The sequence below is a fragment of the Podarcis bocagei genome (genome assembly GCF_964188305.1).
Source record: "Podarcis bocagei genome assembly, chromosome: 1".
NCBI lineage: Eukaryota > Metazoa > Chordata > Lepidosauria > Squamata > Lacertidae > Podarcis > Podarcis bocagei.
In genome coordinates, this window is record NC_138125.1 from 116,880,391 (window position 1) to 117,024,569 (window position 144,179).

At 45.5% G+C, this 144,179-nt stretch overlaps 1 protein-coding gene and 1 long non-coding RNA gene across 5 annotated transcripts; one reads left to right on the forward strand and one right to left on the reverse strand.

Moving 5' to 3' along the window:
* Positions 1 to 5,739: 5,739 nt before the first annotated feature.
* Positions 5,740 to 106,513, reverse strand: UBE2E3 (ubiquitin conjugating enzyme E2 E3). 4 transcript variants are annotated; one of them, XM_081183584.1, is made up of 6 exons: positions 106,372 to 106,513; positions 104,105 to 104,307; positions 101,746 to 101,796; positions 13,757 to 13,889; positions 7,391 to 7,538; positions 5,740 to 6,500 (listed from the first exon to the last, which is right to left on the reverse strand). In XM_081183584.1, the coding sequence occupies exons 2-6, from the start codon at positions 104,296 to 104,298 to the stop codon at positions 6,403 to 6,405; spliced, it is 624 nt and encodes a 207-aa protein (XP_081039710.1). In that variant the 5' UTR covers positions 104,299 to 104,307; positions 106,372 to 106,513; the 3' UTR covers positions 5,740 to 6,402. The 4 variants fall into 4 exon arrangements, with proteins under 4 accessions (XP_081039710.1, XP_081039709.1, XP_081039708.1 ...); XM_081183583.1 differs by having other exon boundaries at positions 106,365 to 106,505; XM_081183582.1 differs by lacking the exon at positions 106,372 to 106,513 and adding an exon at positions 105,361 to 105,575.
* A 258-nt stretch (positions 106,514 to 106,771) lies between these two features.
* On the forward strand, positions 106,772 to 108,168 carry LOC308581939. The gene is made up of 2 exons (XR_014005391.1): positions 106,772 to 106,994; positions 107,803 to 108,168. It is a non-coding gene; the product is annotated as an uncharacterized lncRNA (long non-coding RNA).
* Positions 108,169 to 144,179: the final 36,011 nt, after the last annotated feature.

A 144,179-nucleotide genomic window follows, 5' to 3' on the forward strand; every position in this document is an offset into this window, starting at 1 on the left:
GGCGCCACTGCCGAGAAGGCCCTCCGATTGATTTCAATAGATCTTAAATCACCACAAATTTGGAAACACTTTGGTTTGCTGGGCGCTATCTAGAGAACTTGCCCTTTTATGGCTTTGAATCAGGGCTGATGAGGAATTAGTCAATAAATTATCTTAGTGATTGAACATATGAGGTACCCTTATAAGAAGCCGGACGGTTGGTTCATTTAGCCCAGTGCTGTTTGCTCTGCCTGCTAGTGACTTGTTCTCCATTCTCTAATGCCATTCCTGAGAGCTCCTGGGAGACAGTGTCTAGGTTTTGTACAAGCCAAAGTAAATCCGCCAGCATTTATTTCTTTGTCTTTAGCAGGCCTTAAAATGAGGGAGGGCAGTCTCTGCACAAGCTGTATGTGGCATACAAAATTACTGCTATTGGGGGAACCAGAAAGAGCAAAATGCCCAACCAGAGTGCAATGAGTTGTTGTTGTTATGATGAGGATGATGAGAGGAGGAAGTGAGTGTGTACAGGCAGACAATACTTTGTACAGTGGTACCTCGGGTTAAGAACTTAATTCGTTCTGGAGGTCCGTTCTTAACCTAAAACTGTTCTTAACCTGAGGTACCGCTTTAGCTAATGGGGCCTCCCGCTGCCACCGTCACATGATTTCTGTTCTCATCCTGAAGCAAAGTTCTTAATCCGAGGTAATATTTCTGGGTTAGTGGAGTGTGTAACCTGAAGCGTCTGTAACCTGAAGCATCTGTAACCCGAGGTACCACTGTATGTGGTTCACAGAGGTGCATGAAACACAGTGACAGGCAGGAACACCAGGCTTTATCGCATCCAAAAGCTGAAACGAGTGACTGGGTCTTTCTCTCGGGCCTTAGAGCTCAGCTTAGTTTTGGCCTACACTTGCAAGCAGAGTACAATGGTAGAACTGTCAGTAGCCGTAAGTGCAGCCAGGAGAATTCATTTGCACACTACTCTTTGTGAAAATGACCTCCCAAATCGCCATCCTCCTCATCGTCGGCCAAAGGGTTTGGCGGAAAATCTCTTGTCCTGATGTTTAGAGCTTGAGCCATAGGGCTGTGAAGTGGGGCCTGTCCCCCTCAAGGAAGCTTCAATTTTCATTAAAAAGCAGCAGCAGCTTCTACTTCATGAAATCTCATTGGGGAGAAATATGATACACACACAGAGAGAGAGAGAGAGTTAGATAATTTCCCTTGCATTTTTTCCATATATTTCTATTTTCTGGCCAATGCATTGCATCCCAAACCCCCAACCTGCTCCAGGGGGTTGTGGGGGGGGGGCATGCCAGGGGTATGATTTATGTATGGCTAAACATGTGTAAAATATCCTTTCAGATCTTTGTGCATTCAGGAGAGAGCAGGAACGCTGTGACCATCTACAGTCACATTCGGTTTGTGTCCTCATACGTTTGGCTGAACACCAGAGTAGCGCTATTGTGACTCTCCTTGCATTATCCCATTATCAGAAAGCTATGTGTTTTCCAGGCCAAGGAGAGTCATGGCTGTTACCTCACTTCCTGTCACCCTGATGACAGAACAGCTAATGTCTGAACTTTGCTTTAGAACATATTGGGTGCAGGCTCCTCCCACAGCGAAGTCAGAGACACACACCCCCCACCAAAAAGCAGACACACATTCTCCTTTAACAACTAATTGATTTATTTAACAATACAAATTTCTTTCTACCACTTGGTGTAAGCAGAGAAAAGTTCAGAAACAAAATTATTCTTATTTTTTTTAAGTTTAAATGTTTACACAAAAAAACCCCAACCTCTTACTTCAGTAAATATAAAATTTACAGACAAAAAAAAAACCTACATGAAAAAGAACAGGGTTGTGACAAACCGATGACAGAAAGAGAATTCAGACTCAATAATCAAATGTTTGGTAAAGAGGACAACGGGCAATCGTGAGGAAGCATCTCCCTTTGAAGGTTTCTGAAATCTGAGGTGCAAAATGAAACAAAGTACATTAAAAACAAGAACAAGATTTTTAATTATACTCTATATTTTGCGACATAGATATTTGAAAGCTTTGTAGGTCACATATTTAATATGTGAAATATACAATTTGCAGCTCATTGTAAATCCATGGGAGTGTTGTACATGCAAAGTATGGTGCATTTTTTTCGGGCATACGGGAACCAGCAAGATCTTTTGAGTCTCTCCCCACACTCTTACGATGCCTGGAAGTTGTTAGGGCCTTAGTTCTCTTAGGTTATAGTGCAAACCTACAAAGCGTGCATGCAGTATAAACTCCACTCATTTTAGTGGGACTTTCCGTGATCCACTGAAATGGATGGTTGCCTAGCAGAAGTACCCTACAGATCACACCCTATATAATGTGCTCCTCTTACAAAATGAGATGTAGGCTTAGATCTCGCTGAGGTTTTTAGTGCTGCAGACTGAAGTCTGCGGCTTATATGACCAGAACTGCTGGGATAGCTCATTCGGTAGAGCACGAGACTCTGAATCTCAGGCTCGTGGGTTCGAGCCCCATGTTGGGCAAAAGATTCCTGCACAACAGGTAGAGGGTTGGACTAGATGAGGGTTCCCCAAACTTAAGTCCCCAGCTGTTTTTGGACTACAGCATGCCAGGGATATAGCTAGGCTAAAATCCTGCCCTCCAACATTTAGTTTTCTATGTAGAGGGAACTTTTGTGTATCGTTCAAATCATGAGTCTCTTCTCTATCTGCAGTTCCGAGGTGGCACATCCCAGAAACAGTCTGGCCACCTCAGTGAGGACTAGAATAGAGTGAGAAACGTAGTACAGAACAGTCTGTTCGCCTCTGCCAAACCAGACAGAACCCAAATTTTACAATGACTCTTGCATCAGGTTCTGAAATTGAACCTGAGCTGTTAACAAACCCCTCTCAAACGGCAAGTGAAAACGGCCTTCGGTTGAGAGGTAAACTTGTTTCAGAATATGTAAATATAGAGAATTAAGGAACATGGGTCTGGTGATGTCAGACACGGAGATCAAAAGTTTTACAGGCATGAACCTGCAACATGTTGAAGCCTCTGCATTCTGACAATACTTAAGATAATTGCAAATACTGAAATGGAATTTCCAATAAATGCAAAGCACAGAACTGTTAAATGGAGGAGGCGCTCCGAAACTTCCAAAAATGCACAGCAGATCTGGTGGGCGAGGATTACAGATAGCAAATTAGTCATAAGAAAGCAGTTAAGGTCTTTCTGTCTCTAAGCTATGGGCTGCAACCTGTTGACACCCCTCTGCTGACAGAGGGCCCTTTGATCTAGTGGAGCCTTCCGGGATTGAGTTGGTCTTCAGGGATTTCCACTCTCACTTGATGTTCCAAAGGGCACTCCAAGCCTCCAGGGTGGATTTTGGGTGGCTGGACTATAGGGGAGGCTGGCCATTGCCCAAGAGCTCTTTGATATCTGCTCAGCTGACAGAAGGCCCTGCTGGATCAATGAGTCTTTCTACCCGCAGGGGGATATCAACTGGAAGCAACCCTTCGTCACCACCACAGAGAACATAAAAAGAGAAAGTAATCGCCACCAAACAAGTTGCAAGAATTTCATGCCTGTGTCTAAGACTCGATTCATACATTGTTCTGATGAGTTTACAGCTTGCATTGGGTGAAATGTAGATATTTTTATTGCATGCATCATTTCCAGCTGGACAGCTCAGTTGGTTAGTGCATGGTACTGATAACGTCAAGGTTGCAGGTTCAAACCCCATATGGGACAGCTGCATATTCCTCCATTGCAGTGGGTTGGACTAGATTATCCTTGGGATCCCTTCCAGCTCAACAGTTCTACGATTCTATGAGTGCCAGTCACCCTAACAAAGGTGGTGGAATGTGACACAGGAAATACTTGTAATCCAAGCTGATCTAAACATCCACAGCATATACTACTTAACATGGAAGGAACAGAGCAGATTGGGGGTAGAAAATTAAGCTGCAAAGTCATGTATGAATCAGGCCTTAGTTGCAAAGGGTACCTTCTACCGGGAGATTCTCCTGAGCAATCTCCTGAGTGGAAATTGTGCAAAAACACGACTTTGGAGAGATTCCATTAATTTCACTGGGGCTTGTGCAGGAGACCGTCCTTTCGGGTTGTACTCAGAACGACTAGTTAATTAGAACCTGTTTCCCTTATAAAAGTGCATTTGCCTCCACTATTGTCATTATTAATATTAATGTTCTAGTTTCTGATTTAACAGCTCACTGTTCATTCCACTTTGAGAAAAGCGGGTATACACAGCATGCAGCCAAGCTGCTTTGGAAGACAGTTTAACATGATTAGATAAACTGCAATTTTACACCTCTGTCTAAACCACAGAACTGCCTGCAATCTGATACAAGTTATAATCTCAGCAAAATCCACAGCGCCTTTTATTGGGGGGGGGGAGGGAATTAAGCCCACCAATTTGAAAACCTTTCCATTTTGACTTGCAAAAGCTAGCTCGTTTATGGTAAATTAGAGGCAGGGGAGGAAGAGAACAAACTGTAAAAAAAATATCCACGAGGAAACCACATTATTAGGTGGGTTGCTCGAGGATTTGCTATGAAGTAGCAAGGCACACAACTGCCCTGCCCCAACCAACATTTGTACCCCGCTATTGGCCCTATCAATAAAGGAAGACTGCAGATGATTATTTACCAATATAACCCATTCATAATATGGAATGCATGTAGCCGCTTGATAAACTTGTTGTGTATATTTGTTTGGCCAAGGGGAGAGAAGAATCGTATTGCTCTCTAACTTCTGATCCGTGGAAGAACTGTGGCTAAGAGTCCCCTAGACATTTGCCCAGGCGATACCAGGTGCTTATGTGAGCACACAGTAGCGGTCTGCATCCATCCACCGCAGCAAACACATTTGCACGGGCATCGCCATATATTAAGCATCAATTGCTCCTCAGCAGGTCTGTCCGTCCTTTAAATACAATGGAGGGCCAAACCAAAACAGTAGGCGTGTGATTTGCACTTGCATGCATGTTATTAAAATGGTGAAAAGCAGGCACAATAGGAGGGGGAGGATTTCAATCAGGACCATGGAGAGAGGTGGTTTAACCTTTTCCTCCCTTGCTGTGGTCCCAGCAATGGCGCCGTCAAAGCTCTAAGTCTGTGGGGACCTTCTATCCCAGGGCTGATAGCAGTTTACAGGTGTGGGTGTGAACGCACACATGGATTTTCATCAGGACTGTGGCAGGAGAGGAAAGCGTTATCCCACCTTTTAACATGCCATAATTCTGACCCCACCCCACTTTGCCCCTCTTGCTGCTTACCATTCATTTCTTTCAAATACTTGCATCTCTGATTTTTGATGCATTTACCTTTCATGGCTACTGACAAGTAAAAAAACAACAACAAAAAAACCGAAACAAAATAAATAAACGTAAGATCCTGGGGGTGGGGAGTGACTTATGATGGCTCCAGGTGGTTGTGGGATGATGATGGGATTTATCCATTCTCCCAGGCCTAAGATATTGCTGGTCCTTAAGACTTAACATGCAGAGAACTAGAATAGCAGAAGGTTCAGCATGAAGTTTGTCCCTCAGGAGCCCCAGTCAGAGGCAAACTACAAGTCTAGACAAGAGCAATAGATCTTATGCTCAGGTTTTTCCTTTTTTCCTCATGCTGGCTTTCTGCCTGTGGGTGGGGGCACTGTGGGCGTCCATCTCTAAACAGCCCTACATTCTAACCTGCTGCAGTATGCTTTAGATTTTTAGCTTCAAATACGAAAACAAAGAAACTATTCCTTGGGGGGAACATGTTTATTTGTGTTTGAGATGATACAGTGGATGCTCTCTTCTGAGCTACAAGGTGGTGGCGATGGGAGGGAAAGGGGGGTGAAAGGAAAAGAAAAAAAGAAAAAAAAGAGGGGAGGGGGAAACCCTTTCATTACAAACCGACGAAGGTAGAAGTTTAAAACAGTTTTCACAACAGCATGTACCACATATCGGAAATAGATCTGGGCTTAATACAAATGACGTAATTTCCTAGTAATCTACAGCTACCTTTAATAACTTCATACAGATAATGAATTAGGCTAAAATGCACTATAATATTTGGTTGACTTCAGGAACGGTATCCTTAGTTACATCACAAAATACATTTTGATATCCCAAAGAAGCAAGACTTGCAAGTAGGCGTTTTAAACATAACTAATCTACAGCTACAAAGTTCTACTCTGGATAGCGTTTACCTTTTCCTTTCTGTTTCTCGTGGTTGGGGAGGGGAGGGGTTAAGGGTCGAGGGGAAGCGATATCCCCGTCTTTGAAAGGATAAAAGCAGAGAGTAGAATCAGTATAACATATACACAGAAGTCCGTATTGTAAAGGCTATAAAGATCGGTTGCACACTGCAGGGGCTGCCTCCGTGCACCTTGGCGCCGCACACCAAGCAGTCGGGGCATGGCTTATGTTGCGTATCTCTTGGTCCACTGCCTGGCTATCCTGTCATGCTCGGCTCTGTTGGTCAGGTACTGAGTAGCTATGCTTCCTACCAGAGGATCAGCTGCAAGAGTTGGGTGTGTGGGGAAAGGGGGAGGGGGACGACAGGAGAAGAAATGGGAGCAGAGGGAGGGAGACGGCACGTCAAGATCAGAGACACATCAGCATCACAATAGTTCATTTCGCCACACTTGTTTCCAAGCTAAGCTGCGGGGCAGAACCTCCTCAAGCATGCATTGTTCAAAAGACAAGGTGCTTGACCTAAACGTCAGCCGGAAAGAGAATGCGGACACTTCTGGACAAGAAGCAATTTTTTTTGTGGTTTGGTTCCCCAACAATGTCTTCCTTTTCTCTGTCAAAACTCTCCCCTTCCCCTGAACATTTTACACTGTGATTTTGTGAATGGAGCCCCCAGCACTCTCTCAACATTCAAAATGTGCCCTCTGGTCCAAAATGGTTGGCAATCCAAGGCAATCATCATTAGCAGACTTTCTTATTCCACCTTTTTAAAGTAAGTTAGAGCTGGACAAGCCTAGAACTTTGTACATGGGAAGGTATCTCAAGGGCTTTGCAGATTTTGTTATTTAATCTTGAGCAAACTGGGAGCGCTGAGAGTGCATTCTGCCACTAAACTAAATGCAAAGTCTGAATCCGTGGCCAATTCTACTTCAAAGTCCAGATATTCAGAGGTTTAAACACAACCTGAACAAAGAGGATCCGTTTCCAGGCTGCCCTGTGTAAAAGGAAAACAACCCACCTTTTCAAGCTGAATTTATCTCATCCCGGTCTGATCCCACATTTATGTAATTGTTTACTTAGTCATTGTACTTTGAACAATCTCTACCCCCCTTTTTTTACAACTGAGGCTAGGAATTGTTTTGACTCTGCTTACTACCCAATTAGTAATTCCTGTCCTTTAAAAAAAAATATAAACAAAACAAGCCATTGCCTTACCAGGATTGCAGTCTGTCAAGAGAGAACAAATAGACAGCAAAACCTTTGAAATAGTTAAAGCAGGGCTCCAGTTGTCTTTCAGAATATCCAGACAGATGACTCCTTGACTGTTGATGTTGCAGTGATAGATCCTAGTGCGAAACGTAACCTAGAGGTAGAAGGGGGGGTGTAAATTGCAGGGGGGGGGAGAGAGAATCATTACACGCTCTTCATGCACAGCTTGTTGCCAGCTTTTTGAAACCAGCCTTGAATTATTCACCCTCTGTGGGAGAATTTTTTTCTATAGAGACCTTTCATTTCATTTCATTTTTTGTTGCTGCTGCTCATTCTGTAAGGCTCATCTGAAAAGTGGTTCCCCGCCACTGCCACTTTTCAAGCAGCTGTCTTGACTCATGTTTGCCGTGTAGATCTCAATGTTAAAAGCTTTATTGTGGTTCACCCTCCCCTCCCCGGCAGGCATGCATACAGCATTTTGAAACCCCACTTTGAAACTACCACCACAACAACATAGGGGAATTTATTTTGTATTGTCCTTCTGTGCCAGGGAGATAGACAAAACTGGCACTCAGATGACTAGCTCCGTTCCATTTCAGTGCATGTTAAGGCCAAAACATCAGAGAGAGATATAAAGTTATATAAATTTGCTGTTTGATCGCTGCAAAGGAGTCTGGAGTTTTGGGAGAAATGGGTTAAGGAGCCTGTGTGCAATTAAGCCAGCCCATTTAAATTGTTAGGGGAAATTTAAGTAAATAGTTCAGGGTGGCTAGAAAATAGCTGAAGACAATACAGTCAAACCTTGGTTTGCGAACGCCTTGCGAGTCGAACATTTTGGCTCCGGAATGCCGCAAACCCGGAAGTGAGTGTTCCGGTTTGCAAACGTTCTTTGGAACCCAAACATCTGATGCAGGTTCCGGGTCTTCCAATTGGCTGCAGGAGCTTTCTGCAGCCAATTGGAAGCCATGCCTTGGTTTCCGAACATTTTGGAAGCCGAACGGACTTCCGGAACGGATTCCGTTCAACAGCCAAGGTTACCACTGTAGTAATAATAATAATAATAATAATAATAATAATAATAATAATAATAATAATAATAATAATAGTAGTAGTAGTAGTAGTAGTAGTAGTAGTAGTAGTAGTAATTTATTATTTGTATCCCACCCATCTGGCTGGGTTTCCCCAGCCACTCTGGGCAGCTTACAGCATATATAAAAAATTGTAAAACGTCAGACTTAAAAAAATTCCCGATACAGGGCTGCCTTCTGATGTCTTCTAAAAGTCAGATTTACAGTTGTTTATTTCCTTGAAATCTGATGGGAGGGCACCACTACTGAGAAGGCTCTCTGCCTGGTTCCCTGCAGCCTCACTTCTTGCAGTGAGGGAACCACCAGAAGGTCCTCAGAGCTGGACCTCAGTGTCCAGTGACAAGCTCTCCAGAAGGCTAGAACCATCAGGTCTGAGGGAAAGGGCCAACTAAGCTTAGGTGTGCCTACCAGGGGGCAAAAACATTGGAAGATTCAGGGCGGACCAAAGGTAGAATCGTGGGACTGTAGTGTTGGAAGGGTTCCCAAGAGTCATCTAGTCCAGCCCCCTGAAATGCAGGAATATTTTGTCCAACATGGAGCTCAAACCCACTACCCTGAGATTAAGAGTCTCATGCTTTAGTGCAAGGACCAGCAAACTTTTTCAGCAGGGGGCCAGTCCACTGTCCCTCAGACCTTGTGGGGGGGGGGGACTGTATTTTGAAGCCCCACAAATAACCCAGAGATGCATTTTAAAGAAAAGGACACATTCTACTCATGTAAAAACACACTGATTCCCAGACCGGATTTAGAAGGCAATTGGGCCAGATCTGGCCCCCGGGGCCGTAGTTTGCCTACGCATGCTCTACCGACTGAGCTTCATGCAGCACATGGTTAAACTTTGGGATTCACAACCACAGTATGCAGTGATGGGCACCAACTTGGATGGAGAGCAGAGGAGTGAGGAAGGAATACACGGCCCCCAACCATAGTCTATGAATCAGGTCAACATGGGGCTTGTCATGGGCTCTGGAGGACAACTAGATATTTTCCAAGTTTCCCTAGAGTGATATAGAAATGAAATGAACACAATACTGTTCACAGTACTTTGGAACAGGAGATCTCTCTCACACACAAACACACAGGTTTGCATGTGCATGGGGACTATTCTATTGAACTTGGATAGTCTAAAACTATCACATGATCTGTCCAGCATTAACATTCCCATGGGAGATTTTCACGGATGGAACAGGGAGCTGCTCGCCTTCAAAGGACTTGAAAAACACTTATGTTTCCCCATTAGACAGCATCATTATGTGTGAGGCACACCACGCTCTAATTTGTGTCATCATTCTGCTTTAATTGACTTTAACATTCTGTACAAACCCCGCGCAGAGTTGAAATGCATTAGTTACAGAAGGAATACTTTATGGCGCAAAGGGTAATCCAAACTCTTAATGGCACCGCACGCTAGAGGAAACAAACAAACCAAAACAGCAGTCCTTTCAATGCTTTTTCCTTTTTCTTTTTGCAGAGGGCGGTGCTTTGTAAAAAATAAGTGAAAATGCATAACTCTGAGCAACTTTGTTCTGTTCCAAATTCCAGACCAGGCTCTTTGGCTTTTGCAGAAGTGTGAGGACAGATTTCATTTCCTCCCTTTGCTAGGCCACGTGGAGACAGATGGACAGAGAAAAGATCGACTGTACACGATCCGGATAAATGCACAATTAGTTCCACACACAGGCTATCCTCTGCAGGATCAGACCAAAGAGCTCTCTAATTTACCACCCTGTTTCCTCATTTTTTTGGAAGTTCACAAGCAAGAAATGATGGCAGAATCACATCAAAAGGGGCCTTTGGGTTTGGGATCCCATCCCCCCCCCTCCTCCAAAAAAACCCCAGTAGCACTCCATGCTGCATGGCAAACTATCTGGGAACTTTCAAAAGCAAGCTTGTGTGGGGAGGGTTTATTGTTTGGTTTTTAAATCCAACAGCCCACTGGGAATACCCAGTCTCTTGTGTATGACAAAAATAGCTCTTTGGATCTCAGCCAGAATATACAACTTGTTAGACGAGGCACGAAATGGCAGGGGGAGCAGAGGTGAGGAGTTGGGATCTAGGTCCCTTGATTTTTGCGGCATGTCTTCAGCAAATTAGCCAGCTTCACAAACCTAACATTTTGTCTTATTTGTACAACAGCAGATTTCTGAATCTTCTTCATCAAACATCTGCTACGCAGCTGCAATTTTTTAAACAAACATTTATGCTGGCATAAATATCTATACGATATGAGCGAGCACGTGAAATTACACTTGGGACAATTTTGTGTGCCGTGTTTTCCATATTCCCAGCCCCCCCCCCAAAAAAAACAGGGTTAGACAAACGAATCACTAGCATAAACATTGTTTTGCAAATGATAATTGATTCCAACACTGAAGACTCAAATACACACAACTTTAGTCTTGTAGCTCTGCCCTTATGCACAGGGTTGGAGGAGGGGACAAGTAACTTCTGGGGGGGGGCATGATACATATTGGGTCCCCTTCCCCCCTCCTTGCACCCAAGCTGGATTTCCAACTTGGAACAAGAAATAGCCATTTCTCAAAAAGTATGTTATACTTAAGTGTAGAGCTATTCAAGCATTATTATAAGTAAAGGTAAAAGGACCCCTGACCATTAGGTCCAGTCGTGACCGACTCTGGGGTTGTGGCGCTCATCTCGCTTTATTGACCAAGGGAGCTGGCGTACAGCTTCTGGGTCATGTGGCCAGCATGGCTAAGCCGCTTCTGGCAAACCAGAGCAGTGCACGGAAAAGTAGTTTACCTTCCCGCCGGAGCGGTACCTATTTATCTACTTGCACTTTGACATGCTTTCGAACTGCTAGGTTGGCAGGAGCAGGGACCGAGCAATGGGAGCTCACCCTGTCACGGGGATTCAAACCGCTGACCTTCTGATCGGCAAGTCCTAGGCTCTGTGGTTTAACCCACAGCACCACCCGCGTCCCATTTATTATATGTAGTTTGGCCCTAATTTTCATTTGGTAGAACAGCATTAAGACCAGTATTCCTTTAAAAAAAATTTTTTTTTAGATTATTAATATCAAGATGTAGTTCTCGAAATAGAAGGTCCCATTCGATAGACCTTGCTCTTCCAAGTGATTTAACCCACCTTATTGCAGAAGCAAAACAATTATGACAGATTTTGTCAACAGTTACCAGAAATATGGGTGAAAGTCAAGCAGTTCTCCGTAATCAAAAGCACATTATTTGAGATTAATGAACAACTTTACAATTCAGCATACATCTCATAATCTCTTAAATACTACTGCAATCAGTGGAACATAAGGGACTATACAAGATTTCAGGAAATACCATATTGTCCTCAACCTGTCAGTTTGCTAATTGCTTCGTTTGGGTTTTCCTAATTCGTGGGTACTTTTGAGTCTATTCACACTGGTACTTTTCTGTTCAGGTCACATGAATGCCAGCTAAGTGCCAACGATTTGTGGTCAAGATTGAAGCATGTTAGAGTTACTTTCAGTTTTAAGTTAAACTGCCTAAAGGGAAGAACTGACTTTCAACACCCTCCTTATACGTTTATGGGCACTTATCAAAATCTCTGTAATTGGGTCAAGTGGTCTTACAATATTGCTTATGCAGAAAACAATGATTGACTCAAGTCACCTCCAACAGGTCACTGCAGAAAACTGGGATGTGCATCACAGGCGCAAGATCGCACCCCGCATCTTTTGGGGCTGTGGCAAAACACATGTTTTTGGGCACTGTGCTCTCAAGAGCACGGCCCCCCAAAACGGGATGTCCCGATTGAATCAGTTCAGTTGAGAGGTATGGTCACTGTACTAACTTCAGTTGCTGAAGCTGCACTTTAGCTTGCTAAACCAAGAGTTTGACTCCATTCTCACATGAGGCCGAGGCTCTTGGTTTAATAAACCATACTTGCACATGAAGCCTGATCGCTCCTCCCCTGGAGAGAGTGGGGAAACAAACCAGAAAGCATATAGACGCACCAGACCATAAGGCGCACCTAGTTTTTGGAGGAGGAAAACAAGAAAAAAAATATTCTGAATGTCAGAAGCCAGAACAGCAAGAGGGATCGCTACACAGTGAAAGCAGCAATCCCTCTTGCTGTTCTGGCTTCTGGGAAAGCCACACAGCCTGCATTCGCGCCATAAGACGCACACAAACTTCCTCTTACTTTTTAGGAGGGAAAAAGTGAGTCTTATAGAGCAAAAAATATGGTAACTTAATGCTACAGCCGAACCCACCATTGCAGTTTGTTTTGCCCTAACAAACCACACTATTGCTTGCCTGCCCTAAGCCATGGCCTGGTGTTGACTGATCGTATCTTGGAGTGGAGCAAACCATGATCCCAGGGTTCAGACCTAACACTAAGCGGTCCCCTTCCTGCTTTACTTACCTGCCTGTGTCAGGAAAAGAATGAAGTAGACGCAATTGGACTGTGTGCACAGCATGGTTTATTATGCTAATAAACTTAGCTTGCCATTACGTATGATGGCCACAGAGACCGGACAGGAGCACAACGTTAGCTTAGTTCAAGCTGAGTGTTACACTTCATTTCATCTCAGAATTTCCCTGCTTTGTGTAGTTAACTCACATTGCTTTAATAAAGCAACTGTTTCTTTGAAATGGTTAATTTTCTGTTTCAGTTTGAGGCAGCCGAAACACAGAGGTTTAGACCGGTGTTTCCCAAACTTGGGTCTCCGGCTGTTTCTGGACGACAGCTCCCATCATCCCTAGCTGGCAAGACCAGTGGTCAGGGATGATGGGAATTGTAGTCCAAAACAGCCAAAGACCCAAGTTTGGGAAACACCGGTTTCCCAGGGAGTCTAGAACACTAGGCAGTACACTCACCTGATCAAAGGCTGGTAGGAAAGGGGGAACTAAGAGGATATTATTAGCCATTTAGGAATGTTTTCCTGCATGTGTGAGAGGGAATGGAATCACAACCATAAACATTCCCTAAACTATCTAAGGGGGATGGAGGGAGATTAATAGCTACTGGCACGCTGACAAAATTCATTTCCTCCCACCTCAGGAAATTGCCAACCCTGAGTTGTAAGTTCTGCAACACACTGAGTGCAAGTTAAATGTGGATTCTTGGGCTGCATATTGTACAGCTTGGCACGGTCACCGGTTTATTTGAGATCCTGGGCTACGCTTGAAACCTCAGAGCTGCGGAGTCTTCTTTTCCCCCGATAGTCAAATGTGCAAGCGTCTCATGAGCACTGGTACAAATGTGAAGAATGGAGATACAGTCAAGGATGGAGAAGCTGCATATAAAAATACAGAGAGCCACAAATGCTTACCTTTGGTGGTTTAAATGGATAATCGGATGAAAACGTGATATCCAGAAAGAAGACACCACCTTCGTACACAGAACCCGGGGGACCGAGGATAGTAGATCTCCACTCGTAAATGTTATCGCCTTTAGGCCCAGCACTGTTGAAATAAGAGAGAGGGAGGGATAAACAGAAAGTGATCTGGACAGTTCCTGGGCATTGACAGTCATTACTCATTTCATCCTTAAATCCTCGTCAATGACATCTGTTGTCATTGATGTGGAGCTTTTGTATGAGTGTGCCATGAACGAAGGAACGGCGCGTCAACTGTGCTTCTGTCAATGTTTTCAAACACAAAACCCATCTTTGTCTTTTATGATATTTAGCTCTGTAGCCTTTTTGTCTGCTGCTCTTTCCGGTGCGTGGGGCATTCATGAAAGAAAGCTGGGTGGGGGGAGGAAGAGGGAATGCCTTAAAACACAAAGGACTGCAATCCAACACAGGGAGGGGTTAGGCCTGCTTAAACCCATTCATCCACCCCTCACCATTTATATCCAACCTTTTCTTCAAGGAGCTCGCAGCAGCGTGCATGGGCTTATCCCAACTTATCTGCACAATCCTACGAAGCCAGTTAGGCTAAGAGAGAGAGTCACTTGCCCACGGTATATCCAGCAAAGCTTCCAAGCTGAGAAGGGATTGCAACCCAGGTCTCTCTGCTCTGGTCCAATAAGACTACAATCCTATGTCCATCTTCCTGAGAGCAAACTCCACAAAACACAGCAGTACTTGCTTTTAAGTCAACTTGCCTAAACCTGTGCCAAAAGGTGCAAACCAGACACAACTCCCTTCGAATGGCTCTTGGCTGTAAATTAGGGCTCCAAGGCAGCGATGGGGAGCCAGCGGCCCTCCACTTGTTACTGGACTCCAACTCAACATCAACCCTGGGAGTTCTGAGTCCAACCAGATCCGACAGACCAAGGGTTCCCCAGTCCTGCTCCGAGGTAACCAATGCAGACATTAAAAGAATGTTTTCTTGCTTGATCCCGCACTGTTCTTGCGGTTTTGCCATACAGTCAGTTCGAAGTAGTTTCCCTCGGGTCCTAAAATACTACAAACGCTTCTTGAATTTGTTCACTCGCTTCCTGAAAAGCCTCCCTTGACCTCCAGAATGAAGATCTGGAAGAGTGGTGGTCAGGAACTGCCATCCCTCAGACCATCACATTATCTGACAGTGAAAGCACTGCTGGGGGGGGGGGTATTATACAATCTAATATAGTTCCGAAGGCCATTTTGGATCCCAAGTGCCTATATTATATAGTCGATCAGTTTTATAGATATGGACAGCTATTAAAGGATCCGCCCAATATTTATTTTAAGGCTTAAGTGCTCAGCACATTACAATAATGTAGCAGCAATGATACCACTGTTAAGCTAAACTCCCCCACCCCCCTGAAAAGCCTGTTTTGACAGAGGAGCCACTATTTTTATAAAGGAGGCTGCAAAGTTACTGAAAAAGCAACAAATACACTTTGAGGTTAACGTTGTAAGAACATCTACATTCGTACAGAGAGCCAAATGTACGTTCTGCTTCCTTTCTTTTTCACACTGATTCAAAAACAGTTTCCGAAAGACTTCAGCAAGTAACCTTTTTTTTTAAGAAAAAGGCCTCTAAAGTAATGTTTATCACAAATTTTAGATGGAAGCATCAAGGTGGTCTTACGAAGCTCCCTGTTCGAGATTTTTTACACCAGTCCCTCCTTCCCAAATAAACTCTTCTGCTGGTATGAAATCTGACTGGCCCTCCAGGACAGAGGTTTTGTGGCCCTGATGCATTAGTGACGGATTTCATAGAATCATAGAATTGGAAGGCACCCTGAGGATCATGTAGTCCAGCCCCTTGCAATGCAGGAATAGGCACCTGTCCCTTGTGGGAATTGAACCTGCAACCTTGGCATATTCAGGACCATGCTCTAACCATCTGAGCTTCCCCAATGCCACCCACTCTGTTGCTGATCAGAGGGGTTATAGCACAATGAAAGCAGGACAAAAAAATGGACATTTGTGGTAAGCAAAGTTATGGGATTTCTGCACCAAGTTACAAGATATGTTTTGCAGGGAAATGAAGCAGTCCAACTGCCTCAAAAAAATAGTACTGAAGGTAGGATCATGAGCATAAATCACCATGAAGGTGTCATGAAAAAGATGTCTGAAGGAAGAGGCCCACGTGTTTTATTTCCAGGAATCATTTAGAGAAACCTATCTGGGAACAGAACTAAGTTGATAGTGAGATGGGAACAAGAGGAGTTGGAATAGCATAACCATGTTTATTGGGGGCGGGGCAAAAGACGACTGGACTCCTTTTCATGGATTTGCCATCCCAACATCTAGATCAGTGGTTCCGAACCTTTTTTGGGCCATGCCCCATCTAAGCATCTCTAAAATCCTGATCCCCCCCTCCCCAGTGACATATAATTCTTATTATTCAAAAAGTGAACTCCTATTCACATGGAGGAAGCCTAAAAGGCCATTAACTTAGTGTACGCAAGCTTCCAAAGAACACGACATCCATGAAAGAGAAAAATAAAAGAACGAAAGGACAGTTGAAAAAAAAAATCAGTGTTAATAACTGATTCCCAAATTGCCCCTGTGGGGCGTGTGCCCCACGCTGGGAAACATGGCTCAAAATCTGGAAAGAGATTGGGGTACAAAACTCCTGCAAAATGACTTCTGGGACACTGTACCCTGTTATCCCACGTACATTCAGCAGTGGGTGATCCTTTTGTGACCTGAACGATATTAAGACCACAACATCTGGTAGAATTTCAGAGCAATCAACAGTTATTGTTTAAACTGTGCTCCGTGACAACAGACGTGATTCAAATATACTCAAGGAGAATTAAGACGAAGAAGGGACAACAGGCCACAATGCCTAAGTAATTCACATGCATTTCCAAAGTCCCTTAGTTAAATTATTCTGCCTGTGTTTCTTAAGTTTGCTAACAGAACAAAACAGCAGAAGCAATAATGCCAAAAAAAGGGGTGGTGAAATGTAGAAATATTTAAAACCCATGCACAGGCCATCCGGTGCGATAATTAACTCTTTGACATCCATTAAGCATATATCGTTTAATTAGCATTAGGCTTGGAAGTCAAATTTCAGTGGAACAATTCAATTTTGGCACAGGTTTCCTTAATGGCTATTTTATAGCTTAATGCAGAGGTTCATGCTCCTATATCATCTGTCAGCTACCTTTCCTTCAAACACCTCTAATAGCTGGATGCAATTCAATCAGTTTAACGAAACAGCTGAATTGACTTTGCAACATATTTCAGCCAAATTAATCAGTCACAATTAAGGTTACAGCCTCTAGCCGTGTGCCAGACTACCTGGTAATCACTCAAAGAGTCAGAACAAGGGCATCTATCAATTAAATAGTCAAACATCTAAGAGCAATAATTCCTAAGTTACTATTTACAGTCATCTACTGCATTACCATTAGTGCCACTTAAAATTACAAGGGTTGTTCCTAGAGGGGGAAAGTCTACTGGGGGAAAAAATAAATCCATGTATTCTAACCTGGCAGGTGCAGAAGGCATTTTTTAGAAGCCTGACACGTCTGTCTAATACAAGACCTGTCTTCAGATGGATCAGGGTGATAGTGTTCTTCTCCACTGCACTGTGAAAAAGGATGTGGGTGGCGCTGTGGTCTAAACCACTGAGCTTCTTGGGCTTGCCAATCAGAAGGTCGGCGGTTTGAATCCCTGCAATGGGGTGAGCTCCCGTTGTTCTGCCCCAGCTCCTGCCAACCAAGCAATTCGAAAGCATTCCAGTGCAAGTAGATAAATAGGTACCACTGCGGTGGGAAGGTAAACGGCATTTCCGTGAGCTCTGGCTTCCGTCACGGTGTTCCGTTGCACCAGAAGCGGTTTAGTCCTGCTGGCCACATGACCCGGAAAGCTGTCTGTGGACAAACGCCGGCTCCCTCGGCCTGGAAGCGAGATGAGTGCCACAACCCCATAGTCACCTTTGACTGGACTTAACCTTCCAGGGGTCCTTTACCTTTTGCTTCATCTGCACTGTGAATTCTGTGGTAGTGGAAACCAGGGGAAAATTGAGGTATTTGAAATATCCAAACTGAAATAGCCCCTGATCCCCAAAAGTAGGGTTTCCCCTCGCCCTTCCCAACTGTAGTCTGAGGCACCCTTGGGTTCTCAAAGCTTATCATGGGTCCTTCAAGGGGAACAAGGGAAAACCTCCTTAGAAAGAGCAGCTGCCCACTATTCTTAACCTCCCACAGTAATACACAGCTGTGGGACTTGTGCCCTGGGGGTGAACTCTCAAAATGCATGTGTCAGGGACTGGCTGGATGAGGAGGAGTGGTGGAAGCTGCCTGAACAAGAGCCCCCCCCCCCCCAGGGAAAGCACAGAGGAAGAAGATTCAGACCCTGCCTCCTGGTGGTGGGAAACCGGCCAGAGGAGGGGGGAAAGCTGGGAAGGGCTGGAGGCTGGCAGCTTGGAGGAGGAGGAAGAGGAGGAGGAAACGGGCAGGTGCCCCTGCCCACAGGAATCAGACTTGGCAGCTCCAAAACAGAGCCACCCTGACAGCTTCTCTGATGAAAGCCTGCAAACACCCCTTCCCTTCCCAGAACAATAATAATAATAAAAAATATATATTTATACCCCACCCTTCCCAGTTCCAAAAACCGGGCTCAGGGCAGCTAACAACAAATTTAAAACACTTAATTGATGCAACAAAAAACAGCATAAAATACAGTATAAAACATGAATAGCAATAAATTCAGAATTCAAAAATCAATTTGGGGGGAAATCCATCCAATAAACATTAGATGATCACCAGGGCTAGCTGGCTAAATTAGTCCTATTTGGGCCAGCGAGGAGACCAGGGGAGAATTAGCTGTGGGATCCCAGAGCGGGTAATCTTCATAAAAAGGGGAGAGGGAGGGAAGGAAGGGGAATAAAAGATCAGGCTATGTTCAAATTAAAAGCCAGGCGGAATAGCTTAAATCCTGCAGGGCCCTGGTCTCATAGGACAGAGCATTCCACCAGGTCAGAGCCATCATTGAGAAGGCCCTGGCCCTGGTGGAGGACAATCTGACTTCCTTAGGGCCTGGGACCTCTAAACTATGATTATTCATGGACCTTAAGGTCCTCTGCGGGGCACACCAGGAGAGGTGGTCCTGTAAATATGAGGGCCCTAAGCCACATGTCACAGAGCAGAGAGCCAGACGGAAACAGAGAGGGTCCCTTGGGGCTTGCCGTAGATAGAGGGAGGGGCCTGACACACAGGGTTGGAGAGGGGGGGGGGGAGGCGGACAGCCAAGCAACTGCTTCATCTAGACAGGAGCAACCCTTAGGCGTCTCCATGTGTTCTCTGTTCTGCTTCCTTAACTGTAAATTGACCGGCGTGTCACTGTCTTTCTCTGTTCTGTGAACGACCTGTTCTCCCTGTTGGCTCCCTGACAGCATGCAGGCCGCGTCAGCGCCTTGTGTGTACCCCCAGAACCCTCTGCAAAGCACAGACAAGCAAATGTGGACATGGCTCCCTTGAGACAAAACGTCTGAAAACCGCAACCCTTTAAAGAACAATGAAACGGCACCAGATTCAATCACACAGATGGGCTCTTTGCCCATCTAAGCCCTGTGTTGCCTACTGTGCTGGTCTTGGGGGCTAACCAAGAGGCGAGGTCTGAGTCCAGTCCGAGGTCGATGGTGCAGTATAGAGGCTGTCCGTCAAAGCTGTAGCTGGGTCTAAGGCATGAAGTCGGGTGGGGTCAGGAACTCTGGCAGAAGAGCAGGACAGGGTGCAGGCAGTTACCAACAACGTTGCTCCCGCAACCTGGGACTGGGGCTGGTTGGCTTTTATCTCCCCCGAGGCATAGGGCGGCCCCGGCCCACAGGTTACTTGCCTCTCCTGGCCTGGAGGCGAACACTCCTCCTGCGGGAACTTAGTTCCCTCCGCCTCTCTGCCCTGAGCCTCTGCAGCTCAGGAGAGGCTGGAGGGTTACCGGACCCAGAGGCAACCTCAGCTTCCTCTGACGGGGCTGAGAGTGGAACACCTGCAGGCAATGGGTCCTCCATCACCTCAGGAGCCAGAGCAGACTCAGGTGGTGCCTGCACCTGAGGATCCAGCACAGGTGAGGACCCTTCAGGCTCAGGCCCCAGCCTCGGCTCAGCTGGTTCTGGAGGCGGGGACTCCTGTGCAGGTTGGGATTCCTCAGGTTCAGCTTCTGAGTCCGAATCCCAGGCCATCACACCTACCTTGACTGCAGTGGCTTTTCAGGGTCACATGCAAAGGTCTTTTCCATCACCTGCTGTCACATCCAGATCAACCACAGGAGATGCCAGGGACTGAACCCGGGAGCTTCTGCGAGCAAAGCCCATGTGGTCCCTCGTCCTGCTCCGTGTGGATCCTATTTGATTTTTATTGGTGTAACTTATACCCTGCTTTTGCTCTCCCTTTTGGGAGGCCTTTACAGGTTCATAGAAATGCTTCCTAATTCAAGGCAGCTCAATGATGCCTTTTTGCAACCGGGTTTATCTCCCACAGAACCATTCTCTTGCAAATGTCTGCTGGGATGGGAAACTGGAGACATTGTGTGCCAATACAATGCAAAGAATAAGATGAATCGTACCGAGAGTGCCGCAGAAAATCACTGCCATTCTAAGAAAACCAAATACACTCGGAGGCTTAAATCTTTACTTTGCAGATTTTTTAAAAATAATTTTTGGCCTCTTTCATGATCTCTTTCTCTCTGCTGAGAAAGAAAGAGTGCACCTAAGCCTAAAATCCATGCCTAAAAATACGGACAATCTTTGCTTTTAGGGAGACAACCGTAAAACCGTAACAATCAATGAAGCCTCCGTACCTCTCCTGTCCCCTGCTGTCAGTGGTGTGGTATGGGCAGGGCCACAGGGTCGGTTGCCCCGGGCACAAAATCCCTAGGGGTGCGGAATTTCAAAAGAAAAAGAAAAAGTATCAATAACAAATAAAAAATAGCTCTGGGAATGGAATGGAGTGTCCTGGAAAGAGGCATGGAACTGGCTGGCTACGAGTCTAAACAGAAGCATTAAGAGCTGCAACATTTAGTCGCAGGCCCTTCTTGTAAATTTGCAAGGGGTGGGGGGCAAAGCTAAGCCGTATTCTATGGCCAGGATATTCAAAAAGTAAATGCGTAAATCCTACGGCATGGTGGAAGTGTCAGGCTTTCCCCAGTCGATCACAAGAATCTTCCTACACTCTCTTATTCCCGAGTCAAACTTCACAGCGTGGATTCGGGAACTGCTGTCTCAGAAATACTCTGAAGTGCAGAAGTTCTCTCTGGAAAAGAGTGTGAGGGTTTGTTCCCAGTTGCTGGGCTGTACTGAGCTGGTGTGATTCAGGTGCTCTGAAATATTACTAAGACAGCTGCAGCTTGAGCGGCTTATTGGACCTTGGCACACGCTGGAAAGAACAGTTTCTTGTTACAAGAGAGCTTTTTCCAAAGGAAACTTGTAGGTTTTATATATAAATATATATATATATATCCCAAGCGTTTAGAAAGACTGTAATGTGTGCTTGTAAAATTCTCAAGATATTTCCGCTTTTTAAAATGTTCTTATTCAAACACCACTCCTGATCCCAGAATTCCTTAAGCGCTTAAATGTTAACTTACTAGGTTTAGTTTAGCGATCAATCTGGTTCCATTTCGGACAGCCTTTGGCTAGATTCCCTTGGGAAGCTTGCCAGCAGGGCATGATTTGCTGTGTTTCTATTTATTTTTACAAAATCCTAGAATTGCAGAGTTTGAAGAGACCCCAAGGGTCATCTAGTCCAACCCCCTGCAATGCAGGAATCTTTTGTCCAAAGTGGACAAAAACCTACAACACTGAGATCAAGAGCCTTGTGCTTTACCGACTGAGCTATTCCAGGTCCGCGGGATTATAACTCACTTTATTAAGAAATTGTACAAAAGGCAGGGTAAAAATTGAAACATTAGAAATGAACGCAAAGCAGACAGTACATTGAAAGTACAGTTAAAAACATTCACAAAGCAACAAAGTCAGAAATGAGATTCACAGACCAAGGCTGAATCTAGACAAAATTTAAAACGCTGTGAAAATGCTTTTTTAAAAAAAGTCTTAAAATATATCTTGAATTTGCCATTAGCTCACCATTGCCATCTAGTGTCACATTTGTATAATGCACTTAAAACTATATTTGCGGCTGTAAAGCTGAGTCCCCAGACCTAAAATGCTGACAGAAAGAGCAAAGTATTTGGAAGGCAAGCAGCAATCGGGACAGACAAACTTCTTTTGCCACATTCTTGCACTCTTTTTGTAGGCATACTGTGATCTGGCTGCCAACACAGAAAAGGCTCTGCCCACTGTGCATATCCACCGCAGCGCAGATGTCATGCGGGAGGGAGACGTGCAACAGGCTTCATAAAATCATCGCAGAAGACAGGCAAATCCATATTATTTGTTACATTTATCTCCCCATCCCTAGGTAAAGGTAAAGGAACCCCTGACCATTAGGTCCAGTCGTGACCGACTCTGGGGTTGCGGCGCTCATCTCGCTTTATTGGCCGAGGGAGCCGGCGTACAGCTTCCGGGTCATGTGGCCAGCATGACTGAGCCGCTTCTGGCGAACCAGAGCAGCGCACGGAAACGCCGTTTACCTTCCCGCCGGAGCGGTATCTATTTATCTACTTGCACTTTGACGTGCTTTCGAACTGCTAGGTTGGCCAAGAGCAGGGACTGAGCAACGGGAGCTCACCCCATCGTGGGGATTCGAACCGCCGACCTTCTGATCGGCATGTCCTAGGCTCTGTAGTTTAACCCAGAGCGCCACCCGCGTCCCTATTCCCCGTTCTTAGTTCATCCCAAAACACAGCTGAGAGACGGAGTCTGGCCCAAGGTCACCCAGTGGGGATTGGAACCTCTCCCAACTCTTAACCTGACACTCTTAACCACTACAGTACACCAACTCAAGGGATCCAATTAATATGACTGCGACAGAACACATGTGTTTTGTCCGCAGCATCTGGCTATCAGATCTGGTTACACTTCCTCTAAACGCAGAGAGTCTATATAACGATCAAGGCTAGCAGTCACGCAGATCTAGCTGTAAACCTGCTTAATCCTTTTTTAAATGCCACCTATTATGGTGGCTGTCAGAACCACCTGTTGCAATCTGATTGAACTGCAAACGGTGTCTCCTCCACCCCAATCATCCTTTGAAGCATCTATCCCAGTTCTTTTTATTTTGCATTGTTTTGCTGAATATAAAAAGGTAAAGGACCCCTGGCAGTTAAGTCCAGTCAAGGCCACAATGGGGTGCGGCGCTCATCTCACTTTTCAGGCCGAGGGAGCCAGCGTTTGTCCACAGACAGCTTTCCGGGTCACGTGGTCAGCATGACTAAACCGCTTCTGGTGCAACGGGACACCGTGACGGAAACCAGAGTGCACGGAAATGCCGTTTACCTTCCCGCCACAGCAGTACCTATTTATCTACTCGTGCTGGCATGCTTTTGAACTGCTAGGTTGGCAGGAGCTGAGACAGAGTGATGAGAGCTCACTCCCATTGAGCGGATTTGAACCAGCCGACCTTTTGATCGGCAAGCCCAAGAGGCTCGGTGGTTTAGACCACAGCTCCACCTGCACTGAATATGCCAAGGAAGAGTTCTGTGGCATTTAAAAGCTTGCTGAAACAAACTAGAGTGGACGCTCGGGTTGCGAACGTGATCCGTGCGGGATGCATGTTCGCAACCCGCAGCAGCTCATCTGCGCACGCACAGGTAGCAATTCGGCGCTTCTGCACATAGCGCGATTTAGCGCTTCTGCGCATGTGTGACCGCCGAAACCCAGAAAGTACAGTGGTGCCTCGCAAGACGAAAATAATCCGTTCCGCGAGTCTCTTCGTCTAGCGGTTTTTTCATCTTGCGAAGCAACCCTATTAGCGGCTTAGCGCTATTAGCGGTTTAGCGGCTATTAAAGGCTTAGCGGCTTAACGGCTAAAAGGCTGTTAGTGGCTTAGCGGCTTAGAAAAAGGGGGGGAGCGAAAAAAAATCACAAGACTCGCAAGACGTTTTCGTCTTGCGAAGCAAGCCCATAGGGAAATTCGTCTTGCGAAGCGCATCAAAAAACGGAAAACCCTTTCGTCTAGCGGGTTTTTCGTCTTGCGAGGCATTCGTCTTGCGGGGCACCACTGTAACCCATTCCGGTACTTCCGGGTTTCGGTGGTCCATAACCTGAAAAAAACGCAACCTGAAGTGTCAATAACCCGAGGTATGACTGTACTATCATAAAACAAGGTAGCATATTGCAGCCACCTCAAGGAACCAGCCAGAACCAGTCCTGCATGGGCCCAGTGGAGAGTTGTGCAGGCAAGGCAGTGTTGGAGAAGACATGAAGCACTGGGTTAAGAGGCTGGTGGCCGCAGCATGGGTCGCAAACGGAGTTTCCCATGTTCACTTTGGTAGCAATCTCACTGTCTCACTTACTTACTTCCTCTCCCCTGCGTCGGCATGAGCGCTTGGTTGCCTGCATGATGACAGACCAGCGCAAATTCAGTATTATGCGCATGCACACATGCATATACATGACAGGGGCATCCAATGCCAGGTGCTTATCTTGGGGGTTGACTAGTAGACTGGGGCAGAGACCAGCAATATAAAGCATGCCACGCCAGACAGGTTACCTTGCAATAGCTCCATTAAATGCTTGTCCGCTGCGTTTCATCTTTAATAATTAGACTTAAAACCCAAGAACATTTCATTATCACATAATAACTGGATTAGGGTAACAAAAGGGAGAAGAAAGAAAGAATAATTCAGCCTGTGACCTGACAAGAGGTTGGAGGCTTTGACGGCAATTACCATTCTAAGAACCTGCCTGGGCCCACAGAAGGGGAATAATCCGGGCAGATGTCAACTGTGCAGCTACAAAGAGGCTGCTGACCAGCTCCTGCCTCAGACGCAGAGACTGAAAGTGTCCCAAAGTCATCCACAGATCGTCGCTGGCTGCGTGCAGGCCTCATTCACTGAAGGCCGGTGGAAAGGTCAGGATTTTATCTCCTTCTTAGCTGTAGTTAAGAAATTGAGAGAAGGCCAATGGAACATATATATCTGAGTTTCTAACACTGGTACGGGGATAGCCTGCATCCCTTCCTGCAAATAAGTTGTTGCCCTCCAACTCCCATCAGCTTCAGCCAGGAAGGCAAGCGGTCAGAGATGATGGGAGCTGCAGTGCAGGAATATCTGCACGTTAGCAACCCCTGTGGGGATTCCAAGCTTCTCTGGCAGTACTGGGCAGTGCCATGTGGCAGCGCCACTCACCTGACCTCTGGTTTGTGTGGTTGCTGAGGCCACCGCCACCCTACAAAGCCATCTGCCGCTGCGGCTTCAAGAGCAGGGACCCGTCCTCTCGTTCTTTGCAAAGTGCCGGGCACACAGATGGCACCCTATAAATAAAGCTTGTGCCGGGAAGCTGATGCCAATCTTGCCTTCCCAGAGCATGTGCTGGCAGTGAGAAGGACACACATGCTATCATCAAAAACTACAAGCAGCTCTCCTTTATGCATTACACTTGCCATGCAGTCTGACTTGTTCCACACAGGGGACAAAAGATGTTTGAAGCAGCCGACATAGATGGTCTTTCCAGTGTCTCACTTCCTAAAATTTATCAGCCTTCCTTAAGTGGACTGGCAAACATGTGTTTCATGCTGGTCACTTGCTGCTGCTGCTGCTGTTGTTATTACCACCACTCAATAAATTTATTAGTCGCTTTTCTTTTGCCACGACAACTCAAAACGACTTACAATTATTTCAAACAAATGGCTCAGTCTGGTAGAACATGAGACTCAATCTTAAGAGTTGCGGGTTCGAGTCCCACGTTGGGCTCCATTGCACCCTCCATTGCAGGGTGTCGGACTAGACACAGCGGTTCTCAACCTGTGGGTCCCCAGATGTTGTTGGACTACAACTCCCATCATCCCTGAGCTCTGGCCTTGCTAGCTAGGGATGATGGGAATTGTAGTCCAACAACATCTGGGGACCCACAAGTTGAGAAAGGCTGGACTAGAGGATCCTTGTGGTCCCTTTCCAACTCTACAGTTTTATGATTCCATGAAATAAACAGAAACATACTTGAAAACCTGCATTTTTAAAATAAACTCTAAAGGCTAATCCTATTTTTTAAAACGACATTAAAACATCCCCGCCCACTTACAGAGGCCATTGATAACTAAAAGCCAAAGGTCTGGCGAAACAGGAACGATTTTGCCTGGTACCTAAAGATATATGACAATGGAGCCAGGAGAGCTTTCCTGGGGAGAGCATTCCAAGTTGCATTCCTGATTGTTCAGATGACCTTAATAAAGCCCCTTCCTAAGGCACCTTAAGGAAGCTACCCATAGCTACTGCGTTGGAGGCTGTATGCCTCTGAATATCAGTTGTTGGGATTCACAAACAGGGAAACTGCAGTTGAGCTCTCAGGGTCCCTCTTGCGCAATCCCCACATGCATAAGGCTGGCCATCGTGAGAAGAGGATGACGGACGAGACAGGTTGTTGGTCTGGTCCATCTTCCTATGGATTCTTAACAGGTAGGAAAGGTTAAAAAGTCTAGCACAAACGTCAAGCTGCTTTAAGTCATTTCTATTTTGCTGACAGTAGAAACTTGCACCCTCCCCCAAAACATGGTCATATCTACCAAGGGACCCTGTCTGTTGAGGACAAAGGGAATATAATGGCATGCGCTGCTTGAAAACAGATCAATATGACTGCTGATCGTCAAGTTTTGTTTATTTGCTTTTGCACGTCAAATACAGTATGGAATTATCAATATACAGTGATAACTCATGCTAAGAACTTAATTCGTTCTGGAGGTCCGTCCTTAACCTGAAATTGTTCTTAACCTGAAGTACCACTTTAGCTAATGGCGCCTCCTTCTGCTGCTCCTTTCTGTTCTCATCCTGAAGCAAAGTTCTTAACCTGAGGTACTATTTCTGGGTTAGTGGAGTCTGTAACCTGAAGTGACTGTAACCTGAAGCGTCTGTAACCTGAGGTACCACTGTACCGATAGCAAAAGGGAAGGATGGGAGTCAATATACATGCATATAAATGTTGTCTTTTGTTTTTTTAAGAGGGAATAAAAAAATCCACAGAGATTAAAAACCCAGTTTTGACCCAGAAATCATCTTCCCTTTAATAACTGGGACCTAGTTTTTACAAATAAACTCGGCCATGTTTTCTGTGTTGTTAGGGTTCGGATCTGCCATTGAAATGAGACAGAAAATTCATGCAAGTTCCTCAAGTGTTGGCAAAGCACACTTGGGGGAAGATAAGACTGCTGATGACCGGAAGATTGTTTCCGGGGGGGGGGGTATACAATTCACACACACAGGGTGTGCCTGACCTAGGAGCTCTGACTCGAAGAATCTATGGTAGCAGCCACAAGGAATGATGAATCGTGTTTCAACAAGGGCTCCAAGTTGATGTTATCTCTGGGCCTTCGCCCAACCGCAGATTACACGGAGTGTTACGTTGTTAAGCAAGAATTCTTGGAGGAAACAGTGCTGGTGTCAGTCCTTTAAGCTAGCAAAGCTGTTGCAAAAGTGAGGGGGGAAAGACGTGGTATTTTGGGATGTGCTATCAGTGGCAGTAACCTTCTTAAAATAAAGTTGCCTCTATAGCAGGAGGAACACAAGGCCAAACCTTGGGGGGGGGGGGGGGTTTAACAAAGAAAAAAGAATGATTATCTCAGATGCGCCTCTGAAAATCAGAGGATAAAGCTGTCCCACAACATTTCCCCTTGACTCAGCTTAGTCTACCCACACTTTCTGTTTGTTAGCTGTTGGCGTGGATACAGCTGAGCAAGACAGGCCCAGAATCACAACCTGGCAAATTTGGGGAGCTGCCGGGACCCCAACAGGGCCCATTCACACTGACTCCAACCCCAGATCCTCCAAGTCTCCCTATTTTCCAGGGACAGTCCTGGATTTACAGGTTTCTGATTTGATTGCGAAATGTCCCACTTTTCCTTAGGATGTCCCTATTTTCATTGGATAAATGTTGGGAGGGTATGGAGTTATGTGATGCCCCCAAACCCAGGAGTTAAGTAACTCTAAAGCCTTTAGAAGACATCTGAAGGCAGCACTGCACAATGGTACCTCTACTTATGTGCCCCTCTTGTTACGTATCCTTCGGGATACACACGCGACAAACCTGGAAGTACCGTATTTTTCGCTCTATAAGATGCACCAGACCACAAGACGCACCTAGTTTTTGGAGGAGGAAAACAAGAAAAAAAATATTCTGAATCCCAGAAGCCAGAGCAGCAAGAGGGATCACTGCGCAGCAAAAGCAGCAATCCCTCTTGCTGTTCTGGCTTCTGGGATAACTGCGCAGCCCACATTCGCTCCATAAGACGCACACACATTTCCCCTTACTTTTTAGGAAGGAAAAGATGAGTCTTATAGAGCAAAAAATACGGTATATTTCCCGGTTTTGCCGCATGTGCAGTAGGGCTCTATCGTGTGACACGCATGCACAGAACAGGCACCACCAGTTTCGGAAACCTCGGGATCCGACTGGAGCTCCAGAACGAATCCTGTCCGCAACCGGAGGTACCACTGTATAAGGAAGTTTTTTATTTATGTTTAATGTTCTATTATGTTTTTATATATGTTGGAAGCCAAGCAGAGTGGCTGGGGCAACCCAGTCAGATCGGGTATAAATATGATGATGGAATAGAAAGTCTCTATTTCCATCGGAGAAATGTTGGAGGGTATGCAGTCCCAAGTCTTCCAAACCATGTAAGTAGGTCCTCAAACCACCGTCTAAATTTCCCAGAAGGACTATGCTGGGAGCTCTAAGGGCTTCTGAAAAACCAAACACCAGCTCTTTGCCACCCTTAGTGCAGTGCTGCCACCACTATGCCTGAGGAAGCCCACAACAGAGCAATTCCCTCAGGGCTCAAATTTGGATAAGTCTAATGCAAAGGACCCCTGGACGGTTAAGTCCAGTCAAAGGCGACTCTGGGGTTGTGCCGCTCATCTTGCTTTCAAGCCGAGGGAGCCGGCGTTTGTCTGCAGACAGTTTTTCTGAGTCTTTTGGCTAGCATGACTAAACCACTTCTGGCGCAACAGGACACTGTGACGAGTGCCAGAGCGCACAGAAACGCCGTTTACCTTCCTGCCGTAGTGCTGATATGCTTTCAAACTGGTTGGCAGCAAAATTTGGTGCAAAATAGACCCAACAAGGTAGGCCACTCTCGCCAAGGAAGCAGAGAGTTGTGCAAAACCAGAACTCCTGAAACAACTGCTGAAACTGCAGTCATCTGAACGTCTCATAAATGTACATAAATTCATTCCATTTATATCCATTTGTTGTTTTAATGTGTTGTAAACCGCTTAGAGATTTTTTTCTTTAAAATATAAAGTGGTAATGAAAATAATAATAATTATTATTTATTTCACTGAGGAAACATATGGTGCCTAGACAGCCTGTTGTGGTGACTGTAACCTAGGCTTAAGGTGCCATTGGCTGATTAGCTTATCTATTTGAGTTTCTAACGCTACTCAAACCTTCCAACAGCTTAATGCCACCAGCAGATCTCTTGTTATGAGCCCAACAGTGATTTTAGTGCTAGGTAAACGACAGGATTTTGTAAGCATCCCAAGCCTGTTTGGATGCCAGATCTAATAATTACTTTTCAGAAATGTGACCACTAAAGTATATGTTTAAGCAAGCAAGATTTCAAAATACCAGTATTACAAACTCTCGGCTCGGGGCTGCTTCTTTAAATATAACATTTAGCAGTTCTTTATACAGCTGGCGCTGTCTATTTAAGTCAAAGGCGCAACACAAACAGCTGCTGAACAGGAACAATTATTTAGCATTTCTAAATCATTCATAAAAGACGCTGGCATATTGGAGTGCTGTTCAAAATACCACAGTGCTTGCACATGGCATTTAGCTAAAACGTCTAGAAATTGTTGCTGGGAGGGTGAGAGTGGGGAATCCCATTCCTTCTCCTTATTTATGTTATCCGCACAGGTGTTATTGTTTCTAACAATGTGGAATAAGTTTCAGCAAAACACATTGGAGAAACCCTGAAGACCTTCCATGGTTCTTAAAAAGAAATGCGCACACACAAAGCAATCAACCCTACAGTTTTTCTTCATTCACAAAAAGAAACCATAATATATTTGACAGCTCAGCTCTGCACAGCTAATGCTAGCTACACAGCAACCGACAGGAATGTATTATATAAAATGCACTCACTGCTATCCATTAAACCAAATTTTTACAGTAGTAATTTAACCCATTTGGTAATATTGTAGTTCTTCAGGTAGTATTTTGATTTATTTTCATTTTCTTGTTTCCCCAGTCATAAGGTCAGTTTGCATTTTTTATAAAAGCCTTCACACAAGAAATCATTTTGCTGCGCTTTTATCCTAATATACACATTTTTGTATTCAATTTCCCTTAAAAAAAATACACTTTAGCAAGCTACTCTTCCTAATATAATGCAGGTTTATATTATTTTCACAAATGCATCCATTTTTATGTGCATTTCCTCCAAATGGATGCATTTGTTTGTTGGAGAACCACGTTGCAAAATTTCACGGGGTGTGAATTTCTAAGCATTGCCATGTTTCCATTCCCATACTGTTTCGGGATGTGCAATAAAATGTGAACTGAATCAAATCTCTCCCTCATTGCTAGAAATAGCCCATAATTTCAAGAAGCGCCAGTACTGTCAGTATAAGGCAAAGCATGAACAAGATGATGCGCTGTGGCATTTTCACTAGTACAGCAAAATGTCCTGGGATACCACGGCATTTGAAAACATTTTTCACTGAAGCTACGATTCAACAGCAGCACGAATCAGCTATAGGTGGGAAGGTAGAAGGGTGTGAAGGCTTTCAACAAACCCCATTCAACACCAACAGCATTCTTCCCTACTACAGTAATCTCCAGCAATCATGGACAGCGGGAGCAACAAAACAGAGGTCTTTAAACTGAAAGACACACAAATGACATTGGTCAAGGCCCCAAACAGCCGCAAGCTAAGACCCAGTTAACATGCCATGCACTAACCACTCAGCACATTAATGCAACTGCACATCACCACACCCTTTAACTCACAGACATCCGTTCGCTCGTGTATCACAAAGGAAACAACAGAGGGAAGAGCCCTAAACAGAGGGGCGAAACTGAAAACCTTAGGGCCACCAAAAAGTGCAAAATGCTGACTTTGTTGTTGTTTAGTTGTTTAGTCATGTCCGACTCTTTGTGACCCCATGGACCAGAGCACACCAGGCACTCCTCTCTTCCACTCCCTCTCGCAGTTTGGTCAAGCTTCGAGAACACTGTCCAACCATCTCGTCCTCTGTCGTCCCCTTCTCCTTGTGCCCTCCATCTTTCCCAACATCAGGGTCTTTTCCAGGGAGTCTTCTCTTCTCATGAGTAATTTAACCCATTTAAAAATGCTGACTAGGAACAGGATATTACATTGCTCGTGCTGGCGTCAAGTGCCACGACTCCAACAGCTGTCCTCTTGCAAGTGCACCTGCCTCGTGTTTACAGGTATGTTTCCTTCCTGCAAGGTGTGTAAAGGACAGGCGATATCATGCCAGCATCTTTAAACACCTGGGCGCATAACCCCTGGCAATCCTGGCTGCACCTGGGTGCCCTGATGCATTCATAAGCAGAGTTTAAAAGTTCTGGCAAGTTGCCTACACTTCAGCACGTTTGTTGGGAGAGGCGCACCCCATCACTTGTAGGGCTACGTGGCAATTGTTGTGGATCAAGTGTGGAGCTCATTCTGCAAGTGTGGAAGTGTTCTGCATTTGCTACGCCTATTTCTGGACACTCATCAATAAGGATCTGTGGAATGAGACAGCCATAGGGGCAATAAAGTTTAGCTACCCTGGTGTTTACAATTAATGGGGTTTTGCATCTGAATCTGTGATTGACAGGTTTTTTCAAGCAAATGCTCTCCTCTTCTCTTCCTGGAGTTAGTAAGAGGAACAAATCTCCCTCTTGCCAGTTGCACCAGCACCTAGAGCTAACCCCAAAATTTCAAAATCATGGCATAATGCTACAAAATGCATGGTGGTTAAGGAAAGAGGGAGAAAACGAAGCAATATAAAACAGATGCAGATGCGTCAGTTAGGAGATGTTTTTCACCCTGCATAAATCAGTGGTTATGTTGCATTTAGTAGCCCTTTGTCGATGCCTCTCAAATGTGGATGCTGGAAAGAGTGGTTTTAAAGGTCGGCTGTTGGATACAGTCAGGATTAACAGCATACATGTCAACAGAACGGGCGAGAGGTTTCTCACACAGACATTGGGAAACACTGATCCAGCAGATGATGCCAAACCACCTGCTATGAAAATAGTTTGAAGCTGCACTTGAGTGTGTGTGTGCGCGCACACACACACACACCAATCCCCTCCAATACACAACCATGCCCAATCCTGAATTCTTCTAGTTTCGCTTAAATTGCTTGAGCGGTTGTAAAGTTTTCTGTAACCACACAGCCTGGAAACATGCCTTTTTTGCAGGGGGGGTTAAAAAGGGGGGGGATTAAAAGCTGACATATCCAGCACTGACAACGACACAGATGCCTTTGCTAGAAAGCCAGATGCTGTAATTCATAGTACAATCACAGCCACAGAGATTTCTAGATACCCAATGCATTTTGTTGCCTCTCTCAATATAAAGAGAATCTTGCGTCAGCATAATGTAAAGCAATCTTACATGATCTTTCAAGAGCTCCCTTAATAAGGCCGCCCTCCAACTCCATGTTCAGCTCTGCATTAAGATCAAGCATGAGTAGAACCTATCCAAATAATATGAAGGAAGTAAATAATTAGAATAATAATTGTGCTAGATGGCTCCCCCGGGGCATAATATAAACAAAGGGCTCACTAACTAATATTAATACAACTTAAAGGGAGCACAAATAGGCACTTTAGCAAAGTGTGGCAAAGATGTAGTTTAGCGTTCATTCCCCACGTGGAAAACAATTTGTCACCACATTCCCACAATGGATTCATGTTGCTACTTTTGCGAGCCTCCAGCCAATGCAGCACATGGGGCAGAATCCAACCAGATGCTCAGCACTTCTGAGACAAACTAAACAATGCTTAACTTTGCTCTTAACAACAGATAGTCGTCAACTAAGTTTTTAATCAGAGTAGACGTACTGAAATTAATAGATCGAACTTGGCTATTTTAATGAATTTCAATGGGTCTACTCTATCAGTAAAACTTGGCTGAATACCACCCACTACCTGCCGCTTGTTGTTGTTTAGTCGTTTAGTCGTGTCTGACTCTTCGTGACCCCATGGACCAGAGCACGCCAGGCACTTCTGTCTTCCACTGCCTCCCTCATGTTTGTAGCTTCAAAGACACTATCCAACCATCTTGTCCTCTGTCGTCCCCTTCTCCTTGTGTCCTCCATCTTTCCCAACATCAGGGTCTTTTCTGCCGCTTATTAATATGCTAATAAATTTTTTAATAAACCTGCATAAATTGCTAACTTAATCCCTCTTTCAAGTCTATCTGCATGGCCAAGTACTTAAAGTCAGCTGACCAGCATTCGAACACAGACCTGGCCTTTTAGATTTCTCCTTCTCTTAGAAGTCCTTTTGCCTTCTTACATTTCGCTTTGCTTTGTTTGCAAGCCACATGCTTTATTCCACGAATGCGGGGGCATTTATGTCCTGCAAGCTGCTGCCTCTCAAGCATGTTAGAAACTTGTGACCAACCCTTGCTTCTCAAAACAACTTGGGGGAACAGCTGCCTTCATGCCTTGCTTCTAAGCTTCCCATGGATAGAAGCAGAAAGGTAAGATGCAGTTAATGGTTTGCTGTGCATGTGTTGAACACACATGTGCTACTCCCTGCTAGCACAGAGCTACGTCAGAACCAAGAATGGTGGTTTGTTTTGCTTCAAACCATGATCACAAAACTGGCCGACGGAAGGAAGATGTTGCAGCTGTTTACAATCTGCTTCATGGGGAGGTTTCTCCATCTGGAATTGACACTTTGCACGTGGACCATCTGAAACCCCTTAAAACTATTAAAATATACATCTGTTCAAATAGGTGCGGGTAACACCTGATTCTACCTGGAAGTACCAGTACTGATATTCTGGCAAATTGGAGCTGTTCTTAAGTAACATTTATTACAGCATTGGGCTGCATTTCAAAACCATTAAAAACAAACAAAAGCACCTGGAGATGTGTGATTAACATATCTGCTTCATTAAGACTTTACATTATTGTCCCGCTAAAAGATGAGGCCAGAAGTACAGATGCTCAGAACTAAACAGGAGAATATTAGCATTATTTAGATAGGTTATTTACCATGATATTTTTCTTTTTTAAAAACCAAACAAACAAACTCACTTGCATAAGTTAGGGATTCAGCTTATCACAGCTATTTTGCTTGCTGCTAAGAAAACCCAAGTAGTCTATCAATGCCGTCAGCTAAAATTCCATTCCAAACTAATGGCTTACAGCCATCACAGCAAATTGAAGGAGTTCCAGTTTCTACAGCCAATGTGTGTGGTTTTCTGCTTTCCAGAGACACCAAAGACTGTCTGTTAGCTCAGAGCCTATCGTTCTTAAGGCTGCTTCACTCACACTTTCCTACATGGAAACCAGCATCCTATGGGGCTACATACAATCCTATCATGCACATGTTCTTGTTGTTTACTCGTTTAGTCATGTCCGAGTCTTTGTGACCCCATGGACCACACCAGGCACTCCTGCCTCCCGCAGTTTGGTCAAACTCATGCTGGTAGCTTTGAGAACACTATCCAACCATCTCGTTCTCTGTCATCCCCTTCTCCTTGTGCCCTCCATCTTTCCCAGCATCGGGGACTTTTCTAGGGAGTCTTCTCTTCTCATGAGGTGGCTAAAGTACTGGAGTCTCAGCTTCAGGATCTGTCCTTCCAGTGAGCACTCAGGGCTGATTTCCTTAAGAATGGAGAGGTTTGATCTTCTTGCAGTCCATGGGACTCTCAAGAGTCTCCTCCAGCACCATAATTCAAAAGCATCAATTCTTCGGCGATCAGCCTTCTTTATGGTCCAGCTCTCACTTCCATACATCACTACTGGGAAAACCACAGCTTTAACTATATGGACCTTTGTTGGCAAGGTGATGTCTCTGCTTTTTAAGGTGCTGTCTAGGTTTGTCATTGCTTTTCTCCCAAGAAGCAGGCGTCTTTTAATTTCGTGGCTGCTGTCACCATCTGCAGTGATCATGGAGCCCAAGAAAGTAAAATCTCTCACTGCCTCCATTTCAACGTTTCCTATTTTTTTAAGGGAAATTCCCTTATTCTGAATAGGATTCCTCGCAAGAAAAGGGAAAAGTTGATAGCTATGATCATGCACTTGCTATGAACTGGCATGTCTGACAATTGCATTGGAGTACAAATGTGCAACCAGTGTGCACAGAATTATATAAAGATTGCAGAGTCTTTCGCAGACATAAGTTTTCTACATAGGGAACACCCCCCCCCCTTTTCCAACCTGCAACATCTGAGGTTGGAAGGGGCAGCACAGGGAAGGGCTTTGCAGTCTTTCCAAGCACTTCTCCTTTGTACCTCTGAATGCCTGAGGTGCAAACGAGAAGGGAGAGTTTGCAAATCCCTTTATTGTCCTCATCTTTCTCTGCAATGCTGGAGGTGCAAAGGAGAAGGGGAAAAAACTGTAAAGGGCTTTCAATTCCTCCTTGCACAGCTGCTTTCTACCTCCTAAGTCTGAGGTGGAGTCAGCGAGAGCCTTAGGAGACATAGTGACTTCAAAGTAGGAAGTTAGCTGGCCACAAATTAGGGATATTCTAACATCAATTTCTCAGCATTCACCTCAATGTTGATGGTTTCTGTAGCAAATTCACCCCGACACTGTCTTGGCCAAGGGAAACAATGTTTGAGTAGACAACTGACTCCTACCATCTTTTTCCTTCGAAACAGAGTTTGTTATTATTAAAACAGTGTCATCAGATAAAAGAGAATCGTAACAGACACTTGTTCAGTTTTTTAAAAAAGATTGGCAGTGCAACTTTTGGATGCTTCAGAATTTTCCCCAGCTGCCAAATGATAAGGAAAAGAGGGGATGCTTCGTGTTTGTTTTTCAAAATATATTAATCCCCCAGAGAAATAATGAGTCCAGGATCAGACACAGCGCTAAGCCAAACCACAGTAGCAGCAGCAGAAGCCAGAGAGAAGTGCTGTCTGTGCCCATTATTCTTGCTTTGGCAACCTAGAGGTTTGTTCCAAGCCACGGTCTGGCTTAATGTTAAGAGCAAACCTGGTCAAAGTCAATGGTACATGTATCCTGTGCTGCCTCCTCTGAATCCTCAAAGATTTTAGACTGAAGTCTTTCCCAGCCCTGAACCCATTTTAGACTGAGACTTTAGAAATGCTAAATATTAACCTGTCACCATGCTACCCTCCACTCCACGTCCCTTTCTTGGGGGCTTACACTGTGTTTTACTAAGCTAAGCTGTATGATGTATTGCAGGCACTGCAAAACCTGCTCTATTTATTTTTGTTAAAGGACAGAAATGTCAGCCAACCATTTAAGCATAATTACCCTGCTGCAATTAACTGAACTTTCAATTTAAGAAACCACAAACCTTGTTTTCATTTTGTTTTTCTGAGGAGGTACAGAAGAGAGGTTAGGAGGGAAGCTTTGGGTAATTAACGGTGTCACACACCTCTTGAATCCAAACAGAACTCATGCGTCAAAGGTGGCGTTCATATAACTATTTTGAAAGCTTTTTTAGAGAGAGAGGCAGAAAGTCAAAATTACAAGGCAACTGGATATGCTAGAAGAAGAAGAAGAAGAGTTTGGATTTGATATCCCGCCTTTCACTCCCTTTAAGGAGTCTCAAAGTGGCTAACATTCTCCTTTCCCTTCCTCCCCCACAACAAACACTCTGTGAGGTGAGTGGGGCTGAGAGACTTCAAAGAAGTGTGACTGGCCCAAGGTCACCCAGCAGCTGCAGGTGGAGGAGCGGAGACACGAACCCGGTTTCCCAGATTACGTGACTACCACTCTTAACCACTACACCACACTGGCTCTTTAATATGCTATTAAAATAATACTACATATATATGTTAAAGTTTCCAGACTTTAATTCTTGTCTGATGTTGATCTACAGCAAAACAAGATTTCTTTCAGGGCAGATGAACACAAATGTATCAGTGTGTTTCCACGTTTGCAAACACATGTGTGCAGACTACAGCTGCAATGCTATACATGCTTACCTGGGGGTAAGCCTCACTATGAGCATTTCTTCCGAATGGACACGTATAGGATTATGTGATACCTGCTGTTCTAGATTTCCTTACCAGTAGCACACGTAACAGAATGCGTTCCTTCCCATCACTATTATGAAGAATTGCTCAGGCAACCAGGGCCCTGTCTCCAGTGATGCTATTCATGTTCCCACTTTGACTTCAATCAATCAAAATGAGTGTATGAAAAAGCGCTCCCTTTTTATGCCATGAGAACACCTCCACACTGCTGCCAGCCTCTCTGTCCTTCACATTTTATGTGGTTGACACCAAAGCAGTCACACGGAGCTTCAGAGCCCATCGCTCCTCACATGCATTAAGTAGGCCTTTAAAAGGTAAAGGGACCCCTGACCATTAGGTCCAGTCGCGGACGACTCTGGGGTTGTGGCGCTCATCTCGCTTTATTAGCCGAGGGAGCCGGCGTACAGCTAATGGGTCATGTGGCCAGCATGACTAAGCCGCTTCTGGCGAACCAGAGCAGCGCACGGAAACGCCATTTACCTTCCCGCCGGAGCGGTACCTATTTATCTACTTGCACTTCCTGCTTTCGAACTGCTAGGTTGGCAGGAGCAGGGACTGAGCAACAGGAGCTCACCCCGTCGTGGGGATTCAAACCACCAACCTTCTGATCGGCAAGTCCTAGGCTCCGTGGTTTAACCCACAGCACCACCCGCGTCCCTCAAGTACGCCTTTACAGGCACACTAAATTCTCCTCCCAGACAATAATTCTCCCAGAGTTCTCAGGCTAAACTTACAAAGTCAGGCAAAATACAGGATATTATATTGGGTTGGGTCCAGACCTGCCCTGCGAACTTATGTCCACAGAAAGGACTCTGTTCCAGCAAAGGCTTCATTTGGAGGGAGGGAGGAGTTGAGAGAGGGCAGATTTCCACTCCTTCCCTCTTCCTCTTGCAGTCAGCATACATGCCAAGCACCCTGTTTTCAGTGATGGCCCGGCTTTCTCTGAGGACACCCCAGGTTTTGTCTTCATGCTGGAGCGCCCCGGTTTCATGCCATGGTGGGAGGAAGTGAGGGGTGGTGCTCTGGTGCAAATCAGCTGGGCCAGAGCACTAGACTGAAAAAGCAGCCTCTTCTGGTTGATTCACGCCAGAGTGCCAAACCAAAATCCACACGTTTTTTGTTTTTGCGAACAAGCGACTTTTGGTTTTGTGCGCTCGCGCATGCGCCAAAGTTCCAGATCTATCTCTATCTCTATCAAACAACACACAATTACCTACGCAGTTTCTATCGATACACAGGGAGAGAAATTAATTTGCTATGAGAACAAACAAGGTGTTGTTAATCCAAGAAGATTAAAAATAGTTCCAAAAACTAATGGTCCTGGCTGCCAATTGTAATAACATAACATTGATAAAATTATTATTATTTTTTTAAAAAAACTTTTGTAAAAGCTGTGTAGTTTATAGTTAACATGTATACAGTGGTACCTCGGTTTTCAAATGTCTCCGTTGACGAACGTTTTGGTTTCTGAACACCGTAAACCCAGAAGTAAATGCTTCCATTTTCGAAAATGCCTCGGAAGTCGAACGGCTTCCGCTGAGCGTATATGTTATTTTCCTCAACTTTCTCTATTAAATTTGCAGACTGCCCTTTGCGCCTCAGTTTTCAAACGTTTTCAAAACTCTAACGGTCTTCCAGAATAGATTACGTTCGAAAACCAAAGTACCACTGTATCCATCTACATAGAGACACTTATCTGTATAAATTATACAGACAGCTGGTGTACTATAGTGGCTAAGAGACCGAGCACCAAATCAGATAGTCCATGGTTCAAATCTCGCCTCTGCCACAAACTCACTATGTGGCCTTAGGCAAGTCACTGTCTCTCAGCATCAGTTTTCCACCTGCAATATGGGAAGCAATAATAATGACTCATCTTACAGGGCTGTTGTTAGGATTCCAGCTACTGTAAATGACCCACACGAAGCACTACGAGTGCTATACAAATAATACAGTCATATTCTTGATATAAATGTTCCAACTTCTGGCTTATTGCAAAAACACAACGTTCAGATTTCAGCATACACTGCGGATTCAGAGCTGTGGAGACCATAACCAGCGGTTTCAGTGAGCTGGTAGTTATCAGAGCTTTGCGTCCTTTGCACAGTAGTACACATTTCTTCAGAAACTGGGGGCAAAAGCAAGGTTTCATCCTGTGGAATATATACAAATTTGTGCATCGTTTGCTTGTTTTGTTTCTGCTCATTACAGCAAGGGGCAAGGAGGTATTTGGGGGAACTCATCGCTCTACACCAGGAACACTGTTTGGGCAGTCCCTTTCCTGTCTCCTCCCACCACTTCCTAGGGCTCCTTAAGAAAGACCCGTGTGGCCTGAGGGAAAACAGAAGAATGGACACCCAGGCTACAGAGCTCACGGAGTGAGGATTCTTTGCCCCAGTTGTTCTATATTTATACCATTTGTTTGTTTTACCACACTAAAATTATATACAGTCATACCTCAGGATGAATACGCTTCAGGTTAAGCATTTTTGGGTTGCGCTCTGCGGCGACCCGGAAGTAACAGAACGCATTACTTCTAGGTTTCGCCGCTCGCGGATGCGCTCAAAATGATGTTACACGCATGCGAGGAAGCGGTGAAATGTGACCCGCGCAGTCACGTGTTACGTTTGCTTCAGGATGCGGAATGGATCCCGTTCGCATCCAGAGGTACCACTGTACCCGCCATGAGAGAAAGACGGTGTATAAGTGCAGTGCAATCAATCAATCAATCAATCAATCAATCACTGGAACACTTATCCCCCTCCCATTCCTGGTTTCTGACATTTCACAAAAAGTCACCCCTACGGTAACACATACCGGGTGTGGGGATCAGAACTGTGAGTTTAGACCTTTCTAGAATTGTTTCTAATTTGACTCCACGATAATGAAACTTGCAGAGGGGCAGGGAAAATGCAAATGCTGGGCTCCACGCAGAACAGAAGCCCGCTTGACAGCTGCCAACAAAGCTAAAACAAATAAATAAAACTTCCTACCTTCCAGAAAGATGGGAATCAGTTCCTGTATAAATCTCGGGCAAGGATGAATTATTAGTTTCCTGGCCTGGCCTTGAAATATTAGCATAGCCTTGCGTTGCAGTCAATGGACACTTGCCAGTTTCCTGCCAGCAATGGGTTGGTTTTCTTTTTCTTTCCCAACAATGGGGAAGTCTGTTCAGAAAGATGGAGAAGGAAATCTGGGGGGGGGGGGCAGGCTGAGTTACCCACCCCAGCCCTGCAACTAATGTAAAGCTGGACGGCTGGTACTTTGGCATGGAATCCAGCTTATTCTACCGCAGTGGAAAATTTAGGTACAGGACTGTGAGCTAAATCTCCTGCCAAGCTACCTTCTGATCCTATAATCCTATGCAGGTCTTGAAGGATGTTGACAAGCTGGAACGTGTGCAGAGGAGGGCAACCACAATGATAAAGGGTCTGGAAACCAAGCCTTATGAGGAACGGTTGAAGGAACTGGGTATATTTAGCCTGGAAAAGAGGAGACTGGGAGGAGATACGATAGCCATCTTCAAATATCTCAAGGGCTGTCACATGGAAGAGCGAACAAGCTTGTTTTCTCCTGCTCTGGAGGGTAAGACTCAAACCAATAGCTTCATGGTTTTTTTCCTGAAAAAAGCAATGGCTCCAGGTCATGGTGAGTGAGGAGAAAGCTTAACCATGAGCCTGAACTTAATCTTGTGTTAGTTCAGCATGGAGCAGAAGTATCAGAAAGATCAGGGAGGAACTCAATGGTCGCAAGCTCCTCCCTGGGAAGCATCCTATGTCTTGCAAGCCTGGTCTACTGTACTGCTGTCTGAAATTAGAGTTGCCTGGAGAAACTGGTTTTACAACAGTACTCCCTAGAAACTGAATAATAAATTACCAGATACCTTGTCAACCTCTCCGACTGGCAAAACATGGGCTATATACAGAAAGATGCTTTCTTGAATGCCCCATTAGAGGCAATTGGACTAATTTCTAAATGAGCACAGGACTGGGCTGTGGAACTGACTTACTTAAAATCCCAAGCCTTATTTGGGGGGGACGGGACCCCGTGATATACACATTTCTTCAAAAAATTAAACAGTCCTTACATTCCTTTTTCTTGTTCTTCAAGAACGCTGGAAAGACCCAAACTCCAGATGTCGACACTTGGAACAGGAATAAGTTTAGCTTTCTGTTGGGTTTGAGCTAAAACTGCTGGCGAATCCAGATTTATGTATGAATTTATTAATCTTTTAATATACGCTGTGGGTATTGTTTGAAATAACAAACGGAGCTGAGCCGTAGGAAGGAATGCCAGCAATGCTTTTAAATCACTTTAAATGCCTAACGGAATATATGGGCACTAAATAACCTACTATTGAACTTGTCTGCACGGGGGCTTTTCAAAAAGAACTTGTCATTTCCTTCAAGGCCCAGGCAGAAATAGCTGTTTGCACTGTGACAACCAGAAGGCCCAATCAAATACAGTTGAGATGAACTGCCACTCTTTAATACATTCCTATGGAGGATCAATCTACACATTATATAATGAGAGAGAGGAAGAGGTGAGAGACTTCTGGACTGTACTACTTCAAACTGCAAAGGGAAGAAGCAGTTGTCGTATGTTTGGCTGCTCTTCGCTACAAAAGGAAAAAGAACCAGGGGAAAAAATCCAACATCATTGCATATAACAAGCTAGCACATCAGAAAGAAATGTTTGGCGCCTTTCCCTGCAGGGCTAGCTTACTACATGCAGGGGGTTATGTTTAAAAAACGGGAGAACATTGAAAAAATACAAGCACATCACCTGTACAGTGGTACCTCGGGTTAAGAACTTAATTCATTCTGAAGGTCCGTTCTTAACCTCAAACTGTTCTTAACCTGAAGCACCACTTTAGCTAATAGGGCCTCCTGCTGCCGCCGCACCGCCAAAGCACAATTTCTGTTCTTATCCTGAAGCAAAGTTCTTAACCCGAGGTAATATTTCTGGGTTAGCGGAGTCTGTAACCTGAAGCGTATGTAACCTGAAGCGTATGTAACTCGAGGTACCACTGTAGTCTGGGGTGGTCCTGTCCAAATCTCTATGATCAGAGATACAGCTCATATGATACATTGTGGGAGGGAGGCAACAGAAGTGGCAGAACCATATAAAAACACCCCTGCCCTTCTAGGAAGTGGAAACCTCCACATTTCGATTTCCCCTGGTTTCTTACAAGAATTGGTTCTTCTCACATATACCGACCATGCAAGTAGACTGAGTGTATGAGCTCTCAGGTTTTCCCACAAACGAGTCGGGTTTCGATTGTCAGAACTGTAGCGGTTACAGTGTCGTCCTCGGACCAGGGTTCAAATCCCCACTCGGCCATGAAACTAACTGGGTGACCTTGGGCCAGTCACTGCCTCTCAGGCTACCCTACCTCGCAGGGTTGTTGTGAGGATTAAATGAGGAGGAATTAAATGAGCTCCACTGAGGAAAAGGTGGGATATAAATGCAATAAATAAAAGGAGATAAAAAGAAAAGAAAGAAAGAAATTAGGCCTCAGGACTTTCCTGCAACATTCTGCATAATGTGCTGGAATGGCTCCAAGATTGCTTGTAGACAATAACTATAGTCAATCCTCTATATATCTATAAGGCTTATTCCTAAGGCTACAGTGGTTTTTAGAGAAGATATAGGGAAAGCCATGAGGGACTATCTATCTGGTCATCTGGCTGTGTGTTGGTTTTTTTTGCAAACTTGCAATCCCGCAAAAGCTTTAGGCTCTGCCTTGTTAAGTCATTATGTTATATGGCTTCAGGAAAATGCTGCATTGAGAAGCAAGCTGTGTAAATATTCCAATCTGTATTTACATTTGGTAATGGTACCCTTGCCTTCTGCAGAGCAACAGACTCTTGCCAGATTTCTAACAGGCATGTGAGGACAGTTTGCTTCTTAAAGAGTGCCTTCTTGCCATATGTCAGAGCAGAGGTAAATTCAGCCTGTGGTTTTCCAGTGACATCATTCATTTATTTGTGGTAAATGTTCCAGCACCCTGCTAATTGGGTTATAATATCCTGTCCCACTAACATCATTTTGTTGTTGTTGTTGCTTACATTGGTTCCAAATGGAAACTGTGGTGCTAATGTGACAAAACCTTTAGGCAAGCAGTGACTATGAAACCAACCAAAGGAAAAATCATTTACAACCCACAAATATTGAACAGGGTGGTGGAAGAAACGGCAAAGGAGCTGGTGAAAATGATACGGTAAATATGCTAAGGAAGCCCCCCACAAATAGTGTTAACAAAAGGCCCCTAGCACTGTGATTCTCTGTGTATCTACTCGAAGGAAGCCCCTCTGATTTCCTCCCAGGTTAAGTGAGGACAGAACTGCAACCTAAAATTTCTTTGTCAGCAACTTACGTTCAAGACAATTCTCAAGAGAATTCAAACTACTTATCTTGCACATTCCCAAATACTGCAGGCAGATAGACTAGCAGAAAAGCATAGGATAGCAGAATAAGATTATCAAAGTAGTTTGCTTGTTTAATATAAATGTTGTCATGAGGGTTTCTAGTGGGCCAAAAGGTAGGGTTTAATCATAAACCTAAGTCATAGTCAAAGTAGGCCCATTGAAATAAATGAATGAATTGGCCACCTCATGAGAAGAGAAGACTCCCTGGAAAAGACCCTGATGTTGGGAAAGATGGAGGGCACAAGGAGAAGGGGACAACAGAGGACGAGATGGTTGGACAGTGTTCTCAAAGCTACCAGCATGAGTTTGACCAAGCTGCGGGAGGCAGTGGAAGACAGGAGCGCCTGGCGTGCTCTGGTCCATGGAGTCACGAAGAGTCGGACACAACTAAACAACAACAACAACAACAGGAAGGATGAAGTCTTGATATAGGCAGGACTATAACCAAGTGGAGGAAGTAAAGTGAGAGACATCTCCAATGCTGCAATCGTTAGGCCTGCCACATGTCAGGAAATTCCTGACATGTCCTGGTTTTCGAGTGCAAAAATGGCATCGGGGGGGGGGGGTTGCCGAATCGGCAAAATGTCATGGAAAACCCAGATGTATGGCAATGGAAAAAGCAACGACCTCAAAAGCTTAACAATTTTGGTGAGTTTCTAAAAAACAATGAAAAACTTTGCGGGTGTCATAAATTTAACTTTGAAACATGGCAACCCTAGGAATCGGTAGCTATGATGAAGTATGATGTACATGCAAAAGAATGCACAATTTTTAATCCCCTAGAGAATAAAGCAAAATGGATGGCTGCTTTGGTTTACATTTTATGAACCACAATTTCCAAGTATATATGGTGGCCCCAGACAATTCCATCATTATATTGAAGTTAATAGGACTTGTAGCTCATGGCTTATGCACACAGTCAAAAGGAAATTCAGCTGCTGGGTATCTGCCCATCAATCTGTCCACAAGCTGGGGGATTTTCTTGCAGCAGACATAGAGAAGTGAGGCTTCTGTGCAGCTCCATATGTCTCACCCCATGCCTGCACCCAAATCTGTTTAGAAGGGAGGATGGAAATGTCAAAGCTCTGAGGTTTCTTGCTACCAGTTAAAGGCCAGGAACTCAGCCAGGTGTCAAGGTGGTGCTGTGTGGCTCTAGCAAGGATGGAGTCAGGTTCTGCAGGCACGGCATACAGTTCCCTGGAAAAACAGAGATGTTGCCAGATGGCATCCAAGATCACCTTTGATCTCGACTGTGATCTTTGATCTTCTTTATTTTGAAACTAGAAGCATTTGCATCATCCCAGGACCTATTTTTTTCAACACCTTTAGACTGATCTCTGGCTGGCATCAGTAATTTCCTACACCTGCAAGTCTCAGATTTCAATTTGGCAACTGTTCACCATTTGAACAGTAAAAAATAAATACAGTGGTACCTCGCAAGACGAACGCCTCGCAAGACGGAAAACCCGCTAGACGAAAGGTTTTTCCGTTTTGAAGGCGCTTCGCAAAACGAATTTCCCTATGGGCTTCCTTCGCAAGACGAAAGCCCATAGGGAAATCTCCGGGACAGCGGGGAAGCGCAGCGCGTCTTTCCCACTGTCCTCGGACCTCCTCCGAAGGCTGGCGGCGGGCGGAGAGACCTCCTCCCGCCGCCAGCCTTCGTTTCTCCGCTATCCCAGACGGCTTTTGAAGGCAGGCGGGGGGGAGCAAAGACTTTCGCCCCCCGCCCGCCTTCAGAAGAGGTCCAGGACCTCTTCTGAAGGCCGGCGGGGGCAAAAGTCTTTGCTCCCCCCTGCCTGCCTTCCCGGGAGAGCGGAGAAACGCAGCGCCTTTCTCCGCTGTCCCGGAGGGCTTTTGAAGGCAGGCGGGGGGGGAGCATAGACTTTCGCCCCCCGCCCGCCTTCAGAAGAGGTCCAGGACCTCTTCTGAAGGCCGGCGGGGGCAAAAGTCTTTGCTCCCCCCTGCCTGCCTTCCTGGGAGAGCGGAGAAACGCAACGCCTTTCTCCGCTGTCCCGGAGGGCTCTTGAAGGCAGGCGGGGGGGAGCATAGACTTTCGCCCCCCGCCCGCCTTCAGAAGAGGTCCAGGACCTCTTCTGAAGGCCAGCGGGGGGCAAAAGTCTTTGTCCCCCCTGCCTGCCTTCCCGGGGGCTTTTAAATCGCCCCGGGACAGCGGAGAAGTCCCCCGCTGTCCCGGGGCTTTTTAAAATGCTGGCGGGTGGCAGCGGAGGCTTCGCTCCCGCCCGCCAGCATTTTAAGATCGCCCCGGACAGCGGAGAAGTCCCTCACAAGATGTGTGTTTTGCCAAAAATGTTATTCTTATTTCAAACCCTTCAGGTCGTGGACAGAATGGAATGTTTTGGAAAATGGCAGAAGGATATCTCTAAGTTTGTCTGGCAGGGCAAAAAGCCCCGAATAAAATTTAAAATACTAACTGACTCAAAAGAAAGAGGGGGGTTTGCCCTGCCGGATTTAAGGTTGTACTACGAAGCTGCAGCCTTCTGCTGGTTGAAGGATTGGTTTCTGTTGGAAAACACCGATGTCCTAGATCTGGAAGGGTTTGATAATGTGTATGGTTGGCATGCATACTTGTGGTATGACAAGGCGAAGGTTCACAAACTGTTTAAAAACCATATTGTCAGAAAATCAATTTTTGCCGTCTGGATGAAGTACAAGGACTTATTAGAAAGTAAGACCCCGAGGTGGTTATCACCAGTGGAAGCCAAGATTTCTAAAAAAAGGCCCAATATGGAGGCCTACTGGCCAAAATATTGGGAATTGATTGAAAGAGTTGGAGATAATTGGAAGCTCCAAAGCCAGGACAAACTAAAAAGTAAGGTGCGAGATTGGTTACATTATGCTCAAATTCAAGAGGTATTTAAAATGGATAAAAAAGTGGGTTTTCAGTTGGAGAAATCAAAACTGGAGACGGAGTTACTAGAACCAAAGACTAAGGTACTTTCGAGGATGTATGACTTGCTGCTTAAATGGAACACACAGGATGAGACAGTTAAATCTGCTATGATAAAATGGGCACAGGATGTAGGACACAACATTATGTCTGAGGACTGGGAAAGGTTATGGAACACCGGTATGAAATTCACGGCATGTAGTGCCTTGAAAGAGAACATTATGAAAATGGTATACCGGTGGTACATGACCCCAGTCAAGTTGGCTAAAATATATCATCTTTCTGATAATAAGTGTTGGAAATGCAAGGAGGCAGAAGGGACATTCTTTCACCTCTGGTGGACCTGCCCGAAAGTAAAGGCCTTTTGGGAAATGATACATAATGAGTTGAAAAAGGTATTTAAATATACCTTTTCTAAGAAACCAGAGGCCTTTCTTCTGGGCATGGTGGACCGGAAGGTGCCAAAGAAGGATAGAACCTTGTTTATGTATGCAACCACAGCAGCAAGGATCCTTATTGCAAAGTTCTGGAAGACACCAGATTTACCCACACTGGAGGACTGGCAGACGCAGCTGATGGACTACATGGAGTTGGCAGAAATGACTGGCAGAATCCGAGATCTGAGCGAAGAAACAATGGAGGAAGACTGGAAAAAATTTAAGGACTATTTGCAAAAATACTATAAGTTGTTTGAATGTTAAGATTGTGCACGATTAAGAAACGTCACGCTTCTGCAATTTATCTAAGTAAATGATAAAGTAAGTAATGATGAAAAAACGAGATAAATTAGAAACAAAATATTATGTTTATTAAAAGTCTTGAAAACAAATTACAAACTTTCGAAATTGGTAACATAATAAACTCAAAGGTACAATAAGATGTGAAACAAGATAATAAATTGCTGAACTGGTTGGAATAATGAAAGCAATGTTGAGAGGATGTGAGGAGGTCTAAAAGAAAGTGAATTTGATGATACTTGACTTTTGTCTTCTTTTTTCTATTTTTCTTCATGTATAAAAAAAAAATGTTTCTTGTATGTTGCTATGTAAATTAATCTGGTAACCTATGGAAAGAAACGCAATAAAAAAATTTTTTTTTAAAAAAAGAGAAGTCCCTCACTGTCCCGGGGCTTTTTAAAATGCTGGCGGGCGACAGCGGAGGCTTCGCTCCCGCCCGCCAGCATTTTAAGATCGCCCCGGACAGCGGAGAAGTCCCCCGCTGTCCCGGGGCTTTTTAAAATGCTGGCGGGTGACAGCGGAGGCATCGCTCCCGCCCGCCAGCATTTTAAGATCGCCCCGGACAGCGGAGAAGTCCCCCGCTGTCCCGGGGCTTTTTAAAATGCTGGTGGGTGACAGCGGAGGCATCGCTCCCGCCCGCCAGCATTTTAAGATCGCCCCGGACAGCGGAGAAGTCCCCCGCTGTCCCGGGGCTTTTTAAAATGCTGGCGGGCGACAGCGGAGGCATCGTTCCCGCCCACCAGCATTTTAAGATCGCCCCGGACAGCGGAGAAGTCCCCCGCTGTCCCGGGGCTTTTTAAAATGCTGGCGGGCGGCAGCGGAGGCATCGTTCCCGCCCGCCAGCATTTTAAGATCGCCCTGGACAGCGGAGAAGTCCCCCGCTGTCCCGGGGTTTTTTAAAATGCTGGCGGGCAACAGCGGAGGCTTCGCTCCCGCCTGCCAGCATTTTAAGATCGCCCCGGACAGCGGAGAAGTCCCCCGCTGTCCCGGGGTTTTTTAAAATGCTGGGGGTGGGAAGAAAAGCCCTTGGTCCCCCCCCCCAGCCTTCAGAAGAGGTCAGGGGACAGACTGTCCCCGGACCTGGTCTGAAGTCGGTTTCCATAGGAACGCATTAATTGATTTTCAATGCATTCCTATGGGAAACCGTGCTTCGCAAGACGGAAAAATCGCAAGACGACAAAACTTGCGGAACGAATTAATTTCGTCTTGCGAGGCACCACTGTAATAGCAAGTACTGCACACTTGTGCAGTGGCAAAGTATTTATAAAGGACTCATGTGTTAAGGACTGCAAGGAGATGAGAGGCCGATTCCAATTACCGTATTTTTCGCCCCATAAGACGCACCGGCCCATAAGACGCACCTAGATTTTAGGGGGGGGAAATGAAGGAAAAAATTTTTATTTCCCCCCCAGGTGCGCTGCGCTACACCAGGAGCTTGGGGCGTGCGGAGCTCAGCGCGCCCCAAGCTTCTGCGTGCCGGCAAGGTCTCCGCTAGCGTGGGAGAGCCGGCGCCTCTCCCAGGGCTAGCGGACCCCTGCGCTAATCCAGAAGCTTGGGGCGTGCTGAGGTCAGCGCGCCCCAAGCTTCTGCATGCCGGCAAGCAGTCTGCTGCCGCCCCAAGCCTTGCGCACCCGGCGGGACCTCCTGCCGGGTGCGGGAGGCTTGGGGCGGCAGCGGACTGCTTGCCGGCATGCAGAAGCTTGGGGCGCGCTGACCTCAGCACGCCCCAAGCTTCTAGGTGCGCGCAAGCAGTCCGCTGCCGCCCCAAGCCTTGCGCACCCTGCCTTCAGGGCGCCCGACGCTCCGAGAAGCAGGCTGCTATCCGCAGCCTAGGCAACCCTGTGGGACCTCCCACAGGGCTGCCTGGGCGGCGGAATTGTTCCCGAAGCGTCGGGCGCTCTGCCTTCAGGGCGCCCGACGCTCCGAGAAGCAGGCTGCTATCCGCAGCCTAGGCAACCCTGTGGGACCTCCCACAGGGCTGCCTGGGCGGCGGAATTGTTCCCGAAGCGTCGGGCGCTCTGCCTTCAGGGCGCCCGACGCTCTGAGAAGCAGGCTGCTATCCGCAGCCTAGGCAACCCTGTGGGACCTCCCACAGGGCCGCCTGGGCGGCGGAATTGTTCCCGAAGCGTCGGGCACTCTGCCTTCAGGGCGCCCGACGCTCCGAGAAGCAGGCTGTTATCCGCAGCCTAGGCAACCCTGTGGGACCTCCCACAGGGCTGCCTAGACTGCGGATATCTTCCTGAAGCCTGGAGAGAGAGAGGGGCCGGTGCGCACCGACCCCTCTCGCTCTTCAAGCTTCAGCGAAAGCCTGCATTCGCCCCATAAGACGCACCCAGATTTTCCCTTCATTTTTGGAGGGGAAAAAGTGCGTCTTATGGGGCGAAAAATACGGTACAAACCTAGAAGAAAATACTAAATCGGTTAACTGGTAAAACGAAACATGGGTCATTACATTCTGAACAATTTGCAATCCCTTATTATTCACGTGCAGATATTAAATACATGCAAGGAAAAGCATAAAGTCCCATTCAAGTGAGTGAATGGTTCCTTCTTGGCTTTCCTCCCGGAACCGTAGGGAAAACCCAAACAGTTACAAAATTGCTTTAAAACAAAAATTTTAAAAACGCAGAAAGCAACTCTCAAAGGCCAAAGCAGTTTTTAAACATGGTCAGCATTCTAAAGCAGAATGGGTGGTGTTGATCGTGTCTGCTCCCAAGTGAAGTGTGCATTTTGAGAAATTTCCTGACTCACATAGGGCTGGGCAATCCAGACTTCTCTCCTTATGGCCTCTGCTATCAAATCACAGCAAGATTCAGTCAAACAGGGTGGGCTACAACTTACACACAAGGGCATTGTTAGTGAAAATTTGCAAATATCTGACCAGCTTTGCAAGTAAAAAAAAAAAGTGTAACAATACAAGCAGCTTAAAAACAAAACATAACAAATATCTGAGTAGTGCATCTAAGCAGCGTGTGTTAACTATAAATATAATTTACATTTTTCTAGCTGTAGACGGAATACATCCTCGGTATGGAAAAAGGTGTGTGATATTAATCTCCCAAGGATTCTGATTTATTTATGCCACATGTAAGTAAACAAACATTTACATAAGCCTTTAAAACAAACAGGTACAAGGAAGAAGCATTTCTTATTTCTTTCTCTGAGCCTCCAATTGTAGCATATCAATAAAAGGAAAGCCCTTTTCGTTGCCAAATACAAAGTAATGCCATACGCAGAATATCACTTAAAAGTGACAGTGTATTTGCCTTTCTAAAACTTGCAAAAAAAGAAGAAAGAAAAAAATGCCCCAGAAACCTGCAAACATCAGAACTGCAACAGGATAATATTTTGGAAAGATAAAACAACATTTTCGAAAATGCAATCCTGCGTGTAAATGTGAGGTTATATATTCATTTGCGGAGAGTAACACTCACTCAAACGACTCGTTCAGTTGTGAAAGAATCCCAGTCGCGCCAGGAAACATCTGCTCCTGTGTAATAAAACTGACCAGAGCCAAGCAGTTTGAAGTGCTTGTTGTTGCCCAGATAGCAATCGGTTCGCAGCCAAACAACATACAATGAACTTGCCTGGAATTATGACCCTGACAATTACAGGCCACATAAGGCAATGAAAGGATCCCCCCCCCCTTTGATAAAGGCCTGCGAGTACAAGATGAACAACATCTGGCTACCACTGCGTAGATGAAAAGCTACTGAATGAGATCTGTCGCGGTTCCCCTGCTGCCTTTGTCTTCAGAAGAGATAAGTCTACCCAAAGTCTTTAATGGCTGTTAGGCAAAAAGATAAAAACAAAACCTTTGTGCCCAGAGGTGGCAAGACTCTGGAGGACTAGATGCCAGGGGCAGACAACAGCATAGCTGCCAGGTTCTGCCCAAATTGGAGGTGCCCGTCGCACGTGTGTGATGTCACGCACACGGCACACACTTGTGATGCCACGTGGCAGGAGGGGGCCACAAGGCCCGCAGCATATGGGGCCCTGCCACAGCTACGGGAAGGCCTGACGAGGCCCAGCCCCTCCAGATTGGGGAGCACTGTCCCGATACAGTTTGTGGGGCTGAGGTGTCCTCAGTCCCGCAGAGTTGGCACCTATGGATGACAGGATTGCGGAGTTGAGGGAAGGAAAGTGGTACCTTTGTGCAGCGCTGTGAGCTTCCAAAGCCATCTGGGGAATGGGCCAAAGCTCAACAGTAGAGCTCCGGCTTTTCATGCAGAAGACTGCATCCCCAGGCAGGGCTGGTGGTGAATTCTGGTCTGAAACCTTAGAGAGCCACTGCTAGTCAATGTCAACAATGCTGAGCTAATTGTACCTTTATAAGGCAGAGACACGGGTGGCGCTGTGGGTTAAACCACAGAGCCTAGGACTTGCTGATCAGAAGGTCGGCGGTTCGAATCCCAGTAACGGGGTGAGCTCCTGTTGCTTGGTCCCTGCTCCTGCCAACCTAGCAGTTCGAAAGCACGTCAAAGAGCAAGTAGATAAATAGGTACCACTCTGGTGGGAAGGTAAACGGCATTTCCGTGTGTTGCTCTGGTTCGCCAGAAGCGGCCTAGTCATGCTGGCCACATGACCCGGAAGTCGTACGCCAGCTCCCTCGGCCAATAAAGCGAGATGAGCGCCGCAACCCCAGAGTCGGCCACGACTGGACCTAATGTTCAGGGGTCCCTTTACCTTTAAGGCAGAGATACCCATGCTCTTATGGTGCTGCAAGGAAAATCGCTGGTGAGATAGGAATTGGTCTAATCCAACAAGACAATTCTGAGCGTCTTTCTGTACATATCTTTTGATTTTTTTAATTAAAAAAATCATACATGTTTTTTCTAGGAGGGGTGTATTATTTGGATCAGTATTGGAGGGGAATATTCAGCCTCTCTATGAGCATAGCTGCTGGATATGGGACAATTTGGATGAAATAGCAAAATGCAAAAAAGTATTATCTGTTCCCAAGCAAGGGCTGGACTCCCGAGTTTTTATGCAATGCTTGGTCAGTCCAGAGGCTTCCTACTGCTTGCCCGTGTTAGAAACCTCTTGGCTCAGCTGTCTCAGGGGCAGGGTGAGTGGGCGTTGTTCCTGGTTACGCCCCCCTCAGAATTCTGTGCCCCGGGACCACCATCCCTCTGCCCACCACGCTACGCCACTGGCCAAGTAGCAGGCAAACCCATCAACGCTACTGCTGCTATGGGAGCAATGAAGAGAGAGAGAGAAGGGGTCAGGGGAGAGCAGGAAGTGGGGCAGAGGGAAGGAAAGGTGGGTGCCGGTGGTTATGTCACAAAAATGAGAATGGGGAAGCAGCAGATGGTCTGGAGGCCACTGATCAGCCCATGGCAGTGCCCCCCTCAGACAGGCTCTCTGGTGTCCATGCACACAGCCCAAACTGTGTATTCTTCTTGTGTACAGCTATATGCACGAAGCCTTTCCTGCTGCAGACTTTGCTCTGTGCATCCAGATGCTGGAGCAAGACTACCTCTGCTCCCAGCTCACTCTGTGGCCATAATTTCTGAGGAAGGTTAATTCTTTACATCTCTGTTACACTACAGCTTGAAGAGGGTTCTGGGGGTCTGGCCACACGCAAGAGGCTACGGTAGCTCTGAGGTTTCGTGAGACTCTTAATCACAGGGTTGTGGGTTCGAGACCTACACTGCGCAAAATGATTCCTGCATTGCAGGGGGTTGGACTAGATGAACGCTTGTGGTCCTTTCCAACTCTGCAATTCTGATTTCAAAGCTCAGAGAAAGTGTAGTTCAACAAAGAGCTGTCTCTGCCCCAGCACCTCTTACCTACTCAGAACGGTTATCCTTACATAAACAAGCCTGTGAGTCTAAGTTTCTGGGAAGAGGACAATTAGAATTTAAGAATAATGCTGGATGGAAGCAGGTGAAAAAGAAGAAGCAGAACAGCTAACTCGCCCTTAGAAGAGCAATAGAGATGTTTTATTGCCTCTGAGGAAAAGTGTGCCAACCGATTTAAATTACAAGGCAATAAAAAAGTGAGAGAAATGAATTTTGCTCTTCGTTGTGCTCCTCCCTGAAGATCTCTTATTACCCTTACTCAGCAATGTCATAAAGAAGGGAAATGAAAACAACATGCAGGAAATAAACCGTTCTAACCATCTAACCCACTTCATAAATGGGATTTAACTAACAACCATGTTAATCATCACTTTTAAAAACAGGTTTTTTTTCCTGCAAACGTGATGCCAAAGCCTTTGGAAAATATAATGAAACTTTTCAACACACTTAAACTAAAAGCACTAACTGCAGCTTGCCAGATAAACAACTAAACTGCAAGGATGTGTATGAGCACATGTCCAAAAGACCACCAAACTCCACTTTAAAGAAGTGGTTATTGTTCTCCATAATGCTTACATGAATGAGAGACTGAAAAGCAGACAGATAAGCAAGCAAACTACCTTTCAGATTGCAAACGCTTTCCAGTCTGTTCACCTGCAGGTGATTTTTAAACACCATAGGTGACCACATGAATGGCTCTTTACAAATCCAAATTTAAAAAAACAACCCTAAAATAATAAACAAAGGAAACAAATTTCCAAGAATTCACAAATATTGACATTCCCTAGTATAAAGGCAGCTTCTGATTGCATTTGCAACCAACTCCTTCCTCTCCGCTGAATGCCTGGAAGAGAATTTAAGAAACAGATATAGATGTAGATAAACAGATACACTTGCTGCTTCTTATCTGCTCTAAACCTTAGCACATGTGAAAGAAAACCCCAGCGTCGGAGGGGAGAGAAGGTCTCCTCTCAAATGCCCTGTGGTTTCAAAAATCCTCTTGTTGATTCTTACCATCTCTCAAACTCATTTCGAGTGAGAGGTTGGAGGGAGGGGACGTGTGGGGCTGGGCACCCTCCTTGCCAAAGGCCTAGAGTATCCTTTCCCTTGACGAGCAGATCTGTGCACACACCAGATCCGAAGTCCCTCAGAATAATAATAATAATAATAATAATAATAATAATAATAATAATAATAATAATAATAATTCTACATTACCAAACGCCATGGAGCTTCCCACATGAGAAGTGTCTGTTCTGTTTGTCTTTGGAGCTCAGAGTGAACTGACTATGGAGCTCTGCCTCTGGCAAGAGATGACCATGACCAAGTCTGCTGTTCTGTCATCCACTCTGTCACATCGATTGAGGTTGCTGCGCCAATGCACAGGGTGCAAGAGCAGAGTGACAACAGTTAAGGTGACACAACAGATGCTGGGGGAGGCGAATACCTGCACATCCCTGGCTTCAACTACAGCATTCCTTGGACAAGAAACTCGGAGCATGTGTATTTCCTGTTTTGGACTACAGTGGTACCTCAGGTTACATACGCTTCAGGTTACATACGCTTCAGGTTACAGACTCCACTAACCCAGAAATAGTGCTTCAGGTTAAGAACTTTGCTTCAGGATGAGAACAGAAATCATGCTCTGGCGGCGTGGCATGGCGGCAGCGGGTGGCCCCATTAGCTAAAGTGGTGCTTCAGGTTAAGAACAGTTTCAGGTTAAGTACGGACCTCCAGAACAAATTAAGTTCTTAACCTGAGGTACCACTGTACCTGGATACCAACGACAGATTTTATAAAAATGTAGCGCAGGGGTGGAGAGGCTCCAGGCCAGAGACTGAAGGCAGCCCTCCCAGATTTTTGTTTGGCCCTCTGAAGCCCCCTCAAACGATGACTCCCAACTCCCAGGTCACACCTTCACCATCCCAGTTATGTGTGCTCTTCTAGTCTTAAAACTGTGCTAAACTCTTCTTTGTCAAGGTGGAGGTGACTGTATGTTTGTGTACAGCCTTTGAATGGCTGGAAGCACAGGTGCCATCTCGTGCCTAAGATTGTGGGTGCCCACAACGAAGGGCTTCAACTTTGCCCGTGGACTTTGCGGGTGGCCCAGCCCCCACAAATAAATAATTGTGGGTGTCAAAGCACCCACAGCCCCCTGGAGTTGGTTCCAGTGGCTGGAAGGTAGCCTACTCAAAGGCAAGAGGTATACGCTCTGTTGCTCCACCCACTTTGGCCTTTGGCCCCACCCACTGGCCCCCAGGCTGTAAAAGTGTTCCTCACCCCTGATGTGTAGAAAATACATGGTACAACCCCATATGGAGCGTACCACTTCAGAGTGTGGGGGGAAACTGCATATATGAAGGCTTTCCCCTTCCAATTCGCACATCCCTGGAAGGATGCCCACAGGCTGGGAAATGTTTCTCTGCCCCTGATGTGGAGGAAATACATGGTACAATCCCATAAGGAGTGTACCACTTCAGTGTGTGTGGGAAAACTGCATATATGAAGGTTCCCCACGCCACCCCCCAAATTCATACATCTCTTCCTGTGGTGGAAATCTACCATGTCAACAAGTATGATATCCTTCTTCTGCACAAAAATGTAAAAGCATGGAGTTGGTTATCCCCCCTAAAAAAAAATTGCCCTCCCAATAATGACCCCTTTTTACTGCACCCACCAAATTTTGATGCCAAAGGGGAGAGCTTTCAGCTCAGCCTTAACTAAAAGCAATTTTCAGTGTAATCTCGTACATTTATTCAGAAGCAAGTCCCACTTCAATCAGTGGGATTTACTGCCATGGAAAAAAGAGAGTTCAGGGTTGCAGCCTTAGACAACAATTGATGTTCAGATTCAGTGTGGTTTAACAGATGTGTTTCCAGCCTCAATGACATTTTAAAATATCTCAGGCTGAGTAGATATAGCAATATCATCAGGTTAATTTACTGTTCTTTCAAGCAAAGAAGCAAGTCTCATTGTCCGTTTCAGTACCAGCTAAATAAACTCTCCAGCAGGGTGGAGTGATTTAATTCCATCATGATTGAAGACACCAAGTTAAAAGGAGAAAAGGACTAACTCAAGTTACTGCCCTAAATCAGTTTCCCCATTTTGTCATTCACGTGTTTCCTAAACAAGCAACATGCTAGTTGGTTGTAATAAATATTAAACCACATTGGTTTGCATCTAAACAGAGCCTTTATGCTGCCTAGGAGCATCGTCCAAAATATCTGACCACACAGCCAACATCTTTTTGTACTACAGAATTGTATCAAGGGAGCCAACTGCAAAATTTCTGTTTGATAATGTCTGCATGCTTACATGGATACTAAGCCAGTTCACAAATGTAACAGCAAAGGGTCACAGTTAATTGCAGAGTTAAGTACCACTAAGATACTGACATAAACGTGGCAAGCCTGTAATGAAACCCACAACAGCTACGAACCTGAATATATTTTTACTTGACCTATTGGTGAGTTTTGTGCTCCCTTAGGTTTTTGATGTATGTTAAATGAACTGTTAATTGTTGAAAGGGTGGGTATAGTGTGAGGTTGCAGTGCTCTTCCTACTTTTTATTATGTACTGTTATTCCACTACTGTATTTAGACATTTTTATGAGCACGGAAGTATTTGTGTAAAATGTCTATATAAATTAACTGACTATGGCTACTATGACTATGAATCCTGCAATATGTATCCTAATTTTTTTCATCCACTGAAGATTCTCACATAGTCAGTCACTGAAATGTTCCATGTTAACTTTCCTGAGCAGCGAAAGGGTACAAATTATGCCCCCGTAAAACCACTGTGCCCGCTCCTCGCTTAGCCTATAAGAAATCTACCTAATAAATGTTTAAACCCATCTTCTCAGCGAACTGTATACAATCTACAGAGAATACTCCTTCCTTCCCATTCCGTAAGACATTAATTCCCTCATCTTTAAACATATGTAAACTAGTCACATTTCCACATTTCATCTAATGTTCTGTATCACTCCCGGTCAGCCACCCTCCCTTTTATCTATTTTATAGACGGATACAGTATATGAGTTATGTTGTTAACTCAGTTTTATCTTGTCCTAGAACCAGGAGTCGGCCAAAGCATTTTGTTGCCTGCACTGTTAAACTAGATGAAATCCAAAGGCAGCCCCTGTTCAGTGATGTTTTTAATGTTTGATTTTTCATTATGCTTTTATAATTGTTGGAAGCCTCCCACAGGGGCTGGAGCAACGGAGTCAGTTGGCAGGGTTATAAATTGTTGTTGTTGTTGTTGTTGTTGTTAACAGCTCTGGCCTCCCAAGGAAGAGTACAGCCACAGGGCTCACTCAAGAGGATGCCCTCACAATTTGGCGCCTGAGGCGATTCCCTCATTTTGCCTCATGGTTGGTGTGGCCTCTCTCTCACCAGGAGGGCCGCTTTAGGGAGATAATACTTGTCTAAAAAGAGGGCAATAAATAAGTAACTGTTTTCAGAGATCAAAACAACCAGTAAGTCCAACGTTACACCTGGAATTAAGCCCCATGGAACTCATTGGGACTTACTTCTGAGCAGACATGCACAGACTGCACTGTCAGAGTGTCACCGTTTTCTCTCTCACATGTCAATCTTTTCACTTCTTTGACGCCTAGCTCTGTTTCCCCCTCCCCTTGTCTCTCTCTCATCCCCCACCCCAGCTCAGTGATTTTTCTTTTCTTTTCAGTTATACCTTCACAGCTATACATAACATTAAATCAGACCGCGGCTTTAAGTGCAAAGCTTTAAGCATTTCAAGCATGTAATAAATATTTAAAACAGACGCTAAAACAGGTGCGCTGTGCAATCATGCTTTGTTCCCCTCAGTCTCTCACAAATCCATAGCCTTCCCATTCCTCCCGCCAAAAAAAGCAATTTCTCTCGCTGCCTCTTTCACATCTCTGCGGGGTGTGGGGGCAGCAGGAAGCACAGAAAGCTCCTTTTTACTTTGCTGTTGGTTTTGAACATAACTTTCAAAAAGGAAGCACCAAAAGTACTGAGTCCATTTAAGCAGCAAGTACTATCAGAAAGCATCTTGGAAGAGCATTCCAAAAATGCTTAGATTTTGGGACAAAGGAAGCTCATTGCAAGAAGACCAGGTGGCATTTGCCCCAAATGAATTTTGCCCTTCCACTTACTAGTTGTTCCTAGCACCCATGATTCAAAAATAGAGGTGAGGGAAAGGCACAATACATTATAGAAGAAGAAGAAGAAGAAGAAGAAGAAGAAGAAGAAGAAGAAGAAGAGGAGGAGGAGGAGGAGGAGGAGGAGGAGGAGGAGGAGGAGGAGGAGGAGGAGGAGGAGGAGGAGGAGGAGGAGGAGGTTGTTGTTGTTATGTTACAGGTTTTGGCCCAATGCATTGTAACAGTCCCCAAAAATCCCAGCTACTAAAAGCCCTTTCAGTCTTGTTAAGTTGTGGGTGAACATATCAGACGACACAGCGATTCTTCAAACAGCTCTTGTTTATTCACAGGCCAGAACAGAACTGAACTGAAGGGTTCAGCCAGCCTGCTTATATAGAGCTCCAGAACAACGTAATTGTTTCTGCAACTATCCAATCACTGAACGTCACTTTCGATCCCTTATTTGCATATGTGGACCTGAACTATCTACAGTATCACCCTGCTGGCCCAGGGTGAGAACTTCAGTATATAACAAGTCTAGTCACAGATGAACTGAGGTTGCTCACGGTTGTTCCTCAGTAGTGCGAGAAGTTGCTCAGCGACTTATTGTATTTTTCCATGTATAACACGCCCCCATGTATAAGACAACCCCTATTTTGGGGGGACTCCAAATTAAGGAAATGGGGGGGGGAGATTGCCCAGAGTTATTGAGCTTTTGGGGGGGTAGTGATAATCGTTCACCCGCCTGACCAACGCTGCCAATCGCATGCCTCGACAAAGCCGCCAATCGCCTGCCCAATTGCCGCAACAGCAGCCAATCGAAGCAGGCCTTGCCGCAGCAACCAATCGCCCACCCAATCGCTGCTGATAATCTCCTGCTCACGGCTGCCACCAATTGCCAGTCCCCCCTCTGCACTATCCATGTATAAGATGACCCCCAGTTTTTAACATTTTCTTATAATAAAAAAACTTATACACGGAAAAACACTGTAAGTTCTGAAGGCTGTGCCTCAGTTAAGATGCTCGAAAAGAAGCAGATAAGCTCAGTAGTGGCGGCACTGGTGAGGGCAATAGGGACACTGAAAAAGTATTCAGGGAGGCTATGAAGATGGGGTGGTGAAGGGTGTGGTCTGGGGGGGAATCCTGAGGGCCAAATATAAAGGTCTAGGGGGCTGCATTTGGCCCTGGGACTGAGGTTCCCCACACCTGCTCTTAGCCATTGGGTGAAACACAATTCTCCTTCGGGGATGATGTGGTGCCTTAAGTGCAAGGGGGTCTCGCGGTCTGTAGCAAAAAGTCCTGCAGGGAAGAATTCAGAGTCCTGACTGCCTAGTTGGGTCCTCTAATGCCAGCAGAAACAACAGGTAGGCAAGCTGCACCGGCAGAGCCAGAACACGAAGCCCAAAACCAATGAAAACAAGCGAGCATCAAGTTCTAGCAATGAGCAGAATTCCATCCTTTTGTTTAAAAACACACAAACACTAAAAGGAGGGGGGATTTCTTGCCATGCGGGGGCATTAAAGATCAAACTGAAGGTAATGTTGTTGTTGTTGTTTGATTCAATTTCCCTGCAAACTTTAAAATATATGTACAGTGCTACCTTGGGTTAAGTACTTAATTCGTTCCGGAGTTCCGTTCTTAACCTGAAACTGTTCTTAACCTGAAGCACCACTTTAGCTAATGGGGCCTCCTGCTGCCGCTGTGCGATTTCTGTTCTCATCCTGAAGCAGAGTTCTTAACCTGAGGTACTACTTCTGGGTTAGCAGAGTCTGTAACCTGAAGCGTATGTAACCTGAAGTGTATGTAACCCGAGGTACCACTGTATATCATGCCTCCAGAGCTTTTCTTTTGCAGAGCAGCAATGGCAAGTGCAACTACCCTTCCTCTTTAAGAAAAAATGGAATCAAGGCAGCCAAGGGAGCGGGGAGAGAGAAGGAAGAGCTGTGTTTATGCCGCTTGTAATCCAAGATGGACTGGTGGCCTTCGGTTGCCTTCAGTCTCTAAGGAGAGATACCAGCTGCCTCATTTCTTCCAAACCCTGCTAATAATGGCTGGGCCAAGCAATTCCAACAGAGAGGAGGAAACAGAGCTGCCCTTCTATCAGAAGAAAAAGAGAGTTTAAAAGACCCACTTTGAAACAAGGACAATAATAGCTGTGTAATCTAATCTTCTCTGTTTTGCTTTGATTTTCCGCCTCCCTTTTTGGAAATGCACCTTTTCTTTTCTTTTCTTCACCTTAAGCAGAGGAATGCTCATTTCACCTCAAGGAGGAAAACTCAAGCAGTAGGGGCCATATAGCGATCAGGTTCATAGGAAGCTGCCCCATATCAGGGGTCAGGCAAGGTGCCATCGCCAGCTGCCCAATCTCCTCACTGCTTGACAAGACAGCACAAGACGACAAGCCGTTGCATGCAGGGAACCTTTAAGTAGTCACTTGGCAAATGGTCACTTGTAAGAAAGGTCAAAGTCAAGTCAGCTGCAGTATCTCACCCACCCACCCCCGGACAGCCAGCAAAGAAGGAAAGTTAGGGGAGGGGAATTCTCCCAGGCACCCGGCAGCACAACTATGACTAATAATTCCTGACGTATCACCATTCTCACATACAAACCTGCCTGGGTTTTGGGTAGAGAGTCTGCATTCGCTGTTAAGGCAGTGTCTAGTGAGCAGGTGTTAACAGGTACAGGTGTACAGGTGCAGGTGTAACACTAAACCATGGCTAAAATAGAGCACTACTGCAACACACTCCACGTGGGGTTACCTTTGAAGGTGACCTGGAAACTACAACTAATCCAGAATGAGGCAGCTAGACTGGCGACTAGGAGTGGCCACTGAGACCATATAACACCGGTTCTGAAAGACCTACATTGGCTCCCAGTACGTTTCCAAGTACAATTCAAAGTGTTGGTGCTGACCTTTAAACCCTAAATGGCCTCAGCCCTGTAAACTTGAAGGAGCGTCTCCACCCCCATCGTTCAGCTTGGACACTGAGGTCCAGCTCTGAGGGCCTTCTGGTGGTTCCCTCACTACGAGAAGTGAAATTACAGGGAACCAGGCAGAGGGCCTTCTTGGTAGTGGTGCCTGCCCTGTGGAACGCCATCCCATCAGATGTCAAGGAAATAAACGACTATCTGACTTTCAGAAGACATCTGAAGGCAGTCCTGTTTAGGGAAGTTTTTAATGTTTGATGTTTTATCGCGTTTTTAAGATTCTGTTGGGAGCCGCCCAGAGTGGCTAGGGAAACCCAGCCAAATGGGTGGGGTATAAATAACAAATTATTATAAGGAAAGGGAGGTGGGACCATGCAAGATAAGGGAAGGAAGCAAAGGGAGTCTGGAATAACCCATTTGCAAACAATCGTTTGCAGGGAGTCAGCATTAAGCCGGCAGCACGTAACAATAGAAAATACGTGCCTGTCACTATTCACAGTGTGAAGACCATTTAACAACAGAGGCACATGGACCACAGAATTTTTTTTACATTCATACACCATGTGTGGGAGGCATTTATTTCCTTTTTTTACAGCGATAATGAATGAAAAGGGTCACAATCTGAGCCTTTCAACTTCCCTCGCTGCTAACGGCTGCATTACTTACACAAGGCTAACAGCGCTGCCCACTCTTCCTTCTCCTTTCCTCAGGAGTTTCTGACATCTGAGTTACTACCCTTCTCAACTTTTAAGCCCTTCAGGCGACAAAAAAGAAACTGCTGTCTACACTTTAGTTTTACAGTTCCATTAAAGGGTGACCTGCAAACAAAAAAGAAGAAAATCATGGGACTTTAGTATCAAGTGCTGAATGAGTATGAAAAGCAGTCAGTCCACTATGAAGGTGAAAATTCAGCCATTTGTTCCCTACAATGAAATGAATGTTTCTTGCTGATACTGTTGACCACAGCATCCTCCTGGAGCATCTCAAAGAGGTGAAGGTAGGCAGCCTTGAGCTTCAGCGGTTTCACTCCTCCCTCCAGGGCCACTTCAAGAAAGTAGTTATGGAAGTCTACTGCTTAACACCATTGGAGTTGTCTGATGGTGTCCCACAGGGTTCCAGCTTGTCCCCCATCCTATTTAACATGTGAAGCTCCTGGGAACTGTCATCAGGAGATCTGGAGTGAAGTGTCATCAATATGCAGATGCCACCCAGCTCCATCTGAAACAGGAGAGGTAGTTCAGGGGTTAATAGTTTGGTGCCTGCAGGCTGTGATAAGCTGGATGTAGATAAAAAAAACCCCTGAATCTGAATCCTAAAAAGACAGGGGCATTATGTGCTCCAAGTTCTCACATCCAGAAGGTGTAAAGATGGCCTGTGTCCTGTTGGGAACTCCCATCTCCCTGGAAAGAGCAGGTTCACAACTTGGGGAGTGCTGCTTGTTTCAATTTTGTCCCTGGAGAATCAGGTTGTCAGACCTGAAGTCTTTTTCTAGTGCTGGCTGGTTCATCTATTATGGTACTTTGGGGACAAAGATGGCTTGGCCACAGAATCCCATCCTCTGGTAGCTTCCAGACTGAATTATTGCAATGTGCTCGACATGGGACTACCCTTGAAGATGACTCAGAAACTTCAACTTGTCCAAAATTCAGCTGCCAGAATTCTGGCCGCGGTTTTCTTTAGACCACATATAACTCCTGTTTTGTTTTGGTTTTTTAAAAAAGCTTAAGTGTTTAAAAGCCCTAAATGGCTCAGTCTCCAAATATCTGAAATAGTGCATCCTTCCTTACAATATTTCTTGTGCAGATAGAATTAACAGTGCAATTTGTAAACATAGATACATTAATGTCTTCATTACCGTGGCGCTAAAGGTTCACCCCTTTTGATTTTTTAGCACATAAGAAGTGCTTATTCAGAGGCTAAATATCAGACACACATCTTCAAAGTACCATTTTTGTGTCTGTTTGCTGCCATTTCCCCCCCCCCCTCAAAGTCCTGCTTCAATTCCACTTTTAAAAAAGGTTCTCCACCCTAGAATGAGCTAGCCTGCACAGGACCCCAGAGTTACGTCGCTTACATGCAGGAACGAGTCCCCAAGTCATCCTGCTGCCCCAACTTGTGTGGAGCATTTAAATGGGAAGTGGAGTTTATGCGTAAAAAGGCTTAAAACCCCTCCATCCTCTTCTTCGTGATGAAGGGGGCATGTTTGCAGGCATAATCTCACATTAACTTTCTATAGTTTCTGAGGGATTTGTTATTGTTCCCTGCTAAGTGGAGTGTGTACATGTTTATAAAACAGTGCATATGAATATATATGTGTGTGTGTATATATATATATATATATATATATATATATATATGCAGGTTTTGGTGTTTTCGGGTATCTTCCCGTGTAAGAGTTGGGGTGTCTAGGCGACGTTTCGACGAGGTCTCACTCGTCATCTTCAGGCTGGTGCTTTCGGCTTCTTGTTACTAGAACAGAGCAGGATCTCAGTGTTTGAGTTCCTATAAATACTGTTGAGGGGGTGTGGTGTATAGCCTCCAACGTTCTGGGCAGAGAGGAAGTTCCCAGGTTATTGTGCCTTTTCTTCTTTTGTTCATTAATTACTTGAGGGATATCTTGAGTGATTTCTTGAGTGATATTCTGAGTACCACTTAGGAGGGTCATTAGGTGTGGATTAGTTGCTAAAGCTTTCGTGTCTTGACCTCTTGAGCTTGTGAAGAGTTTTTTTGAGTTTTTCTGAGAAGAGTTTTTCTGAGAAGATGGCTGTACTGCACTTAGTTGTGCTCTGGCTTGGCTTCGTGTATAGGGGCGAGCTGTGGTTTTGTGCCCTGTGCCAGCCAGATCTGTGTAGGGATTGCAGGGGGGTGCAGCATCCGGAGGTGCCACTATGGTTTGGCTACTGGATGGTATCTGTAATTTATCTGTGGAGAGGGTCTGGGTTTGGGTCTGGTGTGGTTGATTGGAGATGGCGTTCTGTGTGCCTCTGGTTCTGGTGTCGGTTTTTGTGGGGAGGGCTAATTTCCAGATGTCTGGCAGGCGGGACGTGTCGTCACGCTTGTTCATGTTGTGAGGGTGTTTCTCTATCTCGATGGCTTCCATGATTATTCTCTTGTGGTGATGTTCCATGTTAAAGAGCAATTTGGAATCTGCAAAATTAATTTCGTGTCCTGTTTCTTTCATGTGTTGGTAAAGAGAGGAAGTTTTTTCTTCTTTTTTGACGGCATTCTTGTGTTCTGCGATACGTGCATTTATTCGTCTGTTTGTTTGTCCAATGTACGTGGCTGGGCAGACTTTGCAGGGTATTTCATAGACCCCTTGGTTTTCTAACTGGATTTTATCTTTTGGGTTTCTGAGGATATTGGCTATTTTTTGGTTGGTGCAAAAGGCTGTTTTGATATTGTGTTTATGGAGGATTTTGCTAATTTTATCTGTGGTGCCCTTGATATAAGGAAGGTGGTGCCCTTGATATAATTTTGCAGATTCCAAATTGCTCTTTAACATGGAACATCACCACAAGAGAATAATCATGGAAGCCATCGAGATAGAGAAACACCCTCACAACATGAACAAGCGTGACGACACGTCCCGCCTGCCAGACATCTGGAAATTAGCCCTCCCCACAAAAACCGACACCAGAACCAGAGGCACACAGAACGCCATCTCCAATCAACCACACCAGACCCAAACCCAGACCCTCTCCACAGATAAATTACAGATACCATCCAGTAGCCAAACCATAGTGGCACCTCCGGATGCTGCACCCCCCTGCAATCCCTACACAGATCTGGCTGGCACAGGGCACAAAACCACAGCTCGCCCCTATACACGAAGCCAAGCCAGAGCACAACTAAGTGCAGTACAGCCATCTTCTCAGAAAAACTCTTCTCAGAAAAACTCAAAAAAACTCTTCACAAGCTCAAGAGGTCAAGACACGAAAGCTTTAGCAACTAATCCACACCTAATGACCCTCCTAAGTGGTACTCAGAATATCACTCAAGAAATCACTCAAGATATCCCTCAAGTAATTAATGAACAAAAGAAGAAAAGGCACAATAACCTGGGAACTTCCTCTCTGCCCAGAACGTTGGAGGCTATACACCACACCCCCTCAACAGTATTTATAGGAACTCAAACACTGAGATCCTGCTCTGTTCTAGTAACAAGAAGCCGAAAGCACCAGCCTGAAGATGACGAGTGAGACCTCGTCGAAACGTCGCCTAGACACCCCAACTCTTACACGGGAAGATACCCGAAAACACCAAAACCTGCATTCCTGTACCCGTGAAAATCTACGAAAGCATATATATATATATATATACATGCATCTAAAAAATGAATTTCAACAGGAAATATATCCTCCCAATGGGATATATAAAAGTGTGTACATATATGTGTGTTTATATATATTTTCATTCTCCCCTTAGTAGGAAAAAAGGGAATAAAATACAGCATTTTCAAAATCCAACACAAAGTTTCTTTATGGCCTTAACTACTCAACAGGCAGTCAAACATATTCCTAGCAGACATAAAACACACTTGGAAGGGAAAGGGAAGGGAAGAAATATACAAAGTTCCTGGCAGAAATGGTTCCAAAGGACAAGTTCTAAGTATTTATACATGCTCTGTGAAGAAATTGTAGTTATCATGCCCATGGCAAATTTGCACGGCTTTATATAGACTCTCATCTTGCAAAGAGCTAAAGTGGGTGCCAGGGGAGAGGGGAGAGAAAGAGACATTCAGGTTAATCTCCTTGGCCATTTGGTCAAACACCGGGGCCACAGGCTAGTTTTAATTAACTGCCAGTGGAAACAGGCAGAAACGCACACCCCTCCAAAAATATAAATCAACCAGCACTGCTTCCTCCCTGTGAAAAAAATTTGGGAGTTCAGAGTTTCCATTCCAGACACATAGATAGAAGGAGCCAAAGCCAAATTTGTAAACGGGAAAACTTAATGCTTTTCCATGGGCCAATTTAACTCTGAATATGCTTATGGGTGTTTTATTCAGCTGCCATCCACTGCACCATTCAAACCACAGGGGTGCCTAACCTGTGGCCTTCTTCAGTGTTTCCCAAACACTGCTTTTGGGCTACAGTTCCCATCATCCCTGATGATCTTGCTAGCTAGGGATGAAGGGAGTTGTAGTCCCAAAAGAGCTGCAGACCCAAGTTTGGGAATCCCTGCTCTAGATTTTCCTGGACTACAATTCCCATCATCCCTGACCACTGGCCATGATGAATGGTACTGATGGGACTTAAAGTCCAACAGCTTATGTGGGGGCCACTGGTTCCCCATCTAGAAATCGAATCAAAACAGTTCTATTCCACGGTTTATTGTTGTTTATATTTTGAATTAGATATATAGAGGGGCACCAAAATCTTTTAAGTGTTTAGGGCCTCTTAATCCAGCCCCGAGTTGCCAATACACATTTCTCCTACTGTATTTGAAATCTTGGGCAATAGGTAGCTAGCAAATTGGATGCCCAACTGCACTGCGATGGGCAGAAGGATCTGTGGCTGCCTTTTGCACTTCGCTTTCTTATTAGTGTGAACATTTTGCTTTTTTTCCCTTCGCAGCACACATAACACCCTTTATCTCTCCCCTTTTCGACCCCCCCTGCGGTTTAACGGATAAGACCCTCATTTGTCAGCACTCAACGGTAACAAATGCATCATAGGGAATAGCTGTGGCATGTAGGATGTGGCCATCTGCCATTGCAACAGGAGGGCAACGTGCTTCCCCATCTTTTCGTCCGGGGACTCCTAAATCATGCAAATTGCCTCGCCACGTGCGGCTGCAGATGGATGGGGGCTATTAAGCTGGGGCTCCCCCAAAATGCAACATGCCCACATTTATCAAGCAGCCAAGAATGCAGAGGCTGGAAGAGAAGTGGTAGCATTTCCACAACGCTTGTGAAGTTCAGTCAAACAGAACCACAATTAATGGAGTGTAACTATGACACAAGTCGACATGTGGGACTCAGCAGAGCAGGGTCTATGGGAAGGCGGGTCCCTCCAGAGGCATTCGCTACTTTCCACAATGCAAAGCAAGACCGGTTGGATGGAGTGCAAGTGTAAAATGCATTCTTCAAATGAGAAATTACAGGCAGAGGGAACCGCTTTAATCATTTCGGCTTTGAGGGGTGGCAAGGTGGTGGAATTGCAGTAATTTTCCAAGATGAATGCAAGAGGACCGGATCCTGTTTATCCCCATAGGCAACAACTTCCCCCTCCCCCCCCCAAAAAAAATACAACACCCCAAAATAACCTACGCTAAATGACCAAGTGCTACAACTGCAGCAGGAGACAATTCGGCAAGACAACATGAAATTCTTAGGCGCAGGGTTGGTTTGCATTTGAAACATTTTCAAAATATTGTTTTAGCTGGGCGTAATAGACCACTGTAAGATCTGACACACAGCAAACACAGAGCTTCAATTAAGCAGCTGGCAAGCAGCCAGGCACAGATAAAAAGGCCCAGCCTGTCGCTCGCTAGACAATATATATGGCTATTTTGGCAGTCCAAATTGAATGTGATAATTGAGCCATGACGTATTAAAAAGACACATGCTTTCGGAGGGAAGTGTTCTGGAGCTCTCAAAAACTAGATGGCACTTTTCAAACCAAGGCGCGGCGGGACTGAAAAAGGATGCTGAAATCATGATGCAATTCAGCTGGCCGTGTTTCAGTCTCCCAAAGCTACTCTTCATCTAAACAACAAAAACTGGGACTTGGCTGCCGGCGTGTGTGATGCAGAGATGGAAAACCTCAGCTTTTCTGCCTCTTTATCTGAACTCTCACAACTCCCCCTCACAAAGATAATTCACTGGCACAGATTCATACGTCAGTGTTTTTGACTATACAGTGGTACCTCGGGATGTGAACAGGATCCACTCCGGAGCCCCGTTCACATCCTGAATGGAACATCTGCATGTGCGGGTCATGTTTTGCCGCTTCAGCACATGCACGTGATGTCATTTTGAGTGTCTGCACATGCGCGAGCGGCGAAACTTGGAAGTAACGCACTCCATTACTTCCGGGTTACCGCGGAGCGCAACCCAAAAGAGCTCAACCTGAAGCACATTCAACCCGATGTATGACTGTACAGTGGTACCTCGTGTTACAGACGCTTCAGGTTACATACGCTTCAGGTTACAGACTCTGCTAGCCCAGAAATATTACCTCAGGTTAAGAACTTTGCTTCAGGATGAGAACAGCTTCCAGCACAGCGGCAGCAGGAGGCCCCATTAGCTAAAGTGGTGCTTCAGGTTAAGAACAGTTTCAGGTTAAGAACAGACCTCCAGAACGAATTAAGTTCTTAACCCGAGGTACCACTGTACTTAAGTTTACTTTCATTTGTCTGGAATGGACACCGAGAGGTGTGTGGGAAGAAACTAGCCTGCTGTGTAAAGGTAACAAGTATATATTCCTTGTTCTTCCCAACTTTGCTTCTGGCCCGGCCCATGCGGCCCTCGGAACAGTGTTCGAAATTAGCCAGGCGCCAGGCACATTTTGCAGCTGGCTGTTGGCCACTTGCGACCAAGTGAAGATACGTGGGTGCCAGGTTGGCACCTGACATCTCTACCACCTGGAGGTGCATGCCTGGGGATCCTTGGATCTTGACCGTTTTCACACACTAATACCCCGTCCTGTAGAATTCTATCTGTTATATTTCATCTGCACAATCGGAATGAATTTCAGGAACCAAAACGCTTTTTCTGTGTGGTCTGAGAAGGAGCGGTGAAAAATGATATAGCTAACTGTTGTCGCTTGTCTTCGCTTGCCCCACTGTCCTGCTCACAGTTGTGAAGAATATTCTTATGTTGTGAATGGCCTGTGTCGCCATTACAAAACAGAGGTAGGAATAGGCTTATATATGTGTGGACTGTTCATGGATATGGTGACTTTTCTTCTTCAAGTTCTCAGGAGCTCTAAACCTAGTTCAAGGTTGTCCTCTGAACTAGTCAGATGTTTAACTGATAATCAATCACAGTCAGTCTATCATTTAAAAAATGAGAATTGCCCCCCAAATAGCAACTAGACATTCCGTTTTGGCAACTTTAAGCTTGGCTTAAGGAGCCATTGGGACGCGGGTGGCGCTGTGGGTTAAACCACAGAGCCTAGGACTTGCCGATCAGAAGGTCGGCGGTTCGAATCCCCGTGACGGGGTGAGCTCCCGTTGCTCGGTCCCAGCTCCTGTCAACCTAGCTGTTCAAAAGCACATCAAAGTGCAAGTAGATAAATAGGTACCGCTCCGGCGGGAAGGTAAACAGTGTTTCCGTGCGCTACTCTAGTTCCCCAGAAGCAGCTTAGTCATGCTGGCCACATGACCCGGAAGCTGTACCCTGGCTCCCTCGGCCAATAAAGTGAGATGAGCGCCGCAACCCCAGAGTCGTCTGTGACTGGACCTAATGGTCAGGGGTCCCTTTACCTTTACCTTTAAGGAGCCATTTGGCACCTAGCTTATATATCTGAGTTTCTAACCCTGGAAGGTTCCTCAGAAAGGAAAGCAGCCCTGGCTCCCCAGCCCTGGAATCACCTGAGCTCCTCACAGAATAAGGGCTTAGGATTCTTCATGGCTGGCTTAGTTGCGCTCATAAGGAAACCACATTCCCACATGCACTCTATTTATTTTGAGGATTCACCTTAAAGCAACACAGCGGCTTGCACAGAGAATACATATATCACCAAAGTCGGCGTTGAGAAAACAGATGCAAAACACCACCTGGCTTTTATTTGGTATGCTGTCCTGGCACAGCACCGCCGTCTCCCTGCGTGGTTTTCATTAAATAATGCAAGGATACAATAATGAAGAAATGCGCTAGAAAAACACAGGGCTTTTGAGTTAACACCAAACAGTTACGCAAAGACTCTGCGTTGCTGCCATTAGTCAAATTTGTCTGCCGAGATGGATGAGTTTCCTTCTGGAATAAGAAGTGCGGGAGAGGCTGGCGCTCACATCCCAATAGGCAATTTAATAAAAAAATAGGCTATAAAAGGACAGTGTGTTAGCTATGGGAAAGAAACAGTGAGTGCGAGGGGTGAATAATTCTGTGAATCAAGAAGGAGCAAAGCAACCATGTAAGAATATAAGAAAAGCCGGGGGGGGGGGGGTTGAGCAGGAACTGAGTTTTTTTACCTTTTCCAAAGTTCTTTTTTTGGAGGGTCCGGGGCGGGGGAGGACTGGAATACACCCAATGCCTGAGCCAAAAATCCACCTATATCTGTAATCAATAAAAGTTGTGGCCATTTCTAATCCAGATCATTGTCTGCTTGAGTTTATTCATCACAGCTTACATTTAGCCACTGCAAGGGGTGTGAGTGTTTGGCAGTGAGACCCGGCCCACAATAAGCAAGCAAGCAAACAAGCAAACTTCGTGGTGAGTTCCCCCATCTTTTCGTCCAGGAAAAAAAAGCCCTGAGAAAAGCCCTGAGGCATCAGGCTGAAGGTCCATCTGATCAGACACTCTAGTGGCTAACCAGATGCCCACCAGAAAGACCTGCAAACAACAGCCTTCTGCTCACATGCGATGGCCCAGAAACTGACATTCACAGGCAATACTGCCTGGGACACCAGAGGCAGAAGATGGCTATTGTGGCTAAGAGCCATCAAGGGGGCAGCTGATGCCATGAAGCCACCAAACCACGGGGCAACTACACTGGCTCATGCAGCCTGCCCTCTTCCAGAAAAGGTGCCAAAGGTGTCTGTGATCTGTCGCAGCGTTCAAATGACATTTCAAAATGCCAGGCTGCCTGGGCGCCATATCGTCCGAAACAGTCACAGACCGTTTTTCCCCCATGTGTGGCCACACTGAGACCATGACCCTGCAAACAAGGTGGGGGCCTTCAATTAAAATTTGCTAAAAGGCTAGAATAAAAATACCAGTTTAGCGCTTGAAACGATGTCTAACAGCACTGTCCCAAAAACATATTGCTCATCTGCTGCCATGTATATCTTCCGCCAACAATAAGCGCAGGGATGAATATTTCCGTTGAAAGGCTTCATTCTTTAGGATGTTAGCTTTTGTGTCCTGTTCCTCATGCTGTCTGGGGCTGCTAGGAGTTGTAGTTCAAACCACCGGGAGGGCACCAGGTTGGCAAAGGCTAGTGTAGGCATCCCTGAGTTACAAAGGTATCAGACGGGTCCCCACATTCCTAACATGGTGCTGCCACATTTGCACAAACCTGATTATTTTCTGCAAGGATTAAACAAAGACTGGATAGCTCAGCTGGTTAGAGCTTGATGCTCATAACACCAAGGTTGCAGGTTCAATCCCTGAATGGGATGGCTGCATATTCCTGCATTGCAAGGGTTGGGCTACATGACCGTCGGGGTCCCTTCCAACTCTGCAATTCTATTATTCTATGACATACACACAAATGCATGTTCAGGAAAGCACACCTGTTGATAAGGAGGCCACCGGCCTGTGATGCTTTCTAAGATTAACGTCACTAAACTGGAACAGCTAACAACATATGGAAGCACAAAGCAGCAGCACACAGAGAAACCATGGCAAAGCTATTTATTTTCTTGGCATCTGAGTCCACACGAGGTTGCTAAAAAACACAAATACACAAAGCAGTGTCTTCCACTGTCAGCAAAGGACAAAGGCATCCAAATCCAAACACTGGGGCCAGGCTAAAGCAAAGCTCAGAGGGGAGGGGAAATTTTATTTCTGCGTGTCATTCCTTAGTCTCCCCAAGGAAACGGCAAGCTCAGAACTGCTGGAATTTAAACAACAGCTAGGGGAAGAGGTAGGGCAGGGGACACCTTCAAATCGGGACGTGGAAACTGCATCCAGGGCGCACAACATTAGCGGGAAAGGGCCGAGATTTTATTAGGAATTTGTGGAAGCGAAAACAAGGGCTTAATAGGAACCAGGAAGCATACGACTTACAGATGATAATAATTTGAATTCCTCTCCTCTCCAGACAGAGACTCTAAAGTTGGTGAAGGGTGTGTTCATTCTCGCAGCGAGGGGGCGTCCCGAAAGAGCACCGGGGGAATGGCACACTTTCCGCAGAACACTAGGAACGAAAGCGTGGCTGCAAAAAAGCTGTGTGGCTGCAAAAGAGCTGCGCAGCTGCTGTGAGAGGACGGAGAGCTGGGAAAGGCTGCTGACATTATTGCCTATTTGCGTCTTGCCCTTGCTGTGCCACTTCCGCTTCGCCGCTGGAACACTCCCAGTCAATATTTCAGCCCATTCAGAACGGGAGCGGCAAGCACTTCGCTCGGCATCCCTTCCTTCTCCAGAAACAGTTGTGAGTGCTAACCAGTTTTAGAAACTCAGGCGTATAAGCTAGGCGCCAAATGGCTCCTTGAACCAGGGTTGCAGTCACCAAAACGATACGCCTGTTTGCTGTTTTGGGGTTCAAACATCATACTTTTCGGTACGTCTTTTTGTTTCCTGAAATTCCCTCTGATGGTGCAGATAAAATATAACGGATAGAATTCTACGGAATGTGTTGCTAGTGTGTGAAAACAGTCAATATCCGAGGTTCCACAGGCATGCATCTCCAGATCACATCTCCTAGCATCTCACAGAATTTTAGAGTTGCTAGGGAACCTGAGGATCATTTGGTCCAACCCCCTGCAAAGCAGCTGTCCCACGTGGGGATTGAACCTGCAACCTTGGTATTATCAGCACCATATTCTGAGCTATCCAGCGGTCTGCTATCCATCCTGGCGCCCAATCATCTTCACTTGGTCACAGGAGGCAAATTTCAAACGCTGGTGCTAACGCAACCGCTAGGAAGTGGGATCTCTTACACAGTTTCATCTGTAGACAACAGACTGCCCATTCATATGCAAACTCTTGCGGAAAAGAAATAAGGGGTTTCAATTGACCGGCACTTAACTAACAGGGCTGAGGACAAATGAAGGTGTGGGATGTGGGACTCTTGAAGAGATGACCTCTCAGCAGGCTGCATAGGCTGACTTCTTTTTCCCTGTTCAGAACTTGGCGAAAAAGCAATGATTTCTTTCTCTTAAGAGTAAAAAGAAAAAAGAAAAAGCCAAGGACCACATTTCCTTCTGGGCAAAGTCCCAAAGGCCAGGTGAGCAGGGCCAGGAGGGAAGTGAGTGTAGCAATAAAAATTGTTAGGCTGGTTTCCACAGAGTCTCTCACACACTCTAACCTCCATACAGGCAAGCAAGAGGCGTTATCAAAGTTCAAGGGCACATTCTAGTCAGGTAAAAACTCTCAAGGAGGATGTGAAGTTAAGGTAGGTAAAGGGACATGGCTGAAGACGGAATGTGGCCTAGGGAGAGTCCCCAAGAACCAGACAGATAGTCCTGGAAGGCTCCTGGACCTAAAATTCATATATATGTTGTCCTATTATACAGATAGGGAAGACTGAGGCTCAGAGATGAGCAAAGCCAGTTAGCAAATCAAATATCTGAGAATTCTTCAGTTCAAAGGCAAAGTGAGTCAATTCTGGCTCTACAGGTGGAATAGCAAAATATTATAATCAAGCGCACTGTTCGTTCTTTGCATGCTCTGCCGTGCTGTTTCTGCCCCCTTCCACTGCCCTCCAGTCATCCACTCTAGGTCTGCCCAGAGAAGCAAGCCACTATATCTCTCCATCTCAGATTCCCCTCCCGGTTTTACAAGGTAATAAAATTGGTCCACCTTACAGAGTTCTCAAGCCTTCTATCCCAGAGCCCACTTGACTTAGGCAAAAATTACTGAGGTGCACCAGTCCAAATATGGTAGTCAGGTGCAAGGAGCAGTCACATGCAGTGGCTGGCATCGTTTTCTACTGAAACCTAACCCGCCTCTGGAAGTCGCTAAATTCTTTGCCATGGCACTTTCCTTTTGGCAAGGCGCTCAGCTTTTGCAGAGTACAAATATTGGCTCTGGGGGTTTTGTGACTCAGCCTCCCCGTTTTAGGCAGAATTCGATGACTCAGAGTCACTCAGCGGAGAAAGCTTTTCACTGCGCAATTCCCCTCAACGTGTGTCTCAACGTATTTTTACCCCTCTCCTGTAATTTCTTCTCCCGTTCTTCTTTCGTACCTGACTTACACATACACACACAGCAAAATTGCCAGTTTATTTCATCCCCGGTCCTTTTCTGTTCACTTCTTCCTCCTATAACCAGTTTCTTCTCTTATCCCCTCCCTTTCTCTTCCTTCCTTATTTATATAGTAACATCCGCTTACCACTTTTCCCTCTCTGTTTCCGACTTCCTCAACACCAGCTTTGCAAGGAGCTGCTGGTGTTGGCATTGGCCCAACCAAAATGCTATGGTGACGGCATAATTAGCGCACAGGGCAGGCTGTGGCACAGAGGCCTACCTGAAAGTGGTCCAAGGCCTATAGGCAATGTCCTGGCCCACTGCACGAGTAAAAATGCGGTAAAGATTATATAGTGCTAATTGCGCACAAGGCCTCTTCCCAGCGCTAAAGCACTATAACAATAAAACATTATTTCTGAGTCCATCTGCCTCCCCCTTGCCTAATACTCAGCCTGTCTGCGAACGCGTTTGTCAGCCGCTGCCGTAAAAAATGATTATGTAAGACTACTGCTATTACTGCAAATTCAACATCTATTTTGGCTTAAATATAACTTAACAGCTAGAGAAACAAGGCACTGCATCAGCCTAATTCTGCATTACAATTCTGCCTTAAGGTGATACAAGTAAACTGCAATCCTTTAATGCTTTAATATCAAACATTTTCCAACCTTCTGCTGACTGAAACAGCATGAAGCATAAACAATTTAAGGCGGGAGTCTTCCCTCCCTCTCTCTTTGGTTAGGTATACACCCACGTTCTCTACTTTTGACATAAAACCCTAGTCTTTTTTCAATGGAGTTATATTTATTTGGCACTGTAGACCAGGGCTTTCCAAACTTTCCATGTTGGCAACTCGCTTTTTAGACATGCATCATTTCGTGACACAGTAATTCAGTTTTACTAGCAACCCGGAGGTTCAGCTAACCCCTTTCCAGCCCTGGGAGGAGCGCAGGGAGTGTTCGCGCGACACACCTACACACTGTAGCCAACACAGTGTTTGGAAAGCTCTGTTATAGACAGCAGGGGAAAGGCATGCGATAAATTATTTTAATATCTAACTTAAATAAATGATGGGAGAAATAAGCTCATGGTATCTAACACAAAAGTCTGTCCTGACGTTAACATGTTTGTATCTCAGGCTAGTATTCATTGCTCATATCTACTCTATTAGCCTCAAAGCAAAGGGAGATGTTTGGTCTTCCACATCTAATGACATCAACTGGAAACCAGCCAGGGGCGAGTAAAAATTGCCCCCAGATTTCCAGTGTGGAGTAGGTTTCCCCTCTATCCCTTTCTATCCCACTGGAGAGCCAGTGTGGTGTAGTGGCTAAGAGCGATAGACTCGTAATCTGGGGAACCGGGTTCAATTCCCCGCTCCTCCACATGCAGCTGCTGGGTGACCTTGGGCTAGTCACACTTCTCTGAAGTCTCTCAGCCTCACTCACCTCACAGAGTGTTTGTTGTGGGGGAGGAAGGGAAAGGAGAATGTTAGCTGCTTTGAGACTCCTTCGGGTAGTGATAAAGCGGGATATCAAATCCAAACTCTTCTTCTTTTTTCCCCAACTATCAAAAGCTATATACAAGCAAGTGACTAGTAAAAAGAAATGTGTGGACTAATAATTTTAATGGACTCGTTTACGAGGTAGCAGCATCCTTACACCAACATTCAGTCCTGGGCTTACAACTCAGGCAAGTTCAAACTCTTTACCTGGAGTGAATCCTTTCCATTGACCCCTCGGCCAGGGATTGCTGAGTGTCTACCATGGAATCCTTCCTTGCATTTAGCATAAGAAGAGCCTTGCCGATTGGGTCAGTGGCCCATCTAGTCAAGAATTCTTAGGGACCTTGCCATATTTCAGAAAGAGAAAATCTGGAGGATTCGCCAAATTCTAGGGTTGCCATGCATCCAGATTTTCCCAGACATTAAAGCGATTCCCACCTGGACACTGTTTCCGACGGCCGAATCCCAGCTGTGTCCAAGAAATTCCGGATGTACGGCAACCCTAAGCATACTGCTCTCACAGAAGCCAGCCAGATGCCCATGGGAAGCCTGCAAACAGGCTTAAGCGCCACAACACTCTCCTCACCTGTAGCTTCCAACCACTGCATTCCGCTTCCGACAAGTGGAGATAGAACATAGCATGGCTAGTTAAACTCTGGGAATGTTCCTGAGTCCCCCATTAAAACCATCCAAGTTGGCGGTCACCGCTGCCTCTTATCCGAATGAATCCCATAGTTTAACTATGTGCCTTGTGAATAAGTACTTTTGTCTGTACTGAATCTTCCAACATTCAGCTTCACTGAACTAATAGGATGCCCATGAGTTGTGTTGCTCTAGAATACACAATTGTGTCTGCAACAGTGTTCAAAAGTAGCCAGGCGCCAGGCACATTTTGCGACTGGTGCAGGTCCAATTGCAACCAACTGTGGAGATCTCTGGATAACAAGAGGTCACTTAAGAAAAGGATCTGAAATATTGTCACTGAAGCTTGAATTTGTTTTGTTCCGGATTGTTTTGTTTGATGTTTTTATGCGCAGCAAAACGCTTTGAGATTTGTTCTTTAAAATACAAAGCGGTATAGAAACAACAACAACAACAGTCCACAGCAAAACAAAAACGGTGCCTAGGCATTCCATTGTGGCGACCGTAACCAAGGTTTAAGGCGCCATTTGGCGATTTGATTTATATATATGAGAGTTTGTCACAAGAGTCCATTCCAGAGTTGCAGGACTGCCATTCCTGCCCTAATAAACTCCCAAAGAGCCTCATGTTCCCTGTGTGGTGAAGTTTAATGTGCTGTTTAGCGTGCTGTTGAGAGTGTCGGGAGTAGAAATTGGGAAAGCAAGGTTCAAATCTCCACCCGGCCATGAAGCTCACTGGGTGACCTTTGGCCAGTCATTGTTCTCTCGGGGCAACCTATCTCACAGGGTTCTTGTGGGGATGAAATGAGGGGGAGACCCACATACACCACCTTGGGGGAAATGGGAAAGACAAATGTGATAAATAGCTATATAAGCAAACAGTTTTATCTACTGAAAGAAAGAAATCTAGGGAGTTTAAAAAATGCTAAATGCTCAGATCCTACAGATATATATCACTTGAATATGTGTGTGTGTGTGTGTGTGAGAGAGAGAGAGAGAGGGGGGGGAGATTACAGTGGTACCTTGGGTTAAGTACTTAATTTGTTCTGGAGGTCTGTACTTAACCTGAAACTGTTCTTAACCTGAAGCACCACTTTAGCTAATGGGGCCTCCTGCTGCCGCTGCGCAATTTCTGTTCTCATCCTGAAGCAAAATTCTTAACCTGAGGTACTATTTCTAGGTTAGCGGAGTGTGTAACCTGAAGCGTATGTAACCTGAAGCGTATGTAACCCGAGGTACCACTGTACCCGAGATTCATTCAGATAGGATGAAGTGAACACTCTTTGGGCATATTGTGTAGCAGAAATTCATCAGGCAAGGAGCAAATCTCAAAAGCTGCTGCTACTTTGTCTCTTCCTTTGCGTGGTTTCGTTTTCAGTTTATTTAAAAAAGTTGGTGGGGGGAAATGTTCACGTGCCTATGTGCATGTACAAACAGAGTAGAGGAGACTTGCCCTACTCTCTGGCAGAAAACACTTCCTGTAGTTACCGCTTGCTGTTACGCTTTACAACATTCCAAGTCAAGTTCATTGCCCGAGGAAAACGGCCTTCCCCTCCCCACCTGGTCTGCCCAACCCTTTGATAACAGACACGACACACCGGACTCCCAAGCCAGTGGTTCTGTTGCCGTCTTGCAAACACTCCATTTGCCCAGCTGCAAGCTAGAGGGTATGCATATACACATAAACACACACACACCTATATACATAGACAGACACACCACTATCCGATTCTGCACCCAAGGGATAGAGCACCCTTTTCTCTTTGCCCGAGGATTTCATTTCGGCAACAAAGACCTCGTCGCCACTTTCCCTTTGGAGCAAAATAAAGCTGCAAATCAGTCAAGCGAGGCCAGGGTGCAGGGAGCTCCCTCCCAATAAATCATTGGTGTGCTCATGAGCTTTGGTGTACCTATCCTAGCCTTTGCTCTGTGAATGTTAGTCTCCAATGAGATGGAGGGTGGGAAGGGCGGAGGGGGAGAGAGAGAGAGAGAGAGAGAGAGAGAGAGAGAGAGAGAGAGAACCAGCTGATCATCATCCACAAGGCTATTTGCTTCCAGGCGCGAGCCAACACTAGAGACATCCATTCTTCCACTTCTTTCTTGCTGTTACAGGGATTCATGCTTCTAATAATCTACCGCCCCAACGTATTTTAACTCCAGACTCAGCAAACAAAGAGATACGTCTCATTTTCCATCGTTATGTACCATGGGTTGCAAGGAAGAGATCAAGGCACTGGGGGCAGCGAGATATGAAGTCAAAAGCCCGTTGCAAACGCATGGAAGAATAATTTTATTTGGATAGCTAGTCAGCTTGTAAATTAATCTGCCTGGGGAAAAGAAAATCCAGCAAGGAATGCCCTTTAAATCCAACGGATTCCCCGTGAAGTGTTTAACTGTTTCTTTCATTCTCAGTGATTTCGACGGGACTTGAGCAAGCCTAACTCTGACTAACTATGCTAGATAAGGATGACCATTTTTCATAGACGTTAGGAAGAAAGTATGGAACTAGCATTGCTCAATACCTCACTGTAACTGAGCCTAAATGCATATAGCTGAAGCACATCTTCCCCTGTTTAACTCTGCCTCCGATTCCCTCTCCTTCCTCTCTCGCCTTCCTCTCTAGACTGTTAAACCCCTTGCAGTGGGGACCCATTGAACTCTGTAAAGTGGCTTCTACACAAATGGCACTATAGAGATATTTCATTACCATCATATATACACATATATACACAAAATGTTCGTTTTTTTTCAGAGCGCTGCAGAATAATAATAATAATAATAATAATAATAATAATAATAATAATAATAATATGCACTCTGGGCAGCTCCCAATCACGTGTTAAAAACAATACAGCATTAAACATTAAAAACTTCCCTAAACAGATCTGCTTAATCGGAGGCCACAGCAAAGATAGAAAACGTGCAGAAACAGGTTTGCCCCAAAGCCACAGGAGAGTTCACAAGTTACATACAACAAGTGTCCAATCTGTGTATGCAAATAGTTGAGCTGTACACTCACATACGTGGGATACACAGGTGGTGCTGTGGTCTAAACCACTGAGCCTCTTGGGCTTGCCATCAGAAGGTCGGCGGTTCGAATCCTCATGACGGGGTGAGCTCCCGTTGCTCTGTCCCAGCTCCTGCCAACCTAGCAGTTCGAAAGCATGCCAGTGCAAGTAGATAAATAGGTATCGCTCTGGTGGGAAGGTAAATGGCGTTTCTGTGTGCTGCTCTGGTTTTGCCAGAAGCGGCTTAGTCATGCTGGCCACATGACCCGGAAAAACTGTCTGCAGACGAAACACTGGCTCCCTTGGCCTGTAAAGCAAGATCAGCGCCGCAACCCCAGAGTCGTCTGCGACTGGACTTAACTGTCAGGGGTCCTTTACCTTTACCATTTTACACTCATATGGCTATTCACATGTAACATTCAATGAGTTTACAGTCTAGGCTTGTTCACACTGAAGCTGCCTCTACACATGTACAAGTATTTGTGTGGGGAAAGTATACGCTTGCTGATCTGCACAGCTCAACCATCTTGTACGGAGGTAAACTTGTGCAAAAGACATAGACCAATGAATATAAAACTTAAGACAATGATCACTGCATACCAGAACTGGAACACACGTACAAGACACATCCAGCGTACTGAAATCTATGCAACAATTATTTATTAAAGCACAGTCCCAAACATATTTACCCAGGAATAAGTGTCACTAAAGTCAGTGAGATTTGCTTCTAAATAGGCATGCATAGACTTCAGCTGCAAGGTGCACAGCTAGCCCGTACCGGGAGGATTTTTGCACAGTCTGATTTTACATATGAAAGATAGATGTCAATCAATCTTGAAGTGAAATGGAAGGCTGCTATTAAGCACGGATTTGAAACAAGCTTTGAAAATGCTAAACTGTGTGGCTTTTCTCATTTTTCTGGCCAACTATCACCCAGCAGATAGTGTACTTATCTAAAAGGTTCATTTCCAAAGGTTAGAGTCTCTCACCTCAAGCCCTTCTTCTGAAAAAAGAGGCTACCTCACAGGCTTGTTGTAAACAAGAAGCAGGATTTGACTTCATTTGCTCTGCCCATGGAGAGGGGATCAAATTAGGAAAGAATGTGTCTTTGGCATTCTTTCAAGCAAAAATATGGGATTAGGATTCTGAGGAATGGGTTCCCTTTTGTGAGCAGAATGCTTTCTGTGTATCTTCCAAATCTCCCTCTTAATCATTTGCCTTGGGCCTGTTCATATGATAGCTCACAAAATATATCAGATGTTTCCTGTGACAGATCCGGAGCCCAGCCTTGAGCTCACAGGCTCAGCCAACTATGAGGAGAAGTGAGCAATCAAGCCCGGAGACCACTCATTTCAAAAAAAATAAACACTTGTTGGATTGCGTATCTTGGTTGTTTGCTTCTTGCATGGCCAACTCTAGGCTCTTTCGTTATCCCTCTCAAAAAACAATCTCATCAAACTTTACAAACTCAACAATTGAGACTACAATCCTGTAGACCCGTGCCTGGGAGTGAGTCTCACTGAACTCAGCAGGACTTCCTTCTGAGTAGTCATATAAGATAAAGGTAAAGGTAAAGGGACCCCTGACCATTAGGTCCAGTAGTGCCCGACTCTGGGGTGGGGTTGCGGCGCTCATCTCACTTTATTGGCCGAGGGAGCCAGCATACAGCTTCCGGGTCATGTGGTCAGCATGACTAAGCCGCTTCTGGCAAACCAGAGCAGCGCACGGAAATGCAGTTTACCTTCCCGCCAGAGCGGTACCTATTTATCTACTTGCACTTTGACGTGCTTTTGAACTGCTAGGTTGGCAGGAGCAGGGACCGAGCAATGGGAGCTCACCCCGTCACAGGGATTCGAACCGCCGACGTTCTGATCGGCAAGCCCTAGGCTCTGTGGTTTAATCCACAGCGCCACCCGCATCCCTGTCATATAAGATAGGTTTGTGCAATAACATACCTCTTACAGTTTTGGTCTAAAGTGCAATCCAATTACTCTTCATTTACTCAAGAGTAGCCCCACTATGTTAAATGAAGCTTACTCCCTAGTGCTCAACTAGGATCAGAGAGACTTGGTTTTTCATAATTAATGTTTTTATATTCTGTTGGAAACTGCCCAAAGTGGTTGGGGCAACCCAGTCAGAAGGACAGGGCACAAAAAATATTATTATTATTATTATTATTATTATTATTATTATTATTATTATTACCACCCTGCAGGGTTGTTGGGAGGTTAAAATGGGGGAGGCGAGACACATGTATGCCAGCATGAGCTCCTTGGGAATAAATGAAACAAACAGCCTAAGAGGAGAGCCATTTTTTAAAAATACAGTGGTGCCTCGCAAGACGAAATTAATTCGTTCCGCAAGTCTCTTCGTCTTGCGGTTTTTTCGTCTTGCGATGCACGGTTTCCCATAGGAATGCATTGAAAATCAATTAATGCGTTCCTAGGGAAACCGCTTGCCAGGCTGGCGGTGCGGAGAAGGGCTTTTCTCCGCACCGCAAGCCTTCAGGACAGGTACGGGAACAGAGGGGAAGGCGCGCAGCGCTTTCCCTCTGTTCCCGGGGCTTGTGTGGGAGGAGGGTTTTTCCTCCCCGCCGCCAACATTCAGAACAGCATTCTGAATGTTGGCGGTGGGAAGGAAAACCCTCCTCCCACCCCAAGTCTTCAGGAAAGCCATCCGATGCCGCGCGCCGGGAGGAGGCGTTCCCCCCCCCCCGCCCGGCATCGGAGCTTCGTTCCGATGCCGCACGGCGGGAGGAGGCGTTCCCCCCCCCCCGCCCGGCATCGGAGCTTCGTTCCGATGCCGCGCGGCGGGAGGAGGCGTTCCCCCTCCGCCCGGCATCGGAGCTTCGTTCCGATGCCGCGCGGGGGGAGGAGGCGTTCCCCCCCCCCGCCCGGCATCGGAGCTTCGTTCCGATGCCGCGCGGCGGGAGGAGGTCCGAGGACAGTGGGGAAGACGTGCTGCGCTTCCCCGCTGTCCCGGAGATTTCCCTATGGGCTGTCGTCTTGCGAGGCAAGCCCATAGGGAAATTCGTTTTGCGAAGCGCCTCCAAAACGGAAAACCCTTTCGTCTAGCGGGTTTTCCGTCTTGCGAGGCGTTCGTCTTGCGGGGTACCACTGTAAAAAAAAGTATTTTAAGAAAGCCACCACTCATTTTCAGGTCACACTTTTAATAGATATGATGTGCAGAGCAACACAGACACATTTATTGTGGCATCCCCCATCCCCAACCCTGGCAGCTTCATGCCAACATAATCCTATATAAACAACCACTCATTTATCCCTGCATGCCATTACCTGAGCATTAAGTGGAGTGATTCTTTAAAGCCAGGATCCGAGGCCTACACACACACACACACACACACACACACACACACACACACGTAAATTCTAAATATATCAGAATCCAAAAAACACAACAAAACTGCAAACAGCTCAGGGGTGCTTTATTTACTTAAAGATATTTAACCTGGCGTTCAGTCTGAGGACCCTCAACGCAGCTAACGCCATTGGTGATGAAATGAAAACGAAAAGCGAGAACGAACACAGCCGATTTCAGACTGCATAAAAACAACCAAAACACAGAACAGGAACTGCAAAGGTACAGAGCATAAGGTTCTTGATCTCAGGGTCTTGGGTTCGAGTCGAGCCGCACATTGGGCAAAAGAAACCTGCACTGCAGGCGACGGGCTTCTGACTCTACAATTCTATGATTCTGAGAACCTGACTGACTCCAGCCTGTCTGAAAAAAAGCCACTTAGAAGCCGCTCACCAAAAGGCAAGTGGCAAAATGCTGAGGCTCCATCTCTGGAGAGGGTTTGGCACAGCCGAAATAGCAGAACTGAGAAAGTCCTTGGGGTGGCCATGCCTTCCACTTCGCCCATGCGGAGTAACACCTGCTAACCAAACCACTCACACACACTCTGACAAAAGCCGGTTTCAGCACTAGGCAAAGTAGGTTAGCTGCCGGGGGTGGGCAAAATTTTAAGAGTGGCAAAATCAAAAGGGCAGTTTGCCACCCCTGGAGGTCCTTCTCCCAACGCCAAGGGAGGGAGAAGATTTTACAGTCCCGACTATTTTAAATTTCATAGGAAATACCTAAATTTGGTTTGATCACTATCATTAGGAGCACAGAGATGGATTAAACTTGCAGGGAATTGTTGTTGTTAGTTAAGGGTTCTGGGCAGATTTTCCTTTCGCGTCTTCTGTTTTAACCAAAAACAAAACAAAACACCATATACCCTTAGCCATTGTGTAAGCAGGGTGGGGTATCTGGAGCTGAAAGTGGGGCTGGGGGCAGAGGACATTTCTGAGAAGGATTCTCTTGAAAATGGCTCTTCTCTTCTCCTTCTCCTGATTTCAGCATATGTCTTTTTTAAAAGCCTCTTTGCACTCAGCTATCTTCCAGGTTGGTGCATATAAATAGCAGCCGCCCTGGCTTGTACCTGGCAAATCGAAGCTTTCAGCAGACCTTTGGGTGCCCCTGCTTTAGAGCTAATCTTAAGTCTCTTGCCTTTCCCCACCTCCCTTCACTTTTAGCATTGTCATCCAATTTTCCAAAACGTTACTGGGGGTTAAGAGCAATTCATCTGATTCTTTCTTGGAGAGGAGACAGCAGAAAGAAGCTCTTCTTTTTCAATCTCATTCCCCCTCTCCTAACTTGGCGAATACTTCCCTTTCCCATCCCACCAAGATTTGTAAAGCTCTTATCATTCCTGACCCTCCAAGTGTCCCTATTTTCCCAGGACAGTCCTGGATTTACAGAAGCTGTCCCTGTTTCTGATTTGATTCCAGAATGTCCCACTTTTCCTTAGGTCTTCCTATTTTCATGGGAGAAATGTTGAAAGTTATGGAATAGGACGTCCGTATTTTCATCAAAGAAATGTTGTCATCCCAACTTCATGTTTATTTTAAATTGTTAATTTGTTGCAAAGGTCACCAACAATATTTGTAAGTATCTTGAGGTACATGTATATTTCTTCCTTCTAAAATATAGATGGATGGATGGATATCTTCTTTACAGGCTGGCCATTAGGTTTGTCCATCCCGATGTCAGCCTTGAAAAGTTGCAGAAGTATATTTAACAGCACAATGTACCCATGCATAAGGTAAAGGTAAAGGGACCCCTGACCATTAGGTCCAGTCGTGGCCGACTCTGGGGTTGCGGCGCTCATCTCGCTTTATTGGCCGAGGGAGCCGGCGTATAGCTTCCAGGTCGTGTGGCCAGCATGACAAAGCTGCTTCTGGCGAACCAGAGCAGCGCACGGAAACGCCGTTTACCTTCCCGCCGGAGCAGTACCTATTTATCTACTTGCACTTTGACGTGCTTTCAAACTGCTAGGTTGGCAGGAGCAGGGACCGAGCAACAGGAGCTCACCCTGTCACGGGGATTTGAACCGCCGACCTTCTGATCAGCAAGTCCTAGGCTCTGTGGTTTAACCCACAGCGCCACCCGCGTCCCTTGTACGCATGCATACTTGTAATAAATACTGCTGCGTACAGAGTAGCTTCCTCTCAGGTAACTGCGCACAGGATAGCAGCCTTAAGGATTTTCTCGTCCACTGCCAAAAATTTAATTCAGTTTTATTGGGTTCTTCTACGTTAACCCACCCAACAGTTTTGTCTTATATACAGGCCTATTTGCTGAGGAACAGGGTTTTTAAAAAAACCATAATGTTGAGAAGCTGCAGAATAGTACGGTTACGTTTGGCGTAATTTTAGAAGGTTTTGAGCTGAAATGGCACGAACTTCACAGGTGGAAATTTACACTAAATATTATTATTATTATCAATGAAACTGGTTAGTAGTCGCATTGTCTTGCTCAAGGCAACCCACTAAAATGCACTGTTATATTATGCATGAAGAGAGTTTGCCTAGGGCACAAAATACCCTTACCTGATTCTGACCACACACACACACACACACAACCCCCTAGCAGTTAAGAATTTGGTGTCAATGAAGATGGCTAGGTTTCTACCTCCACTGTCAAGAGGCAATATCCCTCTGAATGCCAGCTGATGCAGATCACAGCTAGGGAGAATGTTGTTACACAGAACCATAGAATTGTAGCATTAGAAGGGACCCCAAGGGTCATCTATCCCAACCCCTGGCAATGCAGGAATCTTTTTGCCCACGTTCCGCTCGCAGGCTTCCCATGGGCATCTGGCTGGCCGATGTGAGAACAGGATGCTGGACTAGATGGACAGCTGCAGGACTCTTCTCATGTGTTTCATGTGGCCCTTTGCATGTGACTGATGAAGACCGAGACCTTACTGTTGCAGGCCCTGCCCAGTGGAACTCCCTGCCACTGGAGGTTTGGCGGGAATCATCCCATCTTTCTTTTAGATGCCTCTTAAAACCTGTGCTATTCAGAAATGCAAATTTCTTTTTTGCCCACTACTGGGCAAAAAACCCACTACAGTGGTACCTCGGGTTACATATGCTTCAGGTTACATACGCTGCAGGTTACAGACTCCGCTAACCCAGAAATAGGACCTCGGGTTAAGAACTTTGATTCAGGATGAGAACAGTAATCATGTGGTGGCGGCATGGCGGCAGCGGGAGGTCCCATTAGCTAAAGTGGTGCTTCAGGTTAAGAACAGTTTCAGGTTAAGAACGGACCTCCGGAACGAATTAAGTACTTAACCAGAGGTACCACTGTACTGGTGTTTTTATTTATGTTGCTGCAATTTTCTTTGCTGTATACTGCCTGGCTGTATTTTTATGGCAGTGCAGGCTATAAATAAAGGTAAAGGTACCCCTGCCCGAACGGGCCAGTCTTGACAGACTCTGGGGTTTGTGCGCCCATCTCACTCTATTGGCCAGGGGCCAGCGCTGTCCGGAGACACTTCCGGGTCACGTGGCCAGCGTGACAAAGCTGCATCTGGCGAGCCAGCGCAGCACACGGAACGCCGTTTACCTTCCCGCTGGTAAGCGGTCCCTATTTATCTACTTGCACCCGGGGGTGCTTTCGAACTGCTAGGTTGGCAGGCGCTGGGACCGAGCAGCGGGAGCGCACCCCGCCACGGGGATTCGAACTGCCGACCTTTCGATCGGCAAGCCCTAGGCGCTGAGGCTTTTTACCCACAGCGCCACCCGCGTCCCAGCAGGCTATAAATATTTCCATAAATAAATGTTGCTAACCATCACACCTCAGACAGACAGAGGACAGATAACGGGATTTTCATTCTTGATCTACAGTATCTTGAGTTTCTAACACTGCACTGGTCTACACCGAAGGGCAGTTATAAACTGGACTCAGATCATTCTCCCGGGTGCAATATTAACAGTGGACTTCTTTGCAAGGCTGCCCTAGGTAAAGGCAAAGGTAAAGGACCCCTGGACGATTACTCTCTCAGCCCAAGCCCCCTCAAGCTGCAGTGTTTTATATATCTGGGTTATTTTTAGCTCACTTTTCAACTCTGTCAGATCCCCAAAGCAGGGTTCAATTAAAAGATTGTGACAACACAAATAAAATTAAAGGAAAGATTATGCTAACGGCAAGGGGGGACCTGAAATCAACTCTCATCTCCATCCCGCCTGCTGCTGTTTTCCATCTGCAGCTGGCTTTGAATTCAAACTCCAAACTTTCTGGTCCAGGAGTGGCGGGGGGGCAATATCTGGACCAGGTAGATATTTAAAACAAGGCAGCAGAACAACCACGGAAGAAGGCGACACAAGGCAGGGGGTGACATTATGGGGATAATCCGCATTGGAATGTCCACAGGCAGAACTATTTTCATTTAAAATCATTTTAAAATCTGATGTTTCACACAATACAAGCCCTGAGTTAGAAAGAGCTAACTTTTGTTTCTGGCCAGACATGCGACTGCCCAGTCACATCTATGGTAAAATTCTGGACTTCTCTACTGATTTCTATGGGCAGTTTTTCCTCCCAACCTGGGGGGGCGGCATTTAAAAATGGTTTTTTTCCAGTATGAACCCTGAAAGCCCACATACCCACCAGAGGCACAGCACTGTGGTTTTCTTGTTTCTGTAGCCTTTGCCAGCAGCCAATCACTTTTAACTTGAACTGCATCTTCCCCACCCCAGCCCATGATAACAATTTAATAATAATAATTTTATTGCTTATACCCCGTCCATCTGACTGGGTTGCCCCAGCCACTCTGGGTGGCTTCCAACACATATAAAAACATAATAAAGCATTAAACCTTAAAAACGTCCCGATACAAGGCTGCCTTCAGATGTCTTCTAAAAGTGATGTCTAGTACTTATTATGTATGACAAACTGCTGATGAAACCGAAGAAAGGATCAGAAATTCCCCTGGGATAGTTTTGAGTCCTGAAAAGGCCCAGGCAGGATTTGAATTTAGGCCCTCTCATTGGAAATTATTCTGATGTAGTGTTCAGAGTGTTGGGACTGAGATCAGGCCTCAAATCCCCACTCAGCGAATAAGCTCACTGGATGCGCTTTGGTCAGTCATGGCAGCTCAGTGTACCCTACCTTGCAGGGTTGCTGTGAAGATTAATAATAATAATAATAATAATAATAATAATAATAATAATAATAAACACTAATGAAGGGATATTAAACTCAAAACACTAAACACAGGCCTCCGCCTATGAAGATGGTAACAGTGCAGTTTCACCTCGCTATAGAGGAAGAGAGGAGCTCTGTCTGTACAAAACAAAATCCAATAGGTTTTTTTTATTATGATTATTTTGAAAACACTGAGCCTGTCTTGGATAAAATATGCTCTAATCATTCCTAAGCGTAGCAAAGTGAGAAAGACCCTCCTGATCTCCAAGCCTTGTCAAGTCCGCTAAATGAATAACTCTCTTAAAATTCTATTAGGCATCTAATTGCCTCGGAATTCTACTGTGTTTAGCATCTAGCACCATAGCTACTCGCATTAAGTACTAGTTACCCTGAAGGACTAAGAGGTGGCAGAAAGGGAGGCGCAATGACTAAAATAAAATAATAGATTGTCGCAGCCGCTGCTGTACTAAATGGCATCTCGCTCCCTTTTTCTTCTTTTCCCGAGTTCGCTGCTCCAAAATTAAATCATTGAGTCCCTCCCCAATACACCAATAAATCACTTACTAATAATAGCTATGGGTAAATAAAGGCCATCGTTAGTTAAACACATCTTTAAACGGCTGTGACGCATTGATTTACCTTCCAAAAAGATTAACGATGAAGGAAGTCGCAGTTTGAACAGACAGTCCTGCCACCAGGATCGGCTAGCTAAGGGCTTCATTCAGCTCCATCTTCCAAAGGATGGCTCCGCTACAGCTGTGTTTCCCAAACTGTTTTTGCACTACAACTCCCATCATCCCTAGCTAGCAGGACCAGTGGTCAGGGATGATAGGAACTGTAGTCCAAAAACTTCCACGTTCAGGAAACACTTTGCTACAGCAGCAAGCCAAAGGCCCATCTCTACCATTGGGCAGTTGGGATACCCTTAGGATGCTCACAACCCTCTCTCCTCTCCCGTTCTCCCGCCTTCCATCACTATTCCGGAAATCAGCAAACCCTGCTTTCGCTCAGTCCTGTCAGCAAGTGTTCACTGACCCGGAAGAAGTACATTTTTAACACTGAAAAGCACACACTCTTTCATAGGCACGCTCCAATGTGGCCACCTCAACCATTATTCGGAGTTTCCTTTCTCCACCCTCGCTCCCCAGGGCAGAATGCAAGCGTGCAAGGAAAACCCCGTCAAGCAGTATTTTCACGAGTGCCAATAACAGATAAACAGGAAGCCCTTTGCCTCGGAAAAAGCACAAACGGCACCATTTAGAGACAGCTCCTGTAATAGGGAACCAGTAAGTGCAAGACTAGGCCACGATGGCAGCCGGCAGCATTATCTGACAGCATGTCAAAAAATGGTTAATGACCCCTTTTATACATAGATACACACTGTATATATTTTAGCCACTTTGATAGCCAGTACAGTGATACTTCGGGTTACATACGCTTCAGGTTACATACGCTTCAGGTTACAGACTCCGCTAAGCCAGAAATAGTACCTCGGGTTAAGAACTTTACCTCAGGATGAGAACAGAAATCGTACGCTGGCAGCATGGCGGCAGCGGGAGGCCCCATTAAATAAAGTGGTGCTTCAGGTTAAGAACAGTTTCAGGTTAAGAACGGACCTCCGGAACGAATTAAGTACTTAACCCGAGGTACCACTGTATAAAATTTGCAAAGAGTCATCTCAGAGACATTGAGACCATTCTGGACTCACCAAACATAGCAATTTGTGGACTTGTAGATGTAACTCGGGATTCCTTCACCTCGAATAGCCTTTGAACTGCGACTATTCCACAATTCTGCGCAAGCGTATAATTTGGTGTTGGATGCGAAATCCAATGTCCAGACAACACCAGCATCCCTCTGTTTAGCACATTTGAATGCCGTTAATTTCAAGCGGGAAACTCTTATTAAGCATGTAATGACCTCGTGCAACAAAATCAACAGGACTTAGAAGAACTCAAGGCATGAAAGTATGTTGCGCGTTCCAGGTAAAGTTGCTTTATTATTTCATGTCTCCATTCCCATAGCCAGCAGAAGGAGAAGTGTGCAAACTAGTGAGAATGCCCAAGTATTCTTAATTTGCTTAGTATATAAAAGCCCCAGCATTCAGCTCTTCCTTAACACGGAGTCTGGATTATACTACCAGGGAGCAGCCACGGCTCAGTGACAGAAAATATGCTTTCTATGCAGAAGATTCCTGATTTGGTTGGTGTGACTGGGAATGCCACACACACACACACAATCTGAAACCTTGGAGAACATTATTAATCATCATCATCAATTAAATATGTATACTGCCTTATCCCCAGAGGTCTCAGGGCGGTTCACAAACAAAGTTACAGTATACAAAGCACAAAACACATAATGAAAATAATCAAAGAACAAAATACATAATACAAAATACATAATATGAAAATTAAAATGACCCAAACATAAAAATAACACAAACAATTAACAATACTAATATATGCACACTAATAAGCAATATACTCCCAAACAACAACAAAAACCCTAAATAATGCTTCAGGCCACAAATACAAAAATCCTAATCCTAATAATAATAATTTATTATTTATACCCCGCCCATCTGGCTGTGTTTCCCCAGCCACCATGAGCGGCTCCCAACAGAATCTTAAAAACACGATCAAACATTAAAAACTTCCCTAAACAGGGTTGCCTTCAAATGTCTTCTAAAAGTCAGATAGTTGTTTATTTCCTTGACATCGGATGGGAGGGCGTTCCACAGGGCAGGTGCCACTACCGAGAAGGCCCTCTGCCTGGTTCCCTGTAACCTCACTTCTCGCAGTGAGGGAACCGCCAGAAGGCCCTTGGAGATGGACCTCAGAGTCCAGGCTGAACGATGGGGGTGGAGACGCTCCTTCAGGTATACTGGACCGAGGCCGTTTAGGGCTTTAAAGGTCAGCACCAACACTTTGAATTATGCATGGAAACGTACTGGGAGCCAATGAAGGTCTTTCAGGACCGGTGTTTTACGGTCTCAGCGGCCACTCCCAGTCACCGGTCTAGCTTAAGGTTACCAGATTTTTTTCAATGAATCCGGGGACATTTTTCAACTTCAATGGATTTGGCATGGGGACTGATTTGTAAATCCGGGGACTGTCCCCGGGAAAATCTCGTAGCCTTAGTCTAGCTGCCGCATCACACAACATTTAACAACAATTTAAAACAGCCCCATCCTCCAAAAAGAACAGCACCCACCCAAGTTAAAACCCCATCCGTTAAAAAAAAAGAATTTTAACACAAGGGGGCTATCCCCCCTTTTTCTCCAAGGGGCTCAAGGTGGCGTGAATGGTTCTCCCCCGCTTTGCTTGATCCCCACAACAACCACAACAACACTCTGACCGCTACACCACACTGGCTCTTTTAGACAATACAGTGGTACCTCGGGTTACATATGCTTCAGGTTACACACTCCACTAACCCAGAAATAGTGCTTCAGGTTAAGAACTTTGCTTCAGGATAAGAGCAGAAATCAGGCTCCAGAGGCGTGGCGGCAGCAGGAGGCCCCATTAGCTAAAGTGGTGCTTCAGGTTAAGAACAGTTTCAGATTAAGAATGGACCTCTGGAACGAATTAAGTACTTAACCTGAGGTACCACTGTACTGAGCTAGATAGACCAACAATCTGACAGTTATAAGGCAAGCTTCCTATGTTTGCAGAACTTGTGATTTTTAGTTCAGCGAAACAGAATCGCCTTTGTGAGCCTATCCATCACCATTTTTTGGACAGCTGTATAATACTGGCAATGATCCACTGGCACGGCAAACTCCTGTCACAACTGCTTAGATGACCAAATGCCACAGCTGCTATCTCTAGTCACTATTACGGCGACAGCAGAGATTCCCACAAACAAAGATCATCTCAGTGGCGTGTTGTGTTTATGCGCATGCACTCACTCGCAAAAAAAAAACGGGGAGGAAACTAAAGGAAAGTAAATTTCCTTTATACGACGGAGGGAATAAAGGGGGGTGGCTGGCACTTCAAAGACGTCAGAACACAAAAAGCCAATTCGGAGTTTGCTTTTGAACTGCGTCGTCCAAACAGAAGCATTGTTTTTGAACTCTTTTTCCCTAGAAGGGAACAACAAAAACAAAAACACGTGGAAACCAGTTTCCGAAGGAAGGAAATTCCACAACAGCATTCAAGGAATTAACTTGCATTTTTTTGCCAAGTGCAAATTTCCCCTAAGATGAGGGTTCCAAAGTTTCCTTCAGATTAAGTGCCATTCTCCCAGACAGGCTGCTGGCGCTTAGGAGGAAACTCCCCCCCCTCCAAAAAAATTAAAAGTGAAGTGTTGTTACACTGTTGTGAAAAAGAAAGAGAGAAATCCATCTAAATGATAGGGACCTGGCCAGTGTTCATTTAATTTGTATTGGAGATCAGGGTTGGGAAAACCCAAGGCTTTGAATACAGCTGCAGAAGTGTGATTTTCACAATTCTACATCCTCCACACATTCACCCTTCAGGTTTAGCTGAGATACAAAGGAAGCCACATTAAGCAAAGTCTGAGGACAACTCCTGGATGAGAAACTCCTGACCCTTTTCGTTTTTATGAGAAGAAGGGTTGCTTCCTTGCTCGGCTATGATTACTAGGGAAGTGAATGGCACAGATTTCCTGTCAGCCTTTGGTTTAACAGGCTTAGTGTATCAATTGAATGTTATGACCAGCTGTCGAGGAAAATGCGCTAAGCCCTGGATGTCAGGCAAAAGGTTGAATTTGAGTGCACGTGTTTCGCGGGCAGAGGGACGAGTAAAATACACGTCCAAGAAAAACAGCGAACTGGGAAACGCTACATCAATTTGCAGCAGGCTGGGTGGTCATTTTAGGCCAAGCTAGGAGAAGGCCACCAGGTGCCGTCAAAATATTGCTAGACTCCAACACCCGTCAGCCCCAGCCAGGGCAGCCAATGGTTGGGGGTGATGGGAAATGAAGTCCCAGCAATTTTGGGAGGTTGCCATGGTGGCTATTCCTGTGGCACGGACTTAGTAAGACTATTTGGGTCTGACTTCTGAATAGGGAAGGCTAGAATTGGGTGCTCGGCTCTGTGAGCAACTGTTCCCAAAGTCCAGCTTTTCCAAGTTGTAACTGACCGAGGAAAAGAGAAATTCTGAGCTGATCTGAATAGCTGGCTTTGGAAGGATGGTGAGACCTTCGCCTGCCTTTTGTCCTCTCCTGGTTGTTTCTCAAAATTCAGCTGATCTTATGTGGCCACTCTGATGGGAGCCAGCCCACAACCTGTTGAGCTCCATTTGAAGTGGCAAGTCAACTTTTATGAGGCCACCAGTGGGTTTATAATGACTGGTATCATAAAAGCATCTGAAAGGTCTGAACTGAAAACTGTTTAAAACCTAACTCTTCAACACTATGCAGATTGAGACTGAGCAGGATTTTTCCAAGAGGTTGTGCCTAAAACATGCCTGAGGATTCAGTTCTGGCAGTTCAGTCCAGTTGAACTCAATATGTTTTAGTTCAGGCAGGAGATGCACTGGATTGCAGTCTAGGTTCTATTTTTAAAACCCCACACTCACAACACTGAAAGTCCACATTTTTCACAGTGCTGACTTGTGCTTTAAGGCTCACCCACAATTTCCACTCAATTGTATCATGGACTGATTAATTCTGATCTCTTTTATTGTTGCTTTGCAAAAATCTGATATTGCTTGGTTAAGCAAAATCTCCCATGTTCATTTTATAGTGGACATGATGGTGTAAATTAACCCGTTTGTGGAATAGTGGGCTACTACTTCTGAAACGGGTCTGAAGGCCAGGAAGTGAAGGGAAAGGAAGCACAGAGAACAAAAGCACATGAAAAATACAAGGGCAAAAACCTATACCAGGATCAGAGAGTCCATATAAAATACATGCACAATCTCAGATCTAATGATGCCATTAGTTTCTGAGTTTCATGACCTTTAATTTTTGTTTCACTTCAGGTGAGGCAGTGCTAAACCAGTGGCAACAGATGAGATGAGGGCCAATAACTCAATCCAGACAAAATGGATTTGCCTGCCGCCATGTGTGGTACCCATGCCATGCTCAACAAGGCTACACTCCTCTTGTACAAATGGGCTTGCAGTTTGGGTGTTAGTGGTATCCACTGCCCTGTCTTTACCCCTGGAGCACGAACTGCCAACTCAGCTTAATTCTCCAGCTGCAACTCTACCTGGAATGAACATGTCTGGTCTAGTGATCCATGCCCCGGTAATGCACTCTGCAGAAGGCATTTCGGAGAAACCACAATTGGTCCAAAATACAGCTATGAGGCTAGGTGATTGTCATAACATTACACCTCTCTTCTGCCAGTTTGTTGTGCCAATCCCAACTCCCAATTAGTTTCTGGGCTAAATTTGAAGTCGTGTTTTTGGCCTTTACGGCTTGAGGACAGTAATCCTGATGGACCACTTATCTCGTCTATACTCCTAAGACAGTGTTTCCCAAACGAGGGTCTCCAGCTGTTTTGGGACTACAATTCCCATCATTGCTGACCACTGGTCTTGCTAGCTAGGGATGATGGGAGTTGTAGTCCAAAAACAGCTGGAGACCCAAGTTTGGGAAGCACTGCTCTAGGATCTTCAGCAAAGGGCCTTCTCCAGGCGTCTGTGGTGTAGGGAGGAGGCCTTTTTAGTGGTAGTTCCTCAACTGGGGAATGTGCTCCCAAAGGAAGCTTGCCTGGCAGCTCCTTCATTGTAATTTTGGCATCAGGCAGAAAGATTGCCCCTCCCCTTAATGTTACAGGAGGGAGGTCTGTAAGGGGCTTCTACTCGTGTTCCCTTGAACCTTCTATGTAGAACCATGGACAAGATAAAGCAAAAAAACCCAAGCGAACAGGAATAGAAGCCAGCTGCAGATGTTTCCAACATAACACAAGGAAGGTTGAGGACTAAGGGAGGGCAAGACAGCTTCAAGGACACTGGGGTGGGGCTTGCATGTATATCGCTTTCTCCAGCCACACTCTGAGCATTCACACAGTCAACACCTTATTGGCTCGTGTTTCCAAACCAGTGTGGTATAGTGGTTAGAGCAGAGGTGAGGAACTTGTGGCCCTCCAGATGTTGTGGAATACAGCTCCCATTAACCCTCACCCTTCATTGGTCATGGTGGCTGGGGCTGCAGGGAGTTGGGAGTCTGGCAATGTCTGAAGCGCCGCAGGCTCCCCATCCCAAGGTTGGAGCATCAAGACTCAGACTGAGTAACTCCAAGTTCAAATCCCCACTCAGCCATGAAGCTCACTGAGTGACCTGAGATCAGTCACTGTTCCCTTTGAGCCAACCTCACAGGGTTGTTGTGAAGGTTAAAGAGGAGCAGGTAGAGGAGCAGGACCTTGAAGTAAAGTAAAATAAAATAAAGCATGGATTTGTCTCACTGACACATTAAACTACTGCTTGCAAATGTCTTAGATGTGCATCAGCAAGTGGCCAAGATGGAAAAGGCCTGTTCTCTCCATGTGTCAAGTACAAAGAGGTCAAATCAGGTGAAATATAAGAAGCTGTTAGATGGGAATGTTAAGTGGATGGTGGGGGAAGAGTAAGAATGAAGCTCAAAAGAATTCACACAGAAATTGAAATCTAACAGCAACGCTGCCAAATTTGGGAAGGACTGTAATGTGTGAATATAGCTCTAGCTCCGACAAACAAATAAACAGCAAATAAATAAATTGCAAGCCAAATTGTCGGCAAAAAACCCCACTGAATATTCACATTCATCAGATAAAGGGTGATAAACATAATTGTATTATGGAGCAAGCCGCGACGTTTGCAGTACTGCTAGTCAGTGAGGAAAGCTAACGTTTGCTGCACGGTAAATTATCCCCAATTACATTTACCACAGTAGCTTCCTAATTATACATATAAACAAAATAACACACAGCAACCCCCAAAGTAATCCAATCATTTCCTTTGCATATTAGTATCGTTCTGGCACGAGAAGAAGCCAAGCTTCCTCTTACCATTTGTGATTACTTTTTAGCTCGGACGACGAGAAATCACTCTTGGCAGCATCTAACTGGGTTTGTTGCGAATCCCGATTACCCTGAAATGCTGGAGCTTTAAACAATGGAGAGACTGGTTTTCCATTCAAAGCAGAGCACTCTCCCCGCCCTGCCCCGCAATACCTCACTTTTTTTCTTGCTTAGCAGTACAGTGGTACCTCAGGTTAAGTACTGTTTGGGTGGGCAGGGGGAGAGAGAGACTATCTTTCCCTTACAGTCCTCTGGAATGAGATCTGGTGGGGATTGAAAAAGAATCCCTTATCCTGCTGCTTCTGAGCACCTGCAAAGAGACAGGTGGTTCCTTTCTTCCGAGACCTCTCTGCATAGACCAGGCACACCATGTAAGGTAAACAAAGGTAAAGGACCCCTGGACGGTTAAGTCCAGTCAAAGGCAACTACAGTGGTACCTCGGGTTAAGAACTTAATTCGTTCTGGAGGTCCGTTCTTAACCTGAAACTGTTCTTAACCTGAAGCGCCACTTTAGCTAATGGGGCCTCCTGCTGCTGCCGCACCACCGGAGCCGGATTTCTGTTCTCATCCTGAAGTAAAGTTCTTAACCTGAAGCACTATTTCTGGGTTAGCGGAGTCTGTAACCTGAAGCGTCTGCAACTAAAGTTGTGAGCGGAGGTATATTGCTATCAAGTTCCACTTTTAATGACTGAGAACCTTCTCAACCAAGTCCTGGCACCGTAAGAAAATAAATATGACGCAGGCAATTCCAAACCAAAACGTTTGCAGTACACCTGGAAACCTGGTGTGTTTCCGCATTGTGCCAACACAACCTACAAAGTACAACAGTTTCTTCCTGCTGCTCTGAATTCAGGACATTTGCACGAGTGATGCTAAGCAGGCTTTTAAATCTGGAATGGATTGCCTGCGACGATAATTAATGCAAGACAGAAAGCAGAGAGAGCATCGTTTTAAAATCAGATGGAAATGCTAGTCAACTGTGGCTTTTCATCCCATTTGCAGAAGCAGAACGGGCAAAAGGCGAAGAGGCCGTAACCCTACCCAATGCTGTGTAACAGCCAGGATCAGGGACCGCAAGCAAGGATGTCCTGGGTTCAAATCTCACTTTGAACACAAGCTCACCAAGAAAAGCTACTATTCTGAGCCTCGCATTGGCTGCGCAAGAAACAATGCCCTGCCTTTATTGTTGTAAACATTCTGAGCCTGTCGCTTAACGGTGAGGATGTTGTTTAATGAGGTATTGTCTGTGATAACAATTTCATTTCACAATCTACATGACGCGCTCCGCATGTCTGAAATGCACTATATAGAAATGCGTTTTATTATTATTATCTTCCTATGGTACATTTTGGGCGCTGGTTCCCAGGTACAAACTGCAGCGCAATTTCTAAAAGCTGCCCACATGTGCAAATTGCAGCTTTCGCCAAAACACGCCCCAGAAAAGGGATTTCCAGTCATTGCTTGCGAGTCATTTGCAAACAGTAATTTGCTGTTTATTTGCACACAAGGGCCCTTCATAAGGCACACATATTTATATACTTGGGAAGTGGTTTCTGAAGACAAAATGCAGTTTACGAAATGGCCCTTAAAACCGTTTAAGAGCATGACTGGAAGACACCCTGAGCTTCCAAGGTACTGGCAATTCCCTAACAAAACAGCTCCTCCAATAACGCTACCTTTTTATTGAGGAAGCTTCACTTTCATCTACCTCTCATTTCTCACAGAGAACAAGGAACTTTTTTCCAGATTGCTGGTGTGACAGTAGAATCCAATAGCCTCTTTTTAAAAAAACCAAAAAACCACCACCAAAATAAAAAAAGCAAAACCCTTGTGAACAAATTTGTATCAGGTGGAAGAACTCCATCCCATAAATTACAGCAGGAAATTCCGAATATTTCAGCATTTATGTTCTCTTCACTTCAAGCCTGCAAGGGGGCACAGTGTCCACGCTTATTATTTTAACCGGGAGCTGTTCATCAAACTTTCCAAGTAATCTGCTTTATCAGAGACCTCCCTTAGTGTACACGCTAAAACTGTATAGAGAAAACAAGAACAACTGACAGACAACTATATGTAAAATAATTATCGGCGGAAACACATTTTAAAAAATCAGTCAAACTTTTACAAGTGAACATAGGTAATTTCCACAGATTTTTCCACTGTTGTCAAAAGACCTGCAGAATTCAAAAAATATGGCCATTGGTTCCACACTGGGGACCGTACACTGATAATCACCTGAACTCTGTGAGATGCCCCTACCGAGAACTTAAAGAGAGGAAGGGCCTCTCACCAGAGGTGGTTGGGGGGGGGATCCTAAGTTGCCCCTGGAAAGCATAGCGTTCACAAACTAAGAATTCTTTCACCATACCTACAACCTCCTCAAGATGAGAAGGGCAAGCCTGTTTGGGTGGGCAGAGAGGGAGAGAGACTATCTTTCCCTTACAGTCCTCTGGAATGAGATCTGGTGGGGATTGAAAAAGTATCCCATATCCTGTGGTGCCTCTTGCTACTTCTGAGCACCTGCAAAGAGACAGGTGGTTCCTTTCTTCCCAGACCTCTCTACATAGACCAGGCACGCCATGTAAGGTAAACAAAGGTAAAGGACCCCTGGACGGTTAAGTCCAGTCAAAGGCAACTACAGTGGTACCTCGGGTTAAGACCTTAATTTGTTCTGGAGGTCCGTTCTTAACCTGAAACTGTTCTTAACCTGAAGCGCCACTTTAGCTAATAGGGCCTCCCGCTGATGCCGCACCGCCGCTGCACGATTTCTGTTCTCATCCTGAAGCAAAGTTCTTAACCCGAGGTACTATTTTTGGCTTGGCGGAGTCTGTAACCTGAAGCGTCTGTAACCTGAAGCATCTGTAACCCGAGGTACCACTGTATGGGGTTGTGGCGCTTCTGGCGCAACTTCTGGCGCAACGAAACACCATGACGGAAACCAGAAACGCCATTTATCTTCCCACTGCAGCAGTGCCTATTTATCTACTTGCACTGGCGTGCTTTTGAACTGCTAGGTTGGCAGGAGCTGGGACAGAGAAACGGGAGCTCACCCCGTCGCAGGGATTCAAACCGCCGACCTTCTGATCAGCAAGCCCAAGAGGCTCAGTGGTTTAGATCATAGTGTCACCCTTTCTTCCTAGACCTCTCTGCACAGACCAGACACACCATGTAAGAGGGCTGGGGAGCTGGGCCTCCCCCAAAAAAATTCAGTGAAGGGACCAGGCCCCCTTAAAGTTCCACGATGGCTATACATGCATGTCATGCTGGTTTTGCGCAGCCCTGTCACTCGAGGGGACAAAATGGCACACATGGCATAGACAGTGGACTTCATGGATATTTACCCCTGGATATTTCTCATATCTCAAAGAAAAAGAAATATCCGCTACTGATTCCTCTTTTTAACATTATCATTTCCTTCCTGCACTCTCTTTGCTTTCAAGGAAGAACAACTATGCCTCGGTCCAGTATACCTGAAGGAGCGTCTTCACCCCCATCGTTCAGCCTGGACACTGAGGTCCAGTGCTGAGGGTCTTCTGGCGGTTCCCTCGCTGCGAGAAGCCAAGTTACAGGGAACCAGGCAGAGGGCCTTCTCGGTAGTGGCACCTGCCCTGTGGAACGCCCTCCCACCAGATGTCAAAGAGAAAAATAACTACCAAACTTTTAGAAGACATCTGAAGGCAGCCCTGTTTAGGGAAGCTTTTAATGTTTAATAGGTTATTGTATTTTTGTGTTTTGTTGGAAGCCGCCCAGAGTGGCTGGGGAAACCCAGCCAGATGGGCGGGGTATAAATAATAAATTATTATTGTTATTATTACTATGCAGTTTGTTGTCATTTTATTATATATTTATCCAAGTTGCACGCCACCTTTCATCTGTAGACCTCAGACCGTAACAACGCAAGATAAAAACACAAAATGAATAATAAAAACAAGAACAAAAATAAACCCACAGACCAATAAGCCCCCCACCCCTCTCACTGCGTGCAATCTTACTGGATTCCAAAGTTCTCCATACACATGCAGTGCATCAAACAGAAAGAAAGGATAGGAAGAACCACATGCACTGCCCAGCACGATAAAATCCACTTTCGGAGAAGCAAATATTTCTTTCCCTGGCACAACGTATCATTCGCCGCCGGTATCTGTGTAGCATTTCCCCTGTGTGCTTGAAACACTTCACGTAGGTTATCGCACTCAACAATTTTCAGGCTACCACCCAAATCTTGCCGTTTTGCCTTTAAATTAACTGTTTATGCTACCTGACCCACCCCCACTGCTATAGGAAAACAGGATTGCAGCTGTGCTGCGCAGCAGGGAAGGCGGGCAGAGGGGAGTGGGACGAGGAGAAATGGTCCAGAGAGGCAGCCTCTGCCTCATCTTCCAGTTCAGCTGTGAATTTAACAAGGCAGAGCATTAATCTGCAGGTTGAAGACTGCCAACTTCAGCCTTGGCGAACTTTACGGAAACACTGCAAGGTTGCAAGAGCACAGTATTCTGGGATGGAGAGGTTGCAGGGGGGAGAGCCAGAACTTAGAAGGAGAACATCCACCTTGCATGCAGAAAGGAGGTTCAATCCACAGTTCCTCCAGGCAGGGCTGGGAATTCACCCTGATGGTCAGTTTAGAGTTAGATGATGGCAGTGCCACGTCGAAATTCAAATTGCGGGCCACTAAGCTCATAGGTCAGTCTCTCTAACAGCAGTCTCAAATGCATGTGGGTTTCTTTCCCTCTTTAAAACGTTCTACCATCATCCTTTGCTGTTTCCATTGTAGGATGCCAGACCAGATATGTGATGTGACCACACAGCAGTAACACAAAACAACCACCACCACCACCACAACAACAACAATCCACACAAATGCAACAACAAAGAACAGACTATCCGACCTGTTGCAGCAAAGTGCCGGCACAAAGCTCACAATAGCGCTTGACCTGCCCTGCAGAAGTCAACGCTTTTGTCGCCAATTCCTGGTGTCAAGATGTATTTATTTATTTTGGAGCAGGTAAGAAAAGTGATAAAAGAGACCGCTTGCGCCAAAACACAACAGCAGCAGCAGCAAAAAATAAAAAAGCCACTTAGGCTCTGACAGCTATTTCCCCCAGAATCCAATTAAAGAGCAATCCTCGCCCGAATAGTGCAATATTCTCACACATGAGGAATGCTTCCAATATACTGGTCACTGTAAACTGCAACGCAAACAGTGGGTGCGGAGGACGGAAGCGTACAAGAATTGATCAAGAGCAAAAAGTCAATAGGTGTTTCCAGCACAGTTCAGAACAAGTTTTATTTCCCAGTCCCAACACTGAATATTCGAGGAACACATCACAGTTTTGCTTACTGCACAAGCATGCATGACAACTGACCATATCTCAACCAAAGGATGAGCTAGCGTTCACTCTTTGTAGAGATCCCCCAGAGTTCTCACATTTAAAAAAAAAAAGAGAGACAAGCATTCATTCATTCGCACCAACTTGCCCTTCTCCTTTGCTAAAAGCTTCCACCGCTCCCAAGAGTCTCTGAGCTGTGTTTACAATGCCTCTTTATCGCAGGACTCTCGGCTGCCCAGAAAACCAAACTTCCAGATGCTGCACTTACAACTTTCTTTCAAAAAAAAAAAAGGAAGGGGGGAAAAAGCAGACCGCAATCGCAAAAAAACCAGCAACAACCCAGGGGGTTACCTGCTTTCACTTCCAATTCCAACACACCATTCCATAAGCCTGAGCTCTCCCTAAGCTAACAAGAAATCCCGTCTGTAATGACAATTTAGCTTATGCAAACATAGCACTTGTCAACAAGGGCTACTATTTCCAGCAAGCGTGACACCTACCCTGTGTAGCTAACAATCAAAGCTTCATGGTACGTTCTATCCAGCATCTGGCTGCACTTGTTCCTCACACAACTCCTGATTTATCTTAAATCCACTTACAAACATTGCAGAGCGACACATCTGTCCAACGCCAAGCGTTCCTCTGTTCACACTAACTCCCCGCCCCCCGTTTCTGCCCTCGTTGGCACACTCACTCACACCACCACCCCCGCGGCCACCCCCCTCCCCCGCAAAAAAATCATAAGTTTGGGCGGTTTTCCCCGTACCTGCAGTTCGGAGGTGGGTCCAGGGTTATTTCAGCCAGCTCCTTTTGAATCCTGTTGGCAAAATGAGAAGAGACACAGAGCGTTTGCGAGAGCCTGAGGAATATATCGGGGAATTACACTGCCCTCTACCACCATGCAGTTAAATGCAAGATTGGTTTTGCTTCAGTAATGCTAACATGGCTGCTTCCTCTTTGTTCTCAGAGGCATAACCCAAATCCCAGAACAGAGAAAACTTTGCAGCTTCCCTTTTCTTAGCTGTGCCGGTAAATAGAGCATTTGCACCTCAGCCCGGTGGGAATTCCCACCAAGCCCTCAGGAAAGTGAGTCTCAGGGATTTCCAGCCGCTCTTTAGGAGGCATTTTTTCTTTTTAATCTTATATGCAAATGAGACCCGGGAGGGAGGGGGAGAGGAGGAAAACAGAAGCATATTTGAGAATGACTTTTCTACCAACATTGCCTGGGAGTTGTAGCCAAGGCTGATGCATGACAAACAAGGACACTTTTTTTTGGTGGGGGGGCAATGCTTCTCCTGCTGCCACTAGTGACTTTTAGCATTTCAATCACCTTGGTATATATGCAGCCAGGTTGCTGGAACTAAGCCTTGACATCCTTCTGCTGCTTTCTCTCCTCAAACCCACAAAACATTTTTCTTTTCTTTTCCAGAAATCCCGTTAAAAAAAAACACTGATCTATCAGTTGTGATTTCAGCCCAGATGGTATCTCTGGACAGCAGTTATAAAGATGCCTGGATCCCGAGAGAAAACGTTTCGCCACTTTTGCTACAGTTAATAGATGTCATCAAAAGAAGGAACAAAATATTCTCTCTTTCTTTCTCTCTCTTTTGAAGGGAGGGGGATTTTACTGCTAATTTTACAAAGTTCAGATAATTTATGTTTTGCCTGTAGTAGATCCATGGCGATGACAAATGATTTAGATGGAACTGCTCTGGATTTGTACCATACATGAATTTACTCAAAACATCAGGTCAAAGAACACACAGGGCTAAGATTTTGCAAGATCAAGCAGGATATTAAAAGAATCACTCATTGGATTTATGTATCAGCAGTAAAGTTACTATATAAATACCTAGTAAGCCGCTAGCAAAAGTTATCTCAAATCCATTGGAAGTTACACAAAAGATCCACTTCTTATCATTTCCCCCCCTCAACGACTGTATGTACTTTTATTTTCAGACTCTACTGTTTTCGATTTAAAAGCAGCAGATGGTAAAAGCTAACACGCCCCTCAAGTCATTTTTGCAGGACTGCCCACCTGCAAGGCAAAGTTTCAGAGCTGCTAATGAATGTGTGGAGTTTTGGCATCAGCATATTCCAACACGCACCCTCCAAACATATAGGCCAACTCTGAAATAAGTGTTAAACACTCCCACTGACTTTGTGGGAGATTATTGCACCCTTAAATATCTTGGATGCCATTTGTCAGATACACTATTGGAGAATGTAACGCAGATTCCTAGCTAAAAGTGAGCTTCGAGGAAATGATTACTGGGTTATCTCCAAAGAGGCAGAGATCAACAAGGCATTTTAAGTTTGCCCAATTGAGAAGGCTGTGAAAGAAAATTAACCCGTGAGTGAGGATCTTCAGAACGCTGCAAATCGTAGATGCGTAGAGGTAGCATCTAGCAGGTTCCTCTCAAGTTTTTGAAACTTTCAAGATAGAAGGACAGGCATTAATCTGTAGTTCCAATGAGGTAAAAGCACTCAAGCTAGCACACCTGCTTGCATTTCAATGAACCAACCAACCAAACAAAAAAAACGTTCTATGGATGTGCGTGCATGAGGTTCCCAAAAAGAAAAAGAGCAAAAGAGTCGTTTCTCGTCAAGTACTCTTACACAGCATCCAAGCCAAGCCAAATGATGAATCGTCCCATTTCCTCCCATCCCCACCAAAAGAAAGAGTTGAAGCATTCAGATCCAGGTATGAATGTACATGATGACGCCACATCGCCCAGGGGAAACTGGAGCTGCTCTACGAGTGGGCAAAGTGAATCGAAGCAGCGCCCCCAGCACACACATATACAGGGGCAAAGCAGTTCACAACTCGACTCCCCATTAAACACACTCACTTTGGGCAGCGCCCAAGAATCAGGGGGTGAACCCAACAGCGCACTGGTCACAACTCTGCCTGGATCCATTCAACCGCCAACACTGACGCGGTGTTAGAAAGAGACCTCTTAATCCACGGACTATTTCCATGCGGGTCTCGCCATCCCAACAGTGAACAGCAACATCTCAAAGTTTGTTAGTTCACCTTAAGGACCTTCCCTTGTTTGCAAAGAAAAGCAAACAAACAAAAATAAAACCTTTCTCCCTCAAAAATTGTGTGTGGGACACATTACCTTTTAGCACTAGTGGAGAGCTTGGCAGTCGTTTTGCTGGAGAGTTTGGTGTTTTTCTTCTGTTGGGTGGCCGAAGGCTTTCTCTCTTCTTGCTCCTCAGGTTCAGGAGCTGGTGGGTCCCTCTGATCTGCATCTGAACTCCCACTGCTAGTACTTGGACTTTCGTCATCTGACCTCTGCCTGTCACTGGACATCTTGGAAAACTTTCAGGGAAGGAGCAAAGGAGGGACAAAAAGAAAAAAAACACGTCAATTTCCAGGAAAAATAAATATGACTTAGTTATACATTTGGTGGCCAAGACTACTGAAGCTATACTCTATTGTAATTCACCCAAGAACAACAAATCTTTTGATTCCTCTTTATTATGACTATGTGTCGATTGTTGATGTTACGTTTTCTCTCCTGCACATAATAATTAAATAAAAACCAGTTCCACCCAGCGAAGGGCTATTCATTCAGTCCCCTGTCATCTGCAAGCATACTTATTTGGTGCCCCTTAAACTGGTCATGATGAAGATTGGAATGGGGGGGTGTACGAGAGGGGGGAAATAGGGTTGACCAAAATCACGTCTCAGTTTGAGGTTCCAATGCAACAGTTCCAATGTTTATGAATTGTTTTAAAATATTTTTTTTAAAAAAATATGGATTTTCTCCTCCCACCTCCAAATCCTATCATGCGTCCTGTCCCCCCCCCCCGCCGCCCCACACCACACTCCCCAATTCTTCAGACAGTACGTCAATTGTCTACTTTGTTCGGAGGCATGAGGCAGATTTAGCAGAGTACTCAGGCAATGAGCATTAATAACTTATGACACGTTGTAAATAGCAGAGGCTTGCCAAAAAATATAGGATTTTTTCCCCCTTTAAGTCAGTAATACCCTCTAAATATTTACACTGGAGCAGAGGGGGTCAAGGCAGACATATCTCCTCCTCCCCACCCCACCCCACCCCCAAGACTTAAGCTGATATACAAATTGGGAGGGGGAGTGAGAAATAAACCCCCCACCAACACCACCCACTCCCTCTTGTTTCCCTGTATTTAAAGGGCTGGAGAGGATTTGCTATTTCAGATTCAAATGCTTTTCTCTCCGTCCAGAGAAACCCGCGAGCTCGGGTTCTATTTACACGGCCGGCAGCAAGAATTGCATTTGGTCACCACCGAGCAGGCTGAAAAGGAGGAGGAGGGAGAGAGAGAGGGAAAGGGGGGAAGAGAGAGAGAGAGAGAGAGAGAAGAAGAAGCATAATTCAAACTGCACCTTCTGCAAAGCTTTCAACGCCACCGAGTCTTGATCAGTTTCTACAAAACAGACCGACATATTTTTTTTCTCCTGCCCCCTCTAAAAAAAACACATCCAGGGAGGCTCAGATCGGAGAGCTTGGAATATTTGTATTATATATCTATATTTTTTCTATTTTTAGAAGAAGAAGAAAAAAACAGAGGATCCTCGTCGGCAATTGCAGGAGGGCAAAAATTGCAGCTCTGCCCCCCCCCCCAACACCACCACCCCGCGCTCCCTCTCTCACACACAGAGAGAGAGTCGTCGCCGTCTCGCCCCCCCCCCCGCGCCTCGGCTTTGTAAGGAGAGCCGAGCTCCCAGCCAGGAGGGTATGGAGGGGCTGCTATGGCAGGAGCCTCCCCCCCCCCGCACGCACACACTACCAGCGTGGTGTGTGCACACCAAGTGAGGCGTGAACTCAAGTCTCGGCTCCTCCGGCCACCGCCAGGCAGCAAGCGCTGAAAACAAGAACAAAGCTCCCTCTACCAATCTCTCTTTCTTCCTTCAACGCGCCCCCCCCCCTCAACCTCGGGCGCCGCGCTCCTTTTTCCCTCCTCCTCCTCCTCCTCCTCTTCTCTCCTCCTCCCCCCACCATGCTCGCCCAGGCTCCTGCTGCAGCCACCTAACCCGTTTCTCCTTTTACCTTCGCAGGCGTCCTGTCCCGACGTTAGCTCGGAGGGGGGAGGGATGGACGGGAGGGGGGGAGGGCAGGGGAGAGAAAATGTCCTTGGAGGGGATGGAAGCAGCCCCGGGTGTGGGGTGGGGGGGCGTTGAAATAAAGCAGCAGAGGAGGCTCTGTGGCCGGGCAGTGTGGAACATTGAGAGTCGGAGCGGGGGGGTGGGGTGGGGGGGAGAGTGAGTGAGAAAGGGGGAGGTGCAGTGCGGCTGGATGGCCGGAGGGTGGTGCTGCAGAGGCCTCCTAATTTATTTATTTATTTCCCCTTTGCCGCCTCTCCTCCCCCAGCCCCACCACCAATCCCCACCTCGCACCGTTTCCTCCAAGCCAGCTCCCGCGGCGGGGTAAGGGGTAACGTGGCTCGGGGATCGCCAGCTCCCTCTTTCTCACGCTCCCCCCCCCCGCTTTCCCCTGGGGGAGGAAAGGCCGGATGGAACGAGGCAAGGATCGAACGTTCCACCGCCTCCGCCCCCTTGTGTCGCTACGTTCGGCTCCAGAACGTTGCAGTCAGCAAAGTTCCAAAACGGAGGAAGGAGCGGGTTGGCGGGGGGGGGGGCGGTGTATGTCCTGGTGGGAAGAGTAGGGGGGGGAGTTGACAGGGAGAAGGTGGCAGCAACGGTGGAGGGGGCGGCGCTCACTCGCTTTACTCGGCTGGCAGAGCGCGCGCGCGCCCCTGTGGGCCGGGGCGCGCGCGCGCGCGCTCTTTACCTTTGCAGGGTGCCTGCTTTCCTCGGTGCTGGCCAAGGACAAAGAGTTGGTGCCTGTGCAGAGAGACACCCCACCACTGCCAACTTTGAACCCTGGCTCTTGTTTTAGCAATGGCTCCTGGAGGCCCTCATCACACCCCCTCCACCCCACCCCTAGACATCCCATGGGGGAACACTTCACACACACACACACCGCTCCCATGTTTTGCCAGCGGCGGCAGTTATTGCGGGTATGTTGGGTGGAGGGGGATAACAGCTATGGATGGTGGCGGTGAGCAGTGAAATCGTGAATCGGCCGGCTTGAGCTGACAGCTGCCTTGCAGTTGTGATGAAATGGGCTGAGGAAGAATCAGCTCTGTTACAATCCATGTTCCTATGGGCACCCCCAACTGCTCTTTCTAGAGGTGCCTCCTAAGCCTGGGAAAGGGGGTAGCTGTAGATATGGTAGTTATCTGTTCTCAGGGAAATAAATAAAAGTCTAGGGTTGAGTAAGGGAGAGGCTCACTTTGCTGTGCAAGGTGAGCTCTGAAAAAGACACTCAGCCAAACTATTGGGAGGTGAAGCACAGGTTTGGGGCTTCAGAAAGGAAAAAGAGAGGCCCGCCTAACCAAAAGTTGCTGAAGTCCATCTTGCCAGCTCAATATTTCTGGTGGGTCAGCCTGTCTGGGCACTGCTTTGGATACAGAGAACCAGTGCTTTTTTAATTAAAAAATGTTTAGGGATACTCTCATTTTGACTCAAGAAAATCACCATTTTATAGTTCAAATGAGGGGAAAATAAATACAGTAAATGGACGAAAGTGCAAAGATTCACAAAATGTTTAGGGGTATGTGTCTCCTCAGAAAAAAGCATTGCAGAGAACAGATCATCTTAGCTCGGTTGGCTGGAGCGTGGTGCTGATAACGCCAAGGTTGCAGGCTTGATCCCCGTATGGGACGCCTGAATATTCCTGAATTGCAGGGGGTGGACCAGATGATCCTCAGGGTCCCCTTCCAACTCTACAATCCTCCTCCTCCTCCTCTTCTTCTTCTTCCCCAGAACTGAACCTAAAGATGTCACGCTTCTACTGTTCCACCACAGACATTGGGACTCAATTCTCTTCTCAGGAAAGTATTTTGTTTCCTGCTACTCCACATACGAAGCACCTCACCCTGAATGAACTTTCCTAGCTTCATTCAAGTACCCTTGGATTGTACGGCCGAGGACAAGGTTTGTCTTAACTACTGAACTTTTGATCTGTTTGCTTTCAAACAAAGCAGAGGGACAGGGAGAAAAGATATCATGGCATCATCATCATCACTTTTTGTCCAAGTTCAAAATCCATTTCCCCCCATAACACACTGTATTTCAGCCATCCATCCATATCCTTACTCTCCACCAATAAACTCAAGGCACACCAATAAACTCAAGGCAACGTGCATGATTTGTCTCTCTTTAGACAAACAATACAGAACATTCGAAACCTGCATCAAAAGAGCATGAGGGACGCCCATAGGCTTGGCCAGGGCAAAGGTCTTCACTCCTGCTGTCTGCTCTGCAGGCAAAACCGCTAAAGACAGAATTTCTAAATTTGTGTCTACAAACATAAATTAGCATGTATCGATTCTATGCAAATCTGGATCCTTTTTTGTCCTCCTTTTTTGGCGATGCATGCTTTGGGAGCGGGGGACGGAGGTTGAATCCTTAAGCGCCCAGCCTATATTCCTCAAGGATTTACATGCACAGCCAAGACACTGAGACTGTCATCTAAAAAGCTGCGACCTGCAGACAACAACCTGTGTCTAGGTGAGCAAGGAATTCTAAGGGTGAGTTCACTCATGCTTCCACCCAGGATGTACAGTCTATAAAGCGGGTGATGTGCAGGAGTGAGTGGCTGCAAGTCCCTTACCCACCCAACTGAATGCCTGGATAAAAACCGCCACTTTAAAAGGCTTGTTGGAAAGGGAAGATCTGCAACAGGTGCCGACGAAACTACAGAGGCGGTGCATGTCTGCTATTCAACTCGCCCACTGTGCTAGCGGAAGCCAGCGCAAGGAATCCCGCTAGTGTAATGGGGTTTCTTCCATCCTCTCCCACATGCCCCCCATGCCTCCCCCCCCCAAAAAATCCTGCTCTCGAATTTCAGGAGAACCTGTAGAACAGTGCGTGGGGTAGAAAGGGGGAGAAGAGGAAGGGAGATCATTCTGTCTGGTAAAAATGCAAAATGCCTGCACTGGCCAAACGCTCCTATTAATGCAACATTGAATTCCACCCCAATTATTACATCCTCCTGATGAGATAGCATCTTGAGGCCCTTGACCCCCATGCAATCCACCTCTTTTTTTGCAGGCCACAGTCCACTTAGTCCACAGTATTTAGTCCACAGTAACAATTCCTTATGTGTTGGGGGGGTGCTGCGTGTGACATGCTTGAGAGTCCTTCTCCCTTCCTTCCTGTTGCATGTGTGCAACCAAGCCCTGTGTCAATGGTTCCTAAGATATTTCAGCTGCATAGGTTGGCTTGTGCTCATCTCTCCATGGACCTTGCCATCTCTTTGCCCACCACAGTTCTATTGTGTATGCCAAATGATGTGAGACAGGATCTTCTATCTTGCCAGCATGTGCTGGTTCTCTGGGTTCACTTCAAATCGAGGGTAGAAGATGCATACTCAGGGAGTTGCTCTCAGGTGGAAATTGGTTGTATAGCACAACTGTCCTGCAAGGTAGGCCATTATTCATGCTGACATCTGCAAGGGTTGGTATTGCTGGGCCAATGTCCTGACTCAGGGGCCCACTCCGGCCACCAGAGTCCTGTGGCCTTAATCCTCCTCCACTTGACTGCCTCTTCACTCAACTTGTCAGAGCAAGTGACAGGAGCAAGGTACAGGAGCCTCCTCCTCTTTGGGACTCAACCACTCCCTTGCTGGCCATGTAGAAAGGATAGGGAAGAGGAAGGATCATGTCTCAGTGGGTAGACCATGACCTCCCTGCCAATTTGGATACAATAAAGGAACTGGAGGCCCCTCGACTGTCCTCGGGTCCAGTATTGGACCACTTTGACCGGATATCTCCAGCCGATGTGGACAGATTCCTCCAAGCTGGAAAGCCCACCACCTGTCCTCTTGACCCGTGCCCGTCATGGCTGATTAGAGCGTGTCCAGACGAGGTGCGGGCCCCCCTGGGGGATATCATCAATTTGTCCCTTGGCACCGGGATATTCCCAGGGGAACTGAAGGAGGCGGTGGTGCGTCCGCTCTTAAAGAAAACATCGTTAGATCCCTTAGATCTATCCAATTACCGCCCGGTCTCGAATCTTCCATTCCTGGGTAAGGTGATTGAGAGAGCGGTTGCTGAACAGCTTGGTAGGTTTCTGGATGAAACATCTGCTTTGGATCCATTCCAGTCCGGCTTCCGTGCTGGCCATGGGACCGAGACGGCTCTGGTCGCCCTAACAGATGATCTCCGCAGGCAGCTGGATCGAGGCGGGTCGGGGCTGCTGATTCTTCTAGATCTGTCAGCAGCCTTTGACATGGTCGATCACGAACTCCTGGACCACCGCCTTGCCGACATGGGGATCCAGGGCACAGTCCTTCAATGGCTGCGCTCGTTTCTCTCTGATCGGGGACAGAGGGTGGCGCTTGGGGGGGAATTGTCATCGCGTCACTCCTTGGTGTGTGGAGTGCCTCAGGGTGCGATTCTCTCCCCGATGCTTTTTAACATCTTTATGCGCCCCCTCGCCCAGCTTGTCCGGAGTTTTGGGCTGGGTTGCCATCAGTATGCTGATGACACCCAACTCTATCTCTTGATGGATGGCCATCCTAACTCGGCCCCAGACACACTGACCAGATGTCTGGAAGCTGTGGCTGGATGGTTACGTGGGAGCCGGTTGAAGTTAAATCCTTCGAAGACAGAGGTCCTCTGGCTGGGGCGGGACGATATGGGATCGAGGGGGCAACTCCCATCTCTTGCGGGGGTGCAATTAGTGCCAGCACCGTCTGTTAAGAGTTTGGGTGTAATCTTCGATACCTCCCTCTCTATGGAGGCGCAGATTACAGCTATAACAAAGGCGGCATTTTTCCATCTCCGCCAAGCTAAGCAGTTGGCCCCTTATCTCTCTCGCCCTGACCTAGCCACTGTGATCCATGCGACGGTCACCTCCAGACTGGATTATTGTAACTCGCTCTACGTGGGGCTGCCCTTGAGACTGACCCAGAAACTCCAGCGGGTGCAGAATGCCGCAGCGAGACTCCTTACGGGGTCTTCGCTGCGGGATCACATTCATCCGGTGCTATACCAGCTGCACTGGCTCCCGGTGGAGTACAGGATCAGGTTTAAGGTGCTGGTTTTAACCTTTAAAGCCCTATACGGCCTAGGACCCTCGTACCTACGGGACCGCCTCTCCTGGTATGCCCCACAGAGAAACCTACGGTCTACAAATAATAACACCCTCAAGGTCCCAGGCCTCAGAGAGGTTAGGCTGGCCTCAACTAGAGCCAGGGCCTTCTCGGCTGCAGCTCCAACCTGGTGGAATGCTCTGTCACAAGAGACCAGGGCCCTGCGGGACTTGACATCTTTCCGCAGGGCCTGCAAGACAGAGTTGTTCCGCCAGGCCTTTAGTCAGGGCGCAGCCTGACCCCCTCCTCTGGCAACCTGCACAGAATTTTGTTTAATCGGTTGCCACCAATGTGATTTTAACTAATTTTATAATGAAATATTTTTAGAATGTGTTATTATTTGATTGTTTATTTGATTGTTGTTAGCCGCCCTGAGCCCGGCTCAGCTGGGGAGGGCGGGATATAAATAAAATTTATTATTATTATTATTATTATTATTAGCAGAAGGTACAATCCCAGAAATCCTCCAGGTAGGGCTGGAGAGCCACTGCCAGCTAGTGTATCACCCTTGGGTTCCCTAGATGTTGTTGGACCTCAACTCCCATCATCCCTGGCCACTGGTCCTGGTAGCTAGGCATGATGGGAGTTGTAATCCAACAGCATCTGGGACCCAAGTTTGAGAAGGGATGGAATACTGAGTGAGGTCAGCAGTAATTCACACGGCATCAGTGAATTTAAATCTTTATTCTAAGAAACAAACAGCTCAGGAGACCAGGCCTTGTGAGCACAGCAATTCTTCCTGGTAGATCTTGCCCCAATGGGGCAGTTGTGAGGACTGAAAGTCCCCATCTTCCCACAGTTGCCTAAGCCCCCAAGTCTTTCCCAAGCAATTTGAGACTCTGTCAACGTGTCTGTCTATGGTCCGCCCTCTTCATGCCTCTTCTGGTCCTGAAAGGCCAGTGGGGAGGGGAACTGGTTGCAGCAGGAGCAGGAAACTCCCTGGCTTCTTCAGTAGCCTGCCTGATCTCTGCCTCTTGGCCCCCTCTGCTGCTGAGTCTGGACTGCTCTCTGCCACACCCTCTTCCTGCTCACTAAGCCCTGTTCCCTCTTCAGCTTCTGACACCTCCTCCTTCCCATCTGCTCCCTCTTCTCCCTCTGACCACTCATCATTGTCCCTCCACCAATCCCCTGGCTCTGAGCCATGTTCCCTCGGAGGGCAAGTGAATGAGCAGCAGCAAGTAGAAAGGGGACCTACAGAATCTCCTCCCCACCCCCCAAAACTTGGAAGCAGCACTGATAGTTCTCATTTGCATGAGTAGGAATTTGAATCCAGGGCTCCATACAGCAAGCCTCGATTTTTAGCCGAGGTCTCCTAAGGCTAAGGACAACTTTGCCCCAAAGCAAATTAATGTGAATGAAATATTAATTTTGATAATGAAGTAATGGGAACTTGACTATCATGATTAAAGGATGGCTAATCAATTATGGAGCAATAAAGCAATGTGCCGTTTGTGCTGGGGGGTTGGGAATCATGAAATGTCACCAGGAGAATTGTGCTATTAGTCATGATGGGAAATAATTTCCTTCCTTCCCAGCTATGCATTCCGCATTCTGATGATCGTGGCGTCGATGTACAATGTAGCCTAATGATAAACATCTGCCATAGATCTGCTTAAAAAGTAAGTGGCAGTGTTCGGAATCAACTTTGTTCCCGTTCCTCCGTTGCCTTTACCCCTTTGTAACTCTGTGTTTCCTTGCAGAGAGGTAGACTTTCATATAAAACTACCCCTGTGATGCCAACCCTTTAGCTGCAGCCTTCGGAATTAAACCTTCAGATTTCCAGCCACTCTGTTGCTTTTCCTCTTCCCAGTTTTTGCGTTGCCCCGATTTTGCAAGACCCAGTTACGAAGCATTTCTGATCACGGGTTTGATAATAACATAACCTATGCCTGCTTTATTTTACCTTGCATTGTGCAGTCTGTCTCAGCTGTGAGAGTTTACAAAATTGGATATCATTATATCTATGCCAAGTATTTGGGGGGGGGGGGAGTTAAGTTTTTAATTGCATTGTGTAGTCTTTCTCAGCTGTGAGAGTTTACGATATTTGATGTCATCATATCTATGCCAAGTATTTTTGTTGGGGAGGGGAATTAAGTTTTAATTAAAAAACAAAACAAAACACCGCAGGGTTGCTGTGACCCATTCAATGTATAACCTGCTGAATTCAATGTGCCGTTGCTCGGTCCCAGCTCCTGCCAACCTAGCCATTCGAAAACATGCCAGTGCAAGTAGATAAATAGGTACTGCTCCGGCGGGAAGGTAAATGGCATTTCCGTGCGCTGCTCTGGTTGGCCAGAAGCAGCTTAGTCATGCTGGCCACATGACCCGGAAGCTGTATGTGGACAAACGCCGGCTCCCTCGACCTATAGAGCGAGATGAGCGCCACAACCCCAGAGTCGTCCGCGACTGGACCTAACGGTCAAGGGTACCTTTACCTTTACCTTTTACCTCGTACTGAATAGGATCTGAATTAGACAGAGTGCAAACGCTTTCTTTTGCTGCTACTTCAGGATGGGGAAGTTGGGGGAGGTGGCCTGGTAAGTGTGCATATGACAGTGCCCAGACTCAGCAAGATGGAAATCTTGCATTCCTCCATTGATTTCTACCAGCAGCTCTCACTTCTGCCCCTGGGGGCGTTTTAAAATAGCTTCTCAGTGTGAACCAGGAAGTGACCTATCCAGACAGTGGTTTGTATGTGTGTGCTTCTGTCCTCCTCCTTTCAGCTGCTCTATTTAGTCCCCCTCTCCCATCTGCACAACAGTGGAGGGTTTTATTCAGTCTCTTAGCATTCCATGCTGTTGAACTATTGGTGAGTGTGTTCCCCATGCCGCCACCCCAAAATGAAAAACAACATTTTTTGGGGGGTAGTCCTGCAAACCTCCAGATTCTCCTGAGTTTGCCAGCACCCACTTGTTGCACGAATTCTAGCCATAGGCTCGAGCAGTTTTGCATTTGCAAAGGGTTCTTTACTGCTGAATCGGAACCAATGGAAATCCATAGAAAACCCGATGGTTTTTTGTGCCATTCCAGCAATAGAGAGTGGGTTTCCCCGGGGGGAAGTGGCAGCAGGGAAAACAGAGGTGTGGACCAGTCCTATCTTCGGCCTGGCTGCAATGGAGTCTGTTGGACAGAGGTCAGAATCACATCCATTGTTCCATCCACTCTTGCCTCTGGCCCTGCCCAGTACTGTCATGCGGACCCCCGGAAGAGTGCTGATGAAAAAACGCTGCGCTTGGTTCCCATCCCTGAGGCTGAGTATTAATAGAGTCTCTACTTAAAGAGCGTTTTGAAGCCGGTTGGGAGTGAGGGAGGGTCTCAGACAGAACTTCGGAGGACTTTCAAGGGAAACCAAAAATAACTTAACAGAACTAAATACCCTTTTAGAAGGTTTCTGCGTATTGCTGGGTTGCCGTCAGATTTCGCCTAAAGCAGAATTCAAATATCTGAGGAATATTAAGGGCAGCCAAAAATATTTCAACGAGACAAGCAGAACTGTGGGTCGGGGTGGGGTGGGGGGAGTGTTGTCACTCGTCCCTGGAAATAAGCTTCAAGACACAAGCATAAAACATCGTTGGATTCATAATGTCAGAAACTGCCGTATGTCTGAATTAAAGACACTGATGTCTGAATTAAATACATTCTTTACATTATTCATGAAACAAGAACATTGGTTCATGAATTGCCTCTACCTGTAGCATTTCGGCAAACTCTGCCTAGTTTATCAAATTGGCAACGCCACCCTAGCCTAAATTTAAGAAAGAGACTTGCAGTCGTGATTAAATGCCTACTTCACAAAGGGGCATGTTGTTTTAACAGCGTATTGTTCATTTCATGAATTAAACAAAGGGTTGGCTCCTTTCATGATCCGGGCAAAGGAAATATCTTTTTCTAATAGCAAACTCATTATCCAAGTGCCGTTTTTATGTAGGCAAAATGACAGTGCAAGAGGCGGGCTTTGGAGAACCCCAAGTTTTAAAGACGTACAATAGACACTTTCGCAGAAGGCCTTGGGGGGTGGGCACCCAAAAATGACCTAATAAAGTCTGAACACTAACCCCTGAATGCCTGTTGAGGGCTGGGGAATGGGATGGACTCTCCTGGAGAAAGGTGAGGCTGACCTGCTAAAAGCAAGCACAGGAACACGCAGTGCTGCAACACTTTGCTGCAGTACCCACGTTTCTAAGTGCTATTGCAAAGCTTTTCCCATTGCACATGACTATACCTGTGCTCCTAGGGTTTCAGCCAGACAGGACTATCTGATCTATGCAGGCAGAAACCTTCTCACTAAACACTGGGTGGGGGCCAAGAAAAGCAATATCACATCTCTCCACCAAAGAGAGTCCTGAATCGGGGCTGGATTAACCATTAAGCAAAATGAGCACACGCTTAGGGAATCAAGGGAAGGGGGCAGCAGAGAAAATTCCCATGGCTGGATTTACCATGGACCATATGGTGCAGCTGAACCATGTTCAAAAAAGGCTCCTACAATAAATGGAAAAATTACACACACACACACACACAAACACAAAATTAATAATAATAATAATAATATAATGTGAAATAGGTAAAATAGAGATTTATGATCTACATTAATCTTGGGAATACAGCCAAGTTAGAATCTGGTAACTTGGCTCACTGAGTTACCACTCGCATGATCGTTCTAATATTTATCATATCGGCTATCTCATTCAGTTGTCCACTGAAATAACGTGAAGCAGTTCTCCATACAGTGTTGCTGGGGGGGGGGTCTTCAGATTTGGGTTTTTTTAAAAGACCTTGGCAAGAATTTAGGAGGAGAGAACTTTTCTTTTGGAGGCATTTAGGGGCAACGAAATGTTAGCCACATGGATTTGGGAGGCAATCAATGTGTCAACTTGTGTTGAAATCATATGTGCATCACTATGAACTCGTCTCGTCATTGATTTGGATACCAAATGCTATGTTGTTTGTGATAACCAATAAGGGAATCACCCTAGAGTTTCATTCTATTTATGACCGATTCTAAGGAATCATGTAAAAAGTGACTGTCATGGACATAATAGTGCTATTATGTTATTTTAGGTTTATTATTGTTTACATTTTGAATTAGATATATATGGGGAGGGTGCCACCAAAATCTTTTAAGTGCTTAGGGCCTCTAAAGGTCTTAATCCGGCCCTGAATCCAGCACATATACGTGAGAGTCTCAAGCAAGTGCACTTATCTTTGCAGCAAGAAAAGTAATTCAGCCTGGAGAGAGGGAATGGGCTTCTCCTCTGCTGCGCATTTCAAGTATGGACTTGACACTCGGGAGCCATCATCAGCTGTGCCCATGAAACTAAGCATGTGCCCCCGTTATAGACAGAGAAGCAGCGGCCGGCCCAGGTGTCTTGCCTCCAACGCTTCAATAACAGTGGCCACTGTGACTGAGTGATAATGTGTGTGATGCTTCTTAAACACTCCAAAGTGCTGCCGTATAAACGGTGGTCTTTTGGTGGGGGTCGTCTTTTGCCTAACGTGAGGCTCGAACCCAAGACCCTGTGATTGAGAGTCTCATGCTCTACCGATGAAGCTATCCCAGAATTCCCAGGCCCCCTTTCTCCCCAGACTTAACTCACCCGCAAGATGTACATTTAAGGCACTCTTATTATACCACTTTCAAAGTCATGGGGAATCCTGGGAACTGTGGTTTGTTCAGGGGGCTGGAAGTTGCAGCTAGGTGAGGTCATCAGCGCCCTTAACCAAGCACATTTCCCAGGATCCTTTGAGGGAAGCCATGCCTGTTTACAAAAGGGACGCGGGTGGCACTGTGGGTTAAACCACAGAGCCTAGGAATTGCAAATTAGAAGGTCGGCGGTTTGAATCCCCACGACGGGGTGAGCTCCCATTGCTTGGTCCCTGCTCCTGCCAACCTAGCAGTTCGAAAGCACGTCAAAGTGCAAGTAGATAAATAGGTACTGCTCTGGCGGGAAGGTAAACGGCGTTTCCCTGCACTGCTCTGGTTCGCCAGAAACTTAGTCATGCTGGCCACATGACCCGGAAGCTGTACTCCGGCTCCCTCAGCCAATAAAGCGAGATGAGCGCCGCAACCCCAGAGTCAGCCACGACTAGACCTAATGGTCAGGGGTCCCTTTACCTTTTATGAATGTTTACAGTTATGTGAGAGCACTCAGAATGTGACCCTAATGGTTTTTCTTTACAACGGCTTTTTGGAGCATAAGTTGTTGCAGTCAAAGAATGGGGGGGGGGGTGTTAATGTAAACACAGTATGACCATGCAGCAGAGCCTGTGCTTTGTATACTCTAGATTCCTACGTTCAGTCTCGGGTACCTGTAGTTAGAAAGAACCTGGCAGCAGGTGATGTGAAGAGCCCTACTCTCTTTCTGAGAGACCCCAGGGAGCAACTGCCAGTCAAAGTCCGCAGACATGGACTAAATGAACAAGCAAGCTGACCTGGTTTATAAAACAGCTTTTGGTGTTTGATTGCAGCGTGGAAGAACAGCAAAGGCTTGTATGTATGTATGTATGTTTGCTTGTTTGTTTGTTAAAAAGTAGGCTTCAGAGAATTCCCAGCTCCCCACTACAAGCAAATTGCCCCTGAGACGCACAGTCGAAAAATTCCTAGCGTAAACAGTATCTTGGATGATGAGCAGCTTGGGCATAATTAGTAAGCGAGACGCAGGACAATATCAGAAGTCTATCAGTCAGCAGTGTGAGAGCCTTTCGTTCAGCTGCCTGCCGCTGATGGTGCCAAATGAGACTTGGGAGATTAGGAGGAAACCCTGAATGTCAGGATTAAGCATTTGGAAATGTATTTGATCAAAGGTGAGAATTAATGATGCAACTAGGCTCAAAACTCTCGCGCTGCTTTTTCTGTGCAGCAAATCAAACACGGCGCAGCAGCCCCTTCTCCCACCAGTCCCTAGGAAGGGTTCCACATGACATTTGTCTGTAATTATAGGGTGTCCAAAATACGGGGGAAAGGTAGCTGAGAAACACAAAAGCATTTATGAATTAAGATAATTACTGGGGGGTTATTATGCAGATCCCAGAATAGAGAGGATCCTTATTGGGCAATTTCCCCATAAACAGTTACTGCAGTTTAACTGCAGTGATTCGCCGCTTCCGGACATGCGTGTGATGTCATTTTGAGTATCTGCGCATGCGTGAGCAGCGAAACCTGGAATTAACGTGTTCCAGTACTTCTGGGTTGCCATGGAGCGTAACCTGAAAACACTCAACCTGAAGCTACTTCAATCCAAGGTATGACTGTACAGTGGTACCTCTGGTTACGTACTTAATTTGTCCCGGAGGTCCGTTCTTAACCTGAAACTGTTCTTAACCTGAAGCACCACTTTAGCTAATGGGGCCTCCCACTGCCACCGCGCCGCCGGAGCACAATTTATGTTCTCACCCTGAAGCAAAGTTCTTAGCCCAAGCTACTATTTCTGGGTTAGCGGAGTCTGCAACCTGAAGAATATGTAACCTGAAGCGTCTGTAACCTGAGGTACCACTGTACTTACTTCAAGAGCAGACTTCAGGCTTGCAGGATCTGCTTTGTGTTTTACTAGATCCCTGAGCTCCACCAGCTGGGGCCAGGTGTAAAAGATACAGAGTTAAAGAGCATGGTGCCTTTGAGCAGAGGCTGACGACAGGGATTTGTGTCTTGTGCAGCAGAGCTGAGCTGAGTTCACAATCCTTACACATGAAAATCCATTCCAGGTTACACAAAGTTTTCTTCATTTCAGCAGTTTAATTCATTTATTTATTGGCAAGGGAGAGAGTCATTCCATCATTGCCAATGTATATATAGTTATTTGCTTGGTTGTTTATTTAAAGCGTTATTTAAAGAGTTATCCCACTCTTCAGCCAAAAAGCAGCTCCCACAGTGGCTTACAAATGTCAGTGATAAGAGAGTCCTTGTCCTCAGGCTCACAATCTAAAAGACACAACACAAAAGGGAGAAGAAGAAAAAGAATGGATGGGAGGAAGGAGGGGAAAAGGAAACTCGGGCGCTGTTCCTTGGTTTTAACTGTCAGAGACAAACATGTTTGCCGATCTGCTGCAAGCAACCTGGAAATCTACCAGTAGATTCTGATCTCCTTTCTGCCCACACTTGACTTGATTCATATAGCAGCACAGCATTATGGCACCACACCTATCCAAATCATAGAAATAACCTCTGCAGAGGTAACTAAGAGTGCATACAAATGTCTATAATTTGAACAGTGAACCCCCTGTGGAAGCACAAGCACGGAGCTTAGTTCAGTGTCGTAACATCATCATGATTTTGCATCGCACCAGAATGAAGCTAACCCTGTGCAGCACGGACTGGCTGGAACCAGTGATGTCACTAACCCAATTTCCCCCACCCTCTCCATAATAATCCCACCACACACACACACACATTAAAAATCATGCAGAAAGTGCCAGATTCAATCCCTAGAATTCTGAGCTGGGAGGACCAATGGTTCTTCTGGCCCTACGTTAAGTAGCTTATTTGGTTTGTTTAAAGGGGAAGCGAGTGTACATGTAAACGAACAAGACACTTTCACAGTTAACAAAAAGTAAGCAACCTATTTTCCATTAGATGGGAGGAATAAGCCTGAATTAGTGCTCGGATTGGTAGCAAGGATTGCTGTCCTTTCCAAACACAGTTCAGAAGAAAATCAGGCTTACTCCAGGGACAGAAAAACCACACCAAGTATCTTTTCTAAGATATGTTGGCAGTATGGAATTCTATAAAAAGTAGATTGTTTTGATCGTGGATGCACAGCCTCCTAGTGGTTTAAAGAAAGGCCAGTTCAGACAACCCATTTGTGACTTTACATTTGTTCTGCGCTGAGTTGTTTCGGCAGTTCAAACTGACAGCGGCTTTATCCGAAGCAGGAGTTGCTCCCTTGTGTGGAATTATGTAGATTCTGTTTATAGTCTGACATGTGGCACAAATCCATGCATTTGTTTTACCTTCTGCACATGCAGTGGGGATCCACTGTCAATCATGGCTTCCTGTACATGTTGAAATAGCTCCATGTGCAGTCAGTACACATCATGACTAATGACAATTTCTGCAGTTTCAAGTATCTGTTTCCTCTGCAACAGCCCTGAATTTGTGCACGGCAACGCAATCATCTGAGCCCTCCATGTTGTGCCTGGGTCTCGATTTCTTATGCCATCCTACCCCATCTTTTAGGAAGCACTCAGGACCACTTTACCGTGTGCAAATTCAGTCTGGGTTGGTAGGAAAAATCAGCGTGTTTGAATATAAATGGGTTGTCTGCCTAGGCCTAAAAGAGAGTTTGCTGTATACGTTTCCGTCGTCAAGTACTCCAATTCTCTTTATGTAGATTCGTGAAATCGAGAAAGATCAAAGTCTGCTGTGAAGATTCATTTCAGCTGTAGATATGCAACCTTTAAGTGTACCAAAATGTTTATGAAACAGAGCTAAGTGAGGTAGTTAAAGAGATAAGCCAATGGTATCTTTCTGTATCTGTTAAGTAACCTGATACACGCTAAGCTTAATTCTAGCGTTTTTGATGTCACCTTTCAAAAGACTATTGAGCAGAGGTCAATTGAAAAGGTCGGCCTTGATGTGATTTCCCGATATTTAATGTCACACATTTATGAAATGCCCAGCTGATTCAACAGATGCTTATTTGTATCAATTAATACTTATCCATTTTATTTTTCCATTGAAATCCGGAAAGATTTTACTGATGAATTGAAGATAAAAGTTTTCCCCTTGTTGTCTAACAATACATGAATAGCAATCCTCTTTAAAGGACGTAACGAGTGATGTCACCTATGCGCCACGCTGTGTACATGCGCACTATACGCTGAAAGCACATTTCAAGCTTTTGACTCTCCCCAGTGAATCCTGGCAACTGTAGTTTGTTAAGGGTGCTGAGAATTGAAGCTCTGCAAGGGGTAAACTACAGTTGCCAGGATTCTTTTAGGGGAAGCCATGTGTTTTAAATGTATAGTGTGTATGCAGGGGCAGTCCTAGCCAAAGCATCAACTAATAGGTCACAAAACTGCATTCTAGATGCGGAAAGCAAGCTAGGGATACGGAATTTTGACTGCCCCTTCTTCCTGCAAGAAAAAATGTCCTGCTTTAGGAGTGCTATCCAAGAGCCTTGGTGCAAGCTAGGGTCAATGTTTGCTATCACTGCATAGGAAGTGAAAAATCACTTGCAGAGCTGGAACAAATAGATGATTGATTCCCCAATCTTGGGGGAACCCAGATCTGAATGCATACACCTCTCACTTATTTTATTATTATTAACGCTTGTATTTTCATATGTTTCAGTAATAACTCAACCTCAAAGAACCAGAGGGACTCATAAATACAGTGGTACCTCGGGTTACATACGCTTCAGGTTACATAGGCTTCAGGTTACAGACTTTTCTAACCCAGAAATAGTACCTCGGGTTAAGAACTTTGCTTCAGGATGAGAACAGAAATCGTGCTCCAGCGGCGCGGCCGCAGCAGGAGGCCCCATTAGCTAAAGTGGTGCTTCAGGTTAAGAACAGTTTCAGGTTAAGAACGGACCTCCAGAACGAATTAAGTACGTAACCCAAGGTACCACTGTAGGGGAAATGGTGGGAACACCATATTTATTGGATACGGTTTAGGGAATCAGAGAGCTCTCAGGCATGCACACACTCTGTAGGGATGCAGTGACTGAGAACAGGTGTTCTGAATAGGTAGATGGCTAGGAAGGACAGAGCACTGGAAGGAGCAGGCCTGTTGGCATCAGCCGCATTCTGTTGCTCCATGTGGATGCAGAGCTCTTCACCAACACTGCATTTCCCCCAAAATGCTATCTTCTCTCCAAGCTCTTGCATCCCCCCCCCCCGCAAGCTCTGGGAGAGGGGAATCTCAGTTTCTCAAACCTCCTCTCACATTCTTTACTCTCTTGACCACAGGCTGCCAGCAGACAGTCAGAGGAACATTAGACCTGTCACACCAGAGACTGGGTATGTGTTTAACTTCTAGGCTGGACAGGTGCTGTTGCTCCAATGCAATGAGGGATCTTTTGAGCATGTGTCTTTGGCTAGCTTTGTTTTGTGGTGTTGAAATAAGCAAGCTCTGCGACAAAGCCTGTTGCGTCTCTCCTGGTAGCAGAGTGTTCTTTCCAAAGCTAAACATCCATTCCAACAAGGCATTCTGTTCAGTGCCATGACTTCCGCTTGCAATACGGGACTTCTTCTCCTCTCTCTGTACAACCCCTGCCACCTCAGATCTGCTCCAGAGGTATGAGATGTGGATCAGATTGGGGCAAGGATGTGGAGAGAGGTAGTGCCATGACACAGGAGGAAATCCTTGCACTCATAGGATGACTTTGTTGGATACAATCCAACCCACCGAGTTCATACACAGGAGCTTGACCGGGGTGGGGTATTAAAGGCCTCTTATAGAGGATGAGCATGCATGAATACATGTCATCACTCAATAGATAGTAAGAATACATGAGTCAATAGATAGTAAGAATACGTCCGACGTACCCAAACAGCAAAACAAATGTCGCTTCCGTCAGGGAAAGGTCCAGCTCTCTGAACCAACTTTTCATGAGCCTACAGAAAGGAGGAATAATCAAAGATTACCTTTTCTCTCTTTTTTTCCCAGCAGGAGAGTTTTTAAGGGTGCTGCGAATTGAAGCTCTGCAAGGGGTAAAATACTGTTGCCATGATCCAGAGGATCTTTTTTGGATCCATTTGTTGATCAAACAGCACTCTTCATTTTCTAGCCAAGGAATCACCACAACGGGTGGCTGTCAGGTCCATATGGCCACTAGAAATAATATGCGAGCACTTGCTTGCAAGACCAGTGTGGCACAGTGGTTAGAGCAGGGGTCAGCAACCTTTTTCAGCCATTGGCCAGTCCACCATCCCTCAGACCATGTGGTGGGCCGGACTATATGGGGGGGTGGGATGAATGAATTCCTATGCCCCACAAATAACCCAGAGATGCATTTTAAATAAAAGGACGCATTCTACTCATGTAAAAACACGCTGATTCCTGGACCGTCCATGGACCGGATTGAGAAGGCAGTTGGGCTACATCTGGCCCACGGGCCTTAGGGTGCCTACCCCTGGGTTAGACTGTCACGCTGGGACCTGAAAGACCAGGGTTCAAATCCCCACTTGGCCATGAGGGTGGCCTGGGGCAAGTCACTCACTTTCAGCCCAACCTACCTCAAAAGCTTGTTATGAAGAGAAAAGGAAGGTGAGGGAGAACCAAGTACTGAATCACCTTGAGCTCCATGGAGAAAAATATGGGCTAGAAATGCAATAAAGAAATAAGGAATAAATAACACAATCCCGTGTGTTAGGCTGAAGAAACTTGGAGCGCACGATTCCTGGAGAAACACAGCCTCTTGATTAAGCAACCACAAATAAAAGATTCACAGGCATCTAGATAAGGAAATGCAACCCAGGCGTGAGATCACACCGTGCTACAGCTTAGTAAACAGATTACTAAGGAACTGAACCAAAGGTTTCACAATACTGTTAGCAACAACATATGTTGAATATGAGACACACAATTTTTTTTAACAGCAGTTTTACCTTTTGCATTCTGAAGGTTGATTTTGGGCATTGTTCCCCCAGGTGTGGAACCATTTCATCCCAATTGCTTGCCTTGCTTTAAGACAACCGTTTCCCCCTTCATGGATCTACAGCCACGCACAATTCCAGAAAGTAACCCCTGGATGTTGACTTTACATCACCACTAGCTCTTAGAGCAGAGAACAATTGAGGCTCTTTTTTGCTCTGCGAGCTGCAGTGAATTGCTCCATTAGCTCAGCTGATAAAGCTTTGGGGAGGGGTGGAGGACGTAAATGCATGGCTGCTTTGTTTTAGTGTTCAACTTTGTGCATTTGAGTCTAGACAAAAGAAGATGGCTCGAGTCGCGTTGACACTTTGCGATATTTAAAAAGGACAAGAGAGGGAAGGGAAGCGTTTCGTTTTAACAGGCCCACTGGGAATAAGGGGAAGAAGCATTATATGCGATCCAGCCCAAAATCAAGCACTTTTTAAAACCCGGAATGACTTCAGTAGGGGAGATATAAGCATGAGCTTCTTGGAAACCTTTCAAACTTCTTTGGAAAGCAACTCAGCAATAGAAGAAGCCGCCAGAACAGATTCTGAAGCTGTCTTCCTTTGACGGTTTTGAAGAGAACCGGACCTACCATGGGGCAGAATGAGGCTGTGTGTGTGTGTGTTTCTCTCTATTTGTGTAGCGGTGTTGCCAAGAGGCTTGCTTTGTACTTCCTAAACTAAGCTGCTGCTTTCAGGTGCAGTGGAGCCTGTTGACCCATCACTGCCATTCCAGTACTGTTCTGTATGTGGAATAGGATAGAGGGGCATTATTGTCTCTATTGCTTCAGGCAGCAAAATGTCTTGGGCCGGCCCTGTTTTCCATAGATAGATACTTATTTATTATATAAGACCAGTGGCTAGAGTGCTTTGACTACCTATGAAGCTTGTTGTGGGGATAAAAAGAATTAGGGGCAAACCATGCATGCCACCTTGAAGTGGGGGTGATAATGTCTTGATTTGTTCATTTATTCATTATTATAAAACACTCTATGCTACCCCTGATCAATATTCCAGGGCAGTGTGTACATCAGTGCAGATAACACATTATTCAAAGCCTAACACAACACAAACATCAAAAGTCATAATTCTCAGATGATGTTGGACTTCTGCTCCCACCTGCCATGCCCAGCATGGTCAAAGGTCAGGGAAGCTGTAGTCCAGCAATGTTTGGGGACCCGCAAGTACCCTATTCCCAGGCCAAAGCTTTAGTGGACACAGCATTGGCCAGGAGGCCTGCTGAAATATTGCAGAAGTTCCCACTTTTTCCCTGGTGTTTGTGGAGGAGATAATGTGGTCACAGAGACATTTCATTCTCCCTTGTTGAACTTGGGGATGCAAGCACAAAACGAACCACAGAAATCTGCCCAGTTTCAACAAGGAAAAACAAGCGAGTCTTTTGGCACCTGAAAGACTAATACATTTATTATGGCAGAAGCGTTCATGGGCGAGAGTCCTCTTCATCAGTTGCTTTAAGTGTTTTCCTGAGTCGCAGCTATAAATACCACAAGATTAGGGGGAAATGGAATACAGGGAGTACGAACAATGTCATTATTAAGAGTGACCATTTGCATAGAAAGAACATGCTGGCATTGAATACACAAACACCCTGACATTGATAATGAACATGTGTCGTGGGAGATATACACACCCCAATTCAAACCACTCAACTTGAGTGAACCTCCCGATCAGCTGTAATTCGGCAGTTTCACAATGAAGTCTCCCTTTGAACTTCCTTTGTTCAAGTATAGGCACCTCAAGAAGAGTGGCAATTTGCCAAGAGGTTCAGTTCTACCACCTGTGGCTTGAATACAGGGTGGGGATGGTGGTTTTGATCGCATGTGTTAATTCACTTACCAATGCCAGGATGTTGGTGTTGTCATCTACACTCTTCTTGAATGGTCCCTGTGAATAATGTAATTGTCACTGTCAATACCTTCCATATTCTGTTTTCCTCCAACCTTTTAAAATCCACTATTCCTCAGCCACATTCAGGAAAAAATATCCAGTGAATCTGATGATGTGGTTTGCAAAAGCTTCTGCCACAGTATGTTTGCTAGTCTTTCAAAGTGCTCAAAGCTTCTTCGTTGTTTTTGCAGCAACAGGAGAACAAGGTCACCACTCTGGGATTAGTCACAGAATCACAGAATTGTAAACTGGAAGGGACCTCCCTGTTAGAATTCCTGCTCCTTGATTGCAGTCATGGGATTTTTGTCTATCACATGACGGTATATGTTTTGACTCCACAGAGAGGGAAGTGACGGAGACAGGATGTTTGTGTTACTGTGTTCCGTGAAGTGGGACTATTGTCCTTTGTTCTTTTTTCTCTTTGCTGTCTGATGCTAGAGAGAGAGGGAGCCATGTTGCAGTGCTCCGTGTGTGTTTATATGTAAATAAAGTAGATTAGCCAAAATGCTGAGTTGCTGAGGTCTGTCACACAAACTGTGAACACTCTGCGGATCCCTAAGTGTGCCAATGTCTTTTGGCATCGGTCGCTGTGATGTTTGGGCTGAAGAAAGCTTTTGAAGCTCCTGAATGATCAACCAGGAAGGAGAGAACATGCCAGTTGGGCATGTGTCTCTGCCAGGGTCCTACTCGAGTGTAGGACAAGCTCCTGACACTCCCATGGTCATCTAGTCCAACTCCCTGTAATGCAGGAATCCTGCCCACAGCTGTCTCTGGGTGGGCTTGAACCACTAACCTTCTGCTTAACAGCCTGACACACTGACCCATTGTGCCACCAAAGGGCAAATAGCAGAGTTGGAAAGGGGTCATCTAGTCCAACCCCCTGCAGTGCAGGACTCTCTCACCCAACATGGAGCTCGAACCCATGACCCTGGGGTTAAGAATCTCATGCTCTACCAACTGAGCTATCCAGCCTTTGAGGAAAAGTAATAAAAGAGCAGGTGACAACAGCCACAAAATTAAAAGACACCTGCTTCTTGGGAGAAAAGCAATGACAAACCTAGATAGCATCTTAAAAAGCAGAGACATCACCTTGCCAACAAAGGTATAGTTAAGCTATGGTTTTCCCAGCAGTGATATACGAAAGTGAGAGCTGGACCATAAAGAAGGCTGATCGCCGAAGAATTGATGCTTTTGAATTATGGTGCTGGGGGAGACTCTTGAGAGTCCCATGGACTGCAAGAAGATCAAACGTATCCATTCTTGAGGAAATCAGCCCTGATTGCTCACTGGAAGGACAGATCCTGAAGCTGAGGCTCCAATACTTTGGCCACCTCATGAGAAGAGAAGACTCCCTGGAAAAGACCAGGACGAGATGGTTGGACAGTGTTCTCAAAGCTACCAGCATGAGTCTGACCAAACTGCGGGAGGCAGTGGAAGACAGGAGTGCCTGGCGTGCTCTGGTCCATGGGGTCAGGAAGAGTCGGACACGACTAAACGACTAAACAACAACCACGAAATAAAAGAGCATACTCATGACAGCAGCCAATTCCCATCTTAGGAGTGATCCCGATCTCTTAAAACCAGTGGAAGCCACAGACACATTGCACTCAACTACCAGAGTATCATAGGTCTGTGAAATGATGACAGCCGCCTTTTAAATAATAGTAATATTTAACATTTGCACAGCACTTTCCTGTGTTCAAAGCACTTCCCATTATCTCGGCAAACCTTATAGCAATTCTGTAATGTAAAGCAAGCTATTATCACCCACCGCTTTGCATTTGGCTGTGAGCCGAGACAGAAGTCGTGCGCATACCACACATTTAAAGTGCACCCCCAAGAATCCTAGGAACTGTGGTTTGTTTTAGGGGTGCTGGGAATTGTAGCTCTGTGATGGGTAAACCATAGTTCCCAGGATGCAGGGACAGGTGGGAAGAATGTGCTTAAAATGTTTGGTGCATCTGCAGCCTGTGTCTTATAGTTTGCCTAAGGCCACTTAGAATATTCATGGTGAGGATTTGCCCCAGGGACTTCCCATCTCATAAGTCATTCCAGCCACCACAGCTCACTAGTGATGCTGATGAAGTTTGCAAATTAGAGGACTGGAGAGAATACAACTTTTCACAGCTCATAAAACTGGCCCTTGTTATGAGTCAGGCACCCTAACTCTGAAACTCTGACTTTGTTTCGGATTGCTAATGAGACATATTTCAAGCTGACGTCAAACCTTTGCAATTGCAGAGTCAGCATTAATAAGTAGACTAAGCTGGCAAGGCTGATAGTTGCAGCTTGACCTAGACAGGAATTTTAGTCCAGATTCCCATTTCAACTTCTGTTGCAAAACTCCCACAATTCCCATTTCTATCAGAAAAGCATTTACCAACATCAGGCAGCAGTTCTCAACCTGTGGGTCCCCAGATGTTGTTGGACTACAACTCCCATCATCCCTGAGCTCTGGCCTTGCTAGCTAGGGGTGATGGGAGTTGTAGTTCAACAACATCTGGGGACCCACAGGTTGAGAAAGGCTGGTAGAGCATGGGTAGGCAAACTAAGGCCCGGGTGCCGGATCCAGCCCAATCGCCTTCTCAATCCGGCCCGCGAACGGTCCAGGAATCAGTGGGTTTTTTACATGAGTAGAATGTGTGCTTTTATTTAAAATTCATCTCTAGGTTATTTGTAGGGCATAGGAATTCATTCTTGGTTTGTTTGTTTTTCAAAATATAGTCCGGCTCCCCACAAGGTCTGAGGGACAGTGGACCGGCCCCCTGCTGAAAAGGTTTGCTGACCCCTGGCTTAGAGGATCCACACTGCTGGAACATGTGCCTGCTGCAGTTAGCTCCTGTCTGACAAACAGGTAATGAGGACCCTTGCCTGGTTAATTCAACCATGGAATCCTCCATTAGATTTTTAAACCTCGCAGACTGACTCGCAACACTATGTTTTAGTGATGCTGGGGGGGGGGGGGTGGACCGACCCTGATAGGTAAGTATATGTGTGGGAACAGAGCATCATTTTGCAATTGCTCATTATTTCAGAAATCCCATGGTGTCCTTTTGTTTTTGTGTATAAATCTTTTCTAGTCTGTGGATTATTGAAGCAAGGAAAACCAGAACTGCCCCTCTCATAGTCATTCATATTAATCCAAGGTTTGTGTACACAAAGAGAATATCAATGTAGGGGGGGGGGGAATATGTTGTTGTTGTCTTAAAGGCATGCAACAGTTTTATTTATAATTTCAATGATTATCATTTCAGATTTTGAACATTAATGGGCAGGGTTTTGCCATATTGCAAACAGTGAAAATCCAGACAGAAAAGTTGTTGAACTTCTTTTGGCAAAGTTGTTGTTGAAGAAGAAGTTTCTGAGCGATTTTTAAGGGAAATCGCCAAAACCGAAACGGCTGACATAGGTTGCCATGCGACTGGATTTTCTCGGACATTTTCTACCCGCACACTGCTTCCAACTGCAGTATTCTGGATATGTCTGGGAAATTCTAGATGTATGGCAACTCTAATTAATGGTAACAATGAAATCATTTTAATCGTCTTGCAAACATCAACCAAGATCTAACCTTCCCTGCTTGCTTGCTTCCTAGAATTCAGTTTCTCAGATTTAATTAAGGAAGGTTTCTGGCACATTTTTGCACAAAATAAGTTGTAAATCTGTGTGGTTAAGAACTTTGGAGTGGAGTGTTCTGTAGCTGAAGCGCTGGCTGCCTTTATCTATTGCCAAGGACGTCAATGATGCATCTATAAGAGAGAATCTCATTAAACTCTCGAAAAGATTTCTCCCCAATTCATATTTGATTATGTCGTGATGCACAAGTCATTCCTCAGGCCATCGATTTAGGAAAAAATAATCACTGTCTGCCAGCAAACTGTCTGCAACCAAAGAACAAATCCCACAAGGGTTCGATGGGAGCTTGGCTCATTTCAGGTGTATTCTAATGAACACCTACGAGGGTCAGCTTTTGCATTTTGTGAATTTCTCTGAAATGATGCCCTTATCTGAGGGTGAGAAATAATTTTCTACCAGACGAAACTAACTTTTGATGACCCTGAAGTAAGAATCAGAGGAGCCCACTCAGTCAATCAGGTGAGGGAACCACAAATCAATTGTGATGACCAGTGTAAACCACCCTGAAACCTGCAGATATATTAATATAACAACAACAACAAAACAATAATAATAATAATTTTCTTTTGTGAAATTTTTACCCTTCCTTTCCTCTTTCTGTGGTGTATATAATTCCCCTTCTCCACATTCTTATTCTCATAACAACCCTGAGAGGTCGGCTCAGCTTTATGGCTGAGTGGAGATTTGAACCCTGGTCTCCCAGATTGCAGACTAGCATCCTAACCCTGTCTCAGTGTTGACTCGGTTTGCTAAAGTCTGGCCAGCTGAAGTCATAAATTGTCTTCAGTAAACACAGACTTCCCATAGTCTGGCCCTGACCACAGTATCATGTGACAGGGACAAGAAACTACTGAGAATATCAACATCAGGCAAAGATAACATGGCGGCATTAAAACACTGGCATTAAGAATAATACTCAACAAAGGCCACTGCAGAATCATCCTCTGAGGTCCTTTTTCATGTGCCTCCTCCACGAGAGGTCCGAAAGGTGGCAACATGAGAACGGGCTTTTTTCTGAAGTGGTTCCCTGTTTGTGGAACACTCCCCCCAATGAGATTCAGCTGGCACCTACAGTAGTGCCTCGGGTTGAGTACTTAATTTGTTCTGGAGGTCCGTTCTTAACCTGAAACTGTTCTTAACCTGAAGCACCACTTTAGCTAATGGGGCCTCCTGCGGCCGCCGTGTTGCCGGAACACGATTTCTGTTCTCATCCTGAAGCAAAGTTCTTAACCCAAGGTTAGCGGAGTCTGTAACCCGAAGCGTCTGTAACCTGCAGCGTCTGTAACCTGCAGCGTCTGTAACCCGAGGTACCACTGTATATCTTTAAGTGCCAGGCGAAAACATCCAATGCCCTTTTAAAATACATTGTGGCATGGGGGACTATCGGGTTGTCTTTGTTTTTATTTTTGTTTTGTGTTTTTTATATTGTAATTTTATGTTGAGAACCTCCTTGAGCTATACGTTTATAGGGAGGTATACAAATTTAATAAATCAAATCATCATCATCATTACTTGGATAGCACTTTGAATTGTTCAGAGCGCTTCACACAAGCTATCCTCCTTACTGCCAGAGCCAGCCCAAGCGTAAAGCAAGGTGAGGCGACTGCCTCAGGCGGCAGGATCCAAGGAAGCAGCAGATCTGGCTGCCAAGGAGTGTGCCTCAGTTGTTTCTGCCACTGAAGCAGCAGCAGAGGGCTATGCATTTCTTGGAAGTCTGATCTGCTGCCCCTGTGGATCCTGGCCCCCTGCTCACTTCCACCTCTACAGCGGCTTCTTGGCGGATAAGAGGCACTGCTGGTCTCCTTCCACCTTTGTTCCCAGTGTAGGTCTTTATTCCCCACCTGGTTCCTGATGTTTACCTTCACTCACTCCTTGTTCCCTGGCCATTTTGTGGCTCGCCTCAGGTGCCAAAATGTCTTGGGCAGGCCCTGCTAATTAGACCCTTGTAAAGTAAATCAAGAGTATTGCCTCTTGTTTTATAGATGGGGTACTGAGACAGACACACAGAGAGAGAGAGAGGAGAGGAGAGGAGAGGAGAGGAGAGGAGAGGAGAGGAGAGGACTTGCCTAAGGCTGTCTAGCAGAGGGGAGGTTTTAACTGAGGACTTCCTACTTTTATAGCTAAATCCCTTAGCTGCACACAAACACCAGCAGCTGACTTGAAGATGACTGAGCTCTGATGTGTTTATGGATCATGTTCCATTACAGCAGCAAGTGAAACAGAGAGAGAGATGGAGGGAGGGAGAAACAAACACTGTCAACCTGAGGCAACAGAGGCAGAGGTGGCAAGTGCAGCAATGACTGACAAAGTCTAGCAGTGGCAGTGAGTGAAATGCATAGACTTTGTGGTTTCCTGTCAGCTCCCTTTCCCATGGAATTCTGGCTTGCTTTCTGACATTGCTGGTGTTCCCTGGCATGGCCCCCGTTTAATAAAGCTCTCTGCCAAAACTTGAGAAATCCCTCTGGGATTCCCTCATGCATTGTATGTCAGCCGTGTCTTCCTGTGGTGACGGCTTCTCATTTTCTCAGGCTGTAGACGTTAACAACAAAAAGCCCGGTCTTTTTATTACGTCCTCTTAAGCAGGGTTGGGGAACCTTTGACCTTCCAGACATTGCTAGACTCCGGCTCCCATCATCCCTGACCACTGACCACACTGGCAGGGGCTGATGGGAGTTGTAGTCCAATGAGTTCCTCCAGTATAGCAGTGATGGTGCTTTGCCAAGTACAATTGTAGGAAATTCCACTATATCTCAAGTAACAAGATTTATTTTATTTTTTACATGAGCTTCACATCTCCTATATACTATATGACACCCACTTTCGATATTTCACCTACTTCATGTTTGGTGACATGTTGGCACCCCGGGCCAAATCTAGCATTTCTTTTTGTTCTGATAACTAATTCCTAAACTGAGAATGAAAGAAAATAAAGTAGATCTTATTGCCATTACGCTTCCTGCTCATAACATGCTTTGCGGTTTGCAACACAGTGTCTTAAATAACGATTGTAGTTGTGTGCTTGTATATTTTTATGCTTTTGGACAGATCATTCTGGTACAAAATGTAGTTATGGAAATTGGGGTCAGTAAACGCATGCAGATGTTTCAGGGAAAGGGAAGGAGGGTGAAGGCAACAGTTCTTCACTCACACTCTCACGCACACATGCACAAACACACACTGCAGATGACAAATAGAGATGAGTATATTTTCCCTTCTGTCTTCACTTCACTGATTTCACAGGACAGAGATGTGGATCCCTGACTTGAGAGACGTTTTTTGAAAGCCTGTATCTGTCCATTCATAGACCCGAGATAACATCATCTGAAGGTGTTTTACTCAGATTTACGCTTTCTCACCTTACGCAACTTTCCCTACTTGTCTTATCAGACTGTTTTCTCTTGCATAAGATTATTAAAAGTTTGGCTTCGATCTTCAAGCAGGGTTGCCTAATCTGCTGGATCATCTGCATGCTGGACATGTAATTCTCATGAAGCAGATGAATACAAGGGAGATTTGCATTGCTAATGTTGGAGTGCAATTGTATGTATCGGCCTTCTCCAGGAAAGAACAACACTGAAACTTCTCTGGGGCATATTTGCAGCGCACAAAATAGATGCTTCCTCCGTGATGACCCTGGAATCCGGAACTGACATGGGGAATCTCCAAACTGTCACTATTTTGTGGGAGGGATTCCTGTGTACACCAGAAATTCAGGCCTGCACTGTTGCATTGAATTAAAACACTTTGTCAACCTATCGGAGGGGTGGGGAACCTTTTTAGGCAGGTCTTTATCTTCCCTCACCCATGGGCCAACTCTGACAAGTGGGCACACCAAACCGCCCGTCAATTATCTGACATCACAGTGACATCAGGTGACTGATTGGCGGGCAGCCCCGCCCTCCTGTCAAAGTTGGCTCGTGTGGGTGTGGGGGAGGGGTCAGGTTCACCACTGCATTTCCCACAGGGAACTTGCTGGCAAAGCAGTACCCCCAGAAGCGAACCTTCTCCACATCAGCTTTGAGTCTCATCAGCCCACGGAGGTTAGAACTGAAACTTGAGCAAAGAAGAGTCTTCCCCCTCTGAAGCAATCCTTAGGCCTTGGAATAAAATTCCTGAAGAATGTTCCTCATAAATCAGTTTTCGAATGAAATGTGATCCCTATCGCACAGGTGAGATGGACACCGAAGTGAAGTGAGGGGCACCGAAGTAAAGAATCAACAACCGTGACTGTTGCCATTATTATTATGGATTCTAAAAGTGAGAAGTGATGCTGTTGGGATGTGTTAAGAACATACAGTGGTACCTCGGGTTTTGGAACATCTCCGTCGACAAACATTTCGGTATTCAAACCCCGTAAACCCGGAAGTAAATGCTTCGGTTTTCAAACGCGCCTCAGAAGTAGAACCGGAAACATGGCTTCTGTACTCAGTTTTCCATATTGAGTTTTCTGTTTTGAGGCTTCCGTACTGAGTTTTCAGTTTTTGAACGTTTAGGAACTCAAACGGTCTTCCGGAACAGATTACATTCGAAAACCGAGGTACCACTGTATAAGATTAGCTCTGGTTGACTTGGCCAGTGGCTTATCTAGTCCAGCATTCTGTTCACACGGTGGCCAACCAGATAAGATCTTCTCCCTTTCAATTTCTAACTGCAATATTTTATTGACCTGTTTTGACAATGGTGTTTTAAATAGTTTTGTAAGCTGCAACAAACGCTAGGGGAAGTAGGGCACAACTATTTCCAGTGAATTTAAAACTCTTAAGTGAAGTTTCCTAAAAGTGCAGTCTTGAGATCCACAGGAAGCTACACTACAGGGACTTCACAAGTTTTCTTGGCCAGAGAGACCAGGTGTGTTTTCCGTTTTTTCACTAAGCAACTTTTCTATTAGGTATTTAGGAACACTCCAACACTTTTGTCGGCAAAAGTGGACAATGCATTTTTCTAACTCTGCTCCTGAAGCATGAAAGGTTCCTTTCTGTTCCTTTTCAGCTTACAAAATAAATATGGAGTAACTAGCCTAAGACATTGTACCTGGAATGCTGCAGCAGAGATTTTCTGCAGTTTTCAAGGAGAGTTTCTCCAAAGTTTAAAACTCACAAAACAGGCAGACAGAGAGTGTCTTCATGACTGAACGTTGCCATAGCAACGCTATAATAGTGCCTTATTATACAAAGATGCCTAAATGTGCTTGAGAAAAGTTATACAATAATTAAATATAATGTAGTCTTTGGTGCCAAGACTCGAAAAACGAAAATCCAAGCAAAATGAGATGTCGGCATTCAACACAACCCTTTAGCATAGTTGCCCCCCCCCAATAGTTTGCTTTGATCTGCCATGAAATTATGTAATATACGAAAGAAAATTTTCCTGATTTCAGAGAAAGATGCTATTGTCTACAGCCTCTCAAGCCTTAATTTTACTTTGAATGAAGTATTCTATATAAGTAGACTTCCCTTATTATACATGATAAAATACTCAATCTTTTGTTGGCTGGTAGCTCAATGTTTGTGAAATAAAATTTAATTTAAAAGGATACCTGTGTTATCTTTATCGTCAGCTCTGTGTCCTTTATTACTATTTTTTTAAGTCCTCAAAGATACTCTGATACAACACAAGCTATAACAAAATGATTTTAAAACAGTGTTGCATGGAGCTTGGTTGTTGTTGTTTGCTCTTGGTTTTTTATTAAATGTTTTTTGTGTTACAAAACATCTATACAAGGAAACGCGCATCTGTCACCTCCACTACGCAAAATATTACAATTTGATTTAGCTATTCAGGAGTAGGATCCCAAAACTGGTCACAGACCTTGAGTTATGAATGGATGAATCTACCAATTTTGGTTTCTCTTAATCTCTCTCTCTCTCTCTCTCTCTCTCTCTCTCTCTCTCTCTCTCTCTCTCTCTCTCAGTTTTAACTTCAGTTTTCCACAGTTCTACATCAGTCTGTGAATTGCTATTGTTTTAAGTCCTCATGCAAATCACCAGCAGTATAGAGCACATTTCTCCTAATGAACACAATTTTGCAGGGACGCATTCTTGTATGTTATTTTCACTGCTATATACATTTTACCCTAGTATACACATTTTTGTAGCTGTTACTTGGCTGCCAAACTGCATTGCAAAATTCAGAGAAGGGCAAATTTGAAAGGATGAATGGCTGTACTTTGAATTGTACTGCATGTCGTTTTGGCATTTGAAACTAGGGATGAGGGAGAAATATGATTTTGTTTGCGTCTTAATGAGAAACTATCCAATTCACATTTCTCAAACCAAAGCACAATTATCCTTCAAATTCCTCAATTCTCCAAACATTGTGATGCTCCTCTCCAACCAATGTTTACAAAAATGCATCTATTAGGGGGAAGTATCTACAAAAATACCACAGAGCCTAGGACTTGCTGATCAGAAGGTCAACGGTTCAAATCCCTGCGACGGGGTGAGCTCCCGTTGCTCGGTCCCTGCTCCTGCCAACCTAGCAGTTCGAAAGCACGTCAAAGTGCAAGTAGATAAATAGGTACCGCTCCAGCGGGAAGGTAAACGGCATTTCCGTGCACTGCTCTGGTCCGCCAGAAGTGGCTTAGTCATGCTGGCTACATGACCCGGAAGCTGTATGCCGGCTCCCTTGGCCAATAAAGCGACATGAGCGCCGCAACCCCAGAGTCGGTCACGACTGGACCTAATGGTCAGAGGTCCCTTTACCTCTGTACAAAAATGCATGAAAATACTGCGAAATAAATATATTATATATACTAGGGGAAACTGCTTGCAAAAGTGTATATATTAGTCAAAAGTGTATATATTAGTCAAAACTGATCATGTTGCTTTTAAGTTAGCTGCTGAGTGCTTTGGGAGTTTATGCTTTCAATGTGTAATGTTTACATATGTTGGAAGCTGCCCAGAAAAGCTGGGGCAACTTAGTCAGATAGGCAGGGTACAAATAATATTTTTATTTTTACTTTTATTTTTATTAAAATTGCATACATATATTGAGAGAATTTTGCACTACCATGGTGATGCATTTTCAGTAAGACTTCCTTTTAAAATGGTTATAAGCACTGGATAGCTCAGGCAGCTAGAGCGTGGTGCTGATAACGGCAAGGCTGCAGGTTCAATCCCCATATGGGACACCTGAATATTCCTGCATAGCAGGGGGTTGGACTAGATGACCCTCAGGGTCCCTTCTATCTCTGCAATTCAATGATTCAATACGTAAATTGCAAACCGGTGCAGCAAACAGAATTTAAGGTTGGAAAAAGGAAAAACAGTGCAAAACCAAAACTGACAGGTTCGTCCATTGCCATTTGAAACCCTTCAAAGGGTATTCAGAACTCGTAACGAGAGGCAGAAGAGGAACAATATAGAGCAATCAATCAATCAATCAATCAATCAATAAATAAATAAATAAATAAATATAAAAATCCTGGGAGTTTCTGTTTTCTTCCAATTTGTTCTCACATGCTCTCCTTCCCACCACACAGCAAATGAAATGCTCCTGTAGCATCTGATTCCAGTTTAGATAAGATTCCTGTGGCCCCAGGAATTATTTCCCTGTTATCCTTCACATCTGTTTCTCTTCATTCTCTTTCTATAATCTTTGTAGCAGCCATTTCAATTAATTCTGGCACGTTTCCATCCATGATACAAGTTGCGCTGTGAATTTCTTGTGTGGCATAGTGTCCTTTACTGTTTGTTTTTAATTTTCCTGTTTGTTTATCTGGTTAACCGTCTTTGCTGGGCAATTTGTGGTTAGATGCATTTTGGTTGTTAGGGGGCGTTCCAACGCAGTTAATTCGTGAAATAGATTAGAGCAGCGGTTTCCAACATTTTCTGAACCAAGACTCCATTTCCACCCCAATCTATGACATGGGACCCACTTTAGGTCCTTTTTTCGTTTCCTCTTTCTCTTCATCTCTCTCATTGCTGCCCCAATCTTTCCATTTTCCCCCTCTCTTTCACCTTATCCTTAAAAAAAAAAAAAATGTTTAGAAAAGGCAAAATAAAACTATGGTTCTCTCTACTGTGTCTCACTTTAAATGGGTCTTTGGCTGAATTTGGGGTTCTGATCTACCAATTGAAGATCAGTGGATTTGATGTCTCGGCCTCCTCAGAAACCTGGATGGCAAGGGGTGGGGAAGCACCCTAAAGAAATACTCATAACTTTAGGATGAGGGATGTAACCAATCTCTGGAAGGTCACAAACCATGAAATCAAACCGGCATTGTGAGGACAATCTTCCAGCACTGTGGACAGCTACGATGCCTAGAGAAGGCCAGGAATGGTCTTGAGAATTGAGAATCTGATGCTTGGAGGCACTTGGGATCTCCTTCAAAAGCCACATCCTTACACCTTTGCACCTGCCTTGGGTGATATTGCCTGGCTGGAATGAGTCCTTGAATTCTGGCAATGTTTCCTGGATACAAGATAGAGACAGAGATGTGCGAAGCTGAAGAACCTACCCTAGGGTAGAAGCGCAAAGTTCACATCCGTTGCCCTGCCCACCACAGGTTTCCCAGAAGATACGGTGGCCCTCAGGATGAATGCTTGATAAACAGACTTGCAGAGAAATGCAGAGAATTTTAACTTTCTGGCATTCAGAAGCAGAAGAGAAAAGGCTCCCAGGTTTGGTCTTCTCCCCACTGTTGAAATAAATTTCGTTATGAAGCTGTGATTTCTCTTGACTACAGGCTGTAAAAGAGGAACTTGCTACCTTTATTATCTAAGACATCACCTTCCTGTTTTAATCACATTCATTTCCTACTCAGTTACATTTAGGCTGCAACCTACCTGGGAGTAACTCCTGGTGAACTCAATGGAACTTGCTTCCACGGCTATACGTATGCAGGATTGCGCCCGTAGAGCAGTCAATAAGCAATCTTTTGTCGGTGGGCTGTTTTTGCACTGAGGATTGCCTCTAAAATTTCTTTCTGTGTGCTGAAATCACCCTGAAAGGAAGACTCCCGTGCTGTGATAGAGTTACAAAAGCTATTTTCAGTTCAACTGGCTCGCTTCTTTGTCTATTCCAGGCAACCCTCCGATGAACGATTCTCCTAATGACAGTGCAATGCATTCTTAGGCTGTGGCTAAACAGCTTCCACTCTGCATCTTGCATGTATCCCCCCCCCATTGGCGTAGGTGATCCCCATCCTGTAACATAATTAACTCCTAATTCAAGCTCAAATATGGTGACTTCAGCATTCTCTGCTTAGTCTGCAGGAGATGCACAGCTGTGTCCTCAGAGTGATTGTGGCCAAGGGACGAATGTGGCAAATGTTATTTATACCAGAGGGACGCCATGCTAATGGGGATCCTGCGGTGGAGAAAGCAAGATAGCTGACGGACTATGTTGCTCACAGAACAAGGTGCTGGCATTTTGGATAAACACAACTGTCACCGTCAAAGGATAGGAAGCAGCGAGCTAAGTAACTGCTCTTTTGCCCATTATAGTCAGCTATTGCTGTGGCTTCTGACTCTAAGGCCGCAGTCTTAATCTCACTTAGCTGGGAGTAAGCCCCATCAAATTCAATAGGATTTACTGCTAAGCAGACACGGTTAGGATTGCACTATTGAGTGATCTTTCTTTTCTTTTTTAAAAATAATTCATTTCGAGTTTTTAGGTTACATATACAAGAGTTCTCATCCCTTCTGCTTCTGTAAGAACTCAGTTGTTAAGCAGCCAAACTTTGCAACTCCCTATCAACTGACATCAATTGACACCTTCGCTGGACAGTCGTACTTCGGGTTAAGAACTTAATTTGTTCTGGAGGCCCGTTCTTAACCTGAAACTGTTCTTAACCTGAGGTACCACTTTAGCTAATGGGGCCTCCCACTGCCGCCGAGCCACCACCGCGCAATTTCTGTTCTCATCCTGAAGCAAAGTTCTTATCCCAAGGTACTATTTCTGGGTTAGTGGAGCCTGTAACCTGAAGCGTCTGTAACCTGAAGAGTCTGTAACCTGAGGTACCACTGAATTGTTTTCGGTGCCTGCTAAAAACATTCCTGTTTAGGCAAGCCTACCCAGATGCTAAACAACGCTCATCTGAATTTCAATCTGTTTTAGTGTTTTAACTTTTTGTATGCTTTAAACCAAGTATTGTAACTTGTTATTGATTTTATTGTTTTATCTTTTTTGTAAACCATTTTGAGATTTCCTTTTAACGTTCAAGCAGTGCATAATTTTCATGAAATAAATCTCTCTCTGTGGGTTGTATACAGGAACAATATTGCATCCCGCCCCCTCCCCCCTGTCATTCCTTCAGAAATATAAACCTGGCTGAAGGTACATGGAAGTAATTGGCACTGATAATATTGGAACATGGCACTTTCACATAAAATGCTTAGAGCATCTATTGAAGTGCTGCCTGAATGTTCCACATTCCCTTGCTAATCTGTTTGTTTGCTTGTTGTGTCATTTAATTTATAAACGACTTCACAGGAAACATCCTGAAATTATTTAACAGTAGAAACAATGTCACACCAAAAGTGTTGTTTTCATACTCTTACTTACGTTTCCTCCACCATTTTTTTTTTAAGCATTGGAGTGATCATGCCCTGCGGTGGAGTCTGGTATATTCGGTTATCCGGGTTTATCATCCTGATGAGAACTTGGCTATAAAATGCATGCATTTACAGGAGGAGAATAGGAAATACATTTGCCCATAAAGCCCAGTTCATATCTTCTTTCCATGCACCATGCTATGGTATATTTGCAAATAAAGTGGAGGTACATCATATTGCATCAAATGTCAATAAAGGTCATTTTTGCACAATAGGCTCAAACTGGACAATTTTTTTTAAAGAAACTAAATCAGCCCATCTTAGCTGTTAATGACAAGATTCTAAACTTATTTTGCTGCAGCAAAATAACAGTTACCCCTCTCGAGAAAATGGGTCTGCTTAATGCATTATACCTTCATAGCACACCCAAAACATATGTGCCCCAATATTACCCAAGTTCTCTCCCACACAAGAATGACATTCGTACACAACCATCAAAATAGGAGTCTCAAATGCACTTTGTTAAGTTGTGGGCGAACATATCAGACGACACAGCGATTCTTCCAAAGCAGCTCTTTATTTATAAGCTGGAACAGAACTGACTGAGGAGCTCAGTCAGCCTGCTTATATAGAGTTCCAGAACAAGGTAACTGTTGCCATTTTCTAAAACTATCCAATCACTGAACGTCACTTTCGATCCTTCATTTGCATAACTATCTACAGTATCCCCCTGCTGGCCCAGGGTGAGAACTTCAGTACATAACACACTTCTTAGTGTTAAACATGAAAATGCCTCTGGTGAGAGATATGTGCATGGAATCCAATGCATATTGGCCCAATAACACGCAGAGTTAACCTCTCCACCCCAATTTTACCAAACAATGGTTGCTGGGCCTCAGTGCGTTAGACACTATACATAGTTGAATCTAACCAAAACATCCACCAACACATTGACAGGTGCTACTTCACAGAGAACCTCATCTGGTGTGGTTTGTTCAACATCCCCACAATTATTTGGCTATGGGGCCCAATATATTTCTGTAATGAGCAGCTAAGTGTCCTGGAAACAGGCATGCATCCTAAAGGAAGAAAATGTATTTGTATTACATGATAGTAGATTGTAATTCGTTATGCAGTAGGAAGTACTGAAATTAATTATACCACACAGCTAGTTTCAAATGGTAACTATAAGCTACATGCCTCTATATTAAGGAGCATGCATGAAGTTTCTTTTAAAAGCAAGGTGCATCAAAGCAAAGAAATGGCAAGAAATATATCTCTTGACAAACCTATTTTTCAAAAGAACCTTTGCTTAGAAACAGGTATGGATTTTTTCAAAATTGAGCTGGTTCTGTATCCATTAAATTCCAGCAAATCCATTTCCAGAATAGGAAGAAGATTCCTAAGAAACACTAGTATAGCACCAGAATTTCTGATAATTCAGTGGTAGAATGTGCTGTAGCTGAGGCAATATTTATAAATCCCAAAAATATATTTAGCTCCAGCGTATGTGAAGTGGTCTTCTTTCTTTCTTTCTTTCTTTCTTTCTTTCTTTCTTTCTTTCTTTCTTTCTTTCTTTCTTTCTTTCTTATTGAATTTTGCAGTTTACATTTGTATCTTAATACCCAAAGGACTGGGGACTTCAAAAAAGCAACTCTTCTACGCCCACCATCTTGTTTAATTCTTGGATATGGAGCAGAAGTGTGAACAAAACTAATCTGACTTCATTAAATAGTACAGCAGATAGATGCATAATATATTTTGGAGGCACTGACATCAGTGTATTGGGATTTAAACAGAAGATGTAATGTACTTGCATATTTGGAATGTGTTCTAGGGAACTGATTAAGCCAGGGTATTAAATATCTTGCAAATCCCACAATCAGACCTAGCCATATAAAACAGAGCAATTTCACTCATACAGAGGGCCAAAAAGTCCTTGAAAATATCTAGACAACTGCAGGTTTGGAGAAATTGGAATTCTGTCTGCAGTGATCTAGGACTACGCATTTAATCAAGGGTGTGTACACACTATACCTTTCAAGTCCTTTGAAGGTACATTATTTCCCTCAAAGAATGCTGGGCACTGAAAATTTTAAGGGGTGCTTGGAATTGTAACTCTGTGGGGGATCAACTACAGTGCCCAGCATTCATTGAGGCAAAGCATATGTTTTGAATGTGATTTAAAGGTATAATGCATAATTGAGGTTCTTCCAAAAAATAAAAAAAATAAATCAGCCCATCTTGGCTGTTACTGACAAGATTCTTCACTTATTTTGCTGCAGCAAAACAACACTGTTAGCTCTCTAGAGAAAACAAGTTTGCTTAATGTTTGTGCTTCTGCTCAGACAAGCCAAGTTTGTTCCAATTATTTTTTGTTCACCTACAGGGTGCTTGTTGCTTATGAAAGATAATTTACCTAAATGAGCTTAGGAGTTGATCATATTGACTAGCAAGGAAATCCCATTCAGGTGAGTGAAATATCCTTTCACTCCATTGTGCTTGGCTGGGCCAATCCAAGTCATTTTGGCACCTGAAGAGAATCACAAAATGGCACCCCCACCCCCCACTGCTGGGACAAAAAAAGTGAGAAAAGATCTACATCAGGGACAGAGGGAGGAATAAAGATCTACATCAGGATCTGCTGCTCCTGTGGATCCTGCTACCTGAGGTGGTCGCCTCATGGGTGGGTCAAGAGTGGTGCTTAGGAATTTGGACTTGGAAGTAAGGTCCTTGGGTGTATCTTGAAGTGGTGGGAGAACCATGCAAGATTCTGAGGGCATCCAACTGTCATGACTAAAGTCTTTGAGGGCAGAAACTGGAAAGTGCTAGGAGATTCTGGAAGATTCTAGAAGGTTCATTTCTGATGCAAATACTGTTTTGACTATCTTAAGGTCATGCTGAACCAGGAGAGATAAATTCCTGCATTCAGTGAATTGCACTCTCTCTCTCACTCACTCATTTGTACCTTGTGTGTCTGAATTTTTTTCTGAAGTTTTTTGTAACCAGCCTTTTCCTTTTAGTAAAAGTGTTTTCTTTTGGACCTTTGACTCTGTGTGGTCTTTTTACTTACTGCAAGACACCGTCCGTCACCAACATCACAGCCTTCTTGGCACATTGCAATCCTATTCAGAGTTACTAGAAAGTAAATCAGCCCCACTGAAACTCATGCCTGAGAATGAATGAATGAATGAATGAATGAATGAATGAATGAATAAATAAATAAATAAAAAGATTAAATGTGTAGAATAACTCTGCATGTCTTCTGCTCCTTATTTGGGATTACAGGATGTATCTGACAAAGCAATACCCAGATTACCGTATTTTGCGCCCCATAAGACGCTCCGGCCCATAAGACGCACCTAGTTTTTTGGGGGGGAAATAAAGGGAAAAAATTATTTTCCCCCCAGGCGCGGGGCTGGGGCAGCCCGAGCTTCCCCCGACCCCAGCCCGCAAACAGGCAGCTCTCTGCAAGCCGTGGGAGCCCAGCGGTGGTTCCCGCTGCTTGCGGAGAGATCCGCGAAGCCTGCACGTGCTGGGATCAGCGCGGGCAGGCTTCGGGATGCCTGCAACTCTCCCCAAGCAGCGGGACCGTTCCCGCTGCTTGCGGAGAGATCCGCGAAGCCTGCAGGCGCTGGGATCAGCGCGGGCAGGCTTCGGGATGCCTGCAACTCTCCCCAAGCAGCGGGAACGTTCCCGCTGCTTGCGGAGAGATCCGCGAAGCCTGCAGGCGCTGGGATCAGCGCGGGCAGGCTTCGGGATGCCTGCAACTCTCCCCAAGCAGCGGGAACGTTCCCGCTGCTTGCGGAGAGATCCGCGAAGCCTGCAGGCGCTGGGATCAGCGCGGGCAGGCTTCGGGATGCCTGCAACTCTCCCCAAGCAGCGGGAACGTTCCCGCTGCTTGCGGAGAGATCCGCTAAGCCTGCAGGCGCTGGGATCAGCGCGCGCAGGCTTCGGGATGCCGGCAACTCTCCCCAAGCAGCGGGAGCATTCCCGCTGCTTGGGGAGAGGTCCGCGAAGCCTGGAGAGCGAGAGGGGTCGGTGCGCACCTACCGCTCTCGCTCTCCAGGCTTCAGCGAAAGCCTGCATTCGCCCCATAAGACGCACCCACATTTCCCCTTCATTTTTGGAGGGGGAAAAGTGCGTCTTATAGGGCGAAAAATACGGTAGGTCCATGGAAATCAATGGTCTTGTGAGTGAAGTCCATTGGTTCCAGTGGGTCTACCAAATATGATTCAGTTGGATACAACCCTATGTCTATTTCACCAACACTTTAAATGTAACACGCAGCTTCATTGTCAAATTCTTCCAGTACCACTTCTCTGTTTTCTTCCAGGCCCATTAGATTTTGCTTTCTCTTTCACAATATTCCTCTTCGTGAGCTGATTTTTGAAACACCTTGTATGCTTCAGTGCAAAACTTAA

Excerpts from the sequence above, each read along its gene's own strand:
- UBE2E3 (XM_081183582.1), bottom strand. The coding sequence starts at position 105,420 with ATGTCGGTCTGTTTTGTAGAAACTGATCAAGACTCGGTGGCGTTGAAA. Across the intron at positions 104,308-105,360 it reads CGTTGAAAGCTTTGCAGAAG|TTTTCCAAGATGTCCAGTGA; the intron begins GTGCAGTTTGAA and ends CTTCCCTGAAAG. Across the intron at positions 7,539-13,756 it reads ATCCATTTAAACCACCAAAG|GTTACGTTTCGCACTAGGAT; the intron begins GTAAGCATTTGT and ends TTCTACCTCTAG.